The 117,044-nt window shown below is 44.4% G+C and overlaps 3 protein-coding genes and 4 gene segments (V, D, J or C); 2 read left to right on the plus strand and 5 right to left on the minus strand.

Moving 5' to 3' along the window:
* Positions 1-195: 195 nt before the first annotated feature.
* On the minus strand, positions 196-628 carry LOC121645189 (the record flags this gene model as incomplete). The annotated part of the segment is given in 2 exon segments: positions 196-494; positions 573-628. Coding segments are annotated over 2 exon segments (354 nt in total), but the record flags the coding sequence as incomplete, so codon positions are not given.
* A 9,478-nt stretch (positions 629-10,106) lies between these two features.
* LOC121645188 lies at positions 10,107-10,542 on the minus strand (the record flags this gene model as incomplete). The annotated part of the segment is given in 2 exon segments: positions 10,107-10,408; positions 10,487-10,542. Coding segments are annotated over 2 exon segments (357 nt in total), but the record flags the coding sequence as incomplete, so codon positions are not given.
* A 4,459-nt stretch (positions 10,543-15,001) lies between these two features.
* LOC121645014 lies at positions 15,002-18,303 on the minus strand. The gene is made up of 5 exons (XM_041993287.1): positions 18,093-18,303; positions 17,647-17,960; positions 17,257-17,481; positions 15,641-15,767; positions 15,002-15,481 (listed from the first exon to the last, which is right to left on the minus strand). Exons 1-5 carry the CDS (start codon positions 18,133-18,135, stop codon positions 15,111-15,113), a joined length of 1,080 nt encoding a protein of 359 aa, XP_041849221.1. The 5' UTR covers positions 18,136-18,303; the 3' UTR covers positions 15,002-15,110.
* Positions 18,304-19,002: 699 nt separating this feature from the next.
* On the plus strand, positions 19,003-57,861 carry LOC121645129 (heat shock cognate 71 kDa protein-like). Of its 2 annotated transcripts, none has more exons than XM_041993526.1 (2): positions 19,003-19,282; positions 40,677-42,175. In XM_041993526.1, the coding sequence occupies exons 1-2, from the start codon at positions 19,111-19,113 to the stop codon at positions 41,807-41,809; spliced, it is 1,305 nt and encodes a 434-aa protein (XP_041849460.1). In that variant the 5' UTR covers positions 19,003-19,110; the 3' UTR covers positions 41,810-42,175. The 2 variants fall into 2 exon arrangements, with proteins under 2 accessions (XP_041849460.1, XP_041849461.1); XM_041993527.1 differs by lacking the exon at positions 40,677-42,175 and adding an exon at positions 57,091-57,861 and having other exon boundaries at positions 19,040-19,282.
* Positions 57,862-58,021: 160 nt separating this feature from the next.
* LOC121645015 lies at positions 58,022-66,989 on the minus strand. The segment is given in 4 exon segments: positions 58,022-58,510; positions 58,589-58,643; positions 66,581-66,753; positions 66,886-66,989. Coding segments are annotated over 4 exon segments (660 nt in total).
* An 821-nt stretch (positions 66,990-67,810) lies between these two features.
* On the plus strand, positions 67,811-95,944 carry LOC121645017 (zinc finger and SCAN domain-containing protein 12-like). The gene is made up of 4 exons (XM_041993288.1): positions 67,811-68,066; positions 91,789-92,373; positions 92,695-92,778; positions 95,853-95,944. Exons 1-4 carry the CDS (start codon positions 67,895-67,897, stop codon positions 95,942-95,944), a joined length of 933 nt encoding a protein of 310 aa, XP_041849222.1. The 5' UTR covers positions 67,811-67,894.
* Positions 95,945-96,322: 378 nt separating this feature from the next.
* LOC121645183 lies at positions 96,323-97,237 on the minus strand. The segment is given in 2 exon segments: positions 96,323-96,793; positions 97,078-97,237. Coding segments are annotated over 2 exon segments (426 nt in total).
* Positions 97,238-117,044: the final 19,807 nt, after the last annotated feature.

Raw genomic sequence — 117,044 nt, forward strand, 5'->3', positions numbered from 1 at the left:
AATTAGGTTTTTAAATGATTTGTTGTGATATGACATGTTTGTTGCTCTGTTTAGTTTTCTTCTGCCCCAAGGGGATAATAAAAATTCTTTAACTAAACTTAAACTTGAGGCCCTCTAGTGGACGTTGTGGAGTATTGCGTTGTCTTTGCTCCAAAGGTTTTTGTACAGAGTTTTGCTGTTTCCTGTCACTGTGGGCTTCACAGCACAGTAGTACACAGCAGAGTCAGACACTGCAGCAGAGGAGATCTCCAGATCCAGTTGTTTCTTATCATTAATCACTTCAAAAGACAGTCCAGGAACCGGAGGAGATATTTCTCTTCCTGTTCCAAAGTGAGAGATCAGGAATTCTGGTGGTTTTCCTGGATATTGTCGATACCAGAAGAAATAATCATCACCAGTTGGTGTTTTAGAGTAAGTGTAGGACAGAGTAACAGAGCTTCCTTCTAAACTGGACTCTTCATTCTTGACTGCAGTGAGTTCTTCACAGCTGACACCTAAAGGAAGAGAGAAGTCAAATAACTGAAGAAGAAGCAGAAAATCCAGAAATGGATGTTTTAAAGAAGCAAACAAACCTGTTAGAATGACTAGAAACAGCAGAGTGAATCCAAATGTCTGCAAAGACAGCATGTTGAATAAAGGTGATGTTTGTGGTTTGTGTGTTGAACTGTGTTGAATGTGGAAGTTTGTGTCTCTTCTAGAGTTCAGTAACAGCTCAGCTCCTCCCTGAATCTCTCCGTCTCCTCTTTCATCTGTAGTTTCTCTTCTCTCAGTTACTCTTCCTCCTGGTTAACAGTCTGGCTGCTTCATCTTCATCACTCTGATCTCAGGAGCTTAGAAGGTCTTTCTGTTTTAGATCAGGACTTAACAATCTGGATCCCAGTTTCACTGTTGGAAACGTAAAAACTTTTATCCATGTTTAACTTGGTTTTCTATGATTTTAGGGAGGAATAAAAGATTCTCAGTTTTACTCAAGTGTAGGAAGGTAGGAACTAGTTATTCCACTAATATGGACGTGATGATCCTGAGACCTGATCCCCTCTAATGAGGGTGTGGGTGGTCATGAAATGTGTCATGAACAACCACAGTCCACCAGTTACCGGATGAAATGAAAACTTCCTGTCCAGTTCAGCAGGTGATGAAAGAAGCAAATGGTTCCAGTTCCTTGTCCTGGCAGAGCTCTCACTACATTTCCCATCAACGCTATTCTATGACGTATCATCCATCCATCGGCTGCGTGGTGGCGTTTATGAGCTGCTGCCTGAAGAAAGTGCAGCTGAATGAGGAGAGAAATTTAAGGCAAGAAAGTTGAAGCTGAGGTGGAAAGTAAAGAATTAAATTTACTCAAATTACTGTAATTGAGTAGTTTTTGTGAGTAATTTGTACATTTTTAAGTCATTTTTCAAATGGGTAATTTTACTTTTACTCAAGTACTTTTTCTTTTTTTTTTTTGTGGCTGCACAGTAGTGTGGTGGTTAGTACCGCAGCTTCACACAAAAAGGTTCCTGGTTCGAGTCTCAGCTGGGGGGAACCTGGGGGCGGTGGCCTTTCTGTGCGGAGTTTGCATGTTCTCCCTGTGTATGTGTGGGTTCTCTCCGGGTGCTCCGTCTTCCTCCCACCGTCCAATGCATGTTAGGTTAATTGGTCACTCTAAATTCCCTAGGTGTGTGTGTGAATGGTATTTTGCTCCCATCTGTGTTGGCCCTGCGATGGACTGGTGACCTGTCCAGGGTGTACCTGCCTCTCACCTGTTAATGCCAGGATAGGCTCCAGCTTACCTGCGACCCGTAATGCACTAAGCGCTACAATGAATGAAGTCAAGTACATTTTGAGTACTTCACTACATTGTAAACCTCCCCCGTTACTGAGTAAAAAATTAAATGCAGGGAAAAAACTTCAGCCTGAACAGGCATTATGCCGAATATCACGGATCGTCCATCTCTAATGTTAATCTACTTCGGCCACGTTCCGCGCCCACTGAAAGGAAAATGTGTGGGCGTGCGCAGGTTTGCGCGGGTGGAATTCTCACTGACGATGGCTAGTGCCGAGCAAGAGATGGAGGATGCTGATGCTGAGGATTGCCAAGCAGAGACATTGAATGCTCGTGGAAGAGATGAATCGGAAAGCGAAGGAAATCCTTGGCCATATCTCAGCCAGCTCTTTGTGTTCAAGCGCAAACAAGACAATAAGTTCATCATGCAATGTAAAATGTACCTGCCTCACCAGACAGAGCTGTCGGCTTTCAAAACTTCCACATCAAATCTACAAAAGCTTTTAACAGGGTGTGATTTAATTTGGTTTAATTTTAGGATTAATTGTCATGGTTCATGTTCTGTCAGGCCTGAGGTTCAGTCAGGTTCATTCGTTCCACCTGGACTTCCCTGATTGCTCCTCATCCTCACCTGTGCTCAGGCATACTTAAACTCTCTCTAGTCACTCCTTCTCTACCAGATTGTGGACAGCCTTTTGCCAGTAGATATCCACCGCTAGACTTCCCATGTGCTAGTTTGTATCCACGTTGCCGACCAATTTCATCCTTGGATTATTCTCACCTTGCCTTTCCTACGACAGACCTCTCCTGCCTTCTGGATATCTGGACACCAGCTCATGCTCTGACTTCTGACCACCAATTCTCACCTAACCCGAAGTATCATAAAATCTGCCTTCCTGTGTTTGACCATTGCCTGTTTATGGAATACGTTTCTGGATCTTGACCTTGCGTTTTAACTATGGAGTTGTTTTCAGTGGAATCTCCTTCTCCTGTGATCAGGCTCTCTCCCTGCAGGGTCCTCTGCCAACATCCTTTCTCAAACTCTTGGTCAATAAATCCATTCCTTTCTGTTTATATCTTTTATGGACAGAATTTCTAGGTGCAGTCGATGTGTTGAGGGGATCCAGTTTGGTGGCCTCAGGATTGTGTCTCTGCTCTTTGCGGATGATGTGGTTCTGTTGGCTTCATCAGACCACAAACTTCAGCTCTTGCCGGAGCAATTCACAGTTGAGTGTGAAGCGGCTGGGATAAGAATCAGCACCTCCAAATCTGAGACCATGGTCCTCAGGGTCTTGTTCACGAGTGAGGAAAGGATGGAGCGGGAGATGGACAGGTGGATCGGTGCCGCGTCTGCAGTGATGCGGACTCTGCATCGGTCTGTCGTGGTGAAGAAGAAGCTGGGCCAAAAGGCAAAGCTCTCGATTTACCGGTCGATCTACGTTCCTACCCTCACCTATGGTCACGAGCTGTGGGTAGTGGCCAAAAGAACAAGGTCACTAATACAAGTGGCTGAAATGTGTTTCCTCCTGCAGGGTGGCCGGGCTCTCCCTTAGAGATAGGGTGAGAAGCTCGGTGATCTGGGAGGGGCTCAGAGTAGAGTCGCTGCTCCTCCACATTGAGAGGAGCCAGATGAGGTGGCTCGGGCATCTGGTCAGAATGCCTCCTGGACGCCTCCCTGATGAGGTGTTATGTGGACGTCCCACTGGGAGGAGACCCCGGGGAAGACCCAGGACATGCTGGAACGACTACATCTCTCGGCTTGCCTTGGAACGTTTTGGGATTCCCCCGGACAAGCTAGTGAATGTGGCCAGGGAGAGGGAAGTCTGGGTTTCCCTGCTTAGGCATCTGCCCCCGCAACCTGACCCCGGATCAGTGGAAGAAAATGGATGAATGGATGGATGGATGGATGGATGGATGGATGGACGTTCCCTCTAATGCTGGGTTCACACCAAACCATTTTCATAGTCGCAGACTAAAAATGGAAGTCTTTAGGAAATCTTAGGAGTTTTACTGGAGTCACAGCGCGCTCCCCTCATCTCGGTCGTTAGGTGTAAGCTGATAATCTGTGGTGTTTAACGTCAATCTTTCCCTAGTCTTGGATCTACGACAATATCAAACGTGTTTGATATTATCACAAGTCACAGTGACGAAACACGATCAACAACCAATAGATGAGCCCTGACAAAAGCAGAAACAAGAATCCCGACAGTCAGAACACCAGGAAAAATGGAAATAAATAAATAAATAAGACAAACAAGAAGTGGTGATGAAACGTTGTACGTGGACCGTCCAGAAAGAGGAGCGGATGTTATTAAGAAGTAAATGTCTGCTGTGGATCATTTGTGTTGCAGTATAATGATCTAACAAATGACTGAAGAAGAGAAAACTCATACATCCCTCCAGATTCTGAAGAGTCGGTGTAACACCTGGTGGAGATGCAAAGACACACTTATGATATGTAATGCCCTGGAGTGAAACTCTCCCCTTGTTTGCTTTGCTGTGGGCAGATCAGCCCTGTTCCATATCAACTGTCCAACATGTCACAAAAAATGCTAAAAGAATCTAGTTGTTGTCTTGTAAATAATGATTCACAGACTAGGCTGAGACTTAAAACTCTGAAAATTTGTCTTTAAATGTGAGCTGGTAGTTTTTTTTTTGTTTGTTTGCTTGTTTTTGCAAACCTTTTAAAAGTCTTCTGGTGTAAGCCCAGCATTAGGCGGTGCAGTGCTTTACTAACAAGTTGTGGATTACCCCTGATATTCAAGCTCTCCTGAAGGAGAAGAAGAGAGCATTCAGATCAGGCAACAAGGAGGAGCTGAGAACTGTACAGTTGAGAAGAAAATTCAGAGAGGGGAAGGCCAGTTACAAGAGGAAGATGGAGAAGCAGCTGCAGTAGCAGAACATCAGAGGGGTGTGGAGAAGCCTGAAAACTATGGGGCCATCCCTACGACACCGAATTGCAGTGAAACCGCAAAAGTACTTTAGCAAACTGCCCTTTCATCCCCACGAAACCAGGGATTAGCCTCCATGAAACCGATCATGTCTGAAACCAGGTACCAAGGTGGGTCAATTTGAGACCTCTACCGTCTGTGGTACTGTGCGTACAGTGTTACTGCACCACTAGAGGATCTGACGTCAGTGTGATGACGGCGTGCCAAACACAACAACAATAATGGCGTCCGTGACCAGCTGTGTTGTGGTGCTGCTCCAGACAGTCCTGGCTTGTGTGCAGCTTTAGCACCAAAATTTGCAGCTTTTACACCACAGTGCTGCTGTACCATCAACAGCGGGAGTAAACAGATATGTCATTATCTGCACATGCACTATGTCTTGTTCTAGCTCTGGAGTGTTACTCTTTAATCATCGTAGTGCCCCCACAGCCTTGTAGCATGTACTACAGCAGTTTCGTGGGGATGTTTCTCCTGGTTTTCGCCCCTTTTTCACACCTGAACTGGCTTCGGTGTCGTGTGGACATAAGGCGCATTCAGACAGAGAAGTTCTAAGAACGCAGTTCTAATAACTGTCCTAGTTCTAGGAGCTACCTTCCCCAGACGAACTGTTTCATGTTGCATTCGCACATGAGTTGGGGGCAGTAGCGGGACCGATGTGATACAACCGTCTGTGACAGTGACTTTTGCGCCACATAACAACACAACAAAACCTGTGAAAAACAAGGAGAGCACAAAACAAGATCACCAAGCTAATATGGAGAATGAAGCGATCGCTGTGTTCATGCTCTGCTTGACGGAGATGTTACTGATGGACCATAAAATCAGGCGTCTCACATCGAGGCTGGAAATGCACATAGAGAGTCCAGAGATGAGGAATCCAACGGCAGGCAATATTTCTTTGTTTCATGGAAGAGTCACATTCTCTGACCGAGAACTGATCGTCAGGAATATTTTTATAATCTGCTGCGAACCTTCAAAACCTCCTCTGTGGTGTAGACAGTCAGAAGAGCTTTGACCTCCTCGTCCGTCCATTTATCGCATGCTCTGTTGTTGTTGTTGTCCGTATGTGCACCTGTGTTTTTTAAATGCAGGACACAAGGTGCAGAAATCTGGCAAGGGGCGTAGCTACCAGTCATGAAACACCTACGTCATGAGGGTTCCTATAGAACCCTGAAAAGACCCTGCCTCGGAGTAGGAGCTAAAATGGTTCTAGGAACTGAGGGCTTTGGCCCCCAGTTCTTATATGTCCGAATGTGTGAAAAAACGGCCTGGTTCCTGAAAAGGTTATAGGAACTGCAAAAGGTTCCTACAGTCGGAAAGGGGCTAAAGCCTATATCAGGCTTCAAAATGCTCCACTCACAGGCTGAGGGGGACCTGAACTGGGTAAACGATCTAAATCTGCATTTCAGTAGGTTTGATCAAGCACCCACTCCTCCTCCCACACAGCTGCACTCAAACACCTTGACACTGGGACTACCCCCCACAGTCCTTCACCTCTCTGACTCATTTTGCCATCAAGCCCTCCACATCTCCTTGGACCCAACCCCCCCAACCCCCAGCACAGAGCCCCCCTGCCCACCCCTCTCCTTTACAGGAGCCCAGGAGAGAAAGGAGCTGATGAGGATCAAGGTGAAAAGCTGCTGGACCAGACGGCATCAGGTCTGGGCTCCTTAAGTCCTGCGCTCATGAACTGTGTGGAGTTATGGAGCAGGTTTTCAACCTGAGCCTCAAGCTGAAGGTGGTACCACAGCTCTGGAAGACCTCCGTGATGTGGGTCACACCCACTGTGTACTGCTCAGGACAAAGCAGATAGAGGTGGTGATTTTGAGGAAAATCCTGTATAAATGAGAGAATTTGTTTAACTTCAGCAGAACAAGCACTGATTTCAGTCAGGGTTGGTACAGTCAGTTAGGTGAGTTTACCACAAAGGGTAAAGACCTGCGAGTCTACCTGCGCGAGTCCACCGAGCAAGGGCACGAGCTTAAACCTCCTCACAACTATATTAACGCACAATGTGCTTCAAACCCATCCCTGTCAGATATGGGTAAAGACCAAGGCATGTCACCCATAGACACCTCAATCCGCAAAACCTGTCCTTTCCAATGGCATGCACATCAACCACATCCTCTGTTACCTTCAGTCTCTGGAACTGTCAGTCCACAGTTAACAAAACAGAATTTATCAATTCATTGATAAATCTGTCAGACATTCAGGTCCTAGCCCTGACTGAAACCTGGATCCGTCCAGAAAACACAGCTACACCAGCTGCCCTTTCTGTCAATGCAGAATTTACCCAAACACCTCGCTCAGCTGGACGAGGAGGTGGAACGGGCATTCTTATTTCTACAAAGTGGAACTTTACTTCTCTCCGTCCTATGGCTACCTGCTCATCACTTGAGTATCACGCAGTAAAGGTCTCTACACCCATCACTGCATACCTTCTGGTCACTTACCGTCCTCCGGGTGGCAGTATAAATGAGTTTGTCTCTGAAATGGACATGATTCTCTCTGATATTCCTGATGATGGCACGCCACTAATTGTCATGGGAGACATGAACATTCACATTGACAAACCACAGGCAACTGACTTTCAGCCTCTCATCTACTCTTTCAATCTCAAACTGGTACAGACTCCTCCAACACACAAACCTGGTAATACTCTTGACCTGGTGCTGACCAGAAACTGCTCCACAGCCAACCTGTCCGTCACCCCGCTGCACCTCTCAGACCACTACCTGGTTAAATTCTCTGTCTTCCTTCCTCATGTCAATCAAGCGGCTCCAAAAATGGTGTCCTACCGCAGAAACTTGAGATCCCTCAGACCTACACAGCTGTCTGATGAGGTTTACTCTACCCTCCCTTCCCACTCAGACTTCTCCTTACTGTCTGTTAATGAGGCTACAGAAACACTCTGCTCCTCTCTCGCCTCCTCTCTGGACAAACTCTGTCCTCTGGTGTCAAAACCAGCCAGACAAAACCCTCCCAGTCCATGGCTCACAGAGGCTCTAAGGGATCACAGAGCCGGACTCAGGGCGGCAGAAAGAAAGTGGCGCAAATCAAAAGAGCACACTGACTTGTCTGAGTTCCAGCAAAATCTTGAAACTTTCACATCCAGCCTAAAAGCGGCCAAGATAGCCTTTAATCAGAACAAGATCCGCAATGCTCCCAACACACGACAACTGTTCATGGCGTTTAACTCTCTTCTATCTCCACCACCTGCTCAGCCTCCCACTGTGCTGACTGCAGAAATGTTTGCTTCCTACTTCACTGAAAAGGTCGCTACCATCAGTAACCAATTCACTGAGCCTGACCAACTCAGCCTTACCAAACCAGCTACTGGTGCCTCACTCTGCTCTTTCCGCTGTCTAAATGAGGGCGAAGTCTCTAAACTTCTAGTCAGCTCAAAACCCACAACCTGTCCTCTTGATCCTGTTCCCTCTGACATGCTGCAGAGCATTTTACCTACAGTCAAATCTGCAGTAACTCATATTATCACCTCCTCTCTTAAATCCGGTGTCTTTCCTTCTGCCTTCAAGCAAGCTCGGGTTACCCACTGCTGAAGAAACCCACACTCAACCCAGCCCAGGTTGGAAACTACCGGCCGGTCTCATTGCTTCCATTCATGTCTAAATTACTAGAGCGTGCCGTCTTCAGTCAGGTCTCACAGTTCCTTCAAGACCGCAACCTGTTAGATCCATATCAGTCTGGCTATAGGCAAGGCCGCTCTACTGAAACTAATCTCCTGTCAGTTACTGATTCCCTATCACTGCTATGCAGATGACACTCAGCTTTCTCTTTCTTTCCCACCTGACGACACAACCGTCTCAATGCAAATACCAGCATGTTGCTGATATCTCCACATGGATGAAGGATCGCCACCTTCAGCTAAATCTGTTCAAGACCGAGCTTATTGTCTTTCCAGCCAATCCTTCTTTACCGCCACAGATAAGCATGCAGCTTGACTCAATCATGCTTGTGCCTACGTCTTCTACCAGGAATCTTGGTGTCATGGTAGACAGCCAGCTGACCTTTAAGGACCATGTTGCCTCGGTTTCCCGGTCTTGCCGATTTGCTCTCTACAACATCAGGAGGATCAGACCCTACCTGACTGAACACACGACCCAGCTCCTGGTCCAGGCTCTGGTCATTTCACGCATTGACTACTGCATCTTCTTACTGGCTGGCCTGCCTGCATGCTCAGTTAAACCTCTGCAGATGATCCAGAACGCAGCAGCACGTCTGGTCTTCAACCAGCCCAAAAGAGCTCATGTCGCTCCGCTGCTAATCACTCTCCACTGGCTTCCAGTTGCAGAGCATCAGATTCAAAGCTCTGCTTCTGGCTTACAAAACAATAACCCAAACGGCTCCGGTCTACCTTCACTCCTTAATCCAGAGCTACACTCCCTCTCCACAGTTACGCTCTGCCAGTGAAAGACGCCTAGTGCTCCCACCACAAGGTGGTGCCACATCAGTAGCTAGACTCTTCTCCTCTGTTGTTCCCCGGTGGTGGAACCATCTACCAAACTCCGTCCAATCCGCAGAGTCCTTATCCACTTTTAAAAGCAAGCTAAAGACTCAGTTGTTTAAGGAGCATTTCCACACTTAGCTTAACTCTTCTACTCAGAATGAGTTAGAAAGATTTGTCCTCAACCAAGTACCGAAGAAGCTGTGTGCACTTATGCCCAAGTTGATATTGTGTGATGAAATTGTATTGTATTTAAACAAAATGACTTAAAAAAAAAAAAAAAATTATATGCACTGCCTCTTGCACTACATGACAGCACCTGGTCCAACTGGACTCAAAGCAGTCTGACTATCTCTTAATTATGATGTCCCATTTTGTTTGAATTCATGCTTGTGTTGTTCTTACTCTCAAATGTAAGTCGCTTTGGATAAAAGCGTCTGCTAAATGACTGTAGAATAGATTAGAACAGAATAGAATAGAAAAGTAAAGCATTTGATTTATTATAAAAGCAAACAAACATGCAAAAATATTCATGTGTTGCACTTTTTATTTAGATCTGTTTATGAGAAGTAACAACATGTTAAAATGTCTGGTAATAAACTTTCTTTCTTTCTTTCTTTCTTTCTTTCTTTCTTTCTTTCTTTCTTTCTTTCTTTCTTTCTTTCTTGTGTCATATAAGTGGAGGTTTATGTCATATTTGGCTCTGTAGTCCATTGTAGGACTAACAGACTAAAAGCTTCATTTTATTCCTGCAGCAATTAGGTTTTTAAATGATTTGTTGTGATATGACATGTTTGTTGCTCTGTAATAAAAATTCTTTAACTAAACTTGAACTTGAGGCCCTCTAGTGGACGTTGTGGAGTATTGCGTTGTCTTTGCTCCAAAGGTTTTTGTACAGAGTTTTGCTGTTTCCTGTCACTGTGGGCTTCACAGCACAGTAGTACACAGCAGAGTCAGACACTGCAGCAGAGGAGATCTCCAGATCCAGTTGTTTCTTATCATTAATCACTTCAAAAGACAGTCCAGGAACCGGAGGAGATATTTCTCTTCCTGTTCCAAAGTGAGAGATCAGGAATTCTGGTGGTTTTCCTGGATATTGTCGATACCAGAAGAAATAATCATCACCAGTTGGTGTTTTAGAGTAAGTGTAGGACAGAGTAACAGAGCTTCCTTCTAAACTGGACTCTTCATTCTTGACTGCAGTGAGTTCTTCACAGCTGACACCTAAAGGAAGAGAGAAGTCAAATAACTGAAGAAGAAGCAGAAAATCCAGAAATGGATGTTTTAAAGAAGCAAACAAACCTGTTAGAATGACTAGAAACAGCAGAGTGAATCCAAATGTCTGCAAAGACAGCATGTTGAATAAAGGTGATGTTTGTGGTTTGTGTGTTGAACTGTGTTGAATGTGGAAGTTTGTGTCTCTTCTATAGTTCAGTAACAGCTCAGCTCCTCCCTGAATCTCTCCGTCTCCTCTTTCATCAGTAGTTTCTCTTCTCTCAGTTTCTCTTCCTCCTGGTTAACAGTCTGGCTGCTTCATCTTCATCACTCTGATCTCAGGAGCTTAGAAGGTCTTTCTGTTTTAGATCAGGACTTTACAATCTGGATCCCAGTTTCACTGTTATAATATAATTCAGAGCCCTCTCCATGATTGTCATGATTACATAAACCACAAACTAACAAAAAAGGATCTGCTTTATTTTAACTGCAGTATTTTTATATTGATCAGATGCAGCTCTTCCTAAATATTCTGGAGAAATCATCTATTTTTTGTAACAATAAGTTTGGGTTTTTTTTTGTTAAAACTTTGAGGTCTGAAACCAAATTGTGAAACAAACATATTGAAAAGCATGAAGACTTAAATCCAAAGAATTCATTTAGTTTGTGGCTAATTAATTAATGTAAGTTTATTTGTACAAAACATTTCATGTAGAGAGAATTTAAAGTTCTTTACACAAAACATTTAGAGTATTACAGCAGAAGAATCATCCATCCATCCATCCATTATCTTGACCGCTTATTCCATTTGGGGTCGCGGGTCAGCTGGAGCCTATCCCAGCATTTTAGCAGGTGAGAGACAGGTACACCCTGGACAGGACACCAGTCTGTCGCAGGGCCAACATAGACAGACAACCATTCACACACACACTCTCTCCTAGGGAGAATTTAGAATAACCAATTAACCTATCATGCATGTCTTTGGACGGTGGGAGGAAGCTGGAGAACCCGGAGAGAACCCACGCATACACGGGGAGAACATGCAAACTCCACACAGAAAGGCCACCGTCCTCAAGGTTCGAACCTCCAGCAGAAGAATCATTAAAACAAATTTTAAAAAGAAATTTAAACTAAATAAAGACAAAAATCTAAATTAAAATAAGATAAAATGTGAGAAATAAATGTTACATTTTTTTGACCAAAAGTTATGAGACTGTGTGGAGTTTGCATGTTCTTCCCATGTATGCGTGGGTTCTCCAGCTTCCTCCCACAATCCAAAGTCATGCATGTTAGGTCAACTGGTGACTCTAAATTCTCTCTAGGAGTGAGTGTGAATGGTTGTTTGTCCCTATTTGTGTTGGCGCTGCGATGGACTGGTGTCCTGTCCAGGGTGTACCTGTCTCTCACCTGCTAAAAATGCTGGGATAGGCTCCAGCTTACCTCCGACCCGTCACAGACTAAACGTTGCAAAGAATGAATGAATGAATTTGGGCGAGTGGCAGCATGTAGATGTTCAACAGTGGCGCTAGGATGGAGCCTTGGGGAACTCCACGGGTTATTTTAGTTTGCTCTAGAGCAGGGATCACCAACTCCGGACCTCTTGAGCCAGTGTCCTGCAGGTTTTCACTGTATCCCTGCTGCAACACACCTGGTTCAAATGAAATAGTCAAGGTCTACACCAGCCTCTTAACGACCCATTATTTGAGTCAGGTGTGCTGCAGTATGGAGATACTGAAAACCTGCAGGACACTGGCTCAAGAGGTCCGGAGTTGGTGATCCCTGCTCTAGAGTATCTCTCCAACGGAAGGAAAGCACCTGTACCGTGCACGGTGGAGGTCCGGGACCTCCTTACTGAAAAAACCCGTCTGAATTGACTGTTCACAGAGGGACCAGGACACACCGACCTTTGGAGAGTGACGGGAGCCAACTAGTCCAAACCAAGACTTCAGATACGGTGAGAAGCTGAATTTTCTCATTTTCTAAGAATTTGCAGAGGAATTCTTTACTTTAGTCACATAGAAATGTAGGTGTGTGGGTGGGACACATTTAATAGTCTGGGACCATTTAAGGGGGTTCAGGGAACCTCGATAAGAACTCTTGTCACCATGGAACAAGAGTTCTTTGGAGTTGGAAGGAGATGTGAAGTTCATGTTTTGCAGGGATTCCTCAAATGTGAGATGTTTGGAAAAGTGGAAGAAAAGTTTAAGTTTGATGGGAAACTGAATGAGGATGGATGTCAGAACCTGGTGGATGAACTGAAGAGAGAGATGTGGTGGAAACATGAAGAAAGGAAAGAAATGGGGTTTGACTGTTGAATGATGTCGAGCTTGAAAGAGTGTTGAGATGTTGTTTGGGTCCTCGGTGGCATGAACCAAGACCCTTTGATGATGCCACTTTGAACCAGAGGAGAGACGCCTTATTTTACAGAATGAGAACAAAATATTGAAGACAGGCTGACTGGACTAATATAAGAATAAATAGAAAGATGATGACATAGTGACTACATGGACAGAATGAGAAGAGTATTTGACATTAATAGTGGATTGACAGAACTGTTCGTCTGTCTCCATCGAGCATAAATGGTCCTTTAGGCTAACTCAGGTACGATGCAACAAGTGGAAATATTTATGTCTGAAATTGTACATGGTCCCTTCTAAATAAAGTAAAATGAATAATAAATCTCAACAGGACTCAACACTGTGCACCTGGTTGCTGGACTTCCTCAGTGAGAGGCCACTAGCAGTACGGGTCGGTAATAACACCTCGAGCAGCATCACACTGGACCCAGGAGCCCCGCAGGGATGTGTGCTCAGTCCCCTGCTCTTCACCCTGCTGACCCATGACTGCACACCAACATTCAGCACCAACCACAGAGTGAAGTTTGCAGATGAGACGACTGTGGTGGGTCTCATCTCAAACATGGATGAGACAAACTACAGGAAGGAGGTCAGCCATCTGTCCATGTGGTGCAGCAATAACAGTCTCCTTTTAAATGTGGACAAGACAAAGGAGATTGTTCTGGACTTCAGAAGAGGCCACACCGAACCCCCCCCCCCCCCCCCCCCCCCCCCCCCCCCCCCCACTGACCATCAATGGTGCTGCTGTGGAGAGACTGAGCAGCACCAGGTTCCTGGGGGTCCACATCTGTGAGGACCTGTCCTGGACAGCCAACTGCACATCACTGGTGGAGAAAGCCCAGCGGCGCCTCCACTTCCTCCACAGACTGAAGAGAGGGAGAGCCCCCCCACCCATCATGTGCAGCTTTTACCGAGGCAGCATTGAGAGCATCCTGACCAGCTGGGTCACTGTGTGATGCTGCTGTTGCCACACAATCACCTGCTTGTGTATTTTGGACAGTTTTTCTTTTCTTTAAATGATTCTTTGTGTTTTTACACCGTGGGATGGAGAGAAACGTCCTTTTAGATTCCTGTGTATGTACTCACATACTGCAGAAACTGACTATAAATTCAATCTGGAATACGTAACCATGACACCTGAGGAAACCAATCAGTTCCTCAAACTACTTAGAAGTCTTAAACACATAAAGGTCTGGATAACTCAGAGTTTTCTCCTTCTAGATTCAGACCAGAGTGATGTTGTTGTCTTTGGACATGAACACTTCAGAAAAACACTGTCTGGCTGTAGAATTACTCTGGATGGATTCATCTGGTTTCTATTTTAAGAAATCCATCCATCCATCCATCCATACATTTTTCTCTGCTTATCAGATGTTGGGTTGTGGGGGCAACATCCTAAAGACAGATTAATACTTGTGTGGCGTCTACATGTGCTTTTTAACCGGGTTAGGGTTATGAGCTGATGAGTTTGCTCCTGCACTCGAACGTAGGGGATGAGCGTAGTTTTGGTGGCAGTTTCTCCTCCTAACCTGAAGGTGGCAGCAGGGGTGGTATCAGCCGGTAAACTCCCCAGGTTGGAGTTCTTTTGGTGGTTCCCGTCAGTTCGGTAGGTATTTTCTGTTTTAAAACAACAACGGCGTCCAGTATGGTTCAGTGTTTATTAGCTTGTGGAAGAAAACGAAGAAATAATTCGATCAGCCTCTCATCAACTTGATCCATTACAGGTTGTTTTTAAAAATGGTGGTTGCCACACAAATTCAGGGAAGAGATGCAGAAATCCGGAAACTCATAATCCCAAACTGACCAATCATAAGGAAATACTTCCTTGTAGCCGTCTGTGTAGCAGTGGTGCACGTCAGGTCTAAAAGAGGTGTGTGTCGAGCCTCTGTGGAGCTACGCTGAGCCTACGATGGTGATGCTGATGCTGCACGAGTATATAACCGCCTTAAGCAGGAGGTCCAGACTTCTTTCTCTCTGGCCACTTTCTAACAGACCCTCCTCTCCAGGAGCCCTGAATAGACCTTTCCAGGGAGGATGAGGAGTGTGATCCCAGTGACATACACACTCACAGTACTTGATAAAAAGATTAAACATTTTATTGAAATTAGAATATATCTCAGTTTTTATCTTTTGATGCAACAAAATCATTAATTCTTTTACTTAATTTATTCTTTAACATTTATCATTATTATGTATTTACTATTTTCTGATGCTTGTACTAAAGTAATAAATTAAATAACTTCATTAGAGTTCAATGATGTAGAAAACAGTGATGTTTACTTTATTTCCACCTGTACAAAGAACCCAGACTGAATCCTGACAAACCATAGAAGTGTAACAGTGTGTGAGGCCCTCTAGTGGACGTTGTGGAGTATTGCGTTGTCTTTGCTCCAAAGGTTTTTGTACAGAGTTTTGCTGTTTCCTGTCACTGTGGGCTGCAGAGCACAGTAGTACACAGCAGAGTCTGTCACTGCAGCAGAGGAGATCTCCAGATCTACATGTTTCTGTGTTTTGTTTATGTGAGCTGAGAAATCAGACCCAGGTGGATGAATAAATCCTTCCTCTGTGATGTAGAGCAGGAACTCTGGTCTGGATCTCTGCTGTTGTCGGTACCACTGGATATTGTAGATAGAACCCTCATATTCACAGCTCACATTGATGTTTCTTCCCTCAGCAACAACTTCTTCACTGCTTTGCTGTTTTATGATGTTCATGGAGCCCATTGCTGCAAAATGAGGGGTTCGTGTCAGTTATTCTGCAGGAGACTGAAACAAGAGACTCAACAGAAGTTCTTCACTTTCACATGTGACCAAACTGAGACTCATTTACAAAGTCAGAGCAAATCTGCTGAGTCAGAGGTTTTTCTCAGTGTTCCACCACTCACCTACGTAGTGAGAGAAAAGTAGAAGCAGGTAAAGTAACATGTTTTCTCTTGTTGAAGTCAGACAGCAGATGAACAAAGTTCTTCCTCTGCAGCAGAATGAAACTAAGCAGCTTCTCTGCTGCACAGCCTTCTCCTCAACATCAAGCTGCTTTTACTGCTGCACACACAAGCCATCTCATTGGCTGAGCTCAGCAGTGGTGGGCGGAGCCAGACAACAACACATTTTAGTCTTTTCTGCATACTGTGAGTGTAGGGAAATGGGAGCAATGGGAGCAGGTTTCTTAATAGTTATGACCTCAAACAGCAGCTGTTGCTCCACTGGATGACCCGGCTGCTGTATTTTTCTCTGTTAACGTCTCCCATGTTTTCTCTTCTGGTTTTATGAGTGTGATGAAAACTATGTTGCACTCTGCTTTTATTGTCAGGAGTTAAATTAATTCAGTATTTTGTATCTGTAGGGACTTTTGGCTAAAACATCACAAGCTAGATGGACAACTGTAGTTGTTCTGTTTATTAATTATTATACCAGTTTTACAGATTTCACTCACTGCATGGAAATAAAAACACATAACACAACACTGTTCGTACTAACTTCTTTCACAGCTGCTTCTCAAAGGCACTGAACCAGCTGAGCTGCTGATGTACGGCTGTTCCTGTGTCGCTGGGCTTCCCTGTGCAATCACATCGCAGCCCTGCTGTTTCAGTCTGCCGACAACAGCCAGAGGGACTGACCGCTGTACCCCGACACAAAGCTGCACCCATTCTGAACAGCAGTGGCACAGAGCTCGTCCTCAGCTAAACAATCCAAGGCTTTTTACATAATGTTGTACGTCACACACACACACACACAAAGACATCATCTTTAACTTTAACGTTTGTATACAAGGCTTCAACCTGGTCCAGCCAATCAGAAGGTGGTGGTTTCAGCAAGACCTAAAGAAAGAAAAGTGATTGAAGGAATCTGGTAATACTTCATACACAGAATAGTTCTTTCATATTCCCCTTTACCTGTTTCATTCTGTCTCCTTTGTAAGCATGTGAACATAAAATATTTACCTGTACGTGTCAAAAACCCGTGCTATTGCTGGCAGGTGCAGGGACAGCTTTTATTAAGCGGATTTGGATGGTGCGACTTTGTGGTCTACGCTGAGGATGACGGTTCATTCAGAGAATTTATAGGGATGATGGAGTTTTACAAGCAATCAAAGAAAAGGCTGATCACGTTTACATTTATCTGCTTTTAGCATGAAAACTTTGTCACACTTGTACTGCTTGTAAAAAACAAAACAATTTAAATCTACTGTGTTTTTGTCCCAAACGAAGGCTGAGATCACCTTTATTTTACTGCGTTAACACTGTTTAGAACAGAAAAAACATGACATTAATGACTGTAATTATACTACAGTAATTACTTGTATTACTTGTATCAGATTTGATGGATCTACTTGGCCCAAGCTTTAACCAGGGAACGATTTTCATAATTCAGGAGGAGACATGCTACGATGTACAGCTGATTGATCTCACCAGACCTAATCAAAGAGACGACTGAATCGAACATCTTGTTTGTTTAATCTTGGAATTACACGCTCCACATGCACCCTGAGGTGTTCGACTACCTGTTCTTCCTCAACCTCGTTTTCAGGCATTCGAGGTCTTCCCGACAGAAATGCAGGTCGCTGCACCTTGCAGGGCACACAGCTGTCAATTAGGAAGCCTCTGTCCACCATGGTCGTAGAGTCTGGACGGAGAAGCCTGGAAAGTCCTGATTCCACAAACAGCTGCTTGTTAAATTCAGGAATATATTCAGTTGTGGAGCCTTTTGCTCTTTTCCAGAGTATAAACTGAGGAGCACAGTAGTACACAGCAGAGTCATCTGCTCGCAGTCATCAGTCCAATGACTCAACAATCAGAGCTTTAACAGTGTGTGAGGCCCTCTAGTGGACGTTGTGGAGTATTACGTTGTCTTTGCTCCAAAGGTTTTTGTACAGAGTTTTGCTGTTTCCTGTCACTGTGGGTCTCACAGCACAGTAGTACACAGCAGAGTCAGACACTGCAGCAGAGGAGATCACCAGATCTACTTGTTTTCTGTCCCTCTTCAGTTCTACAGTCAGTCCAGGGTATGGAGGTTCTGCTTTCACCACAGTTGGACTTGTTGAATCAGTGATGAGGAGAAGGAACTGAGGACCTGATCCAGGATCCTGTCGATACCACTGCAGGTTCTGAGCTGCAACTGAGTAGTTACAGGACAGAGTTTCTCTTTGACGCTCTGATGAAAACACTTCAGCTCTGCTGGGAGTTATATCATCTTCCAGGCTGTTACCTGCTGATCAGACCACATGTTTTATTTCCAGCTCTGATCTAAAGTCAGATTTCACTTCAATGAGAATCCAAACTCTATCTGTAGTTTTTAACCTGGTTGTTTTCCAGGTTTTCTTCTTACAAACATACGTACCTACGAGAGCTGAAAAGAAGCAAATCACAGCCAGTGTTTCCATGTTTCCAGAGGAGAAATGGTGGACCTGGAGTTCAGGATGAATTATCTGTGAGAGGTTTTGTGTTTGGTCTGATGTTCACAGCTGCAGTCAAACAGTAGGAGGAGACTCATGAACCTGAGCTGCTTTTCTGCTCAGCACAGTTCTAGTTTTATCTGAGTTAGTGCAGCATTTCTGTCAGTTCAAACCAGTCTGACATAAAGACTGATTACCACAGAGCTCTACAGCCTGGAGAGGAGAAAGTGTGTCATCCTGCAGGTGTCTGAAAAAAGCTGAGAGAGAACCAAAATCACTTTAAATTATTACCTCCACCAAAGTAGAGGTCATGTTTCCAGCAGCGTTGCTTTGTCTGTTAGCAACATAACTAAAAAAATAAATAAATGAATAAAAAAAAAAAAAAAATAAATAAAAAGGACAACAGATTTCGATTACTTTTTTTTTTTTTTATCTCAAAGGAAACAAGAGATTAGATTTTAGGGGTGATCTGGATCAGGACGCAGGATTTTCTTCTTTTTCTAGGGATAAGTTTACCATCAGATTCTGGCTCAAAGTTAATGTCTAAAATAACTGGGAACACATTACAATGGCTTGGTGGAGGTCTGTGGTCTCTGAGTGCTTTTAGGTTTTATTTATACATTCAGATTAGCTCTCAAACGTCTTGTAATTGGACAAAGATTAAATCCCTATAAAGGGTTAAACATTAGTTTCTGAGGTCATGGGTGTTCTTAATTAAATTATATTTAGGTAAGTAATACGGTTAAATTATATTTAAGTAAGTACATTTAAGTAAGTAATGTTTCCAATACAAAGCGGAATAAAAGGTTGACTTCCTCTTCTGCTGCCGGAACTTCCCAGTGTGACACCAACCGGAAGTAAACAAGCCGCTAGCAGCATCGTTAGCTTTCCTCGTGTGAGGACGGAGCAGGAAGACGGTTGTGTTGTCGTCTCTCAGCTGAATATTTCAGTGTTTCAGCAACAATGTCTTCAGTTCAGCATCTGAGAGAGTTTATCAGCGAGCGACTAACTGCTGCTGCTGAAGAAATATTCACAGAGTTTGAAAAAACCATCGTCCAGTACGAAGAAGAGATCGATCGTCAGCGCAGGCTGCTGGATATCACCTGGAATCCACAGATAAAGTTAATCAGAACAGGTAGGAAACACTGGGATGGTCTGAATGAACTAACACATGGACTCATGGAGGATCCTGATCAGAGCTCTACGGTACATTTAGTTTAGATTTATTTGCTTTATTTGTCAGGGACCATGTAGAAAACCTGATCCACAAGGTAAAGATGCTCTGTAGCAGATTCCAGCGTTCTCACTAATTCCCATCTGTAGTCCACGTGGCAGCATTTAGTTTTAGACTGAGAGGAAAATGATGCTGCAGCTGCAGTTTCAGGCAGAAACACTAAGAGAGACGCTGAGATGCCACTGTGGGCTGGTTGCAGACGTTTCACATCTCTACCACCCCAATGCAGATATTTGCAGGGACGTAGTTAGCAGGAAATAATAGAAGCTTTTCACTGTACTTCAACACTTCTTTCTTTCTACGTTTTTACTGACATGTTTCTGTAGTTACCGTCATGTGTTGCTGCTACTAAGAACTTCATGGGTAAATCCAGAGTAATTATGAAGCTGTTGAACAGTAGTTTCCTCGTATTTACCCATTTGAACTAGCTGCAGTTACCGGGTAAGTAAGTGAACTTCACATGTTCTTACTGGGTAAATACCTAAAACTGACTGATAATTTGGTCCTTTCAGGAAAAAAAAGCTTCATTTTCATCTTTATTTGGGGAAGATGATGTTCCCATTTAAAATGAGTGTGTTTTGTAGTGATGGGACTTATGGCTCTTTGAAACGAGTCGTTCATTCGGGAGTCGACGCTTCAAAGAGTCGTTCAAAAGACTGGTTCTTTTATGTTTTGCATTATTTTAAAAGAGCAGTGTTTTAATCCTAAAATAAAACATTACAATTTAAGGCATATTAAACATATTAAACTTTTCCATGCAGCAGCCCACCTGTGGAGGTCTGTTTGGTCCAGCAGGACCCACCAAAGATTTCATGCAGTAAAATAAGCCAACAAGCAGATTTCCAGCCAGATAAACACACTGATGAAGTCACAAAGTCTCCTCATCAGCTTTAACCTGGACTAAGAAAATGTTCCTCATTGGCCCAGTTTACAGCTGTTTCTGAGCTGGACCAGGACAGATGTGGACAGATGTGGACGGTAGCCTACGTGTACAGACTAGTTTAGCTGAGCAGCAGCAGTACTGAAATATCCAGCTGTCACTTTAACACAGCACATAAAATGAACTGGTATTTTCTCTGTGGTAGCAGGAAATCCCATATAGACCCTGTATGTCCAAGGCTGGAATAACCAGTAGCTTTTATGTTTGGGCTGATGGGAGATGGAACAGTACAGCAACAAACCAGGTGGTTGTTTGCAGTTGCACCAAAAACCATGTGATATGATCGCTGTGACACCGTTCCAGGTCACATTATTGGTTTTCCTGCACACTTTACAAAAAGCTTCCCGATCGTTCCCCATGACCGGCTAAAGCCGGTCTTTAAATGCCGGGTCAGCGAGCCAAAGTTGTGGGACGGAACGTGGCTTGCTAGCATCAACATACTAGAGCTGTTCCGACACCACGCATGCACACAACAGGTCGGACAGCAGAACCGATCGAGGCTTTCAATGCCGGCCCAGGTCCTGCCGTCCTGCTCACACGTATATATCAGGGCTGGATGTCGTCACTAATTTCCTGAATATTAAAGATGTTCTCAGTTAACTTTTTTTTATTGAATAACTTTACAAAAACGTGTACAATCATAGTCACAATATCAGTAAAATCCCTAATTAAATAACCAGGATAACACCAAGTTACATACAAATAAAATAAATCAACATAGTAACATGGGAGAGCCCTCTGTTACAAATGTGTGTAACTTCACCCTGGTTAAATTAAATCCCCTAATCTCCTTGTGACTAAGCCGTGTCGTCACTGACAACTGTCCCTACTGTGTCCATAAACGTGCGCACACACACACATATACATACTCGCCTTCAGTTCCCCGGGGACAAACTCCCGCCAAAGTCCGACAGTCTTATTACAACAGTAAACCACACAGGAATGCAGTCTGCCTCACGTAGCGACTTCTTAAGGGTGCACATGTAATATTGTGCTGGGCTGATTGATTATATGGCGTTTGCTGGTTACTTACCGTCCTCTTCCTGTCACTGCTGTGGCTTTGGTCAAACCCGAGGCCATATCCAATCCACCTGGCCGACATCCGGAAGTGACGTCACGACCATGTGATCACTCCGGTTCGCGCCAAACATTTTTATTTTAAAAACCATTTATTACTTTGCTGTTTCTGATACTGTGATTAATAGGTATATTCGAAACGAATGTGTAGAGTTAGTTATTTTTGTAATTATTTTATTTATGTGCAAACATAACAAGAACTAAACTAAAGTGATTTATTTGTAGAAATTAAGGATTATTGAGAAAAGGGGAGGGGCTTAGAGTATTTAAAGGGAAGCCTGAGAAGAAGGGGGTATTCATTGAGTTGCATTGCTGGCAACTGGAAGGATTGGTCGGAGACAGAAGGTTGGATTATTTTTGGCTGGTCTAGAGAGAGACAAAAGGCCTAAGTTTGTTATTTTTCTTTTTTCCATTCTTTTTGTAAATATGTAAATATAATTTGCACTGGAGTTTTTGGACATTTCTCGCACTGCTGAGCACCGTTTGGGAGCCACGGGCACAATGTAGGTGGGTTCGTTTTGTTCCACTCTCTTTTAATGGTCTTCCTACTGGCTGCTAGTAGCACCTTTACTAGATATCTGTCCCGACCCTGGACGTTTTCTTCTGTCAGATTCCTCAGATATAACACCACACCTGTTCTAGGTAACTCATAACCTAATACTTCCTTTCAAACTTTCCATACTTCTTCCCACTATTCCTCTAGTATTCGGCATTTCTATAATATGTGTGTGTGTGGTCCGCCCCTTCCTGTCCACATGACGTCCAGCATCTCTTCTGTTTTGGCGCGTACCTCTCTTTTGTCTTTGGGGTTATGAAAAATCAGATGATGTTCTTCAGCTGAACCAGACCTTCATACTTGTTGCTTTTCGGCGACAGTCGCTGTTTTCTTGGTCAATTAGGACATTACTGAACGTAGTGACGTAGGCTTAGAATGGATCTATAATTGACATTTGTCTGAGCCAATCAGAATCGCGGTCCTTTCTTCAGAATCTTGACACACACTCTGCCAAGCTGAGCTAGTCTTTTGCGTCATGAGACGCCTGACATGGCCGTCTGGAAACTAATGGAAATTGAATTTGATGTAAGTCAATCTTTTTGGAGCAAAAATAACAGATATTTGTTTGATTTAAATAACGTTAGCTAGCGCTTTTTTCATACGTTACCTGATGCTTCGAACAAACTGGTTAATGTTAGGAAACGAGCGGATCTGATGCTGGAAAATTCCATTAGCAAGAAAGCAAACTTTCTAGCCATCTAACGTTAGCTAGTTGTAATGTTAATTCCAGCATTGTCTGATTGTCTTGCTAACTAAAGTTAACCATTTAGCTTGCTAGTATTTCAGCTAGCCAGCTGGTAACCTTACAGTAGGCTTATCATTAGCCCCGAACTTTAGCCTGGTGCTTTGCTCTGAGTTCTGGCTTCTAGGAATTCTGAGCTACCCTGAATATTCATTACGGAGGTTGTCGTGTGCGGTCGCTAGGGTTGCCAACTGTCCCGTATTAGCCGATACATCCCGTATGTTTGTCTAAATTGGATTGTCCCGTACGGGACGTCTCTTGTTCCTTATTCTGAGTGCTGCTCGTTGTCTTTGTTGTGGTCACGGTTGCCTAGAGACAGACGCCACCTACCGGCGCTGCTCACAACACCTGAACCTTTTTAAAACGTCCTCTGCACCCGATACTCCACCACGTCCTCAACAACGAAAACACTTTCATCCTTAGCTGGACAGCGTCGGAGATGTTTACAGGACAGATTGTAAAATGTGTCGGCGTGTGGGCGGTCTGACGTCAGACATCACGCATCAGGAGAGCAACACTGGAGGCACTCATCATCTCCTGAGACGGATCCGGTGTGGGACGTCATGTCATGATTGATCCATGTCCGGAATTCAGGACCACGAGTTTTTAAAGTCGAATGAAGGATCATTTATTTAATATACAGCAGTATCAGCCGTTATAAATATTTTATATTTGTCCATTTAAAGAAAAAGTCAGACTAATGGATCAACAGTTAATAAATAAACGTTCAGAGAAAACGTTTATTTTTAAACTATAACTTAACTTTAATGGTTACATGAAGTTCTCAGTGTGTTTAGTTTATATTTTAAAAATTCATTGTTGCTCCACACAAACAGATCTGCTTTAGTTACTGGTGCTGCTGCTGCGTGGTAGATTAACCAGTATCTCTTTAACTAGGTTAAGTGATTGTACAATAACTAAGTTGTGTGCATATGGTATTTTGTTATGTATTTTCCTCTTGTATGATAAATAGGGATGCATGTTATTACAGCTTTATGGAGCCTATTAAACTCTTTATATGCAGTAACGTTGCAAAATAATCAATGTGTTCATTGGTAATAAAGCATTTACAGCTTTCAGTATAACTAACTGCTTTTTAAATCACACTTTTACTAAAAACACCGGCACAAAATAAAACACCACTGCTGTGGGTTCCCCACCCCACGGGAGTCGGGCCGTGGTGGTCGTGGCCCTCGGGCGCTGTGGTTGGCGTCCCTTATTTTCTCTTCTGAAAGTTGCACCCCTAGCGGTCGCGTTAGGCAGTCATTCATGGCAAGTGAACCGATGGATGCACATATGGATATTTACTGTTGCTGTTTATTTTTTAACTCTATGTTTTGCCTCTGTGGAGGTTAAATGACCCTGCTGGGATAATTAAATGGTTCTTAGATTCTCCAGTGTGGTGTAGACCAGAGCCTGCCGGAGTTCACAGTTGGAGGTGATGCTGTCAGCTGGTGGGCAGATGTCTTTCAAACGGGAAGGTACCCAGCTCTCACCACAACGGTACAGGCAGCATAGTCAGTGTTCCATGGACCACAGGTAGAGTCATCTTTTAGTTATATGTCGGAAATCATTGACTCGAAAAGTGGCAGCATCGACATTCTTAGTGCCGTCCAAACCGTCAAACACACCATGCTGACCCGAAAGAAGACGGCAGTAGAGATGTTTAACAGGGTAGACATAAAGTACGGGCCAGTAGATCAAAAGATTTGTGCCAGAACATCCTGTCGGCTGGAAGCAAGGACAAAGCCTTAAGGAAGCAGGAAACCTTGATGGCCTCCTCTACTATATGTAATGTTTTTCTTATGTTATAAAACCAGTCTGGTCCTCCTCTATAATTTGAGGCGCGAATGTCTCAAATCTTTCTTTCCAAGACGGGAAAACAATTCAAAAACAATGTTAAATAAGTAATTAGAAAAACAAAATTCAACAATTCCAATAAAAGAAAAAAGGGCCTTACACTCGTAGGTCAAGTGAAAAATGGAGCAGTTTTCCTGAAAAATAGCAAATATATTTTTTTAAACAAAGGCTGACACTACAAGTCAGGGTGAAATGCAGAACAAACAAAATCTCAAAAGTACTTAATTAACAACAATGCTTGCTTCCCTGACATCTCTACATCACTCTTTACAGTTTTTTACAAGAAAACCAGCATGTCAACCTTAGATGGTTTTAGACATGAGTGCTGACATGTGACAACATTTCCGCTAGCACCAAACAATCTCTCTGATGGCGAACTGGTGGCTGGTAAGCACAGGAATTTACGAGCCATTTTGCTCAGCCATGGAAAGTTAACTTTGTGCACTCTCCACCAGGCCAGTGGATCTTCCTCTCCATCGATAGTAGGAGTCATCAGGTAGTTGTCCAGTTCAGCTTTAATGGCATCCTCCAGCTCCATCGTGAAGGAAAGAGGAGGGACAACCTTGCTCTTGAAGAAGCTGCCCAGTGACCGCTTTCCCTTCCCTGTGGTGGATGGGTCTGCCTTTGCTGCACCCTGGTGGTGCATCTGTGGTGCTGAGACGAGCCTCTTTTCCTATAAAACATAGTGATGAGAGCTGGCAAAGTTTCTATGTAAACAAAATACCAATCAGTGTAATAAAAATGTCACTTGTATTGATGTGGTATTCTAAACATTACTAAACTACACAAAGGTACCTTTCGTGCCACCTGCTCCATTTCGATCTTCACTCGCTCTTTGATGTGTGGGACATTCTCTGCACTTATGTAGTCAGTCTTGAATCTAGGATCAAGGAACGAAGTCATGTCCATCAGCTCCTGTGTGGCTGGATTGCTGTATTTATCTTCAATGTAGACAAGAGCTCTTGACTTTATTTCCTTGGTAAGATCTGTGTCCTCATCGCTTCTAGTCAGAGTTGATGTTCTCAGGAGATGGAGAACTGGCTTCAGGTACGACACACTTACATAGGCTTCACCAGACAGGGCATCTGTAAATTCCTGAAGAGGACCAATGGCTTTGTTTATTGATTCAAGGACTTCTGTGTCCTGCCAAGTGGGGACCAAGTGACGTGTCTTCTTGTCTTCAGACAGAACCTGAGACAACGCTTTGCTCTGCTCCAACACCCTCTCAACCATTTTTTGCCTTGAGCCCCATCTTGTTGGACACTCTGAAATTAGTGAGTGCTCAGGTAAATGTAATTCTTGCTGTGCCGTTTTCAGTGCCGTCTTCTTTTTCCAGCGATGAGAGAAGACACCAACCATCTGTTTGCAAAGTCCTGTTGCCCGTTTAACTCTTGCATCATCTTTAACAACATTTTCTGGACCAAAAAAAAAAAAAAAAGAACAAGAACATAAACCGTAAATGAGCATTACAGGCTGATAATGTTATAATAATGGAAAACTTCACAGGGCAGATTTTAGCAAGAGAACAAAAGAAATCCAATAGAAAGCATTAAAGAAATAAGTGATCAAAAGCACATAACACATTATTCATCATCTAATATTTATGTAAATATCTTATCATTATTAGGCTAATTATATAAATAATTTCTAAGGGTTTCAAGGAAATACAACATAAAGAAAAAAACTACTGACTACTGAGTACAGGTTGCACACATTGATATAAATAAATCAACACACACACACACACACACACACACATATGTATGTATATATAATATACTTACCAATTGCAAGATGCAGCCTGTGTCCAAAACATTGAAGTCTGGTCCATTCATTAAGTTCCACAGTTTTGATGACATTTGCTGCATTGTCGGTTGTGATGCTCGTCTGGGCCTCTTCTTTCAGACCCCAACTTGACAGACACTCTCTCAATCCCAGGGCAATATTCTCTCCAGTTTGGTCAGTGGGAAAGTACGCTGTCTGCAGACAGCGACTTTTTAATTCAAAGTTATCATTTATGAAATGCACGGTGAAACTAAGATACGGTTCGGTCGTTCTGCCACATATCTGTAGTTGTGGCGTAATACTCCACGTTTCAGCTCTGTTAACACTTTTTCTTTACACTCTGCATACAGCTGTGGGATGGCAACCTGGCTGAAGTAGGTGCGGGAGGGAATTGCATATCTTCTGTCCAGCGTGCTGAGGAGGTTTTTAAATCCATGTTTGGTGACCGTGTTAACAGGCACCATGTCCTTGGCAATATAGAGCGTAATGGCAGTCGTTATCGCCTGGTGTCTTTTGCTGGTCTTGTCATACAGAGTTACACTTTGAAATGATGCTGTAATTGTAGACTGTTTGCTACAGTGGGCCTGAGGATCATTTTCACTTGACTTTTCACCAGACTTTTTTGTCATGCACTCATCATGCAAATGCCTGTGGTGATTTTTTAAGTGCCGGTATAAGTTAGTTGTGTTTCCTCTAGACGTTGCAACTTTAGTGCAACAGGTTTTGCACAGTACCTGTTTCTGGTGCACATCTGCAGCCTCAAACCCGAAATACTCCCAAATGACCGACGTACTGTTTTTCTTGGGGTTTAAAATCTCCAACTCCGCTTCTGGTTCTGCTGAAGCCATTTTTAAACACGTAAAGATTTCAAAGCACAAGGAGCATGTTAATACTGATTGGTTAGCATGACCTGTCCACGAGCAGAATGCTGCCTCTGATTGGTGAGCTTGCCAGGATGGTAGGATTACGGCATGTATGTGTAAAATAGTTGACACAACAGATCCTGGGTCAGTCAGGAGCGCTGTAAAAACCGCAGCTTTGATGATCACGTGATCGCGTCGTCTGAAATTGCAATTTTGATCAGAAAACGATAAATCGTTCAGCCCTAGTCTAGTGTCCTGGTGCCAAGTCCACATGTTGGCTTTCTTATGCCTGAACATGGTGTTCATTATGGACAATCCATGACAAGCACAGAAGTCCAATAACAAAACACCAATCAGATTCAAATCAGGGGGGCCTCCCAACACCCCTTTTCTTCCAAGGACTCCAAAAAGAGTGGATCTGACTCTGAACTGCTGTTCAGTGCATGAGCACAGTCAGGACCCGTCCACTCCATCTGAAGGCGGAGGGAGGCTACCCTCTCATCCACCAGGGTAAACCTCAATGTACAGGCACCATGTTGGGGGGCAATGAGCATGCCCAAACCTGGAGCAACTCCACAATACACGAGGTCCAGCCCTTCTTGAGGACGGTGGTTCCAGAGCCCAAGCCGTGCATTGAGGTGAGTCCAACTACAACTAGCCGGAACTGCTCAACCTTGTGCACCAGCTCAGGCTCCTTCATCGCTACAGAGGTGACATTCCATGTCCCTAGAGCTATCTTCTGCAGGCAAGGATCAAATCTTCAGGGTCCCTGCTTTCGGACACCACCCAGCTCATACTGCACCCCATACCTATGGCCCCTCCTGCAGGTGGTGAGCCCACGGGAGGGTGGCCCATGTCACCCTTTCAAGCTGAGCCTGACCAGGCCCCATGTGCAAAGGCCCGGTCACCAAACGCTCCCATCTGTGCCCCACCTCCAGGCCTGGCTCCAGAGGGGGGCCCCGGTGACCCATGTCCGAGCAAGGCAAGGGAAACATGGGTCCATATTTTTCGAAATCATAGGGGTCCATTGCAACGCATTTTGTCTGGTCCCTCCCTTAAAAACCTGTTAGAGGTAAGTGACGCTAATGCTGTAGGTGACGTAGTTCCGGGGGAGACGGCAGATTCAAACTAGGCGCGCCCAAACATTTCTACTTTCATTCGATTGTATTTTTTGCCAACTTAATCAAAATATTCTTTAAAGTAGGGCTATAGTGTCTTTAAAAGGTACACTCTGGAGCACAGCGGGGAGGATTTGGCCAGCCTGACAGATTTTATAGATCGTTGTTACGACAGAATCGTCATGGGGAAACCAAACAACACCTCCACCCCCTCCTCCTCATCCAAGTCCAAGAGACAGCGAAATGAGGATTCACCTGGAGCTATTTCACCAACGGGGAACGACTCAACAGATGTTCTGATCTCCATAGATAAGAAACTCAGTAGTTTTGATGCCCGTTTGAGTCAGGTAGAAATTCTCCACAAAGAGTTCCAGGCGCTACGTGAATCATTAGAATTCAGCCAGAAGCAGGTGGAAAGTCTGGCTGCAGAAAATGCCGGTCTCAGAGAGACGGTAAAATCCCTCACCGAGGGCTTGACCCGTCTCTCAGATGAAAATAAGAAGATTAAGGAAACGGTGATCGATCTGCAGGCGCGGAGCATGAGAGAGAACCTGGTGTTTGCAGGGATTCCAGAGCAGACGGAGGAGGACCCCGAGACCACGGTGAAAAACTTCATCAAAACCCACCTGAAGCTCCCGGAAGAAACGGTGAAAAACATCTCCTTTCACAGAGTCCATCGGCTCGGCGGGAGGAAACCCGGGTCCAGCAGACCAAGACCCATAGTAGCGAAGTTCGTCAGCTTCAAACAGAAGGAACAGGTGAAGAACCAGGGCCGCGAACTGAAGGGGACCAACTTCGGAGTAAACGACCAATATCCGAGAGAGATTCTGGACCGACGGAGAGTCCTGTTTCCCATCAGGAGGAAAAAGATCGCCGATGGCGCTCGCGCTGTCATCGCGGTGGATAAACTGTTTATTAATGGACAACTGTACCGCGACCCGGACATCACTCCGTGGCTCTTCTGATCCCAGGTGCTGTAAGTCAATCTCTCCAAATGATCACTCTTAACTCGCCATTATAGATGACTGACAGTAGAACACACTGCTCGTCTCACCACAGCCTCTACACCTAGATCAATGTATTTTTTTCTGTTTCACCACTCTTCTCACTTTTCACTTTTCACTATCTTTCTATTTCACGTCTTCACTGTTAATTGTAATCTAGCTCGTAATATCAGCAGCGCACGTAGCCGGTCGAACACCGTCAGGACGCACAGCCGCACCATACATGATACATATAAACACTCGCGTTTTATGTATGAGAGAACACGCATTAAGGTAGACTACATATACGGACATTTAACATACGGACAAACGCGCGCAATCAGGCTGCATGCAAACACGCGCGAACACGCAAGAGGGGCGCACAAAGACACACGCGTCAGTAACATGCATGAAGCATTAAACCGTTCACAATAACCATGTTAAAAATCGTCTGTTGGAATGTACATGGAGCCGGTTCCAGGGAGAAGAGGTTGAAGATCTTTAATAAATTACAGGAGCTGCAGGCTGACATTGTCTTACTACAAGAGACTCATCTAACAAACTCAACCATAGATCTTCTTAAAACAGCTCAGTTTCCTCATGTTTACTCAGCTTGTTACAATTCTAGGCAGAGAGGAGTAGCTACTCTTATTAATAAGAGACTAAATTTTGACATAGATAGCACAGTAGTGGATCCTGAAGGCAGATTTCTGATAACTTTATTATCTATTTGTAATATCAAATTATGTATTACCAATGTGTACGGTCCCAATGCAGATGATCCCTCCTTTTTCCACTCCCTGTTTGCTACACTCCAGAATTATTCAGATAACAGAATAGTGCTAGCTGGTGATTTTAATGTAGTCTTGACTGAACAAGATTGCTGCAGCACATCAGGCAGTCATCGAGTCTGGCAGTCGTCAGAAACTATCAAACAGTACATGAAGGATTTTGGTCTTTGCGATGCTTGGCGCTCTCACCATCTTAAACTAAGAGAATACACCTTCTTCTCTTCAGTTCACCACTCCTTCTCTAGAATAGATTATATTTTAAATAGTAACTCACTAATGGGCGACATTTCAGAGACTCAGATACATCCAATCAGCATCAGCGATCACGCACCAGTTTCATTCAGTCTGAGAATCAAAAATAATAAACCGATTGGTAAAAGCTGGAGATTTAACACCTCTTTATTGAAAGATCCTGAGTTTATTGATTATTTTAAAAAAGAATGGTCAATTTATATAGAAAAAAATGACATGCCTGAAACTTCAGCGTGTCTCCTTTGGGAAGCAGGAAAAGCAGTAATGCGAGGGAAAATAATTTCCTTCTCCTCACATAAGAAGAAGAAGGAAACAGCAAGAGTTTTAGAATTAGAACTCAGGATTAAATCATTGGAGGAGGCTTACCGCATTTCCCCCGAAGAGCACACAATGAATAATATAAGGAAAACTAAATTGCAGCTTAAAGAAATTATAGATAAAAAAACACAGTTTTTAGTGCAAAGACTTCGCTTGGAGAACTTTGAACATAGTAACAAATCTGGAAAGTTTTTAGCAAATCAACTAAAAACAAACAAGGAGAAAACAACAATCTCCTCTGTTAAAGATCAAGACGGAAACATCAGCCATGACCCAGACAAGATAAATGACACGTTTAGAAGCTTCTATAAAACATTATATGAATCACAGATTAATCCAACAGATGAACATATTGAACAATTTTTAAACAACATTAATCTACCAAAACTAAAAAATGAAAATAAAATAAATTTAGATGCACCTATTACTGTAGATGAACTCCACGAAGCTCTCCAACATATGCCCAACAATAAAGCCCCGGGTCCAGATGGTTACTCAGCAGAATTTTACAAGGAATTCTGGACAACGCTAGCTCCTACATTTTATAATATGTTGTTAGAAATACAGGAAAAACAAAAAATACCGCAAAATATGAACTTAGCTAATATAACACTATTGCTAAAACCAGGCAAAGACCCCACACTTCCATCCAGTTACCGTCCCATATCTTTAATAAATGTAGACCTGAAAATAATTAGTAAAGCTCTTGCCAGAAGGATAGAAAAAATAACCCCTCTTATAATACATCCGGACCAGACAGGTTTTATAAAAGGCCGACATTCATCTACTAACACGCGTAGACTAATTAACCTCATAGATTACTCTACATAATCTAGAATCCACAATCATTTCTCTAGATGCAGAAAAAGCCTTCGACAGGGTAAACTGTAAAGTTTCTATTTGCAACACTAGACAAATTTGGGTTTGGACCTGCTTTCATAGAGTGGATTAAAATATTATATAATAACCCAAATGCATGTGTGAAAACCAACGATCAAACTTCTCCAAGCTTCCGCTTACAGAGAGGCACCAGACAGGGCTGTCCACTCTCCCCCTCACTTTTTGCCATATTCATAGAGCCGTTAGCGGCTGCTATTAGAAAAAATATAGAAATTAAAGGACTCCAGGGCAAAAATATAGAACATAAAATAAGTCTTTATGCAGATGATGTATTACTCTTCCTTCAGAACTCACAAACATCACTCTCTGAGACAATCACAGTTATTAATAAGTTCTCATCAATATCTGATTATTCTATTAACTGGTCTAAGACTACAGCCATGTCCATCAACTGTGACCTACAAAACATCCCTAATATCAAAATACAGACAGGAAACATTAGATATTTAGGTATAAATATTTCCCCCAGATTATCAGATTTAACAAAATTAAACTATGTTCAGCTACTAAAAACAATAGAAGATGATCTCTTACGGTGGAGGCGCTTACCCATCTCACTAATGGGGAGAGTTGCCACCATTAAGATGATGATTCTACCTAAAGTTAATTATTTATTTTCAATGATACCCACTAAACCCTCCACCAGTTGGTTTAAATCTCTGGACTCTTTCATATCCAAGTTTCTTTGGAAAAACAAGCCGTCACGTATCAGTCTTAAAACCTTACAGCAGACTAAAGATAGAGGAGGACTGGATCTACCAAACTTTAATCACTACTTTATAGCTAACAGACTGCAGTACATCTCAAAGTGGCTCAAACCCAGTTATCTGGATGAGCCGTGGCTAGATGTGGAGCAGGCTTTGTGTGAGGACTTAGTCATCTCTGACCTGCCGTTCATCAGCTCAATCATTAAACCATATAAGTGCTTTAAAAGCCTTAACATCCGTTTTTCCTTAATGGCTTGGTGGGAATTCTGTAAGATAACCAGATCTTCCCTCTTTCCATGTAGACTTACACCCATCTGGAACAACCCTGACATCCTGCAGAACAAAAAGATGATAAACTTCACTCAATGGAAGACTAAAGGAATACAACAGTTAGGACAGATAATAGAAAATGGAAATTTTGTATCTTTCAACACAATTGTCTCACAGTATGGAATCAACAGCAATAAAATCTTAGAGTACCACCAACTAAAATCAATTATATGTAAGAAGTATACCCCTGTACAGTTAGACTTGCAGCTTCCTGTCAGAATAGCAGAATTCTTGAATCTTAATACTCCAAAATTATTATCAAAAATATATAGATTATTTGCAAAGCTAGAAGACAGGATATCTCTCCCAACTTCAGAATGGGAAGATGATTTATCTAATAACTTTGATCAGAAAAGATGGTCACAAATATGTTTAAACACGTTTAAAATGACTCAGAATTCAAATATACAACTAATACAATTCAAAATTCTCCATAGAACTCATTATACAGGACACAGGATGTTCAGGATGGGCCTTTCACCATCAGATATCTGCCCACACTGCTTTGAGAACACTTCTGATAGCTACATCCATGCGCTGTGGTCCTGCACACCTGTCCAAAGGTTCTGGATTAAGGTGTGTGAAGATCTCTCAAAATGGTTTAAAACCAGTTTTTCTGCAAACCCCACACTTTGCCTACTGGGCGACCTGGGTGACACTAACATAGGAATACACTCCATAAACTTGGTCCTCGCAGTCTTATGCATCGCAAAGAAAACTATTCTTGTGAACTGGAAAGATAAGAATAATTTGTCTATCCAGCAGTTTAGAAATCTCCTGTTAGATCACATCAGCATTGAGACAATGTCTGCCTCCTCCAGGAACCAGTCAGATGACTTTCATTCCCTCTGGTCCCCTGTGACTGGCTACATCACCTAATGTAGGTGGAGGATTGCGGCTTCGCTGGGATGGGGGTGGATATGGGTGGGGGGTCCCTGGTGGCTTCGGGTCTCCGGTTGTCTCCTGGGTGGGGATCTCGGCCGCTCCGCTGCTGGGTCGGCTGGGGGTTCCGGTCTGGGCGGGCGGCATTGGGTGGGCCCCGGGGTGGGGCTGCCTCGTGGCGGTGGGGGGTGGCTGCCGGGGTGCCTGGGTCGGTGTCCGTCGGCCCCTGGCCGGGTGGCCGGTCGGGCCCGGGGTGGGCCGGGTGGGGGCCCCGGGCTCTGGGGTGTCGGGTCTCCCCCCGCTCCTGGGGGTGGGGGGTCTGCCGCTGCTGGGGGGGGCTGGGCCCGTCCGGATGTGCCGTGCCGGGGGTTGGTCCGTGCCCTGGTGCTTGGTCGCAGCCCCGGAACCTGGGTGGGGGTGTGTTTGTATATAGGTGTGTGTGTGTGTCTGTAGGTATGCTGGTGTGTGGGTGGGTGTAGAGGGATGTGTGTGCTGTATGTGTGTGTGGGTGTGTATGAAGGTCTAGGTGTGTGCGTGTATGTGTGTGTGAGTGGTGTGCGGGTGTGTGTGTGGAGGTCTATGTGGGAGGTGTGTGTGGGTGTGTGTGAAGGTGTGTATAGATGAGTGTGTGCACGTGGAGGTCGAGGTGTGTGTGGAGGAGTGAAGGAGTGGGTGGAGGTGTGAGTATGTATGGAGGTGCTTGTGTGTATATGCAGGTATGTATGTGAGTGCGTATGTAGTGGTGTATGTGTATGGAGGGGTATGAGAGTGTATGTGTATGTGGGCACCGGTGTGTGTGTTTATAGGTATGTGCGTGAAGTGTGTGTGTGGAGGTATGTGCACGTATTGAGGTGTTGGTGTATAGAGGTGTGTGAGAGGGTGTGTGAGTGGCTGGGGGAAAAAAAAAAAAAAAAAAAAAAAAAAGAGTATGTGTGCGTTTGCAGGGGGTTAGGACGTGTCCTCTGGGGGGCGCCCGGGTGTTGGGGGCGTGGGCCTGGGGTTCCCTTCCTTTGCCTCGCCCCCCTCCCACTCAGAAGGAGCAAAGTGGCCCCTTGGGCTGGTGGCTGGCCCCTGGGGGGGTTCGTGGCGTGCCTGGGTTGGGGTGGATGTGTGGTGTGTGGGAGGGGGGGTGGTGTGGGTGTGGGAGGATGAATGGTGGAGGGATGATGTATGTGTGGGAGGATGGGGTATGTGTGGGAGAATGTATGGTGCAGGGATGGGGGAGTGTGTGGGAGGATGGATGGTGGAAGGATGGTGTGTGTGCGGGAGGATGGATGGTGTATGGGAGGGAGGATGGTGTGTGTGTGGGGGAGTGGTGTATGTTTGGGAGAGTGGGTGATGGAGGGGTGGTGTGTGTGTGTGGGAGGATGGGGTACGTGAAGGTGGATGTTTGGTGTAGGAGAATGATGTATGTGTGGGAGGATGGGTAGTGGAAGGAAGGTGTGTGTGTGTGTGTATGGGAGGTGTGAAGGTGGATGAATGGTGTGTGAGAGGGAGGATGGTGTATGTGTGGGAGGATGAGTGGTGGAGGGATGATGTGTGTGTGGGAGGATGGGATAGGTGTGGGAGAGTGTATGGTGGAAGGATGGTGAGTGTGTGGGAGGAAGGATGGTGTGTGTGTGGAAGGATGGATGGTGGAAGGATGGTGTGTGTGTGTGGGAGGACAGAGTATGTGAGGGTTGAATGGTGTGTGGGTGTGTATGAAGGTCTAGGTGTGTGCGTGTATGTGTGTGTGAGTGGTGTGCGGGTGTGTGTGTGGAGGTCTATGTGGGATGTGTGTGTGGGTGTGTGTGAAGGTGTGTATATATGAGTGTGTGCACGTGGAGGTCGAGGTGTGTGTGGAGGAGTGAAGGAGTGGGTGGAGGCGTGAGTATGTATGGAGGTGCTTATGTGTATATGCAGGTAGGTATGTGAGTGCGTGTGTAGTGGTGTATGTGTATGGAGGGGTATGAGAGTGTGTGTGTATGTGGGCACCGGTGTGTGTGCTTATAGGTATGTGCGTGAAGTGTGTGTGTGGAGGTATGTGCACGTATTGAGGTGTTGGTGTATAGAGGTGTGTGAGAGGGTGTGTGAGTGGCTGGGGGAAAAAAAAAAAAAAAAAAAAAAAGTGTGTGCGTTTGCAGGGGGTTAGGACGTGTCCTCTGGGGGGCGCCCTGGCAGGGTGTTGGGGGCGTGGGCCTGGGGTTTCTTCCTTTGCCTCGCCCCCCTCCCACTCAGAAAGAGGAAAGTGGCCCCTTGGGCTGGTGGCTGGCCCCTGGGGGGGTTCGTGGCGTGCCTGGGTTGGAGTGCCTGCTCCGGGCCTGTGACGCCCTTCGGGGCCGACGGGGGCGCCCTAAGCCACTGGCGGGTCGTCTTCCAGGGGGGAGGCTTACTCCCCTCTGGACATTCATCTCCTGACCCCTCCCCTCCCCCACTCTTCACTACATACACAGGTAGGGCTGTGGGAGGTGTGCTTGTTGCGCTGGGCGGGGTGGGGGGGTCATCATAGTGGCCCTGTTGCTTCGCCGAGCGGCAGCATGCCTCCCAGCTTTTAATTCCACTTAGTCACTGAGCACAAATAACATTTGCAACATACAAACACGTTTTGGGGGGTGGAACATGCGAGGTCAGGTGGGTGGGACTGCTCAGGTGGCCCCACCCCCTCCTCAATGCAGTTACTGCCCCCCAATTTTAACCCTCTTTTTTTAATTGCAAACAGGACATAATATATTCCATCACTAGTGGGGGAGGGAGGGGGGATGGGGTCTTCAAGCGCCCCTGTCTCCATGGATGGCCCGGGGGCGGGGCGGGCCGGGTGGCCTGTCGCGTTGGCCCGGGGCGTAGGCGGGCTGTCCCGGGGGGTTTTTGGCTGCTGGCCCTGGGGGGAAGGTGCTGTTTTGGGGGTGGGGAGTGGGGGGGCGGGGGCGGGGTGGGGGGTTGGGGGCCTGGCTCGTGTCTCCTCGCCTCCTGGCTGGGGCTGTCCCCCCGTGGCGTGGGGTGGCGGGAGGATGGTGGTGGGGGGATGGTGTTTGTGTGTGTTGGGGGGGGGGGGGGGGGGGTGGTGTGTGGGTGGGAGAGTGGTGTGGGTGTGGGGGGATGGGTGGTGGAGGGATGGTGTGTGGGAGGGTGGGGTGTGTGGAGGTGGATGCGTGGTGTGTGGGAGGGGGGGTGGTGTGGGTGTGGGAGGATGAATGGTGGAGGGATGATGTATGTGTGGGAGGATGGGGTATGTGTGGGAGAATGTATGGTGCAGGGATGGGGGAAGTGTGTGGGAGGATGGATGGTGGAAGGATGGTGTGTGTGCGGGAGGATGGATGGTGTATGGGAGGGAGGATGGTGTGTGTGTGGGGGAGTGGTGTATGTTTGGGAGAGTGGGTGATGGAGGGGTGGTGTGTGTGTGTGGGAGGATGGGGTACGTGAAGGTGGATGTTTGGTGTAGGAGAATGATGTATGTGTGGGAGGATGGGTAGTGGAAGGAAGGTGTGTGTGTGTGTGTATGGGAGGTGTGAAGGTGGATGAATGGTGTGTGAGAGGGAGGATGGTGTATGTGTGGGAGGATGAGTGGTGGAGGGATGATGTGTGTGTGGGAGGATGGGATAGGTGTGGGAGAGTGTATGGTGGAAGGATGGTGAGTGTGTGGGAGGAAGGATGGTGTGTGTGTGGAAGGATGGATGGTGGAAGGATGGTGTGTGTGTGTGGGAGGACAGAGTATGTGAGGGTTGAATGGTGTATGCGTGGGAGGATAAATGGAGGAGTGGAAGGAGAGTGTGTGTGTTTGTGTGTGTGTGTGTTGGTCTGGGGGGGGGGCAGGACTGGTTCTCGGGGTGTGCGGCTGGGCGCTGGGGTGTGGGGCTGGCCTCTGGTGGTGGCCGTCTGGGCGGGCCGGGTCCCCCCGGGTGGCGTGCTGGCCCTCGGCCTGTGGGGGGGGGGGGGGGGGTGTCCCTGCGCTCCTGGGCCCGGGCCCTCTGCCCCGTCTGTCCCGGGCGGCCGGTGCCCGGGGGGGTCGGGGACTGCTGGCCTCGGCCCGCCGGGGCCGGTGCCCTGTGTCCGCGGGGCGGCTCCTGCTGGGGTCTCCTGCTGCTGCCTTCCTGGGCGGGCGAGTGGTCGTCTCTGTGGACCGGTCGGGATCTGTTGCCTGCGGGGGGGCTGGTGGCCTGGGTCTCGGGACCGCTGGCCTGACTCTGGCCTCTGTTCAAGTGAGGTGGCATCTGCATGATCACTCTGCATGGTCACTCCTTCCTGAACGTCTCCACACAGTCTTTGCGTCGCCGTGTGGCCGAGTTCTCCAACACATCCACACAGGTTTCTCTGCGCAGGTTCTTGAATACAGCAGTTTCACTTATATCTATTATCATATTTTTTTTCCTTTTTTTTTTTTTATTATTTCTGTTCTTATTATTATTATTACTCTTACTCTTATTATTATTATTGTTACTATTACCAACTAGCTGTGTAATGACCTACTGGCTAGGATGATCTTAGCTATATATGTTGTAAGTAGTATGGATTACATGGTCTTCTGTATGATGTTTCAAGTCCCCACCCGCACACCCCACACCCTTTCTGTCCCTCTCTCTCCCCTCCCTCTTCTCTCTACTTTCTTTTCTCTCTCTCTCTCTCTGTCCCCTCCGGTCGAGTCCAGCATTAAGAGTCTGATTTAATAAAGTTTTTCATGTCATCAAGAGGGACTTTATACATGTAGTATAAATCCCTGCTTGATAGAGTAAAATTGCCCAGCATCAGACGGCAGCCAGACAATCATTCTGTTTGCAACGATGCTGGACAAGACAGGTTAAAAAAAAAAAAAAAAGAAAAAACCTGTTTGCTATAGGTGACCCTACAACATATCTCCTAGGATCATCAGGATGTCCAGACCCCCCCACCATGGTAAGGTGGCGGCTCAGGGAGGAGTTATACTTTATCCTTAAATGAAAATCTAAGGTCAGGATTTAAAGGGTTAAAGTTTGTTCTGTAAGCCCTCCGGTCTCTCATCCTACACCCTGGGTCTTGTCTTGTATGGTAGATCTGGGCCTCTATTGCTCTGGTGCTCAAGGCCTGCTCCCTTGCAGCTATGATCAGTGCCTCTGTGCTGTCTTTAGCCTTGTTTCCATTGAGCGGTTCAGTTCATGCCGGTACAGTCCGGTATGTTAGTCCAGCCCTTTCTAGCCATTGGTAGAATTTCTCGATATCAGCCAATTCAGTTATCTGTTGGTGGTACATCCCATGGAGGGGCTTTTTCTCCCATGATGGTTCCGCCATCACCACTTGATCTGTTTTCCACTGCCCGAGACATTCACTGAGCGCTTCGTCCGTTGAGGCCATCTTCCTGATGTATTCAAGGATGTTGGATGTTTCATCCCGGATAGTGGCACTCCTCTGCCTCCTTCCTTGCGCTTAGTGTACAGTCTCAGGGTGCTGGATTTGGGGTGGAACCCTCCATGCATGGTCAGGAGCTTTCGTGTTTTCACATCTGAGGTCTGAATCTCTTCCTTTGGACAGCTTATTATTCTGATGACCGGCAGGGCATAGCTGTTAATTGCCCGGACCTTGTTCTTGCCATTGAGTTGACTCCTTAGGACTTGCCTTAGTCCTTGGAGGTATTTGGCTGTGGCTGCTTTTCTTGTGGCCCGTTCGAGGTTGCCATTTGCTTGTGGGATTCCAAGGTAATTGTAGCTGTCACAATGTCTGCTATTCTGCCGTCTGGGAGTGAGACCTCTTCTGTATGGACTACCTTCCCTCTCTTTGTCACCATCCACCCACACTTCTCAAGTCCAAATGACATTCTGATGTCATTGCTGTAGATCCTGGTAGTGTGGATCTGTGAGTCAATGTCTCTCTCGCTCTTAGTAGAGGAGGTGACTGATGGTGGACCCATTTCTGAGTTGGTATCCATAGCCAGTCTTTGTGATTATTTGGCTGAGGGGGTTCAGACCTATGCAGAACAGCACAGGGGACAGGGCATCTCCTTGGTATATGCCACATTTGATGGACACTTGTGCAATTGGCTTGCAGTTGGCCTCAAGGGTGGTCTTCCACTGCCGCGTTGATTTTGCAATGAAGGCTCTTAGAGTCCTGTTGATGTTATACATCTCCAAGCATTCCATGATCCATGTGTGTGGCATTGAGTCATAGGCTTTCTTGTAATCAATCCAGGCAGTGCACAGATTGGTATTCCTGGTTCTGCAGTCCCGAGCGACTGTTCTATCTACCAGCAGCTGGTGTTTTGCTCCTCTGGTATTTTTACCAATGCCCTTCTGTGCTGTGCTCATGTATTAATCCATGTGCCCACTTATCTTATCCACTATGATGCCTGACATGAGCTTCCATGTGGTGGGGAGACAGGTTAGTGGCCGATAGTTGGATGAAACTGTTCCTTCTGGATCAGGATTGTCCGATCTTCAGTCCCATCCTTTAGCAGCTGGGTCATTTGTGCTGCCAGGCGCTCATGGAGTGCAGTTAGCTTCTTTATATGTATATATATATGTATATATATAATTTGATTTATTATTTATTTTTCTACTATGCTTTTTTTTAGGTAGTTGAACTTAAAACAAAAATCATTATCAATGGAAAAGTCACAATATATTGAAGTGGTGACGAAGGGCAATTAAATATTTTAAGTATTATATTGTTAAGAACATTGTTTAGTCCCTGATATGTCCAGGTGTAACATGACACTACAACATCACTAGTTCTCTAATCTCTACTTTGTACATCAGGAGGAAAATTTTGGTTCAGTTGAAACCAAACAACGTGGGAATAAGAAACAAAAACAACAATAAGAAAAAAAAAAAAAAAAAAAAAAAGTGCATCTAGATCATCCATTTTCTTTCACTCATTCTCTCTTGCTGGTCTGGCCCATGGCCACTCCCACTAACTCTTCTCCTCCATCTCCTCCTCCATCTTCTCCTCCTACCCCTCCTCCATCTTCTCCTCATGCTCCTCTCTGTGTTTTGTTTCTCCATGAAACAAGTAGCAAAGCAGTAATGTGCAGCGTGCACGCCTCCAACACCCTCCTCCTGTATGACGCTAAGATGATGTTCTCCTCCTAAAGGGGGGAAACATGATCGGCCCTGTACATGGAGACTACTCCCTTCCTCTACCTAATAATATAAATATTAAGTCCTATTTTAGTCTTTTTTAGGAACCCTAATAATTAACCTAAACTAAAATCTTTCTTCATGTTTTTCATTTGTCCCTTTATCCCTCCAGAGGTTCCACATCAATATGTCTACAAGGTGGATGAAGCTCTTCAAGATGACCAGCAGCTGTGCAACCAGAACTCAAACCTGGACCAGGAGCAACCAGAGTCTGCTCGTATTAAAGAGGAAGAGGAGGAACTCCTCAGCAGTCAGGAGGAAGAGCAGCTTTGGCTGAAGGATGAAACTGATCAGTTTTCAATACCGGCTGCTCATGAGGAAGATGGTCACAGTGATCCAGAACCAAACAGGGACCATACTCCCTCTTACAGTCCTCCTGCAGACCAACATTCACCTTTAGAGGAAAGCATGGTTGAAGACTCAGGACCAACAACGTGTGCAGATACACAGCCAGAAAAGAGCTGTCTAACGGAGACAAATGAGAACGTAGGAGAGTCCTTTCTGTTAGAAAGTCATTGTAATGAAAGAGATGAGAAACAACATTCCTGCAAGTTCTGTGGGAAACAGTTTAAAACGAAAAGTAGGTTAACTGTTCATGTAAGAATTCACTCAGGAGAGAGACCGTACTCTTGTCAAACATGTGGGAAATGTTTCAGTCAAAGTACTCATTTGGTGAACCACATGACAACTCACACAGCTAAGAAGCTGTATTCTTGTCCAACATGTGGAAAATGTTTCAGTCTCAAGAATACTTTGGTGAAACACATGAGAATTCACACAGGTGAGAAGCCGTATTCTTGTCCAACATGTGGAAAATGTTTCAGTGAAAAGAGTAATTTGGTGAACCACATGAGAATTCACACAGGTGAGAAGCCGTATTCTTGTCCAACATGTGGAAAATGTTTCAGTCTCAAGAGTTCTTTGGTGAAACACATGAGAATTCACACAGGTGAGAAGCCGTATTCTTGTCCAACATGTGGAAAATGTTTCAGTCTCAAGAGTTCTTTGGTGAAACACATGAGACTTCACACAGGTGAGAAGCCGTATTCTTGTCAAACATGTGGAGAATGTTTCAGGCACAAGAGTACTTTGGTGAACCACATGAGAATTCACACAGCTGCGAGGCCGTATTCTTGTCCAACATGTGGAAAATGTTTCACACAAAATGATGATTTAAAGTACCACATGATCACTAACAGAGAATGTCAAAAGCCACCTTCTATATGTGGAAAAGAGTCAATCTAAATCATGGGCTGTGAATGAATTATCTTTGGCCTGCATGATCATATCTAATCACTATTAGAGCTGGTCTGCTGATACAGCACCTGTACCACCATAATACTACAAGTCCCACAATGCACTGCCAGTACGTTTACAATCACAGGCCCGCGAGCGAGTACCTCACCGATTCTCCAGAAACCTGACGGAGCTGCTCACCTTTGTCAACAACCCCTCTCCCCAGAAAATGGCTAAAGGAAAAGTGGACTTTGTAAACAGAGAATATGTTTGTGGATGTAAAGGACAAAGCTGTGTGTCTTCTGTGTGGAGACAGAGAGGCTGGAATGAAGGAATACAACGTAAGAAGACACCTTGAAATGAAGCACCACCACAGATAGGCAAGGCAAGGCAGTTTATTTGTACAGCACATTTCATTTACAGGACATAGGTGAAGGTGGGAACGTAGATCGACCGGTAACTGCGAATCGCTCCAGTGAGAGCTGAAGATCGAGGCCCGATGAAGCCAACAGAACCACATCATCTGCAAAGAGCAGAGACCCAATCCTGAGGCCACCGAACCGGATCCCCTCAACACCTCGGCTGCACCTAGAAATTCTGTCCATAAAAGTTATGAACAGAATCGGTGACAAATGGCAGCCTTGGTGGAGTCCAACTCATACTGGAAATGATTCTGATTTACTGCCGGCAATGCGGACCAAGCTCTGACACCGGTCGTACAGGGACCGGACAGCTCGTACAAGCAGGTCCAGCACTCCATACTTCTGGAGTTCCCCCCACAAGAGTCCCCGGGGGACACGGTCAAAAGCCTTCTCCAAGTCCACAAAGCACATGTAGACCGGTTGGGCAAACTCCCATGACCCCTCAATATATGCCTGACTGTCAACAGGTTGTGAAATAATAAACCAGGCTTTTGAGCCAACAGGCATATCATCTTGAGACTAGTGAGCATCGCAGAGCAGCAAACTGTCCTTTAATGCAGTTTCATTTTTTACATTTTTATTATCTTGCTGTTACAGGACATTTCATTTGTCAAACAAGTAAAATAAAGATTTTTTATTTTAATTTTATTTGTTTAGTAATGACAATAACTTGTAGACTGTTAGTTCCAGGTACAATATGTGCAATAAAGTCATTAAAATGAGTTTTTAATAAACATTGAACCAAGCGGCCCTCAACGTGTTCCAGTTTTTTAATTTTGGTCCACTGTGTGTTTGAGTTTGACGCCCCTGATCTAAATGATGATTCAAGGGCCTCAACAGAAGTCAGACAGCTGAGAAGCTGATTCCTGTAAAACATGGAAAATGTTTCCTGTAAATTGTGATTCAAAGGGCCACATGAAAACTCACTAATAAAAGACTTGCTTCTTGTCAAATGTGGACGTTTTAAAGAAAGATTTTTGTGTGTGTGTTTAGTTTTAGAACCCATTTGCAAGAGCTGAGGATGTCATTCTTAAATAAAAGATATTTAAATGTGGGCTGTGCTGTCATCGTCTTTAAGAATAACTTCTGCCATGAGGAAAAAAACATGCTTTGACTGAAGCCTGGTACACACACAACGATTTTTTTAATCTTGTGAGATTTTGTATCTGGTCGAGACCTCACACGTGAAGATAAAACATCGGTTTTGATCATACTGTGTGGCGTTCCTCAGAAATCAGCTCTGAAATATTGAACATGTTCAATATTCCCGATTGTCGGCTACGACACATTTCGGAGCGGATTATCGGGACGTAACCTCTGACCAAATGATAACTGGACAGGGAAATCTTACGATGATCGGGCGTTTGCCTTCCGAGGTCGGGAAGAGGCCAAATCGGGACAAAAACAGCCCAAAAATCGTTATGTGTACCAGGCTTTAGAGTTTTGATGCCATTTTACTTTAAAGGTACAGTACATAAAAATGACTGCCATCTAGTGGTAAAGATGGACATAATTTATTTACCAGCATGTTTAACAGTTGTGTGTCCTCATAGCCTGTGTTTGAGGTCCAAAGATGAGAAAATTCTGTCTCGCCTGCTTGCTCCACGTTTTAGTGAATGTGTGCTATAAAGGGGCGGCATCGCTCAGTGGGTAGAGTGGTCGTCCTGCAGCCCAAGGGTTGCCGGTTCGAGCCCGGCCCGTCGAGCTCATGTTGAGGTGCCCCTGAGCAAGACACTGAACCCCTAATTGCTCCTGATGGGTTATGGTTGATTGCCTTGCATGGTAGCTTCCGCTATATAAGTACAGTTGTATATAAGTTCTATATAAGTTCCCTTTGTGAAATAACCACTGCCCCTGGTAGTGGATACTGTCACTGACCTGTCCCCCGGCTAGCTGAGCCCACCCTTTAAAATCACTGAGTGGGCGCCAGCAAAAGTCGGATCCTCTCCCAGAGAGGGACATGGACAGGAACCACTCATGAACATTTAAAGGTTCAGACACAGAAACAGCCCGTTCTCATTAGAGCCACATCTGGAACGACTGAAATGAAGAAGCAAGGCTGAATTTGGGGTAAAACATTTTAAAACAATGTTGTTGGATCTCTAACACCCACATGAAGTTGTTGAAAACATGTATAATATGGACCTTTAATGTTAGATCACGCCCCAGTTGTTACTAAGCTTCCAGTGATATGGGATGTTTATGATAACTTTACTTTATCTGCAGGTTATATTCATTGAAGCGTTTAAGCAGCGAAAATGGTAAAACATCACAAAATGAATTAAACTGGACTTCAACACAAATCCAGGAAACACCTTTGGCTCAATTCAATTCAATTCAATTTCTTCATTGTCCCCAAAGGGAAATTGATTTCGCAGCCAAAACACACACATAGGACAGACATCACATCAAAACATCAGCAAACAAAATCAGAACCAAAGGCATATGTCAAAAAGAGAGATTCCCACAATTCATAACATTAAATGAGCTTAAAAAACAAAAAATGAACTTAAAATAAGTTAAATAGAATCACAGCTAAAAACAAAATAGAACAACTCTGTCACCTTAGGCCATTACTGTTAAGTAATTGAACAGCAGTAGGGACAAATGACACTTTAAGTCTCTTTGTCCTCCCCAAAGGACCCTTGAAGCAACGGCCAGAAGGTAATAAAATGAACTCATTCTGGAGAGGGGGGCTCGGGCAGTCTAATATAGAACGAGCTTTCCTCAACACATTTTTATTAAAAATGGCCAAAAGACCCTCCTGCTGGGATCCAGAGACTTTGCCAGCAGCTTTCACTAAGCGACCTAAGCGGTTTTCATTTGCCAAACTTAGGCTCCCGAACCAAGCAATAATACAAAAGAATAAAACCGATTCAATTACACTTTTGTAAAAAAGAGACAACATTTTAGTGCAAACGTTAAAAGACCTCATCTTTCTTAAAAAGAATAACCTCTTATGAACCTTTTTTGAGGTTAAGTCAATGTGAGACTTAAAACAGCTTTGCTGACTCCGTTACAGCACTGGCAAGTATGTTGTGGTCCACATGGACCAGATGTCACTAGCTGGACCAGCAAGTATGTTGTGGTCCAGATGTGGTCCAGATGTAGTCCAGATGTACCTAGCGGGACGAGAGGCATCCAACTGCAGATAAATGGCGGACGAGGACGCCGCCATGTCTTAAGTCTACTCCATATGTCAGGTGACCGCGACAGCGATGGTTCTTTTTTGTGAGTGTTGTTGGTTATTCGGTGCTTACCGGAAGTTGAACTTTTTTTTCTAACTTTATTGAACGTGAATATTTTAAACAATTACAGATAAAAGACGAAGCTGGACCAACGATGAAGAAAAGAACAGCAAAGAGAGCATTTAAACTGTCCTTTATTTATTGGTTCTCTAAGATGTGGTTCTGTTCTAGAAATGACGTTTGGCATCTCTCGGCTCCATGGTCCGGGCTAACGTTAGCTTAGCTAAAGAAGGTGCACTTGTAATTAAAAGTTTTGGCAAAGAGGTTTATCAGCTTAATCTGCCTTTGTCGTGGGTTGTGTAAAACATCTTTGCACACAATCACTTCTATCAGCTGATATTAATTTCAATTTATTTATTATGGAAAACCCCTTGAGATGTAACATCTTGTTTGCAAGGGGGACCAAAAGAAACATAAAGACATAGACATAACAATAGACAAAACAATTTTACAATATACCAAACATTCTGTGTAACACTATATATAAAAGAAGGATAGTACACAATACAACAACTAGCACTTGCTTTCACAACCCACTTCTACCAAAACTATGTAGAATCATCATTCACAGAGTTTGTGTCAGTTGCAGTTTACACAATTTCAGATTAACGGATTAACACATAAGGAGCAGTGTGGAAACAGCATTACAAACACTGGCAAACTGTTTGGAGGTGAGTATTGAGTAGAATTCTGAAATGACAATAGGATGTTATTGACCTCAAAGATGCAGGTAAATGGTTTCCGTCATTAGGGGCCAAATAGGAGAAGGACCGCCAACCTGCCTCCTTCCTCGCTAATGGAACAATAAAGGAGAGATTTTCAGACTTTCTTAAAGAGTAGGAGGACGAAAAAGGAGTTAAGAAACATTTTAGATATGGAGGCAAGTCAAAATAAGCACATTTAAAAATAAATTGAAACCAATGGCAGGGTCTTCTCCCGTCAGGCTGTAACCAATTAAGTTTCTCATATAGAATACAATGATGAGTTCTAAAAGGACATCTTAAGATGAATCTGCAGAGAATATAAAATAAGATATTTAATAGTTTAAGATGTATATCATATGTATTTTGATAAATTATGTCAGCATAATCAATAGTAGGTAATATTAACTGGGAAAATTTTCTTTTTTATTTCTTGTGTGAAACAGTTAGATGATCGGTACAAAGGCATTAAACAAGCAAGTGTACGTTCTTTTGATTATGTAGTCAATATATTGTTTAAATTTGAGTTCTTGGTCTAATAGAACACCTAAGTATTTAACAGTAATGTCATTATCCATTAATGCGCCATTATTAAAACTGATATTTAAGTTAGCTAAATTAAGTTAATTTCGGGTACCAAGTAGCATGCAAGTGGTTTTATTAGGTTAGGTTTTAGCAAATTTACTTTTAGCCAGTTTTGAATTGGATTAAAATCGTCCTGTAGTAGTTTTTATAACTTAGGTATAGTTGAGCCTGAAAGATAGATGGCAGTGTCATCAGCATACAAATGAGTTTAACAGTTAATACAGACTTGAGGATGGTCATTAATAAAAATAGAAAATAATAGGGGGCCGATAGTAGAGCCTTGTGGAACACCTTTTTCAAAATACAGTGACCAGACTGATGATCATTAAAAACAACAAATTGACATCTGTTATGTAAATAAGCACTGAACCATAAAAGAGCATTCCTGCTGAGTCCAACTGATTAGAGTTTATCTAGAAGTAAGTAGTGGTCTACTAGATCAAAAGCTTTAGAGAGATGAAGAAATATGGCACCTGTATACTGATTTTGATCTGAGGAAGAGAGCACATCATTTATAAATTTAAGTAGAGCAGTAGTTGCTGAGTAGCCAGACCGAAAGCCTGAATGATTGGGTGATAAGATATCAAAATGATTAAGATAATTGGTTAGTTGATGGAAGATCAGTTTTTTTTAAATAATTTGGTGATGGCACATAAAATAGAAATAGGTCGGTAATTACTTACATCAGTGTGATCACCACCTTTGAATAGGGGTGTTATCCTTGCAGTTTTCCAGATACGAGGAATAGAGCATGTAATTATGGATAAATTAAATAGATCTGTTAATGGGTAAACAAGTACGCTAGATCCAAGTTTAAGAAATTTAACTTCTAGGCCATCAGGACCCACACTACTGTTATTTTTATGTTCATTACCTGCTTGTTGAACATCTGAGTAAGAAAACTGGGTGAAGGAGAATGATCCCTCCGGCACTGCTCTGTTTAAAGGACCAGTGAAAGATAAATAGCTAGTGTTGTCTGAGTGTTGTCCACTACTTATGGAGGAGAATGATGATTGAAAACTTCAGAGATCAAGTGAGGGTCGGATATTACACTATTATTAACATTAACACAGTTAGGTACGGTTTTTCTGGACCTATTAAGAAGTTGACGAAAGGTGGTGGACTCTGGTAGGTTCATTAATTAACTGTGTGAGGTTGGCACTAGCTACTAGATGTCTATCACTGGCAGATGAACGATGGAGGCAGTTACTATTGAAGTCTCCCAGAATAATCAGCTCACTGTTGTTTTTGAAAGAATTGACTGTTGACGTTATATTTTTCATAGTATCAGAAGAAGAAGAGGGAGATCTATAAATATTCAAAATTATTATTCTGTTCTATTGTGGAAAAGTTGGAGATGGAACAGAATAAAAAGTTGATCATTAAAAAAGAAGAAGAAACTTTGCATCAAGGGAAGATCAATACACCAGAAATGTAGAACAAGGTCCTGAATTACATCTGGCCCATAACATGTATGTATATAGAAATATATATATATTTGTATATATGTGATTATATTTTGGGTAAATGGTGACGTCTGTCTTACTCTACTCTCCTAACACTGCTGATTCACTCTGCATCATTGTCTATAAAACCTTATAGGTTTGAGATTTGATTTGTTTAAGTGGAAATATAAACTCTGCTTTTCAGCGCTCTGCAACCTCTGCTTGGTTTTCTTCATTTTATCTTCTCTATAACACATTTTAAAACATTTTCTATTCTTTCCAAAGCTCTATGAAGCACATTGTTGGTGAGTTTTTCTATTAGAATAATTAGTGTTTGCAGCTGGAACCACAGAGACTCTGATAAAACAGGAATGAGCAGAATCCATCTGATATGAAGCTGTGGTCTGAATACCACTTCCCTCCTCTTTGAAGAGTAGTCAGATATCTGTGTTCAGGTTTTTGTACAGCCTCTTCTACACTTTGTATCACTGTGTTTCTAGAGCACAGTAGTAGAGAGCTGTGTCTGCCAGGGTTAGCTCGCTGATGGTCAGGCTGGTTGTTGTAGACAATGTTTCTGAGGAATATCGCTGATCAGGAATGTATTTAGTACCACTCCTTGATTTTGCTCCTTTCCAGAGTATAAACTGAGGAGCCTGAAGGTCAGAACGTTGTTTGTACCAGTAAAGCCAAACGTTGCTAGCATCAGTCTGATATCTGCATATGAGTTTGAGAGGTCGTCCTTCTCTTCCACTGACTTCATCTTGTGCAGGAGAGATTGTGTCTGCAGCTTTTAGTCCTGGAAAAAGTAGAGAAAATGAAGCCATCAGACTAACATTGTCCATGAGGCTGAGAGGAGAAGACAGTGGAAAATGTCTCCTGTACAGTGTTACTCTGTGGACATTCACAACTAAATCAACTGTAGAACTCTGTCAGTTCAATTTACAAGATGATCCAAAGATGATTTTCATTCTATCAGAGCAAAGAAAGCAGAAAAGTAGTGAAATGCAGTCTGTATATGTGGTTAATGCAGCAGCTTCAAGCAAACTTTAATCCCTGTTCTTAAACTCACCTAGAATGTGAGATAGAAGCAAAAAGAGGTAAAGCAACATGTCTTTGGAGTTCTTAAAGCCAGACACACAGCAGATGAACAATGTTCTTCCACTGCAGTAGAATGAGGAAGAAATAATGTCATTGGATGAGCTGAAGTTCAGTGGGCGGGGCCATGATGTTTTCAGTTCAGCTCAACCAATCAGATTGTTTCCTGCTTCCACAGCAGCTCTGTATCTGTCTCTGATCTTTACTGCTTCATTTCTCTCTTGTCTTTGTCATCAGTCCAATGACTCAACAATCAGAGCTTTAACAGTGTGTGAGGCCCTCTAGTGGACGTTGTGGAGTATTGCGTTGTCTTTGCTCCAAAGGTTTTTGTACAGTTTTGCTGTTTCCTGTCACTGTGGGCTGCAGAGCACAGTAGTACACAGCAGAGTCAGACACATGAAGCTTCTGGATCTTCAGAGGAACCGATGATTTGTCTCTGAGCTCAGCATCAAATCTGTCTTTGCTGAACTCTGGATCATTATCTGTTGTTTCCGCTGTGGTTGAGTAACGTTTCAGCAAGTACTTTGGGAAACTATTTACTTCTTGTTTGTACCAGAACAATCTTGGAAATGCATAACTGGTAGTAAAATTACAGCTGAGTGTAACATGGTCTCCTTCAGCAGCAGTAACATCTTCTCTTGGCTGGGTCACTGTGTCTTCTCCTTTACACTCTGAGGAAGAACAGAACATGCAGAGGAAGAGATGAATCAATAAAGATGATTGATTAAAGGAGAAGAATGAGCAGCTTTAAAGAGTTCTATTCCATGTAGAATAGATGTCATTTCCACTCATCATTGTCACTTTGAAGCATAGAAGGTGTTTTTACAAGGTAACAAATGGCAGCAGAAATGATGTGCTGTGATTTTCTGTAGAATGAACATTAAAAGCTCTTCATGTACAGCTCAGTAATGTGTTCAAGTGTTTGAAGAGGAAACATGTTGAGTTTCTATCTTACCAAAGAAAAGAGCAGCCAGAATAATCCACAGCCAATGTTCCATCTGTACAACAAGGTTTCAATCAGCAGGAGAAACTAGCTGATGTTCAACATTCAGTCTGACAATTGTTCTCTTCACAGCAGCTCTTCTTATTGACAGAAAGCTTGAACACAGTGCAGAAGTAGAGCCCCGCCTACTTCATCATGTGGCCTCTAGTGGAGGAAAAAGTTCACTTCAACAGGGAGGAAAAAGCCTTCCAGCAGCGCCTCAGTGAGCTGTTCACAGCTGACACCTAAAGGAAGAGAAAACTCTGGAAGTTTCTGATCTGATAGTTGTTCTCAGTCAAAATCTCTTCATGTTAAATATATGATTTAGTTTTCAAAGCTTCCTGGAGCTGAAAGAATCAGCAACAAGGAGAATCAGATTGAAAACAGCAGCTGTAAAACTGACAAAGAGCTGCAGGAGGACCTGATGGAGGAAGGAACTAAAGTATCAGAACAGACTGAAGGAAACCATGAAGTAAAACAACTGATTCTCCTCCTGGATTCTCACTAAATACCACAACTAGCTGAAAACTATTTGAAGTCTCTTTTACTTTTTTAAGAATCTGACCTGACAATCTCCATTTTAGCTGATTCCAGTCCCCAGAACAGAACCAGAACTTCTGGATCAGTTTGTTCAGTTTCTTTAAGTCTCTGCTTCATTTTTTATTCAGCTTTATGTGTAAAGTGCAGTTTCACCACAAAGCCGTCTCCAGGCAGTTTTACCATCTAAATAAACTATAATCCAGTTTCCACTGAACTTTAATCGTATCTGATCTACTTGGAACAAATTCCCAGTAATCCTGATTAGTCCAGTTTATCATGTGTTTCATAGAAAGCCGATCTATAGAAAGCTGACCGATAGATGGAAGCAACAGATAGCAAGACGTTTGATTCAATCCACTGTCATCAGCTGCATGAGGTGAGTGGAGCAGAAAACCTTCCAGGAAGGAAAACCTCCAGCAGAACCAGAACCAGGAGGAGGAGCCATCTGCCTGGACCAGGTGGAGGTGGAGAGGACTGTTATTGGAAGCATTGATGAAGCTGTGATCAATGGGAGATGGATTTACCTGCTTTTGATCCTGCTGGTAAGAAGACTTCAACACTGACATCATGTGTGGCTCCACCTGCTGTTGAGGGTCCTCCACGACCCCTGTGGTGCTGTGTAGTGAAGGTAAGACGGGGCCACACTGAAACTATCTGCTGCTGAAACTGATGCTGACAGACTGTCAGAGGCTGCACTGAACTCTGAAGTATCGCCTCAACTTGACTCTTGTTTCATGTGTTTAAGTGGAATTCAGTGGGATGATGTGGTTCATTGTTCACACTGTTCAATGTTTTCTAACGTGCCCTCTCAAACTCAAGTTATACAGCATGACATGGATGTGGGGGCCTCCACCCTATAAAACAGCCCCCCTACAGGATAAATCCTGATAAACATCCGTGTTTAAATGCAGGTTGATTACATGTTGCATGGCGTTGCTGAACCAGCTGTAGCTCCTGGAGTTCACCCTGCCTTTAGGACGGTAAATCTGGTGGGTCTGACCGTTTCTGTAGAAACTTCAAGAAGATAAACGGTGTCACCAAATCCAGCTGCTACCTCCTTCCTCAGATGGAGGATTGTGGTGGGGGGGTTGGTTATGGTGGTTGGTTATGTGCTGAGGAGAACAGGAGGGACAGTGAGATGAATAGAAGAAGATCTGAGGGTACAAACAGGAAGGTCAGAGATGTATGAAGGGGCGAGGTTGTGAATGGCTTGTATGTTAATAGAATTAATTTATACTGAATGTGATATGTGACAGGGAGCCAGTAGAGTTTCTGTAGCACAGGTGTGATGTGGGAAATAGATGATGTCATTGTACTGATACAAGCTGCTGTATTTTGTATCAGTTTATTGAAAATATAGACTTAGGTGTCATCTGCATAGCAGTGGAGTGGACAGGATGTTCCTGGAAAATAGCTCCAAGGGGGGAGTGTAAAGAGGACCCAGGAATGAACCCTGTAGTACCCTGTGGTGACAGGACTGGGTGAGATGTTAAAAATTTTAACTGAATTAAGTAAAGTTTGTTGGTTTTTGTTTGGGCCCTAATCCGACAGGTCTTCTCCTTCTTTTATTTGGTTTTAGTCGGGGCTCTCATCACCTTCTAGTTTCTTTGAGCCTTTTCTGAATCAGGCAGCGTTACAAGGACAGGAAAGTGGAGTCCAGCAGGAAAGCAGGACTATCATGATGTTTGATGATGTTTAGAGAATAATTCAAGGTCCCATGTTTTCTGTACTGCTTGGTGGTAGGAGTGGTCCAGCACTGGAGACCTTCAACCTGATGTCTCAGTAGTTTTACAAACAAATTTTTTTCCAGAATCTCTACCCTGACTCTCTGTCTGTCACAGAATTCATTTTACAAAACTGTGTCTGAATAAAACAACTTCACATGGTTTACAGCAGAAATATATTAAACATTTTCTGGAATGTTCTGACTTTTTAGGTCATCTGGAAAAGTTTTACTTTACATCCTCATAGTTAAAATGTTGGAAACATGTTTGTGGTTTTTATGAACCAGATATGTGGAACACACTTTTATTACGCACAGTATTTTCTATTCTTTCCAAAGCTCTATGAAGCACATTGTTGGTGAGTTTTTCTATTAGAATAATTAGTGTTTGCAGCTGGAACCACAGAGACTCTGATAAAACAGGAATGAGCAGAATCCATCTGATATGAAGCTGTGGTCTGAATACCACTTCCCTCCTCTTTGAAGAGTAGTCAGATATCTGTGTTCAGGTTTTTGTACAGCCTCTTCTACACTTTGTATCACTGTGTGTCTAGAGCACAGTAGTAGAGAGCTGTGTCTGCCAGGGTTAGCTCGCTGATGGTCAGGCTGGTTGTTGTAGACAATGTTTCTGAGGAATATCGCTGATCAGGAATGTATTTAGCTGTGGTGCCATGTTGTTTCCAGAGTATAAACTGAGGAGCCTGAAGGTCAGAATGATGTTTGTACCAGTGGAGCACAGGAGTACTATAACCTGTCTGATATCCGCATGTGAGTGTGAGAGGTCGTCCTTCTCTTCCACTGACTTCATCTTGTTCAGGAGAGATTGTGTCTGCAGCTTTTAGTCCTGGAAAAAGTAGAGAAAATGAAGCCATCAGACTAACATTGTCCATGAGGCTGAGAGGAGAAGACAGTGGAAAATGTCTCCTGTACAGTGTTACTCTGTGGACATTCACAACTAAATCAACTGTAGAACTCTGTCAGTTCAATTTACAAGATGATCCAAAGATGATTTTCATTCTATCAGAGCAAAGAAAGCAGAAAAGTAGTGAAATGCAGTCTGTATATGTGGTTAATGCAGCAGCTTCAAGCAAACTTTAATCCCTGTTCTTAAACTCACCTAGAATGTGAGATAGAAGCAAAAAGAGGTAAAGCAACATGTCTTTGGAGTTCTTAAAGCCAGACACACAGCAGATGAACAATGTTCTTCCACTGCAGTAGAATGAGGAAGAAATAATGTCATTGGATGAGCTGAAGTTCAGTGGGCGGGGCCATGATGTTTTCAGTTCAGCTCAACCAATCAGATTGTTTCCTGCTTCCACAACAGCTCTGTCTCTGTCTCTGATCTTTACTGCTTCATTTCTCTCTTGTCTTTGCCATCAGTCCAATAACTCAACAATCAGAGCTTTAACAGTGTGTGAGGCCCTCTAGTGGACGTTGTGGAGTATTGCGTTGTCTTTGCTCCAAAGGTTTTTGTACAGAGTTTTGCTGTTTCCTGTCACTGTGGGCTGCAGAGCACAGTAGTACACAGCAGAGTCAGACACTTCAGTGGTGGTGATCTGCAGATGAAACTCCTTTTTCTCTCTTTCATGTTTTAAAGAAAACCTTTTTTCTGTAGTATCTGAAAGTCCTGCAATGACCAGCTGTGGAGGGGAAGTGGACTTCTGTTGGTACCAGAGGAGATTATTTACAAAGCCTGAATAGCTGCAGGAGAGAGGCAGGAGAGAGTCAGGTGGTCTCCTTCCAAACCCATCCATACTTCTTTAAATGGTGTCAGTAAATCCTCAGAGGATCCTGGAAACAAAGATAGATTTCACCATCATGTTTGCATTTTAATTCTGCATCTTTAAACTAGTTTATTTCTATTAAAATAGAAGACAAGCATCATGAAATGTTTCTTTGATGCCTCTTCACTTACATGTAGCTCCATCTGTTCATGACTTACCAGTTTGAAAGGAGACCATCATCATCCAGATGAAGAGCAGCAACATGATTTTCACTTGTACTGAATGAAGAACAGAGAGAACACAGCAGCTCTTCACTTCCACCATGAAGCCTTTCACATTCACTGGTGGAGCTCCTCCTCTCTCTGTCTTCATCATCATCATCATCATCATCACCATCATCATCATCATCACCATCATCATCACCATCATCACCTGACCTGGAGCGCTAACACCTCTGCAGTGGTTACGAAGGCCCAGCAGAGACTTTACTACATGAGACTTCTCAGGAAGAACCAGCTGCCACAAAAGCTGCTTTTGTCTTTCTACCCCTGCTCTGTAGAGCACAGCTGCGTATGTCCCACCCGACGTCTTGTAAGACACTTACAGGAACGGTACTGGACTATATTCAGTTCTGCATCGGGAATGTGACTGTGGACAAAACCATCAGGGCTTTCCCTAACCAGAAACCCTGGATGACCAGCCAGGTCCGCGCACTCCTCAGAGACGCTGCCTTCAGGTCAGGGGACAGAGCACTGTGTAGTGCTGCTCGAGCTGACCTGAAAAGAGGCATAAAAAGAGCCAAGGCGGACCACAGGATGGCAAAGGGTCCCACCTGTCCAGCAACAACACTCGGGAGGTGTGGCGGGGCATACAGGACATCACCAACTTCAGAGGTTGTGATGTGTCGACAGCAGATCAGAGAGCAACACTGGCAGAGGAGCTAAACTGCTTCTTTGCCCGGTTCGAATCTCAGCAGCATGCATCTGCTCCAACCATGCCCCACCCACACCCACACCCCCATCTGGCTCCTGCACCACCCCACTCACCATCCAGGAGCACGATGTCAGACGGGTGCTCCTGGCAGTGAACACTAAGAAGGCTACTGGCCCAGACGGAGTACCGGGCAAAGTGCTCAGAGCGTGCGCCCACCAGCTCGCCCCCACCTTTACCAGGATCTTCAACCTCTCCCTGGATCAGGCAGTCATCCCACACTGCCTCAAATCTTCCACAATAGTCCCGGTGCCGAAGAAGTCTCCCATCACCAGCCTGAACGATTACCGACCGGTGGCCCTCACTCCGGTAATCATGAAGTGAGAGACTTGTTCTTCAGCACATCAAGGACCATCTCCCCCCAGATTGCATACCGCGCGAACAGATCCACTGAGGACGCCATAGCTGTAGCTCTTCACTCTGCGCTGAACCACCTGGAGCAGCAGCAGAGCTACGTCTGGATGCTCTTTGTGGATTACAGTTCTGCGTTCAACACAATAATCCCGGACAGATTATGCACAAAACTGGACACTGTTGGCCTCCCCCCTCTCACATGTGTCTGGATAAAGGACTTTCTAACAGACCGACCCCAGACTGTGAGACTAGGTCCCCACCTCTCCTCCACCCACACGCTGAGCATCGGCTCCCCACAGGGCTGTGTGCTGAGCCCCCTCCTGTACTGCCTCTACACCCACGACTGCAGGCCGGCCCACAATGACAACCTCACCGTCAAGTTCGCTGACGACACTACAGTAGTCGGACTCATCTCCAGGGGTGATGAGGCTGCCTACAGGGAGGAGATCCTGAAGCTGGCTGCTTGGTGTTCTGAGAACAACCTCGCTCTCAACACCAAGAAAACGAGGGAGATTATCATCGACTTTAGGAGGTTCAGCACAGACCCAGCCCCCCTCTACATAAACGGCGAGTGTGTGGAGAGGGTCCACACCATCAGGTTTCTTGGCGTCATCATCTCGGCCGACATCTCCTGGTCAGAGAATATCACGTCAATCACTAAGAAGGCTCAGCAGCGGCTACACTTCCTGAGAGTCCTCAGGAAGCACAAACTAAACTCCAACCTGCTGCTGACCTTCTACCGCTCATCCATCGAGAGCCTGCTGACATACTGCATCACAGTATGGTACGGCAGCTGCACTGTAGCAGACAGGGAGAGGCTACAGAGAGTTGTAAAGACAGCACAGAAGATCATTGGCTGCCCTCTGCCCTCCCTGATGGACATTTACACCTCCCGCTGCCTCAGCAGAGCCAGAAACATCATAAATGACATCTCCCACCCTGGCTCTGATCTGTTTGCCCTGCTGCCATCTGGGAGGCGCTACAGGTGCATCAGGACTAAAACAAACCGACTCAAGAACAGTTTCTTTCCAAAAGCAATAACTGCCCTAAACTCCTGTAGGACTTCAAATGTGAAATACTCTGGACACTAACGACATATGTGCAATACATTCTGTCATGTGACATATACAACATATCATGATACGTGCAACAATACTTTGAATGTGCAATATATTTTCTGACTTGAATATGTTTCAGTGTAATTTATATATTTTCAGCTCGAACACTATACACATGTATAGTATACAGGTATATACATCATACTTATATCTGCAAATAACTAGAGTGTGCACATCTGTTTATTTCTGTAAATATTTTATACCTTAGATCTTTTATTTATTTATTTATTTTCTATACTGCTCCCTTTGCACTGACATTGGGGATGGCTTAATCTCATTGTATATGTGTATAATGACAATAAAAGGCATTCTATTCTATTCTAGAGTCTGTGCTGACGTACTGTCTGTGTGTTTGGTTTGCAGCTGCACAGCAGCACAGAGAAAATGGCTCCAGAAGGTCCTCACCACTGCCCAGAAAACCATCGCTGCCCTCTGCCTTCTTGGATGAACTGTACACCTCTCGGTGCCTCAAGAAAGCGCGAGATATGGTTCAGGAAGCTGAGAAGTACAAGGCCGAGGATGACGTCCAGCGCGACAAGATGTCTGCAAAGAACGGCCTGGAGTCGTACGCTTTCAACATGAAGTCAACCGTGGAGGACGAGAAGCTTGCTGGCAAGATCAGCGATGACGACAAGCAGAAGATCTTGGAGAAGTGCAACGAGGTCATCAGCTGGCTGGACAAGAACCAGACTGCAGAGAGGGATGAGTATGAACATCAACAGAAGGAGCTGGAGAAGGTGTGCAACCCCATCATCACCAAGCTGTACCAGAGTGCTGGCGGTATGCCTGGTGGAATGCCAGAGGGCATGCCAGGTGGCTTCCCTGGAGCTGGCGGTGCTGCTCCTGGTGGTGGATCCTCTGGCCCAACCATCGAGGAGGTTGATTAAACATTCCTGCACTTCACCTACCTCCTGAGATCTTTTCTAAGAAAGAAACCCTCTTACGGCGCACGTTTCAACTGGCTAAAGAGTGTAATTTAATAAATTAAATGGGGATCAATTTTATTTTGTTTGGGACACAAGCGGGAAAAACTTGTCTGCACATCTAAGCACTCGCTTCATATGAAGTGTTTTGTATACAGACATGTCACTGCCTTGACAATAAATCTTGAAACCCTTAAAAAAAAAAAAAAAAAAAAAAAAAAAAAGCGCGAGATATAATTTAGAACAAAACTCCTCCAGTCTAAATTCCTTCCTGCTTCTACAGCTGCCACACATTTAGGCATCGCAGGAACAACAGCTGTATAAGAGGCGTTTGTGGCTCATTCCTTTGTTTGCTGGTTTACTGATAAATAATTTAATCACAATGACTTAAACAATGAAGCAAAGACACTAATGTGTTCTTTATTCTCTTCTGTGTAAACATTTCAGAGCTTTAACAGTGTGTGAGGCCCTCTAGTGGACGTTGTGGAGTATTGCGTTGTCTTTGCTCCAAAGGTTTTTGTACAGAGTTTTGCTGTTTCCTGTCACTGTGGGCCTCACAGCACAGTAGTACACAGCAGAGTCAGACACTGCAGCAGAGGAGATCTCCAGATCTACATCTTGTTTTCCTCTCAGTTTAGTGGAGAACCTTGCGGCTGATTTCAGAGACTCTGCTGCACTTGACTTGTTGAATCCAGAGATATGCAGGAGGAATTCTGGTGGTTTTCCTGGATATTGTCGATACCAGAAGAAATCATCACCAGGAGCTATAGTTTTAGTTTTAGTGTAGGACAGAGTAACAGAGCTTCCTTCTAAACTGGACTCTTCATTCTTGACTGCAGTGAGTTCTTCACAGCTGACACCTAAAGGAAGAGAGAAGTCAAATAACTGAAGAAGAAGCAGAAAATCCAGAAATGGATGTTTTAAAGAAGCAAACAAACCTGTTAGAATGACTAGAAACAGCAGAGTGAATCCAAATGTCTGCAAAGACAGCATGTTGAATAAAGGTGATGTTTGTGGTTTGTGTGTTGAACTGTGTTGAATGTGGAAGTTTGTGTCTCTTCTATAGTTCAGTAACAGCTCAGCTCCTCCCTGAATCTCTCCGTCTCCTCTTTCATCTGTAGTTTCTCTTCTCTCAGTTACTCTTCCTCCTGGTTAACAGTCTGGCTGCTTCATCTTCTTCACTCTGATCTCAGGAGCTTAGAAGGTCTGTCTGTTTTAAATCAGGACTTTACAATCTGGATCCCAGTTTCACTGTTGGAAACGTAAAAACTTTTATCCATGTTTAACTTGGTTTTCTATGATTTTAGGGAGGAATAAAAGATTCTCAGGTTTAATCAAGTGTAGGAAGGTAGGAACTAGTTATTCCACTAATATGGACGTGATGATGATGATGATGTCCTACCGCAGAAACTTGAGATCCCTCAGACCTACACAGCTGTCAAAATAAGCACATTTAAAAAGAAATTGAAACCAATGGCAGCGTCTTCTCCCGTCAGGCTGTAACCAATTAAGTTTCTCATATAGAGTACAATGATGAGTTCTAAGAGGACATCTTAAGATGAATCTGCAGAGAGTATTAAATAAGATATTTAATAGTTTAAGATGTATATCATATGCATTTTGATAAATTATGTCAGCATTCCACCCTCACCCTTTTCCGGCCGAGGACCATGGTCTCGGATTTGGAGGTGCTTATTCTCACCCCAGCCGCTTCACACTCGGCTGGAAATCGCTCCAGTGAGAGCAGAAGATCATGGCCCGATGAAGCCAACAGAACCACATCATCTGCAAAGAGCAGAGACCCAATTCTGAGGCCACCGAACCGGATCCCTCCAACACCTCGGCTGCGCCTAGAAATTCTGTCCATAAAGGTCATGAAAAGAAGTGACAAAGGGCAGCCTTGGCAGAGTCCAACCCGCACTGGAAATGATTCTGATTTACTGCCAGCAATGCAGATCACGCTCTGGCACCAGTTGTACAGGGACTGGACAGCTCGTAAAAGCGAGTCCAGCGCTCCATACTCCCGGAGTACCCCCACAGGAGTCCCCAGGGGACATGGTCGAATGCCCTCTCCAAGTCCACAAAGCACATGTAGATTGGTTGGGCAAACTCCCATGCCCCCTCCAAAACCCTGAAGAGGGTGTAGAGCTGGTCCACTGTTCCACGACCGGGATGAAAACCACACTGCTCCTCCTCAATCCGAGGTTCGACTATCTGACGGACCCTCCTCTCCAGCACCCCTGAATAGACCTTACCGGGGAGGCTGAGGAGTGTGATCCCCCTGTAGTTGGAGTACACCCTCCGGTCCCCCTTTATAAAGAGGGAGACCACCACCACAGTCTGCCAGTCCAGGGGAACTGTCCCCGATGTCCACGCAATGCTACAGAAGCCAAGACAGCACAACAGCATCCAGAGCCTTAAGGAACTCTGGGCGGACCTCATCCACCCCCAGGGCCTTGCCACCGAGGAGCTTTTTAACCACCTCAGCGACCTCAGCCCCAGAGATAGGAGAGCCAGCACCAGCTACACCAGACTCTGCTTCCTCATCGGAAGACGTGTTGGTGGGATTGAGAAGGTCTTCAAAGTATTCCCTCCACCGCCTCACAACGTCCTGAGTTGAAGTCAACAGCCCCCCATCCCCACTGTACACACTGTTGACAGAGCACTGCTTTCCCCTCCTGAGCCGCCGGACGGTGGACCAGAATCTCCTCGAAGCCGTCGGGAAGTCATTCTCCATGGCCTCTCCAAACTCCTCCCTTGCCCAAGTTTTTGCCTTAGTGACCGCCGAAGCTGCGCTCCGCTTAGCCCGCCGATACCCATCAGCTGCCTCTGGAGTCCCACAGGCCAAAAAGGCCCGATAGGACTCCTTCTTCAGCTTGACGGCATCCCTTACTGTCGAAGTCCACCAACGAGTTCGGGGGTTACCGCTGTGACAGGCACCGACAACCTTACGGCCACAGCTGCGGCTGGCCGCCTCGACAATAGAGGCATGGAACACAGCCCATTCGGACTCAATGTCCCCCGCCTCACCCGGAACATGGTTGATGGGAGTTGAAACTCTTTCTGACAGGGGACTCTGCCAGACATTACCAGCAGACCCTCACAACACGCTTGGGTCTGCCAGGCCTGACCGGCATCCTCCCCCACCATCTGAGCCAACTCACCACCAGGTGGTGATCAGTTGACAGCTCCACCCCTCTCTTCACCCGAGTGTCCAGAACATGCGGCCGCAAGACAAACGACATGACTACAAAGTTGATCATCGAACTGTGACCTAGAGTGTCCTGGTGCCAAGTGCACATGTGGACACTCTTATGTCTGAACAAGGTGTTTGTTATGGACAGTCCACGACGAGCACAGAAGACCAACTACAAAACACCACTCGGATTCAGATTAGGGGGGCGGTTCCTCCCAGTCACACCCCTCCAGGTCTCGCTGTCATTGCCCACATGAGCACTGAAGTCCCCTAGCAGAACGAGGGCGTCCCCAGAAAGAGTGCTCTCCAACACCCCCTCCAAGGACTCCAAAAAGTGTGGGTACTCTGAACTGCTATTAGGTGCATAAGCACATACAACAGTCAGGACCCATCCCCCCACCCAAGGGCGGAGGGAGGCTACCCTTTCGTCCACCGGGGTAAACCCCAACGTACAGGTCAAGTCAGGGGGCAATAAGCATGCCCACACCTGCTCGGCGCCTCTCACTGGGAGCAACTCCAGAATGGAAAAGGGCCCAACCCCTCTCAAGGACAGTGGCTCCAGAGCCCAAGCCGTGCATCAAGGTGAGTCCAACTATATCTAGCCGGAACCGCTCAACCTTGTGCACCAGCTCAGGCTCCTTCCCCAACCACAGAGGTGACATTCCATGTCCCTAGACCTAGTTTTTGCAGCCGAGGATCAGACCGCCAGGGTCCCCATCTCTGGCAGCCGCCCAGCTCACAATGCACCCGACCCCTACGGCCCCTCCTGCAGGTGGTGAGCCCACGGGAGGGGAGGCCCATGTCACCTATTTGGGCTGAGCCCGACCGGGCCCCATGAGCAACGGCCCGGCCACCAGGCGCTCGCCTCCATGCCCCACCTCCAGGCCTGGCTCCAGAGGGTGGCCCCGGTGACCCACGTCCGGGCAAGGAAAACCTTGGTCCTTGCTTTTTCATTGTTATAGGGGTAATGTGAGCCGCACTTCGTCTGGTCCCTCCCCTAGACACCTGTTTGCCATGGGTGACCCTACCAGGGGCATGAAGCACCCGACAACATAGCTGCTAGGATCGTCAGGACACACAAACTCCTCCACCACGATAAGGTGGCGGCTCAGGGAGGAGAACAGTAATTTCATTATCCATTAATGCGCCATTAAACCTAATAATTTGATCTAGCATTCCTAGTTTGTGTTTTGGAGTGATTTCTAACCTGACGGTATCTCTCCCAATCAGCTGGTTCTTTAGAGCTCCTATACTTAGTCCAAGCTTGGTCTCGTTGTTTGTAAAGGTTAATTAAATCAGAACGAACCCATGGAAGATGTCTTCCTTTAACATGAATAGTTTAGAAAGAAGCATGTTTATCAATGACTTTCACTTCAGAATGGAAGAATTCCCATGCATCTGTGACGTAGGGCATCAACTGAAATCTGGTCCAGGTAATGTTAGCAAGGTCAGTCAATATTCAAAATTATACATTTTTTATTATGTTCTATTTTTTTTTTTTTTGCTACTAGCTTCAGCCTACACCCTTTCGGTCTTTGTTTTTTTTTTTTTTTTACCTTACTGTAATATGTTTTATTTACTTTCACTATGCCGAGATAAATAAATAAACATTGTGGAAAAGTTGGAGATGGAACAGAATAAAAAGTTGATCATTAAAAAAGAAGTGTGGGTTAAGTTCTTTATGCTGCCACTATGATCATGTGCTGGTGTGTTGACCTTGACTTTGCGTCAAGGGAAGATCAATACACCAGAAATGTAGAACAAGGTCCTGAATTACATCTGGCCCATAACACGTATGTATATAGAAATATATATATATTTGTATATATGTGGTTATATTTTGGGTAAATGGTGACGTCTGTCTTACTCTACTCTCCTAACACTGCTGATTCACTCTGCATCATTGTCTATAAAACCTTATAGGTTTGAGATTTGATTTGTTTAAGTGGAAATATAAACTCTGCTTTTCAGCGCTCTGCAACCTCTGCTTGGTTTTCTTCATTTTATCTTCTCTATAACACATTTTAAAACATTTTCTATTCTTTCCAAAGCTCTATGAAGCACATTGTTGGTGAGTTTTTCTATTAGAATAATTAGTGTTTGCAGCTGGAACCACAGAGACTCTGATAAAACAGGAATGAGCAGAATCCATCTGATATGAAGCTGTGGTCTGAATACCACTTCCCTCCTCTTTGAAGAGTAGTCAGATATCTGTGTTCAGGTTTTTGTACAGCCTCTTCTACACTTTGTATCACTGTGTTTCTAGAGCACAGTAGTAGAGAGCTGTATCTGCCAGGGTTAGCTCGCTGATGGTCAGGCTGGTTGTTGTAGACGATGTTTCTGAGGAATATCGCTGATCAGGAATGTGTTCATATGTGGAGCCATGTTGTTTCCACAATATGAACTGAGGAGCCTGAAGGTCAGAATGATGTTTGAACCAGTGGAGGAGAGGATAACTAGCATCAGTCTGATATCTACATGTGAGTTTGAGAGGTCGTCCTTCTCTTCCACTGACTTCATCTTGATCAGGAGAGATTGTGTCTGCAGCTTTTAGTCCTGGAAAAAGTAGAGAAAATGAAGCCATCAGACTAACATTGTCCATGAGGCTGAGAGGAGAAGACAGTGGAAAATGTCTCCTGTACAGTGTTACTTTGTGGACATTCACAACTAAATCAACTGTAGAACTCTGTCAGTTCAATTTACAAGATGATCCAAAGATGATTTTCATTCTATCAGAGCAAAGAAAGCAGAAAAGTAGTGAAATGCAGTCTGTATATGTGGTTAATGCAGCAGCTTCAAGCAAACTTTAATCCCTGTTCTTAAACTCACCTAGAATGTGAGATAGAAGCAAAAAGAGGTAAAGCAACATGTCTTTGGAGTTCTTAAAGCCAGACACACAGCAGATGAACAATGTTCTTCCACTGCAGTAGAATGAGGAAGAAATAATGTCATTGGATGAGCTGAAGTTCAGTGGGCGGGGCCATGATGTTTTCAGTTCAGCTCAACCAATCAGATTGTTTCCTGCTTCCACAGCAGCTCTGTCTCTGTCTCTGATCTTTACTGCTTCATTTCTCTCTTGTCTTTGTCATCAGTCCAATGACTCAACAATCAGAGCTTTAACAGCGTGTGAGGCCCTCTAGTGGACGTTGTGGAGTATTGCGTTGTCTTTGCTCCAAAGGTTTTTGTAAAGAGTTTTGCTGTTTCCTGTCACTGTGGGCTGCAGAGCACAGTAGTACACAGCAGAGTCAGTCACATGAAGCTTCTGGATGTTCAGAGGAACTGATGATTTGTCTCTGATCTCAGCATCAAATCTGTCTTTGCTGAACTCTGGATCATTTTCTCTTGATGTTGAGTAACGTTTCAGCATATACTTTGGGAAACTTTTTACTTCTTGTTTGTACCAGAATAATCTTTGATATGTGTCACTGGTAGTAAAAGTACAGCTGAGTGTAACATGGTCTCCTTCAGCAGCAGTAACATCTTCTCTTGGCTGGGTCACTGTGTCTTCTCCTTTACACTCTGAGGAAGAACAGAACATGCAGAGGAAGAGATGAATCAATAAAGATGATTGATTAAAGGAGAAGAATGAGCAGCTTTAAAGAGTTCTATTCCATGTAGAATAGATGTCATTTCCACTCATCATTGTCACTTTGAAGCATAGAAGGTGTTTTTACAAGGTAACAAATGGCAGCAGAAATGATGTGCTGTGATTTTCTGTAGAATGAACATTAAAAGCTCTTCATGTACAGCTCAGTAATGTGTTCAAGTGTTTGAAGAGGAAACATGTTGAGTTTCTATCTTACCAAAGAAAAGAGCAGCCAGAATAATCCACAGCCAATGTTCCATCTGTACAACAAGGTTTCAATCAGCAGGAGAAACTAGCTGATGTTCAACATTCAGTCTGACAATTGTTCTCTTCACAGCAGCTCTTCTTATTGACAGAAAGCTTGAACACAGTGCAGAAGTAGAGCCCCGCCTACTTCATCATGTGGCCTCTAGTGGAGGAAAAAGTTCACTTCAACAGGGAGGAAAAAGCCTTCCAGCAGAGCCTCAGTGAGCTGTTCACAGCTGACACCTAAAGGAAGAGAAAACTCTGGAACTTTCTGATCTGATAGTTGTTCTCAGTCAAACCCTCTTCATGTTAAATATATGATTTAGTTTTCAAAGCTTCCTGGAGCTGAAAGAATCAGCAACAAGGAGAATCAGATTGAAAACAGCAGCTGTAAAACTGACAAAGAGCTGCAGGAGGACCTGATGGAGGAAGGAACTAAAGTGGATCAAATGTTCTGAAGTTATGCAGTTTCTGGGGTTTTAACAACTATGTTCATCTTTTAACTTCAGCTTTGCTAAAAAAATAATAATAATAAAAAAAAGTATAATAATAATAACAAAGAAGAAGAAGAACCAGCTGCCACAAAAGCTGCTTTTGTCTTTCTACCACTGCTCTGTAGAGTCTGTGCTGACGTACTGTCTGTGTGTTTGGTTTGCAGCTGCACAGCAGCACAGAGAAAATGGCTCCAGAAGGTCCTCACCACTGCCCAGAAAACCATCGCTGCCCTCTGCCTTCTTGGATGAACTGTACACCTCTCGGTGCCTCAAGAAAGCGCGAGATATAATTTAGGACAAAACTCATCCAGGACATCATCTGGTTTTTAGCACTTTCACTTTCATTATGTTTAATGACAATAAAGGTCTATTTATGTTGTTTCAACTTTCCTAAAATAAGTTTCCACAAGTGTAGTGTTATTTTTCCCTGTTTAACTCTCATGTTGTGGAATCCCTGTATGCTAGAATATTCCTGTATGGAGGTTATGTTTCACTGAATATTCATGTGTTCATAAGTTTGTACTGAAAACCTTCAGCATGTTAGATGTTCTGTAGAGATGGAGGTGACTTGATGTGACATAACTTCCACACATTCCCAGCATCGCTGCTGCAGGCCCGTCTGATTCCAGTCTGGTGCTTCCCTTCTGGGGGTTGGTTGGCAGTGGACGTGGCTGGTCTTGCCAGGAGAATCTTGATTGCGGATCCACCGTAAGTGTCATCAGTGTTACCTGGGTTTAGCAATGGTTTCCTGTCTTCTGGGTGACAGCTGCTTAACTTTGTCTGCAGTGTGGCAGTTTACCCGCCGTGGTTGGGGCAGCCTGTATTGGCTCTGTCTTGTTAGGTGGACTGTCCCTTCCCCTCTCAGCTGCTGCAGTGTCTCGGCATCGGGCCAGGTTGCCTTTTCCCTGCATCGGGTGTCTGGCTGCGTTTCCCTTCCTCCTTCAGGCAGGGGAGGCTTCATTCACGGGTAGGACATCTAACCCAGAGTTTTATCTGGTTCTAATATGTAACTCATCTAAGTTTTTATTTGTAGACGTATAGGTTGGCTGGACACTGTGAGCCAGATCCTGCTCCGGCGTCCTGGAATGCTCTGCTGTCCTGTCGGGGTTTATTTCTAAGCACCTGCTGTTTAGACACACACTCCCTGCTGGACTCTGCCTGGCTGAACCAAGCGCACGGCTGGGCTCCTGCTGGATCATCCCTGCTACAGCCTGTTTTTATGGACTTGCACGGTTTGGTTTTGTTTGCATCTTTGATTGTTTTGGACTTATAATCTTTTGTTGCCATGTGTTATGTTTCCTTTGTGTACAGGTTGTTGGGTTTTGTTAATGCAGGACTTTCTCCAGCCTCCGGTGCTTAATTTTTACCTTTTTTTTGCATTTATTGAGTTTTTTATTTACATATCCACCTGTGGTCCTGGTGTTTGGAGGAGAAGGAACTGAGGACCTGATCCAGGATCCTGTCGATACCACTGCAGGTTCTCAGCTGCAACTGAGTAGTTACAGGACAGAGTTTCTCTGTGACCCTCTGATGAAAACACTTCAGCTCTGCTGGGAGTTATATCATCTTCCAGGCTGTTACCTGCTGATCAGACCACATGTTTTATTTCCAGCTCTGATCTAAAGTCAGATTTCACTTCAATGAGAATCCAAACTCTATCTGTAGTTTTTAACCTGGTTGTTTTCCAGGTTTTCTTCTTACAAACATACGTACCTACGAGAGCTGAAAAGAAGCAAATCACAGCCAGTGTTTCCATGTTTCCAGAGGAGAAATGGTGGACCTGGAGTTCAGGATGAATTATCTGTGAGAGGTTTTGTGTTTGGTCAGATGTTCACAGCTGCAGTCAAACAGTAGGAGGAGACTCATGAACCTGAGCTGCTTTTCTGCTCAGTACAGTTCTAGTTTTATCTGAGTTAGTGCAGCATTTCTGTCAGCTCAAACCAGTCTGACATAAAGACTGATTACCACAGAGCTCTACAGCCTGGAGAGGAGAAAGTGTGTCATCCTGCAGGTGTCTGAAAAAAGCTGAGAGAAAACCATAATCACTTTAAATTATTACCTCCACCAAAGTAGAGGTCATGTTTCCAGCAGCGTTGCTTTGTCTGTTAGCAACATAACTAAAAAAATGGACAGATTTTGATTAAATTTTCTGGAAATCTGATAAACAGAAAAGAAACAAGTGATTAGATTTTAGGGGTGATTTGGATCAGGATCCAGGATTTTCTTTAAATGATTCCTTACTATGGAGAGGTAGGGATAATTTCACCAGATTCTGGCTCAAAACTAATGTCTAAAATCACTGGGAACACATTACAATGGCTTGGTGGAGGTCTGTGGTCTCTGAGTGCTTTTAGATTTTATTTATACATTCAGATTAGCTCTCAAACGTCTTGTAATTGGACAAAGATTAAATCCCTATAAAGGGTTAAACATTAGTTTCTGACGTCATTGGTGTATATAATTAAATTATATTTAGGTAAGTACTACGGTACATTTAGAAGTTAAATTATATTTAAGTAAGTACATTTAAGTAAGTAATATTTCAAATACAAAGCGGAATAAAAGGTTGACTTCCTCTTCTGCTGCCGGAACTTCCCAGTGTGACACCAACCGGAAGTAAACAAGCCGCTAACAGCATCGTTAGCTTTCCTCGTGTGAGGACGGAGCAGGAAGACGGTTGTGTTGTCGTCTCTCAGCTGAATATTTCAGTGTTTCAGCAACAATGTCTTCAGTTCAGCATCTGAGAGAGTTTATCAGCGAGCGACTAACTGCTGCTGCTGAAGAAATATTCACAGAGTTTGAAAAAACCATCGTCCAGTACGAAGAAGAGATCGATCGTCAGCGCAGACTGCTGGATATCACCTGGAAACCACAGATAAAGTTAATCAGAACAGGTATGAAACACTGGGATGGTCTGAATGAACTAACACATGGACTCATGGAGGATCCTGATCAGAGCTCTACGGTACATTTAGTTTAGATTTATTTGCTTTATTTGTCAGGGACCATGTAGAAAACCTGATCCACAAGGTAAAGATGCTCTGTAGCAGATTCCAGCGTTCTCACTAATTCCCATCTGTAGTCCACGTGGCAGCATTTAGTTTTAGACTGAGAGGAAAATGATGCTGCAGCTGCAGTTTCAGGCAGAAACACTAAGAGAGACGCTGAGATGCCACTGTGGGCTGGTTGCAGACGTTTCACATCTCTACCACCCCAATGCAGATATTTGCAGGGACGTAGTTAGCAGGAAATAATAGAAGCTTTTCACTGTACTTCAACACTTCTTTCTTTCTACGTTTTTACTGACATGTTTCTGTAGTTACCGTCATGTGTTGCTGCTACTAAGAACTTCATGGGTAAATCCAGAGTAATTATGAAGCTGTTGAACAGTAGTTTCCTCGTATTTACCCATTTGAACTAGCTGCAGTTACCGGGTAAGTAAGTGAACTTCACATGTTCTTACTGGGTAAATACCTAAAACTGACTGATAATTTGGTCCTTTCAGGAAAAAATGCTTAATTTTCATCTTTATTTGGGGAAGATGATGTTCCCATTTAAAATGAGTGTGTTTTGTAGTGATGGGACTTATGGCTCTTTGAAACGAGTCGTTCATTCGGGAGTCGTCACTTCAAAGAGTCGTTCAAAAGATTGGTTCTTTTATGTTTTGCATTATTTTAAAAGAGCAGTGTTTTAATCCTAAAATAAAACATTGCATTACAATTTAAGGCATATTAAACATATTAAACTTTTCCATGCAGCAGCCCACCTGTGGAGGTCTGTTTGGTCCAGCAGGACCCACCAAAGATTTCATGCAGTAAAATAAGCCAACAAGCAGATTTCCAGCCAGATAAACACACTGATGAAGTCACAAAGTCTCCTCATCAGCTTTAACCTGGACTAAGAAAATGTTCCTCATTGGCCCAGTTTACAGCTGTTTCTGAGCTGGACCAGGACAGATGTGGACGGTAGCCTACGTGTACAGACTAGTTTAGCTGAGCAGCAGCAGTACTGAAATATCCACCTGTCACTTTAACACAGCACATAAAATGAACTGGTATTTTCTCTGTGGTAGCAGGAAATCCCATATAGACCCTGTATGTCCAAGGCTGGAATAACCAGTAGCTTTTATGTTTGGGCTGATGGGAGATGGAACAGTACAGCAACAAACCAGGTGGTTGTTTGCAGTTGCACCAAAAACCATGTGATATGATCGCTGTGACACGTTCCAGGTCACATTATTGGTTTTCCTGCACACTTTACAAAAAGCTTCCCGATCGTTCCCCATGACCGGCTAAAGCCGGTCTTTAAATGCCGGGTCAGCGAGCCAAAGTTGTGGGACGGAACGTGGCTTGCTAGCATCAATATACTAGAGCTGTTCCGACACCACGCATGCACACAACAGGTCGGACAGCAGAACCGATCGAGGCTTTCAATGCCGGCCCAGGTCCTGCCGTCCGTCAGTCTGTTCGGAGCAAAAATAACAGATATTTGTTTGATTTAAATAACGTTAGCTAGCGCTTTTTTCATACGTTACCTGATGCTTCGAACAAACTGGTTAATGTTAGGAAACGAGCGGATCTGATGCTGGAAAATTCCATTAGCAAGAAAGCAAACTTTCTAGCCATCTAACGTTAGCTAGTTGTAATGTTAATTCCAGCATTGTCTGATGGTCTTGCTAACTAAAGTTAACCATTTAGCTTGCTAGTATTTCAGCTAGCCAGCTGGTAACCTTACAGTAGGCTTATCATTAGCCCCGAACTTTAGCCTGGTGCTTTGCCCTGAGTTCTGGCTTCTAGGAATTCTGAGCTACCCTGAATATTCATTACGGAGGTTGTCGTGTGCGGTCGCTAGGGTTGCCAACTGTCCCGTATTAGCTGATACATCCCGTATGTTTGTCTAAATTGGATTGTCCCGTACGGGACGCCTCTTGTTCCTTATTCTAAATGCTGCTCGTTGTCTTTGTTGCGGTCACGGTTGCCTAGAGACAGACGTCACCTACCGGCGCTGCTCACAACACCTGAACCTTTTTAAAACGTCCTCTGCACCCGATACTCCACCACGTCCTCAAAAACGAAAACGCTTTCATCCTTAGCTGGACAGCGTCGGAGATGTTTACAGGACAGATTGTAAAATGTGTCGGCGTGTTTTCAGTGGTGGGCGGTCTGACGTCAGACATCACGCATCAGGAGAGCAACACTGGAGGCACTCATCATCTCCTGAGACGGATCCGGTGTGGGACGTCATGTCATGATTGATCCATGTCCGGAATTCAGGACCACGAGTTTTTAAAGTCGAATGAAGGATCATTTATTTAATATACAGCAGTATCAGCCGTTATAAATATTTTATATTTGTCCATTTAAAGAAAAAGTCAGACTAAAGGCGGGGTGCCCAAAGTGGGGCCCGCGGGCCAGATTTGGCCCGCCTGACTGTTTGGTTTAGCCCACCAATTAGATATCAAAATTCTTCCTTTTATGTCATTCTTGAAAGAGCAACCATAATACACAATTTAAGAAAGATCAACCAGACCTGGTTGATAATCTCTGTCTACCTGGAGATCTTACAGGGCTCCACTACTTTATACAGGGCTGTATGGGACTATACACCTCACTCATGGTGCTGCTGTTATATCAAAGATCCACCATGAGCCTTTGTATATGTAATGTTAAATTTGTGGGCTGAACCATAAACATGGAGCGCCATAGGCAGTGGCATACAGACTAGAGGCGTTTTAACACTGCATGGGAAGAGAAATATTTTTTACAGATGTTAATTCTAAGGAAGTCTGTCTTATCTGTAATCAGTCTGTGGCTGTACAAAAAGAGTACAATATACGTCGTCATTATGACACAAAACATGCAGCATTTTCTAAGTACCAAGGAGAGGCGCAAAAGAAGAAGTCCAGTGAGCTGCTAGCTAAACTCCGTTCACAGCAAAGTGCCCTTGCACGGCCCTCAGCTCTCCAGGACAGCGTGACACTGGCCAGCTATGAAATGTCAGCTCTGATTGCAAGGACTGGAAGATCCTTTTCAACTGGGGATTTTATTAAAGACTGTCTGTCCACAGCAGCTTCGTTGGTCTGCCCATCTCAGACAAGGGTTTTCTCTCAAATCAGCCTCTCCCGCAACACGGTGACCCACCGTATTGAAGACATGAGAAAGAGCAAAAGGAACAATTTAAAACCAAAGCATCTGGATTTACTGTTTTTTACTTGCATGTGATGAGAGCACAGACATTTCGGATTCAGCGCAGCTTTTAGTTTTCATCAGAAAACCTGCCAAATGCAGCCGAACATTGACAGGCTAGTAATGTCCAAAGATCAGCTTCATGTGTCTCACTAGTGTTAGCAATTTGCCTGGTGGAACATACATTGTTTGTTGTTTCCATTTTGCACTATGCTTGGTTAGAATTAGTGCCTGTAGTTTTGTTTGATGTCCTACTACCTGTGGCTTTATTGTTACTTTTCCATAGTGATGTTAGTAGTGTGTTATTTGCACAAGTGTTTGCATGCATGTACAATAATTAAAAGAATTATAATTTACTTTTATTTGTGTTTCACCCCTAAAATCGCTGTGTTTGGCCCGTGGCGCACTGGTACAATTTCACTTTGGCCCTCGGAGGCAAAAACTTTGGGCACCCCTGGACTAATGGATCAACAGTTAATAAATAAATGTTGTTCAGAGAAAACGTTTATTTTTAAACTATAACTTAACTTTAATGGTTACATGAAGTTCTCAGTGTGTTTAGTTTATATTTTAAAAATTCATTGTTGCTCCACACAAACAGATCTGCTTTAGTTACTGGTGCTGCTGCTGCGTGGTAGATTAACCAGTATCTCTTTAACTAGGTTAAGTGATTGTACAGTAACTAAGTTGTGTGCATATGGTATTTTGTTATGTATTTTCCTCTTGTATGATAAATAGGGATGCATGTTATTACAGCTTTATGGAGCCTATTAAACTCTTTATATGCAGTAACAATAAACAATGTGTTCATTGGTAATAAAGCATTTAAAGCTTTCAGTATAACTAACTGCTTTTTAAATCACACTTTTACTAAAAACACCGGCACAAAATAAAACACCACTGCTGTGGGTTCCCCACCCCACGGGAGTCGGGCCGTGGTGGTCGTGGCCCTCGGGCGCTGTGGTTGGCGTCCCTTATTTTCTCTTCTGAAAGTTGCACCCCTAGCGGTCGCGTTAGGCAGTCATTCATGGCAAGTGAACCGATGGATGCACATATGGATATTTACTGTTGCTGTTTATTTTTTAACTCTATGTTTTGCCTCTGTGGAGGTTAAATGACCCTGCTGGGATAATTAAATGGTTCTTAGATTCTCCAGTGTGGTGTAGACCAGAGCCTGCCGGAGTTCACAGTTGGAGGTGATGCTGTCAGCTGGTGGGCAGATGTCTTTCAAACGGGAAGGTACCCAGCTCTCACCACAACGGTACAGGCAGCATAGTCAGTGTTCCATGGACCACAGGTAGAGTCATCTTTTAGTTATATGTCGGAAATCATTGACTCGAAAAGTGGCAGCATCGACATTCTTAGTGCCGTCCAAACCGTCAAACACACCATGCTGACCCGAAAGAAGACGGCAGTAGAGATGTTTAACAGGGTAGACATAAAGTACGGGCCAGTAGATGAAAAGATTTGTGCCAGAACATCCTGTCGGCTGGAAGCAAGGACAAAGCCTTAAGGAAGCAGGAAACCTTGATGGCCTCCTCTACTATATGTAATGTTTTTCTTATGTTATAAAACCAGTCTGGTCCTCCTCTATAATTTGAGGCACGAATGTCTCAAATCTTTCTTTCCAAGACAGGAAAACAATTCAAAAACAATGTTAAATAAGTAATTAGAAAAACAAAATTCAACAATTCCAATAAAATAAAAAAGGGCCTTACACTCGTAGGTCAAGTGAAAAATGGAGCAGTTTTCCTGAAAAATAGCAAATATATTTTTTTAAACAAAGGCTGACACTACAAGTCAGGGTGAAATGCAGAACAAACAAAATCTCAAAAGTACCTAATTAACAACAATACTTGCTTCCCTGACATCTCTACATCACTCTTTACAGTTTTTTACAAGAAAACCAGCATGTCAACCTTAGATGGTTTTAGACATGAGTGCTGACATGTGACAACATTTCCACTAGCACCAAACAATCTCTCTGATGGCGAACTGGTGGCTGGTAAGCACAGGAATTTACGAGCCAGTTTGCTCAGCCATGGAAAGTTAACTTTGTGCACTCTCCACCAGGCCAGTGGATCTTCCTCTCCATCGATAGTAGGAGTCATCAGGTAGTTGTCCAGTTCAGCTTTAATGGCATCCTCCAGCTCCATCGTGAAGGAAAGAGGAGGGACAACCTTGCTCTTGAAGAAGCTGCCCAGTGACCGCTTTCCCTTCCCTGTGGTGGATGGGTCTGCCTTTGCTGCACCCTGGTGGTGCATCTGTGGTGCTGAGACGAGCCTCTTTTCCTATAAAACATAGTGATGAGAGCTGGCAAAGTTTCTATGTAAACAAAATACCAATCAGTGTAATAAAAATGTCACTTGTACTGATGTGGTATTCTAAACATTACTAAACTACACAAAGGTACCTTTCGTGCCACCTGCTCCATTTCGATCTTCACTCGCTCTTTGATGTGTGGGACATTCTCTGCACTTATGTAGTCAGTCTTGAATCTAGGATCAAGGAACGAAGTCATGTCCATTAGCTCCTGTGTGGCTGGATTGCTGTATTTATCTTCATTGAAGACAAGAGCTCTTGACTTTATTTCCTTGGTAAGATCTGTGTCCTCATCGCTTCTAGTCAGAGTTGATGTTCTCAGGAGATGGAGAACTGGCTTCAGGTACGACACACTTACATAGGCTTCACCAGACAGGGCATCTGTAAATTCCTGAAGAGGACCAATGGCTTTGTTTATTGATTCAAGGACTTCTGTGTCCTGCCAAGTGGGGACCAAGTGACGTGTCTTCTTGTCTTCAGACAGAACCTGAGACAACACCCTCTCAACCATTTTTTGCCTTGAGCCCCATCTTGTTGGACACTCTGAAGTGTGTGCTCCTGGGCCGGGTGGCCAGGCTATTCTGGGGCGGGCTGGGCGGGGATTCTGGGCTCTGGTGCCCGGGGGTGGTCCTCCTCCCTCCGGGGTGGTGGGCTCCCTGTGTGCTTGGGGTCTGGTCCTGCCCCGGATGTGCTGCCGTGGTGTGGGTTGGTGCATGCCCTGGTGTCTGGTTGACACCCTGGGACCCAGGGTATGGCCCGGGGGCAGGGGGGGTGTAGGGGTTTGAAGGAGGGCTGAGTGGGATTCGGGGGATTATAGGGGGAGGTGCTGGGGTGTGAGACAGGGATGCTTGTATGTTGTGTGTGTGTGTCTATACTTTGGATGTTTGTGTGAATGGGGGGGTATGTTTGTGTGCGTGCGTATGCATGTGTTAGGATGAGTGGGGGTGTGTCTGGGGAGTGAGAGTGGGAGGGTTGGATGCTGTGCAAGTGTTTATATTTTTTGGGTGGGGCTGAGAGGGCATATGTGAGTTAGGGTGAGTGGGAGTGTGCAAGGAAATAGGTGTGTGCATGTGTTTCTGTGTGTGGTTGGGGCGGGGTTAAGTGCACTTGTCGGGGGGGGGGGGGGGGACTGGGCGGGCCTGGGGGTGGTGGGCCGTGGGTCTGCCGCTGTCCCCATACTCTCATTCCCCGTTAGGGGTGTGGGAGGGTGGGAACTTTCTGGGGTGGGTGGCGGCTCACTGGCTGCGGTCCCTGAATGGCCCGATCGTGGGGGGCGGCCTCTCCTGGCCTGTCTTGCCTGGGGGGGCCTCCTGGGGAGCAGGGGTGCCTAATGCCACTAAAGGTTCATCGGAGGAGACCATTCAGTGGTCTCCTTGGATGCACCCCCGGGGCCGGGTCCTGGGGTGACTGAGCTGGTAGGGGTACTGGCTCTATGGGGGTTCGGTCAAGGGGTCAAGGGGGGGTGCTTGGGGCTCGCTGTCCGCTGGTCCGCCTGGGGTGTCCCCCATGGGGCATGGTGGGTGGGTTGTGTGTGGCGTGATTGTGTGGTGGTGAGTGATTGTGGGTGCGGCACGGGGGAGGGTGTGAGTGTGGGGTTATATGGGGTGCAGGTTGAAGTAGATGGGGAGTGGGGGGAGGGGGCCGATAGCACTCTGGATCCTGGGGTGTGCGGCTGGAACATCGGGGTGTGTGCTGGCCTACGCCAGGTGGCTGTCTGGGGGGGCCTGGTCCTCCTAGGCATGTTGCGGGCCCTCTGCCTTTGGGGGGTGGGGCGTCCGCCTCTGGGCTCCTGGGGCCCTGGGCCCTTCGCTTGGGCTGCCCTGGGTGGCCGGTCCCTGGCGGGGCCGGTGGCTGCTGATCTTGGCCCACTGGGGCCTGTGCCCCGGGACCGTGGGGGGCTCCTGCTGGGGCTCTCCTCTGCCGCCCTTCGGGTGGGGCTGGAGTCGTCTTCGTGTTGGGGTGGCATAGGTTAGTGCTCCGGGTCTGCTGCTGAGGGCCCGGCCCAGGCCCTGGTCTGCCTCTGGTCTCCGTGGAGGCGTGGTCGCATTTGCATGATCTCACTCACCACTCTTCATCACTGATCACTCCTTGTTTCTCATGCTCTGCATGCTGACAGTCACTGAGTTGTCCAATGGGTTTTAACACTAAGCGATAATTATTAAATTTTTTTTTTTTTTTGTATTTTTCCTGTGAGTTAGTATCTGGTCGCTGTTATGTCTTTTTGATTTGGTTATTATTTAAAAACTCTTAATGACTGGCAGCCCTGTTTTTTTTTTTTGTTTGTTTGTTTGTTTTTTTTCTGTGTGTGTGTTTCTGCTTTTGTAAAATTTTCTGGTGTGTTCATGTACAGGTGTAACAGTTTGTTGTCTGGTGATGGTGTGGATTGAAGGTCGTTTGCTTCTGTCTGTGATGTTTTTGTCTCCTTTCTTCTTTCCCTTTTGCTCTTTTTGCTATTTTCCATCTTTTTCTGTCCCCTCCGGTCAGGTCCAGCAAGATTACATAGATTCCATGATTCAAAGTAAATAAATAAATAAATTAATCACATTATCAGAGGAGCCTTACCCATAGGCCTCCCCTTGGTACAGCAAATTTGTTCAGCACGATACAGAAACCAGATTATCATTTTGCTGCTATGATGCTGGACAGGACAGGTTAAAAAAAAAAAAAAAAAAAAAATCCCCAACTCCGCTTCTGGTTCTGCTGAAGCCATTTTTAAACACGTAAAGATTTCAAAGCACAAGGAGCATGTTAATTCTGATTGGTTAGCATGACCTGTCCACGAGCAGAATGCTGCCTCTGATTGGTGAGCTTGCCAGGATGGTAGGATTACGGCATGTATGTGTAAAATAGTTGACACAACAGATCCTGGGTCAGTCAGGAGCGCTGTAAAAACCGCAGCTTTGATGATCACGTGATCGCGTCGTCTGAAATTGCAATTTTGATCAGAAAACGATAAATCGTTCAGCCCTAGTCTAGTGTCCTGGTGCCAAGTCCACATGTTGGCTTTCTTATGCCTTAACATGGTGTTCGTTATGGACAATCCATGACAAGCACAGAAGTCCAATAACAAAACACCAATCAGATTCAGATCAGGGGGGGCTCCCAACACCCCTTTTCTTCCAAGGACTCCAAAAAGAGTGGATACTCTGAACTGCTGTTCAGTGCATGAGCACAGTCAGGACCCGTCCACTCCATCTGAAGGCGGAGGGAGGCTACCCTCTCATCCACCAGGGTAAACCTCAACGTACAGGCACCATGTTGGGGGGCAATGAGCATGCCCAAACCTGGAGCAACTCCACAATACAAGAGATCCAGCCCTTCTTTAGGACGGTGGTTCCAGAGCCCAAGCCATGCATTAAGGTGAGTCTAACTACAACTAGCCGGAACTGCTCAACCTTGTGCACCAGCTCAGGCTCCTTCATCGCTACAGAGGTGACATTCCATGTCCCTAGAGCTATCTTCTGCAGGCAAGGATCAAATCTTCAGGGTCCCTGCTTTCGGACACCACCCAGCTCATACTGCACCCGATACCTATGGCCCCTCCTGCAGGTGGTGAGCCCATGGGAGGGTGGCCCATGTCACCCTTTCAAGCTGAGCCTGACCAGGCCCCATGTGCAAAGGCCCGGTCACCAAACGCTCCCATCTGTGCCCCACCTCCAGGCCTGGCTCCAGAGGGGGGCCCCGGTGACCCATGTCCGAGCAAGGCAAGGGAAACGTGGGTCCATATTTTTCGACATCATAGGGGTCCATTGCATCGCGTGTTGTCTGGTCCCTCCCTTAAAAACCTGTTTGCTATAGGTGACGCTACAACATATCTCCTAGGATCATCAGGATGCCCAGACACCCCCACCATGGTAAGGTGGCAGCTCAGGGAGGAGTTGTAAGCCCTCCGGTCTCATCCTACACCCCGGGTCTTGTCTTGTATGGTAGATCTGGGCCTCTATTGCTCTTGTGCTCAAGGCCTGCTCCCTTGCAGCTATGATCAGTGCCTCTGTGCTGTCTTTAGCCTTGTTTCCATTTAGTGGTTCGGTTCGTGCCGGTACGGTCCGGTATGTTAGTCCAGCCCTTTCTAGTCATTGGTAGAATTTCTCGATATCAGCCAATTCAGTTATCTGTTGGTGGTACATCCCATGGAGGGGCTTTTTCTCCCTTGATGGTTCCGCCATCACCACTTGATCTGTTTTCCACTGCCTGAGACATTCACTGAGCGCTTCGTCCGTTGAGGCCATCTTCCTGATGTATTCAAGGATGTTGGATGTTTCATCCCGGATAGTGGTTCTGACACTCCTCTGCCTCCTTCCTTGCGCTTAGTGTACAGTCTCAGGGTGCTGGATTTGGGGTGGAACCCTCCATGCATGGTCAGGAGCTTTCGTGTTTTCACATCTGAGGTCTGAATCTCTTCCTTTGGACAGCTAATTATTCTGATGACCGGCAGGGCATAGCTGTTAATTGCCCGGACCTTATTCTTGCCATTGAGTTGACTCCTTAGGACTTGCCTTACTCGTTGGAGGTATTTGGCTGTGGCTGCTTTTCTTGTGGCCCGTTCGAGGTTGCCATTTGCTTGTGGGATTCCAAGGTAATAGTAGCTGTCCTCAATGTCTGCTATTCTGCCGTCTGGGAGTGAGACCTCTTCTGTATGTATGTATGTATAGTTGTACATTTCTGTATAGGGCTGAACGATTTTGAAAAATAATCTAATTGCGATTTTCCCTCTGAATATTGCAATTGCGATTTCATTTGCAATTACTTTTCAACGTCCTCATATGTACTTTTCAACAAACACAATAAATCAATCTGTACTATAATAAACAACCAGATTTATTGTAAATAAATAGTTTTTTCTTATACATTAGGCTAATGTTAAGATAAAGACACATGACATAGGAATGAATATGAAAGACTATCTACTTTAATTAGTTGTAAACTTACAAGACTGCAAGTCAAATTTTAAGTAAGTATTCACCATGGCAAATTAACAAAATTCTGCCAAACAAGTGTGGTGTAAACATAAGTGAAAGTTAGTAATAAGTCACAGAAACTAAAGTGCAGCAGATTACAATAATGCAAACAAAGCTGTGGCTTTACCACTTAAACATTTCCAACTTTTATGTTTCATGAAACATGATATGTAAACATATGAACTAAACTTCTTAAACACTGTCTGACCTTAATTAGTCAGTTTATAAATATATATATATATATATATATATATATATATATATATATATATATATATATATATATATATATATATATATATATATATATGTATGTATAGATTGATTTATATAAATAAAAATAAAGCTTAGCGATATCCAACATTAACATCACACATACTAAAGTGCAGGAAAACTAAGGAGAACAAATATGTTCTGGACATGTTTTCTTTTAGATAAATCAAAATCCCAATGAACACAAAATAAACAAGTGTATGTTCTTATTAAACCTTAAGAAAGAAAAAACTTTTTGAACACTAATGAAAATACTATATTCATTCAGTAACAGCAGCAAACACACATCAGGGCAAAATGAACGGCACAGTCAGCTAGAGAGATTCTTCTGTATAGTTCTAAGTAGCTCACAGATTTTTAGCGAGGAAAACCAGCATGTCAACTTTTGCTGGTTTCAAAGATGAGCGAGCGCAAGTTATTATATTCCCCTCAGCACTAAAAAGACGCTCTGAGGGAGCACTCGTGGCAGGGACACAGAGATACTTGCGGGCCATCTTGCACAATCGTGGAAAACTGATTTTGTGCACTTTCCACCACTCCAAGGGGTCCTCTTCTCCATCAATAGCAGGGCTCATGAGGTAACTATTTAACTCTGCCTCAGCAACATCTTCAAGTTGCAAGGGAGAAGCAGGACACGCCACAGTGGTCTTGAAGAAGCTGCCAAGAGACTTCTTCACCTTTTTGTCAGGGGGTTGCACACTTTCAGGCCTTGGAGTGGTTTCTGTGCGAGACCTCTTCTCCTACCAGATAAAAAAAAAAAAAAACAGCAATTAGTAATCAGTTAGATTATGAATAAATAAATATAAGGTGCGTTTGTGAAATATTAGATACACAATTATTTCTAACCTGGTTGTGTGCACGCCTTGCTGATTCCAGCATTTCAGTCTTGAGTCGGGTCTTAATGGCAGGAATGTTTTCTGTGGTGATAAACTGGGTTTTGAACCTGGGGTCCAGAAAGGATGCAACATCCAAAAGCTCCTGGGTCCTGGGGTCATTGTACTTGTCATTAAGGTATGCCAGGACCTTGGTTTTGATTGACCTAGTCAGGTCAGTGTCCTCTTGATCTTCAGCCAGGACTGATGTGGCCAGAAGGTGAAGAACTGGTTTGAGGTAGGAGATGCTTACATACTTCTCTCCAGAGAGAGCATCTGTAAAGTCCTGGAGAGGATGCAGTGCCTTGTGAACAGACTCCAACACCTCAATATCCTGCCATGTTGGGATGAAGGAGCGTGCATATCGGTCACCTGACAATACGTGAGATATGGCTTTGAGCTGCTCTAGCACCCTGGAGATCATCTTTGCCTTGGATCCCCATCTTGTTGGGCATTCAGCGATGAGGCTGTGCTCGGGAAGTTTGAGCTCCTTCTGTGCTTCAGTCATTGCTGCCTTCTTCTTCCAACTGTGGGAGAAGTGTCCCACCAGCCTTTTGCAAAGCCCTATTGCTCTTGACACTCTGTCATCTTTCAGCGCATGTCCTGTAATAAAAAATAATACAAGAACAGTATAATTTATAAAGTTCTGTGATACAATGTTATCAATTTAAACACACTCACATTCCCTCCCTCCAACTCTTCTATTCATTATTAATTTTTTTTTAATTTCTTGTACACTGTACTGGTCTAAGTACCATAATTTATCTATTAATTTATCTATCAATCACTCACACACAGATACACCGCCTCTCTGCTCACACACAATCACGCACACGCGCGCATTCAGTATATAAGTCACAATACTAATTTACGTACCGATGGCAAGATGTAGTCGGTGCCCAAAACACTGGAGTCTTGTCCATTCATTTAGCTGTGCTGCCATCACCATATTCGATGCGTTGTCCGTCGTTATGCATACGTGGTTTTCTTCCTGTAGATCCCAGCTAGCAAGCCCATCTCTCAGGCCGGCTGCAATGTTTTCCCCCGTATGGTCGTCCGGGAAGTAGGATGCTTGAAGGCAACGAGCTCTGAGATTTAAGTCTTCGTCAATGTAATGCACTGTTAGACTCTGGTATGGCTCCGCTGTACGGCTTGACCACAGATCAGTTGTTGTTGCAAAAAATTCCACTGTTTTCAGTTCCGCTGCAACTTTCTGTCTGCATTTCTTATATAGCTCAGGTATAGCAACCTGGCTAAAATGTGTGCGTGACGGAATTCTGTACCGCTTATCCATTGTGTTGACCAAAGCCGTAAACCCAGGCTTGGTCACCGTGCTAATGGGCATCATGTCTTTAGCTATGAACTCCGTTATTGCCAGAGTTATTTCCGCGTGCCGCTTTGAATTATGTTCTTAAGGAGTAACACTTTCAAACAATTCTGTCAGTGATCCTTGTCGGCTTGTATTTTGCTTACTTAAAGTAGCACTGGTCGATGGCGTTTTAGTCATGCAACTATCGTACACGGCTTTGTGATGGTTTTTCAAGTGTTGATAAAGGTTCGTAGTGTTACCTCTTGAGGTAGCAACAGTAGCAAGGCAGGTTCTGCACAATACCTGACGTTGCGCAGCATCTTCTTTTTTAAACCCAAAATAATTCCACACAACTGACGTACTGTTCCTCTTTGGTACTAAACTTTGTGCAGTGTCAGTTTCTGTCGAGCCTGAGGCCATTGCGCAACAGGTTGCAGCGTTGACTTCTCTCCGTTCGCAAGTCACGTGACCAGATCTCGCGACCATTCAAATCGCAGCCTTTGCGGTTAGAAAATCTCATTTTGTCTTATCGCAATATTATCGCAAATGCAATTTATCGTTCAGCCCTATTTCTGTAGAAAGAATCCTCCTTCCTGAAGACCTTGGGTTGACACACAACTCCAAGAGCTGGCGTCAAACAACCTCACATAGTGTCTCCACCAGAACCAGTCTAAGGGTCTGAGGAAGGACCGGATGAAGGTCATCTTACCCTCGTAGTGAACTTTTAACAGAGCTTGTATATGAAGAGAAGAAACCTTAACAGAGAATAAAAGCATGAAGAGTAAAAATGTACAATGTAAAAAGTGTAAATGAATATAGTAAAGGAAGTAATTATAGGTGTGATTATAATATTATATATAGAGCATAATAAGTCATATTTCTTCCACATTGGAAAAAGGGCTTTCATGATGATTTGGGGGCAGTTACATGTGTTTGTAGATGTTCTGCTTCATTTGAGGATTTTAATTGGTTTTTCATTTACTTTAAATGTGTTTTATAAACTCAGTTTGAATGTGTGTTTTTGTGTTTGTACATTTTAACTGTGCTGTTAAACTCTTTGAAAAGAGATTTTTAGTCTCAGTGAAGCTTGTAACGGTTAAATAAATAATAATATAAATATTAAGTCCTATTTTTTCTTTTTTAGGAACCCTAGTAATTAACCTAAACCAAAATCTTTCTTCATGTTTTTCATTTGTCCCTTTATCCCTCCAGAGGTTCCACATCAATATGTCTACAAGGTGGATGAAGCTCTTCAAGATGACCAGCAGCTGTGCAACCAGAACTCAAACCTGGACCAGGAGCAACCAGAGTCTGCTCGTATTAAAGAGGAAGAGGAGGAACTCCTCAGCAGTCAGGAGGAAGAGCAGCTTTGGCTGAATGATGAAACTGTGAAATTTCAACAGCTCATCCAGGGGAATCCCGAGGCGTTCCCAGGCCAGCCGAGAGATGTCGTCCGTCCAGCATGTCCTGGGTCTTCCCCGCGGCCTCCTCCAGATGGGACATGCCCGAACACCTCATCAGGGAGGGGTCCTGGAGGTATCCTGACTAGCAGGGCTGCACAATTAATCCGATTTTGGCCACAATTAAATACACCTGATCGTCAACGATATTTACATTCAAAGTGCGTCTCTGCTGCATCTCTGATCACGTACATTCTCACCCTGTAGTCTGCCAACCACCAGGAGGCCAACGCAAGGCCAAAGCTTCATTAAGCTGCCTAAATAACAAGGGCGCAGTAACACACCCCTTTAACAGCCGGCAGCTGGTTGTACTCAGTGCTGCCAACTAGGGCTGCAACGATTAGTCGACGTTGTCGACAGTAAAAATAGTCGTCAATGAATTTAGCCGTCGACTATTGTCTGCAAAAGAAAAAGAAACTACAGAGTGAGACATCGTCTTCTTTTTTTATCCCTGCTGAGAGTTGCACATGTGCAATAAAGTCCGCCAGAGGAAAAATATGGCGTGGACTAGGGAGCAAAACGGTGGCCGAGGACGTCAAAAGTCTGGAACAACTTCACGTTAAACTTATAAAATAAATTAAATACATGTGAGGTTTGTAAAGTGGACCTTGTGTACGACGCAAGTACGTCTGCAACGCTCGAACACTTAAAGAGGAGGAACGTCGGACTTACATAACAACCTCATGCAAGATTTCAAAGCTGAAAGTGAAATAAGATCCATTTATAATAATCATGAGATACATAATCCGACTGGTCGACTAGTCGTTTTAATAGTCGGTGACTAATCGACCATCAGAATAGTTATTAGTTGCAGCTCTATTGCCAACGAAGCGACTTCATCACTGTATTTAGCGAGTTTTCATTCACCTCTAGCCATTTTTTAAAAAACGACTAGCGACAAATCCAGCGACTTTTTCTGGATTTTTGTAGACTGACGTGAAAGAGCGTATAGTTTACTCTTCAGTGAGGAGGGGGGCTGCGCCAACCCCTCCCCCGTCCAGAAGCACCCAGAAGAGGCTTGTTCCTCACGCAGTAGAGCAGCATTCAGAGCAGGAGATGATCGCCTCCATTTCATGACCAGGCTGAAAATGAAACGTACATAACTGCTGCTGGAGGATCCCGCGCTGGCTTCCTGTCAGATATTAATGTTTATTAATGAAGAGTGTCGACATAAACATTTAAAAAGTTAAAAGTGTTGTGACATGTTCCAGACTCGTAATTAAAAAAAGAATTACATTTAATAATATTAAACTTAAAAAACAAACAACGTCTTGGCTGCACGGAGGTTGGAACCTTGAGGGCGGTGGCCTTTCTGTGTGGAGTTTGTGGGTTCTTTCCAGGTACTCCGTCCAAACACATGCATGTTAATTAATGACTCTAAATTCTCTATAGGAGTGTGTGTGAGTGTGAATGGTTGTTTGTCCCCCATGTGTTGGCCCTGCCTCTCACCTGTTCATGCTGGGATAGGCTGCAGCTTACCTGCGACCCTTAATGGACTAAGCGGTACAGAGAATGAATGAAAATCCACGGTAGCATCCATTACAACTGTATGTACTAGTGGTGGGATGTTTGGCTCTTTTCAAAGAGCCGGCTCCTTTGGCTCCCGATTGGCTCTTAATTTAGCATATTTTACATTAACTTCTCAAAAATTATTAGTAAATGTATTTCTTGCATTATTTGTCATCTATAGTAATTTATTTTATTTATTTATTTATTTTTTTAACTTGTCCTGTCCAGCATCATAGCAGCAAAATGATAATCTGGTTGCTGTATCGTGCTGAACAAATTTACTCTACCAAGGGGAGGCCTATGGGTAAGGCTCCTCTTGATAATCTGATTTATTTATATACTTTGAATCATGGAATCTATGTAATCTTGTTGGACCTGACCGGAGGGGACAGAAAAAGATGGAAAATAGGAAAAAGATGTAAAAGGGAAAGAAGAAAGGAGACAAAAACATCACAGACAGAAGGAAACGACCGTTCAATCCACCATCACCAGACAACAAACTGTTACACCTGTACATGAACACACCAGAACATTTCCTACAACTTTTACAAAAAACAGAGCTGCTAGTTATTAAGAGTTTAAATAATAACCAAATCAAAAAGACATGTCATGAAAAGAGCATATCAATGACCAGATATTAACTTGCAGAAAAAAAAAAAAAACGAATTATCTCTTAGTATATAAACCCACTGGACAACTCAGTGACTGTCAGCATGCAGAGGATGAGGAAGAGGAGTGATCAGTGATGAAGAGTGGTGAGTGAGATCGTGTAAATGCGACCACACCTCTACGGAGGTCAGAGGCAGACCAGGGCAGCGTAGAGACCCGGGCCCTCAGCAGCAGTCCCGGAGCACTAACCCAAGCTACCCCACCATGAAGTCGACTCCCGCCCCACCCGAAGGGCAGCAGAGGAGGGCCCCAGCAAGAGCCCCCGATGGTCCTGGGGCACAGGCCCCAGCGGGCCAAGATCAGCAGCCACTGGCCCGGTCAGGGACCGGCCACCCAGGGCAGCCCAAGCGAAGGGCCCAGGGCCCCAGGAGCCCAGAGGCGGCTGCCCCACCCCCCAAAGGCAGAGGGCCCACACCATGCCTAGGAGGACCAGGCCCCCCCAGACAACCACCCGGCGTAGGTCAGCACACCCCGGGAACCAGGGTGCCATCGACCCCCTCCCCCCACCCCATATGAGCCCACACTCACACCCTCCCCTGTGCCGTACCCACAAGCACCATCACACAGTCACCATCAGCCATAACCCACCCACCATGCCTCGTGGGGGACTCCCCAGACTGACCAGAGAACAGCAGGGACCCCACCCCCCACATGCCTAACGGGGAGTGAGAGGATGGGGAGGAGGACAGCGGCAGAGCCCAGACCCACGGCATCCCCCCACCCCCCCCAAGGTCCGCCCTGGTCCCCCCCACAAGTGCACTTAACCCCGCCCCAAACACATACAGAAACACATGCACACACCTATATCCTTGTACACTCCCGCTCATCCTAACACATACATGCCTCCTCACCCCCACCCACACAATATAAACACTCACACAGCATGCAACCCTCCCACCCTCACTCCCCAGTCCCCCCTCCCTCCCACCATGCCCTGTGGAAGACATCCCTGGCAGACCAGAGAATGGTGAGCCCCAGATCCGGCCCCCACCGCCATCCCCAGCCACCCCCCATCACCTCCCACCCAGACGCGGCCGAACAGGCATCCCCCAAGATCAGCAGCCCCTCATCAGCGCAGCCACCCCCATGTTGACATGTCCACACATACCTGAAGCCAAAACCTGCGGACAGGTGTGCAGGACCGCAAGGCATGGAGATAGTTGTCAGGTGTGTTTTCATTGCAGTGTGGGCAGATGTTTGATTGTGACAGACCCATCCTGAACATCCTTTGTCCTGTATAATGAGTTTTATGCAGAATTTTGAATTGTATTAGTTGCATATAACCAGATCCTCACACAATGCTTGCTCTACACCTAACCATGGTTCATCCAGACTGCTAGGTTTAAGCCATTTGGAGATAAACTGCATCTTGTTAGCTAAGAAAACATGATTAAAGTTGGGTAGCTCCAATCCGCCTCTATCTTTAGTCTGTTGTAAAGTTTTTAGACTGATGCGTGATGGCTTATTTTTACATAAAAATTTTGATATTTATAAGTCCAGTGACTTAAACTAGTTGGAGGATGGTTTAATGGGTATCATTAAAAACCGATAGTTTACTTTAGATAGAACCATCATTTTAACTGTAGCAACCCTCCCCATGAGTGATATGGGTAAACGCCTCCACCGTGAGAGATCATCCTCTATTGTTTTAAGTAGCTGGACATAATTTAGCTTTGTTAGCTCTGATAACCTGGGGGAAACATTTATGCCTAGATATCTAATGTTTCCAGACTGTATTATAATATTGGGTGTGTTTTGTAGGTCACAATTAATGGGCATAATAATAGTCTTAGACCAGTTAATAGAGTAATCAGATATTGATGAGAATGTGTTAATAAGAGGGATTGTCTGGGGGAGAGATGTCAGTGGGTTCTGGAGGAAAAGTAATACATCATCAGCATAAAGACTTATCTTATGTTCTATATTTTTGGCATGGATTCCTTTAATCTCTGTATTTTGTCTTATGGCAGCAGCTAGGGGTTAAATAAAAATAGCAAAGAGTGATGGAGAAAGTGGGCAGCCCTGTCTGGTGCCTCTCTGCAAACAGAAGCTTGGAGAGGTTTGATTATTGGTCTTCACACATGCATTTGGGTTGTTATAGACAGACAGACAGACAGACAGACAACTTTATTTATCCCCGAAGGGAAATTGCGTTGTTACAGTAGTCCAGTGTCATAAGTGGCATAAACTATGAATAAAAAATAGAAGTAAAATATACAATATAAGTAAAGTGGAATAGAAGTAGAAATAAAATAAAGATAGAAATCCAGAGTGGAATAAAATTAGAAATAAATAAAATATGAATACAGAGTGGATTGGCAGATAAAGTGCAGTGGCAAGATGAAGTAATAATGAAACTAGCTATCAGATATTAATATGTAAATATGACTATGTAAATAAAGGATGTGCAAAGATGATACAGAATGTTGGATGTGCAAAGGATACAAATATTGTATAATTATATGATATATAATATCAAAGCGACAGTTATAGGTTGCAGTAAGTTCAGTGGTTGACTTAGTCCAGTTGTGTGATCATGGCTTTGGCAGAGGTGGATGAGTTATGGAGTCTTATTGCAGCAGGAAGGAACGATCTCTTGTACCGTTCCTTAGAGCAGCGGGGTTGGATCAGTCTGCTGCTAAAACTGCTCTTTAACTTGTCCAGTGTGTTATAGAGGGGGTGGGAGGGGTTGTCCCTGATTGCCAGCAGTTTTGCCAGCATTCTCTCCTCCACCACCTCCTCCAGGGTGACAAGTTTAGAGCTGACAGCAGACTCTGCCTTTCTGATCAGTTTCTTCAGTCTGTTGGCGTCCTTTGCCTTGATGCCCGCACCCCAGGACACTACAGCAAAGAAGATGGCGCTCGCCACAACAGACTGATAAAACATCTGCAGCATCTTATTGCAGACGTGGAAGGACCTGAGCCTCCTTAAGAAGTAAAGCCGGCTCTGCCCCTTCTTGTAGATGGCGTCAGTGTTGGTGGACCAGTCCAGCTTATTGTTAAGTGTGACGCCTAGATATTTGTATGAGTCCACTGAGTCCACATCCGTCCCATTGATGCAGACAGAAGAGGGCAGAGGCTTGTTCCTCCTAAAGTCCACCACCATCTCTCTCGTCTTCGCCACGTTCAGCAGTAGGTGGTTCTCCCCACACCACCTCACAAAGCGGTCCACCAGGTCCCTGTACTCTGCCTCCCTCCCCCCCTCCACACATCCCACAATGGCCGTGTCATCAGAGAATTTCTGCAGATGACACGACTCAGTGCAGTACTTAAAGTCTGATGTGTATGTGGTGAAGAGGAAGGGAGACAGCACAGTTCCCTGGGGGGCCCCAATGTTACTGATCAGACGATCAGACACACAGTTATATAATATTTTTATCCAATCTATGAAAGATGACCCAAACCCAAATTTGTTTAACGTTGCAAATAAAAATTTCCAGTTTACTCGGTCAAACGCTTTTTTCTGCGTCTAAAGAAATGACTGTGGATTCCAGATTATGTAGAGTAGAATAATCTATGATGTTAATTAATCTACGCATGTTAGTAGAGGAATGTCTACCTTTAATAAAGCCTGTTTGGTCAGGATGTATTATTAGAGGGGTCATTTTTTCTATTCTTCTGGCCAAAGCTTTGCTAATTATTTTGAGATCTACATTTATTAATGAAATTGGACGGTAACTGGATGGAAGTGCCGGGTCTTTACCTGGTTTTAATAGTAGAGTAATATTGGCTAGGTTCATCTTTGAAGGTATTTTTTGTTTTTCCTTTATTTCTAATATCATATTGTAGAAAGTGGGTGCCAACGTTGTCCAGAATTCTTTGTAGAATTCTGCTGGGTAACCATCTGGACCTGGAGCTTTATTGTTGGACATATGCTGGAGAGCTTCATGGAGTTCGCCGACTGAAAGGGGGGAATCCAAGACCATTTTATTTTCATGTTTTAATTGTGGAAGATTGATGTTACTAAGAAATTTATCAATATAGTCATCTGTTGTAGTTAGTTGTGATGTATATAATGTTTTATAGAATTCTTTGAAAGTGTTATTTATCTTGTCAGGGCCGTGGCTGATGTTTCCTTCTGGATCTCTGACAGAGGAGATGGTTGTTTTCTCCTTATTTGTTTTTAACTAATTAGCCAGGAACCTTCCAGATTTGTTGCCATGCTCAAAATTCTCCAAGCGAAGTCTTTGCACCAAGAATTGTCTTTTTATCTATTATTTCATTAAATTCAAGTTTAGCTTTCCTTATAGCATTTAGTGTGTGTTCTTCTGGGGAGACATGGTAAGCTCCTCTAAGGATTTAATTCTGAGTTCTAACTTTGAAATTCTCAAAGTTTCCTTCTTTTTCTTATGAGAAGAAAAGGAAATTATTTTCCCTCTCATTACTGCTTTTCCTGCTTCCCAAAGAACACACACTGAAGTTTCTTGCAAGTCGTTATTTTCTAGATATAAGGACCATTCTCTTTTAAAGTAGCTGATAAACTCAGGATCTTTAAGTAATGACTTATTAAATCTCCAGTTTCTAGTTGCTGGTTTATTGCTCTTACTTCTCAGAGTGAATGATACTGGTGCGTGATCACTAATGCTAATAGGATGGATTCTGATTTCTGACATGTCATTCATCAGCGAGCTGCTAGTTAAGAAATAATCTAATCTAGAATAGGAATGGTGGACTGAAGAGAAGAAGGTGTATTCTCTTAAGGTGGGATGGTGAGAGCGCCAAGCATCACAGAGACCAAAATCCTTCATGTACTGTTTTACAGTTTCTGAGGATTTCCAGACTCGATGAGCTCCTGTGGTACTTTGTTTGTCCAGTATAATGTTAAAATCACCTCCTATAATTAATGTGTTATCTGAGTGACCATAGAGGTGAAGAGGAAGTGAAAGAAGGAGGATCATCTACTTTTGGACCATATATATTTGCAATACATAATTTAACATTTTGAATAGATAATGTAACTATTATAAATCTGCCTTCTGGATCTATGATTGTATTATCTATGTCAAAATTTAACCTTCTATTAATAAGAGTTGCTACTCCTCTTTGCCTAGAATTATAACAAGCTGAATACACGTGTGGAAACTGGGTTGTTGAGAGAAGATCTATTGTTGAGTTTGATAAATGAGTCTCTTGGAGTAATATTATATCTGCTTTCATTTCTTGCAAACGATTAAAAATGTTTAACCTCTTTTCCCTTGTGCCAGCTCCACGCACATTCCAAATGACAAATGTGAGTTTGTCCATGAACCAACCACAGAGATAAGGCTATATGCAAATTACTGAAGCGTGTGTGCGTGCGTGCATCCCACTGCTTCTCTGCGTGCATGTGTGTCTGCCAGCTGGTTGTGACAGGGATGTATGTGCGCTTGTGCTGTTCTGTGTGTGTTCCTGTGAATCATGAAAAGTGCTGATGTGTATATAATATAATGACAAGTGTTACCGTTAACCGTTAAAGGGTCGGAGAGAAGAAGTGTAAAGAGTGAAAAGAGAGACAGTGCCAAAGAAAAAAGTAATTTAAAAAACGCATCTGTGCTGAGAGCAGTGTAGTGGAGACGGGCAGTGGATTTACTGTTAACTAAATTATGTTTTATGGCAGTTTTAACGATATAACATGATCTAGTGAGAAAACAGGAAAATTAAAGCACATACCAAGTCAGTAGAGCCACTGAGTGATGTCCGGGTCGCGGTACAGCTGTCCATTAATAAATAATTTATCCACCGCGATGACAGCGCGAGCACCTTCAGTGATGGATTTCTTCCTGATGGGAAACAAGACTCTCCGTCGGTCCAGAATCTCTCTGGGATATCGTTCATTTACTCCAAAGTTGGTTCCCTTCAGTTCGCTGCCCTGGTTCTTCAACTGCTCCTTCTGTTTGAAGCTGACGAACTTCGCTACAGTAGGTCTTAGTCTGCTGGACCCGGGTTACCTCCCTCCGAGCCTATGGACTCTGTAAAAGGAGATGTTTTTCACCGTTTCCTCCGGGAGCTTCAGGTGGGTTTTGATGAAGTTTTTCACCGTGGTCTCGGGGTCCTCCTCCGTCTGCTCTGGAATCCCTGCAAATACCAGGTTCTCTCTCATGCTCCGCGCCTGCAGATCGATCACCGTTTCCTTCATCTTCTTGTTTTCTTCCGAGAGACGGGTCAAGCCCTCGGTGAGGGATTTTACCGACTCTGAGACCGGCATTTTCTACAGCCAGAGTTTCCACCTGCTTCTGGCTGAATTTTAATGATTCACATAGCGCCTGGAACTCCTTGTAGAGAATTTCTACCAGGCTCAAACGCGCATCAAAACTACTGAGTTTCTTATCTATAGAGATCAGAACATCCGTTGAGTTGTTCCCCGGTGGTGAAATAGCTCCAGGTGAATCCTCATTTCGCTGTCTCTTGGCCTTGGATGAGGTGGAGGGGGTGGAGGTGTTGTTTGGTTTCCCCATGACGATTCTGTCGTAACAACGATCTATAAAATCTGTCAGGCTGGCCAAATCCTCCCTGCTGTGCTCCAGAGTGTACCTTTTAAAGACACTATTTTTCTACTTTAAAGAATATTTTGATTAGGCTGGCACAAAATACAATTGAATGAAAACATAAATGTTTGGGCGTGCCTAGTTTGAATCTGCCGTCTCCCCAGAAACTACACCACCTAAAGCATTAGCGTCACTTAATGGTAAATGCATTTGTTGCATTATTTGTCATCTATAGTAAATTAAAGTTTAATATTTTACTAAAATTGTTGCCACATAGTTTGTCTATGATTAAATAAAAACACCTGTTTTTCCAAACACGGTGAATAATCGTGATTAATAATCGTGATTAATAATCGTGATTACAATATTGATCAAAATAATCTTGATTATTATTTTGGTCAAAATCGTCCAGCCATACTGACCAGATGCTCGAGCCACTCTTGGAAAAGAGATTTTTAGTCTCAGTGAAGCTTGTGATGGTTAAATAAGTAATAATATAAATATTAAGTCCTATTTTTTCTTTTTTGGGAATCCTAGTAATTAACCTAAACTAAAATCTTTCTTCATGTTTTTCATTTGTCCCTTTATCCCTCCAGAGGTTCTACATCAATATGTCTACAAGGTGGATGAAGCTCTTCAAGATGACCAGCAGCTGTGCAAGCAGAACTCAAACCTGGACCAGGAGCAACCAGAGTCTGCTCGTATTAAAGAGGAAGAGGAGGAACTCCTCAGCAGTCAGGAGGAAGAGCAGCTTTGGCTGAAGGATGAAACTGATCAGTTTTCAATACCGGCTGCTCATGAGGAAGATGGTCACAGTGATCCAGAACCAAACAGGGACCATATTCCCTCTTACAGTCCTCCTGCAGACCAACATTCACCTTTAGAGGAAAGCATGGTTGAAGACTCAGGACCAACAACGTGTGCAGATACACAGCCAGAAAAGAGCTGTCTAACGGAGACAAATGAGAACGTAGGAGAGTCCTTTCTGTTAGAAAGTCATTGTAATGAAAGAGATGAGAAACAACATTCCTGCAAGTTCTGTGGGAAACAATTTAAAATTAAAAGTAAGTTAAGTGTTCATGTAAGAATTCACACAGGAGAGAGACCGTACTCTTGTCAAAATTGTGGGAAATGTTTCACTCAAAATACTTATTTGGTGAACCACATGACAACTCACACAGGTGTGAAGCCATTTTTTTGTCCAACATGTGGAAAATGTTTCAGTCAAAATGAACATTTAAAGTACCACATGAACTCTAACAGAGGATGTCAAAAGCCACCTTCTAGATTTGTTAACATAAAATCCCTTGAAAGACAAAAAACAGTCCACAGAGATGGGAAACAACTTTTCTGCAAATTCTGTGGGAAACGATTTAAAATTAAAAGTCGGTTAATTGTTCATGTAAGAACTCATGCAGGTCAGAAGCCATATTCTTGTCAAATATGTGGGAAATGTTTTAGTCAAAATTGTTATTTGTTGAGTCACATGAGGATTCACTCAGGAGAGAAGCCATATTCTTGTCAAACATGTGGGAAATGTTTCACTCAAAGTAGTTATTTGGTGAACCACATGAGAATTCACACAGGTGTGAAGCCATTTTTTTGTCCAATATGTGTAAAATGTTACGGTCGCCAGAGTACTTTGATGCGCCACATGAGAATTCACACAGGTGAGAAGCCGTATTCTTGTCAAACATGTGGAAAATGTTTCAGTCAAAATGAACATTTAAAGTTCCACATGAGCTCTAACAGAGGATGTCAAAAGCCACCTTCTATATGTGGGAAATGATTCAGTCTAAATCACGTGTCAAATTTAAGACCCGCGGGCCACATCCGGGCTGTGAATAAACTATCTTTGGCCTGCATGATCATATCTAATCACTATTAGAGCTGGCCTGCTGATACAGCACACGTACCACCATAATACTACAAGTCCCACAATGCACTGCTAGTACGTTTGCAATCACAGGCCTGCAAACGAGTGCCTCACCGATTCTCCAGAAACCTGACGGAGCTGCTCACCTTTGTCAACAACCCCTCTCCCCAGAAAATGGCTAAAGGAAAAGTGGACTTTGTAAACAGAGAATATGTTTGTGGATGTAAAGGACAAAGCTGTGTGTCTTCTGTGTGGAGACAGAGAGGCTGGAATGAAGGAATACAACGTAAGAAGACACCTTGAAATGAAGCACCACCACAAAAACAAGCATCTGGAAACAAAGACTCCAGAAGTAGAAGAGGTATTAACCCTTTAGGATCCAGAGTTTTTAGAAGTTTTTAAGGGAACCTGAGAAGAAATGTTGAATATGAACCAGAGTTTGAGTAGTAGTAGAAGTAAAATTACACATCTAGTTTCATATTGGTAGCCATATTAGACGCTTAAGCTATGATGCATTTACATACATACACACATATATATATATATATATACACTGCTCACAAAAATTAAAGGAGCACTTTAAAGAAACACATTAGATACATCAGATCTCAATATGAAGTTGGATATCTATACAAATAACGACAGGGCAATGTCTTAGGAACAAAAGGATGCCAAGTCTTTTAATGGAAATAAAAGTTTTCAGCCTACAGAGGGCTCAATTGTGTAGACACCCTAAAATCAGAGTGAAATGAAGATGTGGCAGGCTAGTCCATTTTTTCAAAAACTTAATTTCTGCAACTCAAAATGCTTTTCAGTATCTTGTGTGGCCCCCACGAGCTTGTATGCATGCTTGACAACGTCGCGGCATGCTCCTAATGAGACGACGGATGGTGTCTTGTGGCATTTCCTCCCAGATCTGTGTGAGGGCATCCCTGAGCTGTTGTACAGTCTGAGGAGCAACTTGGCGGCGCCTAATGGATCGAAACATAATGTCCCACACATGTTCTATTGGGTTTAAGTCAGGGGATCGTGAAGGCCATTCAATTGTTTCAATTCCTTCATCCTCCAGGTACTGCCTGCATACTCTTGCCACATGAGGCCGGGCATTGTCGTGCATTAGGAGGAAACCAGGACCTACTGCACCAGCGTAGGGTCTGACAATGGGTTGAAGGATTTCATCTCGATACCTTATGGCAGTCAGAGAACCATTTCCTAGGCAGTAGAGGTCTGTGCGTCCCTCCATGGATATGCCTCCCCAGACTATCACTGACCCACCACCAAACCTGTCATGTTGAACGACGTTGCAGGCAGCATAACGTTCTCCTTGTCTTCTCCAGACTCTTTCACGTCTATCACAGGTGCTCAGGGTGAACCTGCTCTCGTCTGTGAAAAGTACAGGGCGCCAGTGGAGGACTTGCCAATTCTGGTGTTCTTCAGCAAGTGCCAGTCGAGCTCCACGGTGCTGGGCAGTGAGCACAGGGCCCACTACAGGACGTCGGGCCCTCAGGCCACCTTCATGAAGTCTGTTCCTGATTGTTTGGGTAGAGACATTCACACCAGTGGCCCTCTGGAGGTCATTCTGTAGGGCACGAGCAGTGCTCAGCCTGTGCCGCCTTGCACAAAGGAGCAGGTATCGGTCTTGCTGATGGCTTGAGGACCTTCTACGGCCCTGTCCAGCTCTCCGAGAATAACCACCAGTCTCCTGAAATCTCCTCCATGTTCTGGAGATTGTGCTGGGAGACACATTAAACCTTCTTGCTGCAGCACGTGTGGATGTGCCATCCTGGAGAAGTTGGACAACCTGTGCAACTTCTGTAGGGTTAAGGAATCGCCTCATACTGCCAGTAGAGATAATTACTCAAGCCAAAACCAGCACGAGTGAAAAATCAGCCAAAAAAGATCAAGAGGGAGAAACTTGAAATGACCTCCACATGTAAAACCAGTCCTGTTTTGAGGGTTTTCTGATTGTTGCCACTGTGGTGCACCTGTTGTTAAATCCATGAACACCAATACAGCTGAAAGTGATTAACGATGCCCTCAGCTGCTTAACCAACCAGAAAATTATCAGACAGGTTTAACTGATTTCATGCCAGGCCCAATAGAAAAAGTGTTCCTTTAATTTTTGTGAGCAGTGTATTTATTTATTTATTTTTTTTTATATACATATATTTATATCTACAGAGAAAACTTATTGCAGCTACTTGTATCAGTGATTTTGTTCTTTCAGTAACTACCCACAACTGGTGACCATAAGGTGAAGGGTAGGAACGTAGATCAGCCAGTAGATCTAAAACGTCACCAACAAACTCCTTCTACACCAATACAGACTGATGCAGAGTCTGTATCGATCTGCCTGTCAATCTCACGCTCCATCCTTCCCTCACTCATGAAGAAGATAAGAACTCCTCCACTTGGGCAGGACCTCATTCCTGACCTGGAGAGGACACCCTTTTCTGGCTGAAGACCATCGTCTAGAATTTGGAGGTGCTGATTCTCGTCCCAGTCGCATTACTCTCAGCTGTGAAGCACGCCAGCGAGAGCTGGAGATCACGGACTGAAGAAGCCAACAGAACCACATCATCTGCAAAAGGAAGAAACTCGAGAGGCGTCCTGAGTTCACCAAACTGGATCCCCTGAACACCTCAGCTGATCCTAGAAATTCTGTCCATAAAAGTAATGAACAGAATTGGTGACAAATGGCAGCCTTGGAGGAGTTCAACCATCACCGGAAACGACTGATTTACTGCCGGCGATGTGGACCAAGCTCTGACACCGGTTGTACAGGGACCGGACTGCTCGTACAAGAGGGTCCGGCACTACTCCCAGAGTACCCCCCACAGGAGTCCCCAGGGGACACGGTCAAACGCCTTCACTAGGTCCACACAACACATGTAGACTGGTTGGGTGAACTCCCACGACCCCTCTAAGACCCTGAAGAGGGTTTAGACCTGGTCCACTGTTCCAGGACCGGGATGAAAACCATACTGCTCCTAAATCCAGGGCTCATCTATTCAATGGACCCTCCTCTCCAGGAGCCCTGAATAGATCTTTCCAGGGAGGCTGAGGAGTGTGATCTACCTGACATACACACTCACATTACTTGTACATAGAAAACCAGATACTGTGGTAGTTTTTTTTTACGTTATTTCTTAAATAAAGTCTCATTTTATCTTATCATTATGTATATACTATGTTTGGATTCTTGTAGTAAAGTAATAAAATATATATTTTATTAGAGTGTAATGATGTAGAAAACAGTGATGTTTACTTTATTTACACCTGTACAAAGAACCCAGACTGAATCCTGACAAACCATAGAAGTGTAACAGTGTGTGAGGCCCTCTAGTGGACGTTGTGGAGTATTGCGTTGTCTTTGCTCCAAAGGTTTTTGTACAGAGTTTTGCTGTTTCCTGTCACTGTGGGCTGCAGAGCACAGTAGTACACAGCAGAGTCAGACACATGAAGCTTCTGGATCTTCAGAGGAACTGATGATTTGTCTCTGATCTCAGCATTAAATCTGTCTTTGCTGAACTCTGGATCATTATATCCAAATGTTGAGAAACGTCTCAGCATGTACTTTGGGAAACTATTTACTTCTTGTTTGTACCAGAACAATGTGGGAGCTGCATAACTGGTAGTAAAATCACAGCTGAGTGTAACATGGTCTCCTTCAGCAGCAGTAACATCTTCTCTTGGCTGGGTCACTGTGTCTTCTCCTTTACACTCTGAGGAAGAACAGAACATGCAGAGGAAGAGATGAATCAATAAAGATGATTGATTAAAGGAGAAGAATGAGCAGCTTTAAAGAGTTCTATTCCATGTAGAATAGATGTCATTTCCACTCATCATTGTCACTTTGAAGCATAGAAGGTGTTTTTACAAGGTAACAAATGGCAGCAGAAATGATGTGCTGTGATTTTCTGTAGAATGAACATTAAAAGCTCTTCATGTACAGCTCAGTAATGTGTTCAAGTGTTTGAAGAGGAAACATGTTGAGTTTCTATCTTACCAAAGAAAAGAGCAGCCAGAATAATCCACAGCCAATGTTCCATCTGTACAACAAGGTTTCAATCAGCAGGAGAAACTAGCTGATGTTCAACATTCAGTCTGACAATTGTTCTCTTCACAGCAGCTCTTCTTATTGACAGAAAGCTTGAACACAGTGCAGAAGTAGAGCCCCGCCTACTTCATCATGTGGCCTCTAGTGGAGGAAAAAGTTCACTTCAACAGGGAGGAAAAAGCCTTCCAGCAGAGCCTCAGTGAGCTGTTCACAGCTGACACCTAAAGGAAGAGAAAACTCTGGAAGTTTCTGATCTGATAGTTGTTCTCAGCCAAACTGTCTTCATGTTAAATATATGATTTAGTTTTCAAAGCTTCCTGGAGCTGAAAGAATCAGCAACAAGGAGAATCAGATTGAAAACAGCAGCTGTAAAACTGACAAAGAGCTGCAGGAGGACCTGATGGAGGAAGGAACTAAAGTATCAGAACAGACTGAAGGAAACCATGAAGTAAAACTACTGATTCTCACTGGAGAGTTTTGCCCTGGTTGATGCTGCAATGCTCAGGGATGTTGTTTCACAGTTAAGATCTGCAACTTGTTTTTTAGATCCCATCCCTACTGCCTTTTTTAAAACTGTCTATGGCTCTTGTGAGGAGGATTTACTGAGCATTGTGAATTGCTCTCTCCAGACGGGCGTCTTCCCTTCCCCCCTAAAGACAGCCGTGGTGACCCCTGTTCTGAAGAAGGGCAATTTAGATGCCTCACACAATAAATTTGAGAAGTTTCAGTCAGGTTTTAGGACCAATCACAGCACTGAGACGGCACTGGTCAAGGTTGTGAGTGACCTTAGGCTCAATACTGACATGAAAAAACTCTCTGTCTTAGTGTTGCTTGACCTCAGCGCAGCCTTTGACACAGTTGACCACACTATTCTTTTAAACAGACTCCACGACATGGTTGGCCTCACTGGTACTGTTTTTAACTGGTTTAAATCCTATCTAACAGATAGAGAGTTCTTTGTTAGCATGAAGGAATCCTTGTCCAAGAGCTATAGACTGACCTGTGGTGTACCCCAAGGCTCAGTTTTAGGCCCCACCCTTTTTAATCTTTACATGCTTCCTCTTGGTGATGTCATCAGGAGACACAGCATAAATTTCCACAGCTATGCCGATGACACACAGTTATATGTTGTCGTGACTCCTGATGAGCACGGGCCCATTGATGCCTTGTTAGATTGTATTTTAGATATCAGAGGGTGGATGGCAGAAAACTTCTTGCAGCTCAACCAGGACAAAACAGAAGTTTTATTGATTGGACCTGAAGCTGAGAGAGAGAAACTGGAGGCCAAACTGAAAACAATAGCGCTCAACCATTTTAATCAAGTAAAAAACCTGGGAGTGATTTTAGATGCAGATCTCAGTTTTGAGCCACATATTAAAAACATAACTAAGACTGCTTTTTACCATCTAAAGAACATCTCCCGCATCAGGCCGTTTCTCTCTCGAGCCAGTGCAGAGACACTGATTCATGCTTTCATCACATCAAGATTAGATTACTGCAATGCTCTTCTTTCTGGTCTTCCAAAGAAGTACCTGAACGCAGCTGCACATCTGTTGGCAAAGACCAGAAAGAGGGCCCACATTACACCAATTTTAAAGTCTCTGCACTGGCTCCCCATCAGCTTCAGAATTGATTTTAAGATTCTTTTATTGGTTTTTAAGTCTCTTAATGGTCTTAGCCCACCTTATTTATCTGATTTGCTTTTATCTTATGAGCCCACGAGACCCCTCGGGTCCTCTGGTACTGGTCTTTTAACTGTTCCCAGAGTAAAAACAAAAACCCACGGCGAGTCCTCCTTTAATTTATATGGCCCTCGTATGTGGAACAGCCTGCCTGAGGACGTGAGGGGAGCACCTAGTGTGGACATTTTTAAAAACAGACTCAAGACCCACCTTTTTAGTTTAGCATTTTAATCATGACTTTTATTATTACTATTGTATTTATTCATTTATTTATTCTTAACACACAGGCTGCATTCAGCTACTATTTATTTATCATTTATGTATGTGTTTTATCATTTTGATTCTCTTATTTCACGGGTTCTCTTATTTTATGGGTCTTAGCAATATTATTTTTATACCCAGGGTTGGTTTTTAGATTGTTTTAGATTTGGTTTTACAGTGTTTTATCTCAGTGGTTCCCCACACCACTAGACCCCAGAATTTATGACAGCGTTTCCTTGGTCCTTTTAACTTGCTTTTACCCTCTGTGTTGTGTGTGTGTTTGATGGGAAGGGGTGGGGGTTGGGCTTGCTGCTCCTGGGTTGGGGTTCTGGGGGATTTTACTCTCTGTAAAGCACCTTGAGTTTTTTTATGCATGAAAGGTGCTATATAAATAAAGTTTGATTTGATTTGATTTGATTCTCCTCCTGGATTCTCACTAAATACCATAACTTGCTGAAAACTATTTGAAGTCTCTTTTATTTTTTTAAGAATCTGACCTGACAATCTCCATTTTAGCTGATTCCAGTCCCCAGAACAGAACCAGAACTTCTGGATCAGTTTGTTCAGTTTCTTTAAGTCTCTGCTTCATTTTTTATTCAGCTTTATGTGTAAAGTGCAGTTTCACCACAAAGCAATCTCCAGGCAGTTTTACCATCTAAATAAACTATAATCCAGTTTCCACTGAACTTTAATCGTATCTGATCTACTTGGAACAAATTCCCAGTAATCCTGATTAGTCCAGTTTATCATGTGTGTCATAGGAAGCCGATCTATAGAAAGCTGACCAATAGATGGAAGCAACAGATAGCAAGACGTTTGATTCAATCCACTGTCATCAGCTGCATGAGGTGAGTGGAACAGAAAACCTTCCAGGAAGGAAAACCTCCAGCAGAACCAGAACCAGGAGGAGGAGCCATCTGCCTGGACCAGTTGGAGGTGGAGAGGACTGTTATTGGAAGCGTTGATGAAGGTAGGTGTCGCTGGTGGCAGGTAAGTGACGCTAATGCTGTAGGTGACGTAGTTCCGGGGGGAGACGGCAGATTCAAACTAGGCGCGCCCCAAACATTTCTACTTTCATTCGATTGTATTTTGTGCCAACTTAATCAAAATATTCTTTAAAGTAGGACTATAGTGTCTTTAAAAGCTACACTCTGGAGCACAGCGGGGAGGATTTGGCCAGCCTGACAGATTTTATAGATCGTTGTTACGACAGAATCGTCATGGGGAAACCAAACAACACCTCCACCCCCTCCACCTCATCTAAATCCAAGAGACAGCGAAATGAGGATTCACCTGGAGCTATTTCACCACCGGGGAACGACTCAACAGATGTTCTGATCTCCATAGATAAGAAACTCAGCAGTTTTGATGCGCGTTTGAGTCTGGTGGAGATTCTCCACAAGGAGTTCCAGGCGCTACGTGAATCATTAGAATTCAGCCAGAAGCAGGTGGAAAGTCTGGCTGCAGAAAATGCCGGTCTCAGAGAGACGGTAAAATCCCTCACCGAGGGCTTGACCCGTCTCTCAGATGAAAATAAGAAGATCAAGGAAACGGTGATCGATCTGCAGGCGCGGAGCATGAGAGAGAACCTGGTATTTGCAGGGATTCCAGAGCAGACGGAGGAGGACCCCGAGACCACGGTGAAAAACTTCATCAAAACCCACCTGAAGCTCCCGGAGGAAACGGTGAAAAACATCTCCTTTTACAGAGTCCATAGGCTCGGAGGGAGGTAACCCGGGTCCAGCAGACTAAGACCTACTGTAGCGAAGTTCGTCAGCTTCAAACAGAAGGAGCAGTTGAAGAACCAGGGCAGCGAACTGAAGGGAACCAACTTCGGAGTAAACGACCAATATCCGAGAGAGATTCTGGACCGACGGAGAGTCCTGTTTCCCATCAGAAGGAAATCTATGGCTAATGGCGCTCGCGCTGTCATCGCGGTGGATAAACTGTTTATTAATGGACAACTGTACCGCGACCCGGACGTCACTCCGTGGCTCTTCTGATCCCAGGTGCTGTAAGTCAATCTCTCCAAATGATCACTCTTAACTCGCCATTATAGATCACTGACAGTAGAACACACTGCTCGTCTCACCACAGCCTCTACATCTAGATCGATGTATTGTTTTCTGTTTCACCACTCTTCTCACTTTTCACTATCTTTCTATTTCACGCTTTCACTGTTAATTGTAATCCAGCTCGTAATATCAGCAGCGCACGCAACACCGTCAGGACGCACAGCCGCACCATACATGATACATATGAACACTCGCGTTTTATGTATGAGAGAACACGCATTAAGGTACATATACGGACATTTAACTTACGGACAAACGCGCGCAATCAGGCTGCATGCAAACACGCGCGAACACGCAAGAGGGGCGCACAAAGACACACACGTCAGTAACACGCATGAAGCATTAAACCGTTCACAATAACCATGTTAAAAATCGTCTGTTGGAATGTACATGGAGCCGGTTCCAGGGAGAAGAGGTTGAAGATCTTTAATAAATTACAGGAGCTGCAGGCTGACATTGTCTTACTACAAGAGACTCATTTAACAAACTCAACCATAGATCTTCTTAAAACAGCTCAGTTTCCTCATGTTTACTCAGCTTGTTACAATTCTAGGCAAAGAGGAGTAGCTACTCTTATTAATAAGAGACTAAATTTTGACATAGATAGCACAGTAGTGGATCCGGAAGGCAGATTTCTGATAACTTTATTATCTATTTGTAATATCAAATTATGTATTACCAATGTGTACGGCCCCAATGCAGATGATCCCTCCTTTTTCCACTCCCTGTTTGCTACACTCCAGAATTATTCAGATAACAGAATAGTGCTAGCTGGTGATTTTAATGTAGTCTTGACTGAACAAGATCGCTGCAGCACATCAGGTAGTCATCGAGTCTGGCAGTCGTCAGAAACTATCAAACAGTACATGAAGGATTTTGGTCTTTGCGATGCTTGGCGCTCTCACCATCCTAAACTAAGAGAATACACCTTCTTCTCTTCAGTTCACCACTCCTTCTCTAGAATAGATTATATTTTAAATAGTAATTCACTAATGGGCGACATTTCAGAGACTCAGATACATCCAATCAGCATCAGCGATCACGCACCAGTTTCATTCACTCTGAGAAACAAAAATAATAAACCGATTGGTAAAAGCTGGAGATTTAACACCTCTTTATTGAAAGATCCTGAGTTTATTGATTATTTTAAAAAAGAATGGTCAATTTATATAGAAAAAAATGACATGCCTGAAACTTCAGCGTGTCTCCTTTGGGAAGCAGGAAAAGCAGTAATGCGAGGGAAAATAATTTCCTTCTCCTCACATAAGAAGAAGAAGGAAACAGCAAGAGTTTTAGAATTAGAACTCAGGATTAAATCATTGGAGGAGGCTTACCGCATTTCCCCCGAAGAGCACACAATGAATAATATAAGGAAAACTAAACTGCAGCTTAAAGAAATTATAGATAAAAAAACACAGTTTTTAGTGCAAAGACTTCGCTTGGAGAACTTTGAACACAGTAACAAATCTGGAAAGTTTTTAGCAAATCAACTAAAAACAAACAAGGAGAAAATAACAATCTCCTCTGTTAGAGATCAAGACGGAAACATCAGCCATGACCCAGACAAGATAAATGACACGTTTAGAAGCTTCTATAAAACATTATATGAATCACAGATTAATCCAACAGATGAACATATTGAACAATTTTTAAACAACATTAATCTACCAAAACTAAAAAATGAAAATAAAATAACTTTAGATGCACCTATTACTGTAGATGAACTCCACGAAGCTCTCCAACATATGCCCAACAATAAAGCCCCGGGTCCAGATGGTTACTCAGCAGAATTTTACAAGGAATTCTGGACAACGCTAGCTCCTACATTTTATAATATGTTGTTAGAAATACAGGAAAAACAAAAAACACCGCAAAATATGAACTTAGCTAATATAACACTATTGCTAAAACCAGGCAAAGACCCCACACTTCCATCCAGTTACCGTCCCATATCTTTAATAAATGTAGACCTGAAAATAATTAGTAAAGCTCTTGCCAGAAGGATAGAAAAAATAACCCCTCTTATAATACATCCGGACCAGACAGGTTTTATAAAAGGTCGACATTCATCTACTAACACACGTAGACTAATTAACCTCATTGATTACTCTACTTTACATAATCTAGAATCCACAATCATTTCTCTAGATGCAGAAAAAGCCTTCGACAGGGTAAACTGGAAGTTTCTATTTACAACACTAGACAAATTTGGGTTTGGACCTGCTTTCATAGAGTGGATTAAAATACTATATAATAACCCAAATGCATGTGTGAAAACCAACGATCAAACTTGTCCAAGCTTCCGCTTACAGAGAGGCACCAGACAGGGCTGTCCACTCTCCCCCTCACTTTTTGCCATTTTCATAGAGCCGTTAGCAGCTGCTATTAGACAAAATATAGAAATTAAAGGAATCCAGGGCAAAAACATAGAACATAAAATAAGTCTTTATGCAGATGATGTATTACTTTTCCTTCAGAACTCACAAACATCACTCTCTGAGACAATCACAGTTATTAATAAGTTCTCATCAATATCTGATTATTCTATTAACTGGTCTAAGACTACAGCCATGTCCATCAACTGTGACCTACAAAACATCCCTAATATCAAAATACAGACAGGAAACATTAGATATTTAGGTATAAATATTTCCCCCAGATTATCAGATTTAACAAAATTAAACTATGTTCAGCTGCTAAAAACAATAGAAGATGATCTCTTACGGTGGAGGCGCTTACCCATCTCACTAATGGGGAGAGTTGCCACCATTAAGATGATGATTCTACCTAAAGTTAATTATTTATTTTCAATGATACCCACTAAACCCTCCACCAGTTGGTTTAAATCTCTGGACTCTTTCATATCCAAGTTTCTTTGGAAAAACAAGCCGTCACGTATCAGTCTTAAAACCTTACAGCAGACTAAAGATAGAGGAGGACTGGATCTACCAAACTTTAATCACTACTTTATAGCTAACAGGCTGCAGTACATCTCAAAGTGGCTCAAACCCAGTTATCTGGATGAGCCGTGGCTAGATGTGGAGCAGGCTTTGTGTGAGGACTTAGTCATCTCTGACCTGCCGTTCATCAGCTCAACCATTAAACCATATAAGTGCTTTAAAAGCCTTAACATCCGTTTTTCCTTAATGGCTTGGTGGGAATTCTGTAAGATAACCAGATCTTCCCTCTTTCCATGTAGACTTACACCCATCTGGAACAACCCTGACATCCTGCAGAACAAAAAGATGATAAACTTCACTCAATGGAAGACTAAAGGAATACAACAGTTAGGACAGATAATAGAAAATGGAAACTTTGTATCTTTCAACACAATTGTCTCACAGTATGGAATCAACAGCAATAAATTCTTAGAGTACCACCAACTAAAATCAATTATATGTAAGAAGTATACCCCTGTACAGTTAGACTTGCAGCTTCCTGACAGAATAGCAGAATTCTTGAATCTTAATACTCCAAAATTATTATCAAAAATATATAGATTACTTGCAAAGCTAGAAGACAGGATATCTCTCCCAACTTCAAAATGGGAAGATGATTTATCTAATAACTTTGATCAGAAAAGATGGTCACAAATATGTTTAAACACGTTTAAAATGACTCAGAATTCAAATATACAACTAATACAATTCAAAATTCTCCATAGAACTCATTATACAGGACACAGGATGTTCAGGATGGGCCTTTCACCATCAGATATCTGCCCACACTGCTCTGAGAACACCTCTGATAGCTACATCCATGCGCTGTGGTCCTGCACACCTGTCCAAAGGTTCTGGATTAAGGTGTGTGAAGATCTCTCAAAATGGTTTAAAACCAATTTTTCTGCAAACCCCACACTTTGCCTACTGGGCGACCTGGGTGACACTAACATAGGAATACACTCCATAAACTTGGTCCTCGCAGTCTTATGCATCGCAAAGAAAACTATCCTTGTGAACTGGAAAGATAAGAATAATTTGTCTATCCAGCAGTTTAGAAATCTCCTGTTAGATCACATCAGCATTGAGACAATGTCTGCCTCCTCCAGGAACCAATCAGATGACTTTTATTCCCTCTGGTCCCCTGTGACTGGCTACATCACCTAATGTAGGTGGAGGATTGCGGCTTCGCTGGGATGGGGGTGGATATGGGTGGGGGGTCCCTGGTGGCTTCGGGTCTCCGGTTGTCTCCTGGGGGGGGATCTCGGCTGCTCCGCTGCTGGGTCGGCTGGGGGTTCCGGTCTGGGCGGGCGGCATTGGGTGGGCCCCGGGGTGGGACTGCCTCGTGGCGGTGGGGGGTGGCTGCCGGGGTGCCTGGGTCGGTGTCCGTCGGCCCCTGGCCGGGTGGCCGGTCGGGCCCGGGGTGGGCCGGGTGGGGGCCCCGGGCTCTGGGGTGTCGGGTCTCCCCCCTCTCCTGGGGGTGGGGGGTCTGCCGCTGCTGGGGGGGGCTGGGCCCGTCCGGATGTGCCGTACCGGGGGTTGGTCCGTGCCCTGGTGCTTGGTCGCAGCCCCGGAACCTGGGTGGGGGTGTGTTTGTATATAGGTGGGTGTGTGTGTGTGTGTGTGTCTCTAGGTATGCGGGTGTGTGGGTGGTTGTAGAGGGATGTGTGTGCTGTATGCGTGTGTGGGTGTGTATGAAGGTCTAGGTGTGTGCGTGTATGTGTGTGTGAGTGGTGTGCGGGTGTGTGTGTGGAGGTCTATGTGGGATGTGTGTGTGGGTGTGTGTGAAGGTGTGTATATATGAGTGTGTGCACGTGGAGGTCGAGGTGTGTGTGGAGGAGTGAAGGAGTGGGTGGAGGCGTGAGTATGTATGGAGGTGCTTATGTGTATATGCAGGTAGGTATGTGAGTGCGTGTGTAGTGGTGTATGTGTATGGAGGGGTATGAGAGTGTGTGTGTATGTGGGCACCGGTGTGTGTGCTTATAGGTATGTGCGTGAAGTGTGTGTGTGGAGGTATGTGCACGTATTGAGGTGTTGGTGTATAGAGGTGTGTGAGAGGGTGTGTGAGTGGCTGGGGGAAAAAAAAAAAAAAAAAAAAAAAAAGTGTGTGCGTTTGCAGGGGGTTAGGACGTGTCCTCTGGGGGGCGCCCTGGCAGGGTGTTGGGGGCGTGGGCCTGGGGTTTCTTCCTTTGCCTCGCCCCCCTCCCACTCAGAAAGAGGAAAGTGGCCCCTTGGGCTGGTGGCTGGCCCCTGGGGGGGTTCGTGGCGTGCCTGGGTTGGAGTGCCTGCTCCGGGCCTGTGACGCCCTTCGGGGCCGACGGGGGCGCCCTAAGCCACTGGCGGGTCGTCTTCCAGGGGGGAGGCTTACTCCCCTCTGGACATTCATCTCCTGACCCCTCCCCTCCCCCACTCTTCACTACATACACAGGTAGGGCTGTGGGAGGTGTGCTTGTTGCGCTGGGCGGGGTGGGGGGGTCATCATAGTGGCCCTGTTGCTTCGCCGAGCGGCAGCATGCCTCCCAGCTTTTAATTCCACTTAGTCACTGAGCACAAATAACATTTGCAACATACAAACACGTTTTGGGGGGTGGAACATGCGAGGTCAGGTGGGTGGGACTGCTCAGGTGGCCCCACCCCCTCCTCAATGCAGTTACTGCCCCCCAATTTTAACCCTCTTTTTTTAATTGCAAACAGGACATAATATATTCCATCACTAGTGGGGGAGGGAGGGGGGATGGGGTCTTCAAGCGCCCCTGTCTCCATGGATGGCCCGGGGGCGGGGCGGGCCGGGTGGCCTGTCGCGTTGGCCCGGGGCGTAGGCGGGCTGTCCCGGGGGGTTTTTGGCTGCTGGCCCTGGGGGGAAGGTGCTGTTTTGGGGGTGGGGAGTGGGGGGCGGGGGCGGGGTGGGGGGTTGGGGGCCTGGCTCGTGTCTCCTCGCCTCCTGGCTGGGGCTGTCCCCCCGTGGCGTGGGGTGGCGGGAGGATGGTGGTGGGGGGATGGTGTTTGTGTGTGTTGGGGGGGGGGGGGGGTGGTGTGTGGGTGGGAGAGTGGTGTGGGTGTGGGGGGATGGGTGGTGGAGGGATGGTGTGTGGGAGGGTGGGGTGTGTGGAGGTGGATGCGTGGTGTGTGGGAGGGGGGGTGGTGTGGGTGTGGGAGGATGAATGGTGGAGGGATGATGTATGTGTGGGAGGATGGGGTATGTGTGGGAGAATGTATGGTGCAGGGATGGGGGAAGTGTGTGGGAGGATGGATGGTGGAAGGATGGTGTGTGTGCGGGAGGATGGATGGTGTATGGGAGGGAGGATGGTGTGTGTGTGGGGGAGTGGTGTATGTTTGGGAGAGTGGGTGATGGAGGGGTGGTGTGTGTGTGTGGGAGGATGGGGTACGTGAAGGTGGATGTTTGGTGTAGGAGAATGATGTATGTGTGGGAGGATGGGTAGTGGAAGGAAGGTGTGTGTGTGTGTGTATGGGAGGTGTGAAGGTGGATGAATGGTGTGTGAGAGGGAGGATGGTGTATGTGTGGGAGGATGAGTGGTGGAGGGATGATGTGTGTGTGGGAGGATGGGATAGGTGGGGGAGAGTATATGGTGGAAGGATGGTGAGTGTGTGGGAGGAAGGATGGTGTGTGTGCGGAAGGATGGATGGTGGAAGGATGGTGTGTGGGTGTGGGAGGACAGAGTATGTGAGGGTTGAATGGTGTATGCGTGGGAGGATAAATGGAGGAGTGGAAGGAGAGTGTGTGTGTTTGTGTGTGTGTGTGTGTTGGTCTGGGGGGGGGCAGGACTGGTTCTCGGGGTGTGCGGCTGGGCGCTGGGGTGTGGGGCTGGCCTCTGGTGGTGGCCGTCTGGGCGGGCCGGGTCCCCCCGGGTGGCGTGCTGGCCCTCGGCCTGTGGGGGTGGGGGGTGTCCCTGCGCTCCTGGGCCCGGGCCCTCTGCCCCGTCTGTCCCGGGCGGCCGGTGCCCGGGGGGGTCGGGGACTGCTGGCCTCGGCCCGCCGGGGCCGGTGCCCTGTGTCCGCGGGGCGGCTCCTGCTGGGGTCTCCTGCTGCTGCCTTCCTGGGCGGGCGAGTGGTCGTCTCTGTGGACCGGTCGGGATCTGTTGCCTGCGGGGGGGCTGGTGGCCTGGGTCTCGGGACCGCTGGCCTGACTCTGGCCTCTGTTCAAGTGAGGTGGCATCTGCATGATCACTCTGCATGGTCACTCCTTCCTGAACGTCTCCACACAGTCTTTGCGTCGCCGTGTGGCCGAGTTCTCCAACACATCCACACAGGTTTCTCTGCGCGTGTTCTTGAATACAGCAGTTTCACTTATATCTATTATCGTTTTTGGTTCTTTTTTTAATTATTTCTGTTCTTATTATTATTATTACTCTTACTCTTATTATTATTATTGTTACTATTATCAACTAGTTGTGTAATGACCTACTGGCTAGAATGATCGTAGCTATATATGTTGTAAGTAGTATGGATTACATGGTCTTCTGTATGATGTTTCAAGTCCCCACCCGCACTCCCCACACCCTTTCTGTCCCTCTCTCTCCCCTCCCTCTTCTCTCTATTTTCTTTTCTCTCTCTCTCTCTCTGTCCCCTCCGGTCGAGTCCAGCATTAAGAGTCTGATTCAATAAAGTTTTTCATCAAGAGGGACTTTATACATGTAGTATAAATCCCTGCTTGATAGAGTAAAATTGCCCAGCACCAGACAGCAGCCAGACAATCATTCTGTTTGCAACGATGCTGGACAAGACAGGTTAAAAAAAAAAAAAAAAAAAAAAAAAAAAAAAAAAAAAAGAAGCGTTGATGAAGCTGGGATCAATGGGAGATGGATTTACCTGCTTTTGATCCTGCTGGTGGAGGTAAGAAGACTTCAACACTGACATCATGTGTGGCTCCACCTGCTGTTGAGGGTCCTCCACGACCCCTGTGGTGCTGTGTAGTGAAGGTAAGACGGGGCCACACTGAAACTATCTGCTGCTGAAACTGATGCTGACAGACTGTCAGAGGCTGCACTGAACTCTGAAGTATCGCCTCAACTTGACTCTTGTTTCATGTGTTTAAGTGGAATTCAGTGGGATGATGTGGTTCATTGTTCACACTGTTCAATGTTTTCTAACGTGCCCTCTCAAACTCAAGTTATACAGCATGACATGGATGTGGGGGCCTCCACCCTATAAAACAGCCCCCTACAGGATAAATCCTGATAAACATCTGTGTTTAAATGCAGGTTGATTACATGTTGCATGGCGTTGCTGAACCAGCTGTAGCTCCTGGAGTTCACCCTGCCTTTAGGACGGTAAATCTGGCGGGTCTGACTGTTCCTGTAGAAACTTCAAGAAGATAAACGGCGTCACCAAATCCAGCTGCTACCTCCTTCCTCAGATGGAGGATTGTGGTGGGGGGGTTGGTTATGGTGGTTGGTTATGTGCTGAGGAGAACAGGAGGGACAGTGAGATGAATAGAAGAAGAAGATCTGAGGGTACAAACAGGAAGGTCAGAGATGTATGAAGGGGCGAGGTTGTGAATGGCTTGCATGTTAATAGAAAATAATTTATACTGAATGCGATATGTGACAGGGAGCCAGTAGAGTTTCTGTAGCACAGGTGTGATGTGGGAAATAGATGATGTCATTGTACTGATACAAGCTGCTGTATTTTGTATCAGTTTATTGGAAATATAGACTTAGGTGTCATCTGCATAGCAGTGGAGTGGACATGATGTTCCTGGAAAATAGCTCCAAGGGGGAGTGTAAAGAGGACCCAGGAATGAACCCTGTAGTACCCTGTGGTGACAGGACTGGGTGAGATGTTAAAAATTTTAACTGAATTAAGTAAAGTTTGTTGGTTTTTGTTTGGGCCCTAATCCGACAGGCCTTCTCCTTCTTTTATTTGGTTTTGATCGGGACTCTCATCACCTTCTAGTTTCTTTGAGCCTTTTCTGAATCGGGCAGTGTTACAAGGACAGGAAAGTGGAGTCCAGCAGGAAAGCAGGACTATCATGATGTTTGATGATGTTTAGAGAATAATTCAAGGTAACACGTGTTCTGTACTGCTTGGTGGTAGGAGTGGTTCAGCACTGGAGACCTTCAACCTGATGTCTCAGTGGTTTTACAAACAAATTTTTTTCCAGAATGTTTATGGTTTTTAGATGAGATGGAAGAAATGGATCATATCAGTCCAGTTCTGAGATCTCTACGCTGACTCTCTGTCTGTCACAGAATTCATTTTACAAAACTGTGTCTGAATAAAACAACTTCACATGGTTTACAGCAGAAATATAATAAACATTTTCTGGAATGTTCTGACTTTTTAGGTCATCTGGAAAAGTTTTACTTTACATCCTCATAGTTAAAATGTTGGAAACATGTTTGTGGTTTTTGTGAACCAGATATGTGGAACAAACTTTTATTACACACAGTATTTTCTATTCTTTCCAAAGCTCTATGAAGCACATTGTTGGTGAGTTTTTCTATTAGAATAATTAGTGTTTGCAGCTGGAACCACAGAGACTCTGATAAAACAGGAATGAGCAGAATCCATCTGACATGAAGCTGTGGTCTGAATACCACTTCCCTCCTCTTTGAAGAGTAGTCAGATATCTGTGTTCAGGTTTTTGTACAGCCTCTTCTACACTTTGTATCACTGTGTTTCTAGAACACAGTAGTAGAGAGCTGTGTCTGCCAGGGTTAGCTCGCTGATGGTCAGGCTGGTTGTTGTAGACGATGTTTCTGAGAAATATCGCTTCTGACTTGATTCAGGAATAAATTCTCTATCACTCCTTGATTTTGCTCCTTTCCAGAGTATAAACTGAGGAGCCTGAAGGTCAGAATGTTGTTTGTACCAGTGAAGGTAAACTACGGTTTCATCAGTCTGATATGTACATGTGAGTGTGAGAGGTCGTCCTTCTCTTCCACTGACTTCATCTTGATCAGGAGAGATTGTGTCTGCAGCTTTTAGTCCTGGAAAAAGTAGAGAAAATGAAGCCATCAGACTAACATTGTCCATGAGGCTGAGAGGAGAAGACAGTGGAAAATGTCTCCTGTACAGTGTTACTCTGTGGACATTCACAACTAAATCAACTGTAGAACTCTGTCAGTTCAATTTACAAGATGATCCAAAGATGATTTTCATTCTATCAGAGCAAAGAAAGCAGAAAAGTAGTGAAATGCAGTCTGTATATGTGGTTAATGCAGCAGCTTCAAGCAAACTTTAATCCCTGTTCTTAAACTCACCTAGAATGTGAGATAGAAGCAAAAAGAGGTAAAGCAACATGTCTTTGGAGTTCTTAAAGCCAGACACACAGCAGATGAACAATGTTCTTCCACTGCAGTAGAATGAGGAAGAAATAATGTCATTGGATGAGCTGAAGTTCAGTGGGCGGGGCCATGATGTTTTCAGTTCAGCTCAACCAATCAGATTGTTTCCTGCTTCCACAGCAGCTCTGTCTCTGTCTCTGATCTTTACTGCTTCATTTCTCTCTTGTCTTTGTCATCAGTCCAAAGACTCAACAATCAGAGCTTTAACAGTGTGTGAGGCCCTCTAGTGGACGTTGTGGAGTATTGCGTTGTCTTTGCTCCAAAGGTTTTTGTACAGAGTTTTGCTGTTTCCTGTCACTGTGGGCCTCACAGCACAGTAGTACACAGCAGAGTCAGACACTGCAGCAGAGGAGATGGTCATATGTATTTCTTTATTCTCCACTTTAATCGTCAGTCCATCGACATTTCGATTTCCTTCTTTTCCCACAGCAGAGTGAGAGATCAGGAATTCTGGTGGTTTTCCTGGATATTGTCGATACCAGAAGAAATAATCACCAGCAGCTGGTGTTTTAGAGTAAGTGTAGGACAGAGTAACAGAGCTTCCTTCTAAACTGGACTCTTCATTCTTGACTGCAGTGAGTTCTTCACAGCTGACACCTAAAGGAAGAGAGAAGTCAAATAAGTGAAGAAGAAGCAGAAAATCCAGAAATGGATGTTTTAAAGAAGCAAACAAACCTGTTAGAATGACTAGAAACAGCAGAGTGAATCCAAATGTCTGCAAAGACAGCATGTTGAATAAAGGTGATGTTTGTGGTTTGTGTGTTGAACTGTGTTGAATGTGGAAGTTTGTGTCTCTTCTATAGTTCAGTAACAGCTCAGCTCCTCCCTGAATCTCTCCGTCTCCTCTTTCATCTGTAGTTTCTCTTCTTTCAGTTACTCTTCCTCCTGGTTAACAGTCAGGCTTCTTCATCTTCATCACTCTGATCTCAGGAGCTTAGATGTGTTATTGATGTAGAACAGGGTCCTCATTTATTCATAATGTTTATGCACAGATCTGTGCACGTTTAGTGCACGAGGACATTTTCCTACAAAGTGTTGAATTTACCAACTTGTTGTGATTCTTGGAAATGTTCATGTAAGATCAGCTCTGACCATTCATACACACATATTCTAGTAAGAAAGTAAAGTTCATTTATTGAGTCCTTTTACAGTCAGAAAGAGCTGCAGGTAAAGAGTGAAACAGACCTGAAAACTGAGTCCCATCATCACCAATAAAAGATCAAATAAGAGACAATAAAATACAAACCTAGTTAAAATATAAAACAGTTAAATTCTCAACAAAAAGCCTGTTTGAAAACTTTTGTGTCTCTGCTCTTGTGAAAACCAACAATGATCAGTTCAGCCGGCTAACAAAGAGAATCCCAGCCTGTCCCCCATTGGGTCTTTGTGAAACCGCCTCAGACCAGAGTCCATGTAGGTCCAGGTTAAAACTACGATGTCTTTCAGCTGATTGGAAGATAATTCTAGCTTCCTGTATGACTTACAGCTGGAACGACAAGACACTGAGAGACAAACCACACTGTGATCTTCATTCTGTCCACTTCTTCGGCTGGCCTTGGGTGGTTTAGATGTTCTGTAGAGATGGAGGTGACTTGATGTGACGTAACTTCCACACATTCCCAACATCGCTGCTGCAGTCCCGTCTGATTCCAGTCTGGTGCTTCCCTTCTGGGGGTTGGTTGGCAGTGGACGTGGCTGGTCTTGCCAGGAGAATCTTGATTGCGGATCCACCGTAAGTGTCATCAGTGTTACCTGGGTTTAGCAATGGTTTCCTGTCTTTTGGGTGACAGCTGCTTAACTTTGTCTGCAGTGTGGCAGTTTACCCGCCGTGGTTGGGGCAGCCTGTATTGGCTCTGCCTTGTTAGGTGGACTGTCCCTTCCCCTCTCAGCTGCTGCAGTGTCTTGGCATCGGGCCAGGTTGCCTTTTCCCTGCATCGGGTGTCTGGCTGCGTTTCCCTTCCTCCTTCAGGCAGGGGAGGCTTCATTCACGGGTAGGACATCTAACCCAGAGTTTTATCTGGTTCTAATATGTAACTCATCTAAGTTTTTATTTGTAGACGTATAGGTTGGCTGGACGCTGTGAGCCAGATCCTGCTCCGGCGTCCTGGAATGCTCTGCTGTCCTGTCGGGGTTTATTTCTAAGCACCTGCTGTTTGGACACACTCTCCCTGCTGGACTCTGCCTGGCTGAACCAAGCGCACGGCTGGGCTCCTGCTGGATCATCCCTGCTACAGCCTGTTTTTATGGACTTGCACGGTTTGGTTTTGTTTACATTTTTGATTGTTTTGGACTTATAATCTTTTGTTGCCATGTGTTATGTTTCCTTTGTGTACAGGTTGTTTGGTTTTGTTAATGCAGGACTTCCTCCAGCCTCCGGTGCTTAATTTTGACCTTTTTTTTGTATTTATTGAGTTATTTTTTTTACATATCCACCTGTGGTCCTGGTGTTTGGAGGAGAAGGAACTGAGGACCTGATCCAGGATCCTGTCGATACCACTGCAGGTTCTGAGCTGCAACTGAGTAGTTACAGGACAGAGTTTCTCTTTGACCCTCTGATGAAAACACTTCAGCTCTGCTGGGAGTTATATCATCTTCCAGGCTGTTACCTGCTGATCAGACCACATGTTTTATTTCCAGCTCTGATCTAAAGTCAGATTTCACTTCAATGAGAATCCAAACTCTATCTGTAGTTTTTAACCTGGTTGTTTTCCAGGTTTTCTTCTTACAAACATACGTACCTACGAGAGCTGAAAAGAAGCAAATCACAGCCAGTGTTTCCATGTTTCCAGAGGAGAAATGGTGGACCTGGAGTTCAGGATGAATTATCTGTGAGAGGTTTTGTGTTTGGTCTGATGTTCACAGCTGCAGTCAAACAGTAGGAGGAGACTCATGAACCTGAGCTGCTTTTCTGCTCAGCACAGTTCTAGTTTTATCTGAGTTAGTGCAGCATTTCTGTCAGCTCAAACCAGTCTGACATAAAGACTGATTACCACAGAGCTCTACAGCCTGGAGAGGAGAAAGTGTGTCATCCTGCAGGTGTCTGAAAAAAGCTGAGAGAAAACCATAATCACTTTAAATTATTACCTCCCCCAAAGTAGAGGTCATGTTTTCAGCAGCGTTGCTTTGTCTGTTTTCTGTTAGCAGCATAACAATAAATAAATAAATGAAAATAAATAAATAAATAAATAAATGAAAAGGACAACAGATTTCGATAAAAAATTTTTTTTAAATCTCAAAGAAACAAGTGATTAGATTTTAGGGGTGATCTGGATCAGGATGCAGGATTTTCTTCTTTTTCTAGGGATAAGTTTACCATCAGATTCTGGCTCAAAGTTAATGTCTAAAATCATTGGGAACACATTACAATGGCTTGGTGGAGGTCTGTGGTCTCTGAGTGCTTTTAGGTTTTATTTATACATTCAGATTAGCTCTCAAACGTCTTGTAATTGGACAAAGATTAAATCCCTATAAAGGGTTAAACATTAGTTTCTAAGGTCATGGGTGTTATTAATTAAATTATATTTAGGTAAGTACTACGGTTAAATTATATTTAATAAGTACATTTAAGTTAGTAATGTTTCCAATACAAAGCGGAATAAAAGGTTGACTTCCTCTTCTGCTGCCGGAACTTCCCAGTGTGACACCAACCGGAAGTAAACAAGCCGCTAGCAGCATCGTTAGCTTTCCTCGTGTGAGGACGGAGCAGGAAGACGGTTGTGTTGTCGTCTCTCAGCTGAATATTTCAGTGTTTCAGCAACGATGTCTTCAGTTCAGCATCTGAGAGAGTTTATCAGCGAGCGACTAACTGCTGCTGCTGAAGAAATATTCACAGAGTTTGAAAAAACCATCGTCCAGTACGAAGAAGAGATCGATCGTCAGCGCAGACTGCTGGATATCACCTGGAATCCACAGATAAAGTTAATCAGAACAGGTATGAAACACTGGGATGGTCTGAATGAACTAACACATGGACTCATGGAGGATCCTGATCAGAGCTCTACGGTACATTTAGTTTAGATTTATTTGCTTTATTTGTCAGGGACCATGTAGAAAACCTGATCCACAAGGTAAAGATGCTCTGTAGCAGATTCCAGCGTTCTCACTAATTCCCATCTGTAGTCCACGTGGCAGCATTTAGTTTTAGACTGAGAGGAAAATGATGCTGCAGCTGCAGTTTCAGGCAGAAACACTAAGAGAGACGCTGAGATGCCACTGTGGGCTGGTTGCAGACGTTTCACATCTCTACCACCCCAATGCAGATATTTGCAGGGACGTAGTTAGCAGGAAATAATAGAAGCTTTTCCCTGTACTTCAACACTTCTTTCTTTCTACGTTTTTACTGACATGTTTCTGTAGTTACCATCATGTGTTGCTGCTACTAAGAACTTCATGGGTAAATCCAGAGTAATTATGAAGCTGTTGAACAGTAGTTTCCTCGTATTTACCCATTTGAACTAGCTGCAGTTACCGGGTAAGTAAGTGAACTTCACATGTTCTTACTGGGTAAATACCTAAAACTGACTGATAATTTGGTCCTTTCAGGAAAAAAAGCTTCATTTTCATCTTTATTTGGGGAAGATGATGTTCCCATTTAAAATGAGTGTGTTTTGTAGTGATGGGACTTATGGCTCTTTGAAACGAGTCGTTCATTCGGGAGTCGTCACTTCAAAGAGTCGTTCAAAAGACTGGTTCTTTTATGTTTTGCATTATTTTAAAAGAGCAGTGTTTTAATCCTAAAATAAACACTGGGATGAGTTCTACATTACAGTTTAAGTCATGTTAAACATGTTTAATAAGTGAGACATTAAATATGGTTTTATTCAGAAAAATTGTTCGTGTTATTGACACGAGTCTAGTGCTGGGCGGTATGACCAAATTTCTATATATTATTTTTAAAAACCATGTGGTTTCACGGTATTTGACGTTTTTTTTCCCTTGTGCATACTGTGTTAATCATATTATTGTGATAAGAATTACTGCAGTAGTGTTTAGCTGCGCAGCAATGAAATACGTCCCCTGTGAAACAAAGTACCACTGCGCTGTGTTCCGGACATATTTAGGCTATTTAAACCAGTGTTGCCGGTATATGAAAAATTCATATCATAACAAAAATAAAAAACGGTTTTCGGTGTAAACCGGTCTACCGCCCAGCACTACACGAGTCCACACTAAGTGCCATAAAAAGATGCCGTACAGTCCACAGACTTCAGGATGGTGTTGTCCTTGTGGTTGGCCACACAGTCGTGGGTGAACAGGGTGTAGAGGATGGGACTGAGGACACACCCCTGTGGTGTACCAGAGTTAGTTATGATGCTGGCTGAAGTCCTGTTCCAAATCCTGACAGACTGAGGCCTGCCAGTCAGAAAGTCTTTGAGCCAGTCCCAGAGGATGGGGTGTAGTCCCAGGGAAAAGAGTTTGTGGGTGAGCTTGTGAGGGATGACCGTATTGATGCTTGAATGCTTTATTGATGTTGTCAATAAAGAGCATCCTGATGTAGGAGTTTTTACCCTCCAGGTGTGAGAGGGGGGTGTGCAGGGCTGCAGCAGTAGCGTCTGAGGTGGACCTGTTGGACCGGTAGGCCTACTGCAGGGGGTCCAGTGTGTCTGAATGTAGGTCAGCACCCCTCTCTCCAAGCACTTCATAATGATTGAA

This window comes from Melanotaenia boesemani, chromosome 8 (genome assembly GCF_017639745.1).
Source record: "Melanotaenia boesemani isolate fMelBoe1 chromosome 8, fMelBoe1.pri, whole genome shotgun sequence".
In the NCBI taxonomy this organism is placed as follows: domain Eukaryota; kingdom Metazoa; phylum Chordata; class Actinopteri; order Atheriniformes; family Melanotaeniidae; genus Melanotaenia; species Melanotaenia boesemani.

Bases quoted from the DNA above. Each gene is read 5' to 3' on its own strand.
- LOC121645014 (XM_041993287.1), bottom strand. From the start codon at position 18,135: ATGGAAACACTGGCTGTGATTTGCTTCTTTTCAGCTCTCGTAG. The intron at 17,961-18,092 runs GTACGTATGTTT...TCTGATCAGCAG, and splicing joins CTTCTTTTCAGCTCTCGTAG to GTAACAGCCTGGAAGATGAT. The intron at 17,482-17,646 runs ACAGGAAACAGC...TGTGCTCCTCAG, and splicing joins GTGCTGTGAGACCCACAGTG to TTTATACTCTGGAAAAGAGC.
- LOC121645129 (XM_041993526.1), top strand. From the start codon at position 19,111: ATGTCTTCAGTTCAGCATCTGAGAGAGTTTATCAGCGAGCGACTAACT. The intron at 19,283-40,676 runs GTAGGAAACACT...TTATCCCTCCAG, and splicing joins GATAAAGTTAATCAGAACAG to AGGTTCCACATCAATATGTC.
- LOC121645017 (XM_041993288.1), top strand. From the start codon at position 67,895: ATGTCTTCAGTTCAGCATCTGAGAGAGTTTATCAGCGAGCGACTAACT. The intron at 92,374-92,694 runs GTGTGAAGCCAT...GGATTCACTCAG, and splicing joins CCACATGACAACTCACACAG to GAGAGAAGCCATATTCTTGT. The intron at 92,779-95,852 runs GTGTGAAGCCAT...CCGGTTGTACAG, and splicing joins CCACATGAGAATTCACACAG to GGACCGGACTGCTCGTACAA.